The sequence below is a fragment of the Cryptomeria japonica genome, chromosome 3 (assembly GCF_030272615.1).
Source record: "Cryptomeria japonica chromosome 3, Sugi_1.0, whole genome shotgun sequence".
NCBI classification, from domain to species: Eukaryota; Viridiplantae; Streptophyta; class Pinopsida; order Cupressales; family Cupressaceae; genus Cryptomeria; species Cryptomeria japonica.
In genome coordinates this window covers 811,141,082-811,285,260 of record NC_081407.1, presented here as the reverse complement: position 1 = coordinate 811,285,260, position 144,179 = coordinate 811,141,082, and the positions used below count along the sequence as shown (strand labels likewise).

Below are 144,179 nucleotides of genomic sequence, written 5' to 3'. Positions count from 1 at the left end.
GGCTTCATGCAAATAGAAATTTGATCTCCTTAAGCACTAGCCACCCTAAACACGTATACGAGAAGGTAAGAAGGGATGTTGTGACTTCCCTGATGCTCCTACATGCTACCCTTAACAAGATAATACAAGGGAAAATAGATATACCACTTGCCAATTTCCACAAGGTCACACAGGAGGCCCTAGAATTGCCCGAAATTACTCAACTCCCTAGAGAAGAACATCTAGAAATTTGACAGCCACAAGATGACATTACAACGCCATCCTAAACCATTTCAAGCAGCACTAGATTCATTTTAAGTCCAACTAATAAATTCCTAAGTTTATTTTTCTATTTAAACATTTAAGCATATAGAATATCATAATGCAATCATGCTTGAATCCAATGTCGAGTCATGTAAAGCATAGATCCCTACAACTATCATTTTCATTTTCATTTCCATTTACATTCCATCTTAGTATGAGAGGTCCAATAATGAATATTACATTACAAATTTAGGACTCAAATGTCCTTCAATGACAATATTTACATTTAAAAAAAAGTAAATAAAACATAAATCATGTGTCACTAATGGACCAATTTTTAATCTCTATCCACAATCCTTTGGTCCCCAATGGTGGTTTCCATGCCACCCAACCATGTGATACCCTTAGCTACACCCCAATATGATAAGGCCAAAACACACTCATAAAAGACACACGAGGAAGTGGGCATACATACATCAGACACAAAGAATACACATAATCCAAGGAATGAAAGATATACCAACACCATCGTGAATAAATTACAACACCTTTGAAGACCTAGTCAATCTACACAAGGACTAGATCTTAGAGAGCCTATAAGGAGTTTCATCCCAATAGCTTAAGGTACTACTTAAGTGGAACCAAGTGCACCTCTCACAAGAGAAAAGGAGACAGGTGATCATACAAGGCCTAACACTCCCCAAGTGGGTATGTCTTCCACACCCATCCTATGCCTAAATGAGCACTCCAAGCATGATAGGGAATCAATTATCTATGAGCACTATATGGTAATTTATTACCCATGTGTTTCATTATCTATCACTTGTTCAAGAAACTCCTCATTGAGATATCCAATATGCTAGTTTGGGTCAAGTAATCATTGGGAGCCACTATTATATGTACTTTGTAGCACCTAAGTCCTAGGATTATCATGTTCTCCAACTATGAATAAGGCACAAAAAATAATACAAAATTTATCAACTTAATGAAACTTTGAGAGTGCATTAGGCAATGGAAATATTGATACTAGAAAGATTTAAACTAGGGCATGTTCATTTGCGTAAAGTTTATGGCTTTCTTAAAATAATTTTTTTTGGATGTTGCGAGGAAAGAGTGATTGTGTAGGTTCCTCTTCCTAGAGGAATCTCTATTAGTACTCAATTCTTCCTATTTACCTCTTATGTTATGTTGTGTCTTGTAGGATGTCTCTTCTCATAGTGAGTTTAGGATTCTTATCAAGGAAGTTTTAGTAAATCCCTGATTACATATGATGAAATAATTTTTTTATCTTATGCTTGTTAAAATGATATTTTTGAAGTTACAAGAAAATGCAACCTTCCCCCTTTAGGAAATAATTCTCTTGTTTGCACTACAAGAATTTTTGATGTCATTTACAAATTCCATTGCTTTTAATTGGCTAATTAGTGTCTAGGTTTAGGGAAAAAATTAAAGGTCACTACACTAACTCAGTTAGGCAATTCTCTTGATGGTGGCAGTGGTGTTAGTAAATGGGGAATTACTCCCTCATATCAAATATTTGTATTATTCAACTTTGTTGTCTCTTGTACAATGCATTTTCTCTCAATTATTGGTGGTTTTTATAGGTAGTCTTTTCTTTCATACCCTAGCATTCTTTGGTTTTGTATGGTTAACATGTATGTTTATTTTAATGAGATATTTTTCTTTTGTATTATATGTTGACGTATGTAATGATCATCTCAAAGCCCCATCCTTCCTCAGTGTAAGATCTTAAGTGGCTTTTGGACATTCTTTTGACTAGTAGACTCGCACCCTACATCCTAATCTATGTCGTTTCTTTGCTTGACCTTTAAAAGTCCATATTCCTTTGGTTCCCCATTCTCTTTGCATCCTAATTCCTATAACCTCACATCTTGATATACGACCCCAAAAAACCCTAATGAGAAGTGCATGGTAACATAATTCTGCATCAACAGTCTGCTGTTGTTCTACTGCAACAGCCTGCTCGTGTTCTGTTGCAATAGACTGGCAGTGACTCTGCGGGGTCTCCCCCACCTGATTTTTCTTTGAATATTCCTAATGATAGTGTTGCCTTTATGGTTGTTTGTCGCATGCGGAAGGGAAAATCTACCCCCCTTCCCCAGCCCCCCCTTCGTCAAGTTGTGTATTCCCCCCACTCTTGAGTTGGGTTGGGTTGTTGATGGTTTGACAGGTGGGTTTGTTTGGCCTGTCTAACTTTGTTTGTTTGAGGTTTTCACCCCTACTTGGTCTATTTAATTCGGTTAGCCTGTTGGCTTTGTAAAGGGTTAGCGCCCTAGTTAACGTTGCTTTATTTATCAAAAACATAATGCTATAAATACACGTTAAAATAATGTGACAAGCGCTTATAGAGGTGGTCTCTTTTTTTGATAAAATATACTATAGGACATCAACAAAAGTTGCAAGTTCAATCTCTCATGTTAAGCGGATGTTGTAAGTCAAGGAAAGGTGTAGAATGCAAGATATTCTTCATGACACAAGTGTCTCCATGATTCATTGAGTTGATTTATAGGATTTGTATTTTGTATGCATATTTGAGGCCACCCTTGTTGGTCTAGTATTGTAAGAGTTCATTAATTCATGCATGGATTGTAAAATGTTTCAAAGTGTATTGGGTATATGCAATTTATGGTCTCACCTTGTTTAATGGTAGATTAATACATAGAATGTGTTATGGATACTTTTTATTACATAAATGAGTATAGTTGTTTAATCATAAATCCTATCTTATGGTTCATGAATGAGCTTATAGATTCCATATTTCTCTTGCATGTGTTTATGTGAGAGGTCTACAATTTGATTCTTTTTTTTCATTTTGATCAAGATACTAATCTACTTCTGAAACTCCTAGTCCTTGTCCACTAGGACACTTAAAACATCAAAACACCTTTTATTCCTATTGTGGCTTAGTTTCTTGCCTTTCTTATATGCACTAATAAATTCTATAACTTTGGTTACATATTAAGGGAGTCACATTAGAATGAGATGTGAAATTCATGCATGTATTCTACCCACCTTATAAATGATTGCTTAAGGAATGTATGCATTTAGTGAGCTTAAATATCAAATAAACATTTAAAGGGATATAATGGGGATTTATCAAGCATAAGTGTGTGAAACTTAAGAGGATTTATTTTTGGTAAACAAAACTTGTCAAATCTTTGGGTACACTTGCATGCTTGCTCATATATGCTATAAGTAAGGTCTACTAGGCTTGTTCCAAATTGCCATTAGGGCATGGTAGTTAAATCCTTGTTTCTTTTTCTTTATTTCTCCATAATTGTTTTATATTAAGACCTCAAGGGAATATTCCCCTAGGTTCTTGGAGCCTAAAGAAGAAGATGATATGCTCTAATCCTATGGTTTCGAGAACTAGCAATACCAAACTAAGAGTCTTTTAAACACAATATTTTTTACATGAAAATTGTATTCATTGAAAATGAATGAAGGGGACTTTGTAATTGGTTATCTAAATTTTAATGTTTTAGTGATTCAATTAGCTTCCATAGTTGTAAAAAAATAAGAAAAAGATAAGTATGTTACTTTACTTTGTTCATTACTTCATTCAGTGACAATCTCATTATGGCTATTAGTAGTACATATTCTAAGTTAAATCCCAAAGAAGGTGTTAGGAAATACTAAGTGAAGAACTTAGGATACATGTCATTGTATATAATTTATTTCATGGATGATTTCTCTAAAAAATGTTTTTTAATACGAGGTCTTTCTAAAAATGGTCAAAAGAAATCCAAGTCAAAGGGAAAAATCTAAAGTGTTGGAATTATAGAATTATTAAGTTGAATGCTAGTAATTTGTGTAATTCTACCATGCCTACTACAAAGGAAAATAAGCCATTTTAAAAGTGAATGTATGACATTGGAGGATGAATCTTATTAGGGAGATGAGTCTAAAATGTCATGTCCCCCTTTTAGAAATAACATAATTGATAGATTCATAGTCTATTTCTTTATTTTTTGTAGGCTAAGGAATGTAGGTAGGGAAATATTTTAATGATTATAATTTAAGTCAGTCATAGTAATATTATTTTAAAATATTACAAAAAGACACTTAAATCTTATTAAAGGTGCATGGTAATTGTTTAGGGGTTGTCATTTATGGCAACTCAGTTCGTAGATCACATCCGATGTACATAGAATTGGTTTGTCGGAAGTCATTTAGCTCATAAGGCATAAGTTTGGAAGGTGGAACACAGTTACCGATAGAGCATGAGATCATGGTACACATCTTGATTTCAGTGATGTTTTTTGGGTTACAGTGATCAAGGTAGTTGGTTCGAGGTCCGAGACAGATTATCTCATGATCCTGATATCTAGTGTTGAATTATGTACAAGTTTTGAGCTCTAGAATATAGTAATTCAGTTAGGGTAGAGCTATTTTGGAGTAACGTGTGTTGCAGATTTGTTGGGATGATTATGATGATTAGTTTTGTGTTTGAGGTATTTGGGCCAACTTATGGGAAGCATTTTACCATCTTGTTTTGGTCCGAATTTGTATTTGTGATCGGATTGAGTCGACTTGGTGGAACACGTTTCATGTTGTGTCTTATACGGTTTTTGGAAGCCGACTTAGTAAATGATTCCTTTTGATGATGCAAATATATAAGATTTAATCGGTTAATCATTTTGGTGTGTGTGGAAGCGAAGGGAGTATGTGTGAACGAATCTATAAGGTTGGTGAAGATTTTGCTGCTCTGGTATGTGACAAAGAAGTATTACAAAGCAAAATGATAGATCAGTTGCAGAGGACAATCAGAGCCTAACCAGAACTGTATTTTGGCATAGTTAGATGCTACACTTCAGTTTAGTTAACATTGTAATCATTTTGTATTATTCTGTAAGGCAATAATCCTTCCTCTGAGTTGTAGCCCTTTTGTAATTGAGAAGCCAGCTCTAGGCAGTGAGCCTGAATGCAAGTGCATTCCAATTTTTGTAATATTGTTCTACTCCTGGTCATAGTATAATAATATTATGGGTATTGAATCCCACTGTGGTTTTTCCCTTTTCGGGTTTCCACGTAAAAATATTGGTGTTATGGTTGTGTGGTTGTTCATTTTATGTTTCTGCACTTTGATTACTTTCTCATGCATCCGGTGGTTTAAGAATTAGCTTGATAAGTTTGATAATTATAAAACACTGATTCACCCCGCCTCACTGTTCATTGATTCCAACAATTGGTATCAAAGATTTGTGCCTCAGAAGAAGCCTAATAGCTTGAGGAAGATTCAAAAGATTGAATCAATGGACTCCGTTTTGTAGAGACAACTCAATGTGGCCCTTAAAGATCTTGATGTAGCAAGAAAAGAAGTGAGTTCCCTGAAAAGAAATTTGAATGCAATTGAAGACTTCATTGAGACATTGAAAGATCAAGTGAGCACTTATAGAGAGAAGAGAAATTAATTGATGGATAAGATGAAGGAGAAAGAAGAACAAAGCATAGACAATCAAGCCCTACAAGACAAGACAAATGAATGCTAGAAGTTGGCCAGGGAGAATGCAGTCCTGAAAAATGAGATACAATCCATTGTAATGAAGCTGACTAAGGAGATTGAAGACCAAAAGAAGAATGAAGAAACCTTGACTCAATCACTGAAGGACAGATTTGATGAATGTTGCAAATTGACATATGAGAATGATCAGTTGAAGATTGAATTGGTGCAAACAAATAATTATGGACAAGAACTTGAAAGGCAGATCATAATTCTAAGAGGTGAGTTGACTACTGCTAATGAGTACAAAGTAAAATTCAAAGCTAGTTCAGCCCAATTGGATAGGATGCTGGAAAGTCAGAGACATGGGAAAGATATGCGAGGACTTGGATTTGAGAAAGGAGAATCCTCCAGTTCTGGTCAAAGTAATAATCAGGAAAAGAACAAGAAACGTCCAATTCTGGTCAAAGCAATCATCAACAAAAGAACAAGAAACCTTTGGTAAGATAACCTAATGCCTATAAATTCAATGGTAAATGTTTTGTTTGTGGTAAATTCGATCATATGGAAAGTCAATGCAAAAGTAGGATGAATAATGGAATAATGAATAAAGTGATGAACAATGGTTCTACCTTTATTGGTCAATGTTTCATATGCAACAATTTTGGTCACAAGTCAAACATGTGAAGAACAATGATAAAAAACTTTCAGAATAAGAGACGCAATGCTTGTGGTATGTTTGGGCACATTTATAACCAATGCAGGATGAGATCAAATCAAATGAAGTTTAGGCCTATGCAAAGAAGTGTTGTTTGTCATGCATGCAACAAACCTAGTGATATTGCAAGATACTGGAGAAGCAGTAATGCTCCGATAGGACAAAATAAATCAGATGAAAAGGGCAAAGCTAAGGTGGAAGAGATCAAAGATCAACATAAGAAGATGTGGGTAAAGAAAGAAGATTCTACTGTTCAAAATGGCTCCACTTGATTTTGGTGTAGGAACCTCATCCGGTAACTAAGGCATTTTGGCCTTAGGGGGGAGATTATCATACAGGTCTTTAAAACCCCCCTTTCAAAGATCTGTAACTGGTCGAGGAAGGTTGCAGATGATAGAGATTAGTTATCGTGAAGTTGTCTAGAAGATCTCATGGCAGTTTGATAAGCCGACGAATGAACTCATGAAAAACAGTGTATTTGGAAGACATTAGGGTTGTGCATTTATTACAACTTAAAATTAGGTTTTCAATGGATAAAAAGGCATTTCAATTAAGCTCATTCTTCACAATGTGAATGAGAGAGAAGAGAAAAGCAGCAAAGTAAAGGAACTTTTTAGCAGCGAAATCCAAGCTTGAAGCAATCAATCATCGATTTCTTGCTCCCGGTTGAGAATCAAAAGGTATTTTTCATTTGCGAAGCTATCTTTTCATATTTGCATTTTGAAATGGCATCTGCATCTTCATCTGGCATTGCGACTCCACTTGTGGTCAAAATTTCTGAGAGAGCTAGGCCTGTGTTCAAGAGGCACCCATTCAAAACCACTGAGGATGATCCAAAAGGTGCATTTTCTTCTATCCCATATGGTGTACTGCAGAATGAAGATATTAGGGCATATATCCATTACAACATTGAGGAGCTTGAGAATGCAGACATGCTCTCACTTTACACCAAGCACATGATGGATAGTCTAGGAAATATGAAGCCAAAATTCAAGTCATTGCACGACAAGGGTTTCATTCAATTTATTCACTTCCCGGTGTTTGATGAACTCAAATGGGTTAGTTAAATTCTAATTCGAATCCGTCATGAATTCATGTGGATGGACCAACCTCACAAGATTACCATGCAAGCCATTGAAGAAGTTACCTATTTAAGTGCAACCGGTGAGATCCCCAAATTGAGGAAAATACAAAATACAACGCTAACAAAGATTACGAGATCTCAGTTTGATAGCGGGTTGATGAGTATCAATGATATTATAGAGCACGATGTTAGATTTGCCTCGATGGTGATTGGATATAAGGTATATCAATCCAACAGGCAAAATTTTGTATCCAACACAACCATATTTGCAGCTTATGAGATTCTGAAGGAAGGCAAGAGGTATGATCTTTGCTTAGTGCTTCTTAGTGAGTTATTAAGCAACCTGAAGAAGATTAAGTAGGACAAGATGTTAGGGTTTCAAGCAGATCCGAAGCAAATATGAACTAATAATTATATGCAGATTTAAATACAAAAGATAAGAAATAAAACAAGACACAGATAACACATAGATTTAACATGGTTCACCCAGAATGGGTTATGTCCACCATACACAACTGTCCAATCTTTCTTATTATCTAGCAAAAACAGTACATCAACCTTACAATGCCTAAAGCATCCCAGCCGCTTATAACATGCATTTTTAGGGCAACAAACAAAGTCGGCCTTTTTAGGGTTTTATTACAATGTCGGTTTTCATCAACGAAAAACGGCAAAAAAAATTTAAGTTTCCACATTTCAACACAAGAAGCATGTATTTAAGTTTCATTCCTTGATTGTTTGCCTGGCATTGTATTTCTTGAATGAAATCCCAGGTATTGGAAAGATTCAATGGGGAGATGATAAACCGGTGGCCATTTAGATCAAGGAAGGATTGCAGGGTTTAGGAGGAGAAACTGTTTCTCAAAAATATGCTTGTGGGGATACTTTAAATCCTTTCAGGCATCAATGCACAATAGGGAAAGGATTCCAAAAGCAATTATTGAGAAATATGAGAAAACTATCTTCTTTATGGTTGATAAGGACCAATGTCATATGGAGGCGGTTGAGCCAAGAATTGTCTGGATCATGCCCATGGGGTATGAGGTGGATGTCGTCACACTTGATGCATATGCTAAAAATTTGTTGAGTCGATCGATGGATGACAAGGAGGAGAGTTTCGGTACTTGTCAAGAAAAAGACCTTTATTTACACAAAAAGTTTACTAGACCTGCTAGGAAGAGGAAAGTAAGGAAAGAGGTAGAGGAGCTAGCAGAACAAATGGGTATAACCAAGGAGGCTGTACAAAGGGAAAGAGAAAAAAACATTCTAAAGGAGGAAGACATGGCGAAGTCCAAGAAGACTAAACTTGTTTCCACACCCCTTCGAAGCAGGCCAAGCCAAAACATTCTTAGTCTGTACCTACTTCGGGTGTGCAAAAGTCCATTCGTCCACCCAAATCACAATCTGGATCATCAACCGGTGGGGTAGAGAAGAGGAAGAAGGAGAAAACTTAGAGAGTATATGTTGTTGTTACTATTGAAGATATAGAGACAAAATCTAATGAAGTAGTGAGAGAGGTGAAAAAGACAACCACCTACGCTAGAGTGGTGAAGAAACCACACTCCGGTGGAGTTCAACAAACAAAGAAGTCAAGGGCAGAACTTGAATCATCCGGTAAGGCCAGAGCAAGAAAGAAACATAAATATGAGATTGATGCCGCTCTAAAATCCGGTAAGATTGTAGTAACATTTGAAATAGTGCCCCCATTGACTTTGAAGGAGTTAATTGATGAAATTCTTAAGGATGAGAATCTGAATAATGTGTCTACATATTATGAAAATTTTGATGATAAGGATCAAAGGGAAGTTGAAGAAGAAATTATAGAATATATGGATGTATATAGTACGACATTGTTAGAAGTTGCATCTATAATTCCTAAAAGCCTATATGACATTTTGGATACGAGAAGACATACAACTAGTTTAGAAGATGAAAGAATATGTACTAGTAAATTTATCTTTCGTTATTTATAGGGATGAAGTCACCAGATTATTGAAGCTTGCCAATGATAGGTTCCGAAGCAAGAAGAGGGTGAATAAGCTTATGGTAGGGAAGAAAGATGAGGTGATAAAGGAAACTGAAACAATTTTGAGATAGTTTTTGATAGATCAGAGGGTTAATGTGAATCCAAAAGAACCCACTCAAGACACATATGTTCTGGAAGTGAATACAACTATCCCCAGTAAGCAAAAGGATTAGTCACCTGAGAAAGCCACTTTGGAAGGACAGACTAATGATCAAACTCCAGTTGATAATATTGATGATGCGATACCTCTGGTGATGTTGTGCAGGAACCTCCTGTTATAGAAGTTGTGTTAGAAAAAGCAACTGAGGAGACATTGAATGTGGAGAAGAATAAGGGTGATGGTTAGAAAGGTGGAAAAGGTGTGACTGTAGAAGTTGCAGATAAGGAGAAAGGAGAGGAGAAGGAAGATCGGGCTTCGACAATAGTGGCAAGAGGCACTGGTGTTGTTAAAGGGAAACAAGTTGCTGTTGATCTAGATGATTTTGGTCAAGGGCCGATTGGCCCGAGTTCCTTATCTCCCATTCAAGCACTTAAATTGGCAACTCTAGCTCAAGCCAAAGCTAGTGAGGACTTGCTTAAGTCCCATTTTGTAGATAAGTAATTAATATCATTGGCAGGGGATATGTTGGAGAAGATTATGCCATCTTTCAAACTGGATACATATGATCGCTTTGGTAAAGTCAAGGGTTTGTTAAGTGTTGTTGGTTCTCTTTCTGAATCTTTGGAGAAGGCAACAAATATTAAGGTTTTGAATCAGTTTAATGCTATGAGGTTGAAAACATTTTTGAAAATGATTGAAGATGATAAGGCAACCTTAGTTATTGCTATGAAGAATATTCAAGACGCATTAGATGAAGGTGGTTGGATATACAAGTCATGTCTGATTTTGCCCAAATTCACTATAGACATTGACAAGAAAATAAGGGAATGTGAAAGGTAGCAAGTATATCACAGTCATACACACCACAATCTACTCCGACTAGCAATTTTGAACCCCAAGTTTTGAGTATACTGAATAAAATCAAGATTCTAAACCATGAAAAGGATAGAGTTTTGGGTAGAGTGTCTGAGTTAAGGAGTCTTATCACTCCCCAGATAGATTCTCTAACGAGCAGTATGCAAGATGCTAAGGATGCTCTGGACTCCAATGTTCTGATAGATAGAAGAGGAGCTGAAACACTTGCTTATCTTTTCAATGGGATGATCAACATTTTGGAGAGCTTGAGGAAAGCATGGGATAAACATTTACTGTCCCTTAAGACAATTTTTGCAAACATATTCAAATTTTTGTGAACAACTATACATACCCTTGTATATCAATTTTGGCAGATCATTTATCTTTGGCATTTCTGTCAAAGGGGAAGAGAGCAGAGTGAAAAATGGTGTAAATTCTTAGGGGGAGCTTGCATATTCTTTGAGAGTTTAAATTTTTTGAAGTTTTGCAGACTTGAGTGTACAGTTTGTTTTTCACAGTGTTGCCATCAATGCCAAAGGGGCAGATTGTTGGCAAGAGACATTGTTCCAGTGATGATTGGTGCATGATAATTGTTTAGGGGTTGTCATTGATGGCAACTCAGTTCACAGATCACATCCGGTATACATAGAATTGGTTTATCGGAAGTCATTTTCTTATAAGGCATAAGTCTGGAAGGTGGAACACAGTTATCGATAGAGCATGAGATCATGGTGTACATCTTGATTTCAGTGATGTATTTTGGGTTGCGGTGATCAAGGTAGTTGGTTCAAGGTTCGAGACACATTATCTCGTGATTCTGATATCCAGTGTTGAATTGTGTACAAGTTTAGAGCTCCGGTATCCGGTAATTCAGTTAGGGCAGAGCTACTTTGGAGTAATGTGTGTTACAGATTTGTTGGGATGATTTCGGTGATTAGTTTCATGTTTGAGGTGTTTGGTCCGACTTATGGGAAGCAGTTTACCATCTTGTTTTGGTCCGCATTTATATTTGTGATCAGATTGAATTGACTTGGTGGAACACATTTCATGTTATGTCTTATGTGGTTTTTGGAAGCCGAATTAGTAAATGATTCCTTTTGATGATGCTGATACATAAGATTGATCTGGTTAATCATTTTGGTGTGTGTGGAAGCGAAGGAAGTCTGTGTGAACGAATTTGTTGCTCCGGTATGTGACAGAGCAGTATTACAGAACATAATGACAAATCAATTGCAAGAGACAATCAGAGCCTAACCTTAGTTGTATTTTGGCATAGTTAGATGCTACACTTCATTTCAATTAACATTGTAATCATTTTGTATTAGCTTGTAAGGTAGTGAACCTTCCTCTGGGTTATTTTGTATTAGCTTGTAAGTTAGTGAGCCTTCCTTTGGGTTGTAGCCCTTTTGTAATTGAGCAGTGAGCTCTAGGCAGTGAGCCTGAATGCAAGTGCATTCCACTTTTTGTAATATTGTTGTACTACTGGCCATAGTATAATAATATTGTGGGTACTCAATCCCACCGTGGTTTTTCCCTTTTCAAGTTTCCACGTAAAAATCTTGGTGTTATGGTCGTATGGTTGTTCATTTTATGTTTCTGCACTTTGATTACTTTCTCATGCATCTGGTGGTTTAAGAATCAACTTGATAAGTTTGCTAATTATAAAACACTGATTCACCTCCCCTCTCAGTGTTCATTGATTCCAACAAGGTCTCCACTCTCCTTTGACTAGGAAGTGTGTTGAGGATAAATAGGTAATTAAATATTAACAATATTTAATTTTGGTAGCAACATGGAGGTGAGGTGTCAAATGACATGTAGGATGATGTGGATTTTTAGGAATATGACTGTCTTAGAGGAATAATAAAAAAATTAGGATTATTTAACTATAGGAGACTTTAGAAAAATTAAGATAATTAATTAAATAAATTGATTAATTAATGGAAGAATAGGATAAAAGTGAATCAAATAAATAAACTGGTATATTTATTTATTGATAGAGGAATAGGAATATATAAATAATAAATATTTATTTAATTTATCTTCAGCTATTTTTAGGTGTATACATTTTGCCCCTCTTTGAGACAATGCATTTTTATCACGTGTTTCAAAGAATTTTTTTTTTTCAAAATACAATTCATGCGTGTTCATGCCCCAGTTTGTCCCTGGTGTAGGTTTGGTGTTGATAGTATGCCCCCTTGGGAGATCGGTCTGGATAAAGATTTTCAAAAAAAAAAATGACGGATCTGATCTCACGATAATGAAGAATGAATGTCTAGTTTGGATGAAAATGGAACTCCGAGAATTAAGTTTTTACATTTCCAACATCAATGGTCAATACATTTCTAATTAAGGTTAGTTTAGCTATAAATATTGGCTAGGGGCCCCATTCCACCTCATTTGCACACTTGGCTTTAGAAGATTGGTTGGGGAAAGTAGCAGAGCAAAGTTGTCTTAGCGAAAATGGTGATTCTAGTGTCCCAACATAGGATTGAGTGAGTCCATCGATTCGACCGACTAGAAGAGTATAGACCTCCAGTATGTGGACCTTCAATTGGCTTTTTAATTGCATTAAGTATTGTTAAAATTTAGGCTTTTTAACCTTATTTTATATGCGCAAGATTAGGGTTTTTGTGCATGTGCCTTTTTTTGCTGCACATATGTCCCACAACTACGCATTTACCTCATCTTCCCACACATTTGTCCAAACTGCACATTCACCTTGTCTTCCCGTGCATTTGATCTAAAGTTGTGCTTTTACTTTATGATTTCTGTGCATGTGTTATAGTTGCACATATAGGTCATTTTTCTATGCATATGAGTCATTATGCTGCACATTTGATAAAGTTGCTCAAATTCTTAAGTGTTTAGATAAGTCAACATGATGTTAGCCAATAGATAGATGTTTTTTGAAATTGATCAAATCACACAAGAGATGATAGGATAACTGATAGATAAGTTAGATAGATGTGAAAATTTAGGTTTGATTAATGCACTTGCTTTGATGTTGGAAAGATGATTTAGATGTTATGATATCACCGAGAGTGATATCCAACGACATAGAGGTTACATCTAGATTTATCACCGACATATCCTTTGGTTCTAACATCGATAGGACTATTGCATGTCACGTTTATGCCAAAAATTCAAGCGAGTCTCGGTATGTTGATTACCTTAATAGAGAGGTGACACAACGAGCATGGCTCATTTCACTTACCCAATAGAGAGATGACAATTAACCTTGAGGATGTGTATCGAATTCTCAAGATCCCAATACATGGAGAGCTAGTGACATATGACCATCATGGTAGAGAAGGATTAGAGGCATGTCATAGAGTCTTCGATGATTAGGACATAGATGGCACAAAGATCATTTGGATAGAGATGGTTGATTAGTATGAGCCCTTTCCTTTGGTGCTAGCAGGGTTGATTGGAGGTTTCCTATGCCATGATAGGAGGTCACATGGTTGACTGTAGGATGGGGTCAGACATTGGAGAAGATGGTGACAATAGGTACATGATTTGCATGGGTTATTTGTTTATTAGCTCATTTATATCATGATTTGCATCAGTTCATTTATGATGGAACTGCTAGTCTGTCTATTGGTGTCACATTGTTGTATATATGGGCTTGAGAGCACATAGCCATTACACATCCTATGTGCATGATATTAAGAGGTTCAAGTCAACCATATGTTTATGCATATCATGGTATGATATCCTAGCCTAAGCTAAGAAATTTAGAAAAATGGAGACATGCTTTAGATAATGTTGATTAAGTTATTTGACAACCATATCTAGACTGTGAGGATTGGGAGGATGATGATGTAGATCTTTTGTTATATCTTTCAGATGATATGGTTGATTGGTCCAACTCCTTACATTATTGAGCAACATATTATTACCTATGTGCTACGACACTTTGGTAAGACTCGGGGGATTCCACAAGGTACTATTGAATTTTCTTGGACGCACAAGGAGTGTCAACCATGGGGTCCTTTTATTCCTTTTGAGCGGGCACATACAAAATTCCAGTCTATTCCCTACTAGGCTTGGGATATGAGGAGATACATTTTGATGCTAGGATGAAAAAGGAGTTTGCAAGATACTTTGAAGAGCATCCCTTTCCGAGATTGATAGGGTCGAGAGAGATACCACCTATGCTTGAGGACGAGGATGAGGAGGAGGCACCTAGGAGGAGGAGGAGGAGATGAGGTGTAGATGGTGGGAGAGGTGGTGATGGTGAAGATGGTGGAGATGATGATGGTGGGGGTAGATGTAGAGGTAGAGGGAGGAGGGGGAGGAGACCTGGTAGAGTTCCCTCACAGGTACACTCTCAACTACAGATGTAGGCACAGGTGCCAACACAACCAAAGGGACATGCATAGGATCAAGTGCAACCTCAGGTTCAGGGAGTAGGACAGGATGATGGAGAGGTGGTGGTCTTACAAGCCCAAGTTGCATAGCTACAAGGATAGGTCACACACTTACATGAGCATGTGAGGGGATTGATAGTAGAGTGGGATATCACTATCGACATATATAGCAAATCAGAGGCCGTATTAGAGCATCTTCAACAAACTACAACACAGGGCCCTCATAGAGACAATATGATGGCTATGATGCATGCGGGGAAGGAGGTTTATTATCAAAGATCATTATATGAGCAAGAAATCCCCTCAAAGTAGAGGGAAGACAATTTTGATCATAGCTCCTATGGTAGGTCTAGGCGGACATGGACAAAGAGTGCTGGAGTGATGGGACCACCATCTCGACGAGGACCACCAGAGGGATCGAGAGGAACATGACCGTCAATTAGCCATGAGCCTAGGCCGACAACTTCCAATGGTAGTTCTTCTTAGACTTTGAGGCATATACCATTTTTGGGATAGCTCGAGTTACAATTCTTATTCACGATATCATTGTATACTGGGACATTAATATTTTGATGATGATATATATATGTATGGATCGACAAACTATATGCATGCCATATATGGTTAGATGCATTTTTACTATGTTCACGTTTATGCTTTCTATATGGATGGTCTTATGATGATGTGATGATTCTATTATGGTGGTCCTCTGATGTTGATTCTATGATTCCTATGATGCTCATGATATTTTCTTCTATCATGCTTTATATGATTACATGTGTCTATAATTTCTATATGATCTATGATGTCATGCTTGCATGATTAATGTTTTAAAAGGCTATGTATAATGTATGTATGTACACATGACACATTGTGCTAATGATGGTCTGAAAATGTCATCTTTATTTTTTATTTTTATGATATTTCTATGTATGAGACCTATGTTTATGAATGAAATCACTTTATGGATCATGATCTAAATGTATGGACAATGCACCTAAATAATATGAATTAAGCCATGAATAAAAGGATAACCTAAAAAATGATAACAATGGAATGCGTATAAATGAATGGTAAATGAAATGCAAACTTAAAATGCAACATAGTCATCTTGTTATACAAATTTTGAGTTCTTTTTTCCATCATTGAGCTTTAAAATGTTGTAACAAAATACAAGCATCTAGGTATAATTGAACCAAGATGACCTGAGTGTTTCTTACATGGATTTTGATTTAGCAAGTTAATACAAGCATTTAGGTATAATTGAACCAAGATGACTCGAGTATCACTTGCATGTAGGGTGAACCCATAATAGTGGGTTACACTTTTCTGGATGAAGAAATTGCACTCGTTCGTCCAAAACATATTTTTTACCACTTTCAATCGAATGCCATGTCCGATCGGACCAAAAAAATGATTCGATCGAACGTATTATTTTAAATACGTTCGATTGAATATAAACTTATTAAAATAGGGGGTTCAATCAAACCCCCCTTTTTAATGGTTTTTTAAAAGGAACATGGTTGTTTAAAAAAAAATTGCTCAAAGGGGTTCAATAGAACATGGGTTCGATCGAACCCCAGGGGGTTCGATAGAACCCTTTTCGATATGTTCTATTGAACCCGCTTGCTAGAGATCTCCCCCCCAAACTCCCCTGATTTCTGCAAATTTTTGGCCTTCGAAGCTCAAAGTGGGGGCTCAAATGGATGAATTTTGACAAACCCAAATGCATGATAGTAGTACTTGAAGTGAGCTTTCCAATGATTATTATTTTAATATATATTAAGTTTATTAATATATATTTTTTAGGTTAACTGAACATAGGTTTCACACCAAACATAAACTTCTAAGTTCAATGCTTATGGAAAAATAGTAAACAAGTGAAAAAAAAATCTAAAAAAATATTTATGCACTAGGTATTGAATTCTTCTTTCCAACAAAAAAAATAAAATGATTTTCATTACATATACAATAAGTTATGTAATATCAATGGACTTATGTCAAAATTATAGTTAACTCGACTTCAAATCTTAATAAAATATGAAATATTGAAGACAATGTTACAAAACCAAATGCAAACACTAGATATTGATTTTACAAAACCAAATTCGAAAGAATCGCATTCATATCTATTATATATAAAAAGTTACGCTATATAGAGTGAGTATCACTCTTTAAAAATGTTGTTTTTTGAAAAAAACTCGTTTTCGAGGGAGATAGAAAAATGGAAGCAAAGTGATTCCAAAAAATATCAAAAAAATATTTTTAGAATATACAAACAAAATGACACAAATCACTAGTTCACATAATCTACAAATTCCTTACGGTTTAGCAATAACGGGTGTCCGAATCTGAAGTTTTTATTTTTTATTTTTTATTCTTCTTCTGAAAATGAATATTGCAATGTCAAAGATGGCAAAAAAGTGTAACCCACTATTGTGGGTTCACCTTGACATATCAATAGACAAGGATTGTCCTCTTTCATGCTTAGACCCATGAAGTCCTCTACGATCTTTTGCCAATTATGTCTTTAGACAAGTCTTTACACTAATAAAGTCCAACCCACAAATAGCAAACAAATAAAATAATCATGCTCCATTATAGCTCCTCTAGTCTCAGACATCCTCGAGTAGCATAGGAAACATGATAACGAAAATGAAGACACAAGACCTAGACCTATAACAACCATTAAATCCTCTCACCCTAGATGTGTTTTCTTGTTATGATAGATATAATCATCTTGATAGCGAGGTTTTTTAGGCAAGTTGTTTTGTTTGTCATTATATGCCAATTTCCCATGTCAAGATTTTGTTTAAAGCTCATTGTTATGTTGTTTATTGTCTGGAGATAGTAGCGCAATCCAACTTGTTATCCTCAAAATTGTGGCGTTAAGGATCCAATTCTGTAAGTAGGTCGAGGATTTGTCCCCAATCGAGGAAAGGACATATTATTATGGGTGGGGAAATATGGATGAATGGATAGATGAAAAACTTTAAAATTTGGATGGGTGAATGCACTTTATTTGGTGAGGCGGTATGAGTGAGTAACAAACCATGATGGGTATTTGCATGTGTACATGAATGTAGGATAAAGGATTGATGAAGACTAAAGTCCTAAAAGATGGAGAACACTTGTTTATCACAAATAATGCCCATTTATAGGTTTTCACCATTTGTTTTTATTACACTTTTTTTTCATTTTCATTTTTTTTTCTATTTTTTTGTATCTTGCATCGAGGTTTCCTAAAATGCTAAGTGTAAAACTTTCGAAGATGCATATTGTTGATGTGATCATTCAACAACTCACCTTTTGGTGTTGCAAACTAGTCTATTCCTAATCCACAAGCAACAATGATTACATAAGGACCAAGCCAATTTGGTTCAAATTTCCCCTTCTTTTCTTTATCCTGTTGCTTTTTGGGGTTCTCTTTCAAAACTAGATCACCAACCTGAAAGACTCTTAGCTTCACTCTATGATTTTAGCTTCTTGACATGCATTGTTGGTAAGAATTGAGGTGATTGAAAGTATTTTGCTATCTTTCATCCAACAACTCTAGCTCTTGAGTTATGGAAACTCGATATTCTTCATCAGGTATTAGGCCTTTTAGTGATACTTGTAGAGAGGGTAACTCAACCTCAATGGGCAAAATTACTTGTGAGCCATAGATAAGGGCATAAGGTGTGACACCTATGGGTGTGCGAATACTGGTGTGGTAAGCCCATAAGATAGGATTTAGTTGTACATGCCTATCACGACCGACATCATTGACTGTTTTCTTTAGAATTTTCAAAATTGTCTCATTGGAAGCCTCAACCTGACCATTTCCTTGTGGATAATAGGGTGTGGAAAATCGGTGTTGGATATGAAACTTGTCACAAAGTTCTTGGACATATTGGTTTATGAAAGGTATTCCATTGTCAGTGATAATGGAGAGAGGAATTACATAACAACAAATGATATAGTGCGGGATAAATGCAACAATCTATTTTCCTGTGACAATGATAAAAGGTATGAATTCTAACTATAAGATTTCTAGTCTCTTTTTTGGGGACCCACACCTTGTGAGTGTCCAACAAGCCACTTAAGGCTTTAACCAACCCTACTAGGAGTATAGAATACCCAACATAAATGTGGGCATGCAGTCTCCTCTCATATTAGCACTGTAAGACAAAGGCTAATGTAGGTTAGATCTTGGCTTTAGCCTTAATCAATTTGTATAGCGGCTCAAAGGAAAGATCCACTTAGGGTCATCCCCTCTTAGAGGGAACACTCTCCAAAAGGAAGACCCTTCTAAGAACAAAAGGAGAAGATTGTATCCAAAGTCTACAAAAGTGAAAAGAGGATACTTTCTCTTGATGTTGCTAAGGGTTCTACGAAAAGAAAAGAAAAAGAGATGGGTTTGGTTTTTGAATCACCCAAGTTTGCACAAGGGAAGAGCATATACCTACCACCTCATAGACACAACAAACACTTGTTCATTTAATCTCCTAAGATTAATTCTAAGTGAAATTAAGCTAACCACACAAGATGCAGAAACTAGTATGAAAAAGAAAAAGAAAAAGAAAAAGAAAAAGAAAATAATATAAAGTTAAAACCCTAAGTTAAACTATGTTTGAATATGTAAAACTGATGTGTAAGATTACTTGTCCCTACTTAATCTAAGTGCCACTAGATTACCAGTGCAATAATGAAATGCAAAAATGATGACCTAACAAAATCAATAAACCTGCAAAACAACTGTTAGTACTTAGAGTAGAGTCTTGGATGTTCGAAAACAACTGCACCACGAGTTAGTGACCAAGTTAGCTTAAGACATAAATTAACCAAAAACAAAAATTTGCAAATGTCCTAAGATGAAACGAACTATCACGAATGCACATGAACAGAAGGTAAACGCACATGAAGAGAGGTTATATGTGCAACAACAATAAGTAAATATGCAATTTAAACACACTGCAAATGCACATCAATATATGTCAGATGCACAACATAATTAATCATATGCGTAGAAACACATAATTTAAAATCAGATCTGAAACACATAATTTAAAATCAGATCTGAAAGAAAGAAAGTAAGTTTCCCCTTTGTAGAATTTTAGCCTCTGGTGTGTATGCGGAGGACTGGAATACAAATGCTCAGGAACACTTTGTTACGCTTGTGAACACTCAAACCAAAAACACAACGAAATCTAATGAACTACCACAAAAACTCTAGAATTTTACTAAAACCAAAATCACCAATGAAACTATTAAAAAAATACAATTTTACTAATTATACCTTCAAATTGCAGATTTTTCCTTCATGTCTGTGTCTTATCATTTGAGATCTTGATGTTGATTACTGTAGTTATTCTCTCAAAATGCACTTCTTTGTTACAAGATGACTCCAATAGGAATGGACTTGTGGTAGATTTTATGCAAAGAGAATGATTCAACAATGCAAAACTAAAATGGTAGAATGATGCAATGATGAAGATGTGACGAAACTATATGATAATGATAGAACAAAGCTAATAAAATGGAAGCTATGCTAAATGAGATGATAAGGCTACAATGAAACTAAAATACTATGCTTTGCTAAATGAGATTGCAAATGCTTATGATCACCATGAAAACTCAAGCCAGAGACACACTTTTAATAATGCTATAATCTCCTAAGATCAAAACAACATGAAAGTATGTACTATCTCATTAGTCCAAAATAAGGACAAGAGGCTTCCTTTTATAGGTAAATCATGGCTTAGATCCAAGGTGGCAGAAATCAATGATTGAGGAATTGGTCTTGTGAAATGGAGGGTCAAGATTAAATTGGTTGAATAAGAAGAGAGATAGAAGGAAGATGTTCCTCCTACATTGACAAGATGGAGGGATATGTGGGACAAGAAACCATATGGTGAGATGCTCACAAAGACCATGAGGGGAAGGTGGATGAAAGAGTCCAAGTGGTTGGAAGGTTGGAGGAAGTATAGGTTTTATGAGACAAGTGTTCATGGGTCTCCTTTGACCAAGATGATGTGTAAAAACCAACTTCTATAATGCAAGGAAGGTTGAGGTGAAATAGGAAATAGAATGCCACATAGGTCTCCACCCCCCTTTGACTAGGAAGTGTGTTGAGGATAACTAGGTAATTCAATATTAATAATATTTAATTTTGGTCGTAACATGGAGGTGAGGTGTCAAATGACGTGTAGGATGACTTGGAAGGATGATGTGGATTTTTAGGAATATGACTTTGTCTTAGAGGAATAATTAAATAATTAGGATTATTTAATTATAGGAGATTTTAGAAAAATTAGGATAGTTAATTAAATAAATTGATATGAATCAAATAAATAAATTGGTATACTTATTTATTGATAGAGGAATAGTAATAAATAAATAATAATTATTTATTTAATTTATTTTGAGCCATTTTAAGGTGAATGCAAGTGGTATTAGAACTTTCATCTTGCCAATAGAGTAAAGAGCTAACATTTTTAATCCAATCTAGTGAAAGAAACATTACAATCTGTCAAAGACAAAAAAAAAAAGTTCTAAAATCAGGATGCATAAATAAAAATAAAACAAGCAAAAATGGAGGAATATGTCAGAGGTTTCAAATAGATGAAGAGAATACAAAAGTCTAGTATAATACTATTGCCAATATGAACCAAGGACAACAACAAATAGCAAACCTTATGACACAACTTTTGTAAACAATGTAGAATATGAGTAGCCCAAGACCATTTCAAACTCCTCTAAGGGGAAGTGTCTTTGCAAACAACATAATTGTGATCATTTCAACATCTAAACCCTTCCAACCTAAATTCATACAAATAGAAGAAGATAAACTAGAGGTAGAAGAGAAAATCAAACCAAAGATAACTATGTAGCTTATTTTGATGAGTATAGAACTCTAAAGACCTAATTTCATTAAAAAATGTCTTACCACTATTTACAACTTGAAAATGAGGAGTGGACCAAGAAATAAGAGAAGATCAAATCCAAATCAGCCTCACAAAGATTTGTAACATAGATTGGGTAAGTTAACCATTCTTTCTTTTTATGGTTCAAATAAATATATTGATTGTGCTTGGATTTAGAAACTGGAATTTTTTTTCACTAAATTCTGTGTGAAGAAGATGTCGCAAAATATACTACCCTTCATTTAAAATGTATAACACATAAGTGGTAGTAGAATGGATTAGTTATCCATCGGCACAATCTCAATGGCACATATGATGAATTCAACAAAAGGAATAGATTGGTTTGACTACGAAAAACTTTGAGATCCATTTCAAGGAATTGTCTTAGTTGGGTTAGTATAACTTTGTAGATAGTTATGTGGTAGAGTTTTAGATATCATCACTAATGCTTCTTAATGTCTCCTAAAAGAGACTAACTATTTTTTATGGAAGATTTATTTGAACCTCTCAAAGGTTGCATGAAAGGTTTTGATTCACCATCTTTGGAGGAAACGACTAAAAAATCTGACATATCCATAAATAATTTTACTCAAGGTACCACCTTGATGAACAAAAAAACGTTTCTAGAAGGAAGTATCCCATCCATAGAATATGCCACCAAGAATGAAGAAAGACAGACCCAAAAATCAACTCGAGAGAAAGAACTTGTGCTTTTCTTGCAAGGAGCCATGAAAACTTGGCCATAGATGTCTTGGCAAGGTCAATTGCATTACATTGAGGTGATTTTTGATAAAAAATCAAGTTTAGAGGGCCTTGAACTAGAGATTGAATAATAAGAACCAAAGCCTAACAATAAAAAAGAGAGGAAAAAACTTTAGAGATTCCATTTCCACACTTTTTAGTACTCCCATGTATCACCATTTTAAAGTATGTAGAGTTTTGTATGGGTAGCAAATTATAGTGGTAATCGATAGTGGGACAACTAGTAACCAACTGGTTATCATCATACAGTCATCATAGAACATCTGGTTACATATAGGTTAACATGCTAGAAACAATCCATCCAGAACTCTCAGAGTCAACCGGATCTTTAATCAAGAATCTAAATCCTTATTCCGATCTTTGTCTTCCTACAAATGATTACATAATACCCTATATATACCCTCCAGAACATATCCGGTTCGGCCACAAAATATTATATTTACCAATGCAGGAAAAATGAAACGTGTAAATAGGTCGGCCCCTAGAATGAAAGAAATTCCTCTAGAAAATAACAACCAAGAAGTGTGGATCAACATGAAGGTCGGCCACACACCAAATAACATCGACAGGAACCCAAATAGATCCACACGCAAAGAAACCGCTCCGAAAATGAAGGAAAACCAACCGGTAAGCTCAAGAACTGTCCCGGATCCCAGAAACAGTCAAACCGGAAGCGATAACTAGCCGAAAAAGAATCCAAATGGATTGAAAATATGGAATTAAGCACACGAGCCATCCTGGAAACCAAAAATAGGATCTGCAATGAAAATCAAGCAACTATCTGCACCTACCGATAGGAACACATAAAACTGCACACTGAACTAAACAAGAACTAAACTGAAAGGAAATATTTTTGGTTGATGCAAGATGCTCATAGACCGGGGATGCTCCTACATCAGACAACCCAGGTAGAAAGAGATGTTCCATGAGAGGCAACTCATGAACATCGAAAAGGATTCGGGATATGGATCCCATGCTCATTTCTGATCCAAACATCTTCCTTATCTGCAAACCTCCTCCTTAACTCCTTCGAAACCTCAACCGGATTCTCTAACTCTTGACTCTCTTTATTTCTCTTCCTTTGCTTCAGATCTGCACATTGTCTCTGCTTACTGCTCTCTTTCTTTTGCAACTCTGATTTTTTTCTTCCACAAGACTTCATTCGGTGTGTCACCATAAGCTTTCTATCATCCGGTTCTATCTGTCTATTAGGCTTACCTATCAGATCCTTCTTCAAACTCATGCCACCTTCTTGTATAACCTCTGCAACTGGTTTCTCTATACTGCCACTTCTCTCAAGACTCAGGTTCTTCACCTCCCTCTCTTTCTCCTTCAAAGAAGCCAATGTGAACTTTGCCCATCCTTCTCAATAGTGATTAGGTTTCTTCTATAGTCATAAATAGCTCCTCTATCGAACTGCCAAGGTCTTCCCAACAAGACATGACAAATACTCATAGATACAACATCACACAAGATCTCATCCCTAAAAGGCCCAATATTAAAACTCACCAAACATTGCTCCTTTACTTCTAACTTTTAATCATCTTGTAACCAACTTACCTTGTAAGGACAAGGATGCTCAAGCCTCTTTAATCCAAGCTTCACTACTATCTCCTCAGATACCAAATTATCAATACTTCCACTATCCACAATAGCCTTGTAACACTTACCACCTGATTTGCACACATTTCAGAAAAGACTCTTTCTCTGAGTAGGTCTGATATCTTCACTGCTCTGCTCCATCATGACTCTTCTGAACATAAGAGATTCTCCTTGCTCCGGTGCATTGCTAGTTCTGGTAACTTCTCCTTCTAGTTCCTCATTTGCCACACAACTTCTTGCCATTCCCTGCTTACATTCATAAAATCTATGTCCGGTTTCTCCACACTTGTAATATTTGCCAAGAAATTCTCTACTGGTACTGCCACTTCCTTTTCTCTGTGTTTTCTAATTTGGTTCTTTACTCCACTTAGGTTTTGATTCTTCTTCAACATTCTTCTTCTCTGTACTCATCTTCCCCTTGAATCTCTCCTTCCCTCTAGGATTATTTGAATGTCTTCTCCTCACCTTCTCCTCAGCCTTCAAAGCATACCGGTAAGCTTCTTCAATTGTGGAAAGCCTCAGCATACTCATCTCATCCTGAATGTTAAATGCAAGTCCATTTATGTACCTCACCACCTTTTCTCTATCCATCTCTCTATGTCCAGATCTGATCATCAACTTGTAGAATTCCCTAGTATATTCTTTCACAGTCATGTTTCTCTGTTTCAGGTTCTGCAACTTCTTGAACAATTCTAACTCATAGTCTCTCGGTATGAACTTAGTGTTCAATCTTGCAACCATCTGTCTCCACCAGGTGATCTTCATTTTGCCATTCTCCACTCTGTCTCTCTGCAATTCTTTCCACCATAAGGCAACATGCCCTTTCAACTTAGTTTGTGCCGACCAGACTCTCTGCGGGTCCTTGACATCCTCAAACTCATTAATCCTCCAACTCTCTGATCCAATCAACTAGATCCTTTGGGTTCAACGTTCCAGAAAAGTTTGAAACCTCCACTTTATGAACTTTTCTTGCTTGTGCCACTGCTCTCAGAAATATTTCCTCCCTTCCGTCTTTCGGTCCTTCAGCCTCTTCCGCCTCAAGCTCTTCTCTCGCTTCTTCATATTCATCCCCAAACTTCGGATTCCTCCGCAAACCAGCCAATGTGTTTTAGATCTCATTCTTGAAATCCTTCATCATCTGCTCTAACCTCCGAGGGTTCATCCTTCTAGGTGGCATCTCCTCTTCTGCTCTGGTGAACTGCCTCAACTCGGAGATCTGACTACCTGTTTCAATTGCCTCTCACTCGGCGATCTATTGAACACACGCGCAACCTGCCTCCAATCGATAATCTGTCCGCCCAAAGGAATGCCTCAAGGTTCGCAACCAACTCTTGCACCAATCGGTTCATAACCAACTCTAATACCACTTGATGCAACCATAATCGGTGAATCCTCAAAAGAGAGCTGACCGACTTATGCAGCAAGAGTAACACAACGAAAGCAATAATAAAACAAAGAAGGATTACATAAACAAATCACATTATTGTCTTAGAACCTTCGATAACCAACCGGTTATCATCATACAATCATCATAGAACATCTGGTAGTCAACCGGTTACATACAGGCTAACATGCCAAAAACAATCCATCCAAAACTCTCTGAGTCAATCGGATCTCTAATCACGAATCTAAATCCTTATTTCGATCTCTGTTGTCCTACAAATGATTACATAATACACTATATATACCCTTCGGAACATATCCGGGTTGGCCACAAAAGATTACATTTACCAATGTAAGAAAAATGAAACGTGTAAATAGGTCGGTCTCAAGAAAGAAAGAAATTCCTCCAGAATAACAACCAAGAAGTGCGGATCAACAGGAAGGTCAATCACATGCCAAAGAACATCAAACAAGACCCCAAATAGATCCACACACCAAGAAACTACTTTGAAAATTAAAGAAAACCAACCGGTAAGCTCAAGAACTATCCTGGAACCCAGAAATAGTTAAACCGGAAGCGATAACTAGCCGAAAAAGAATCCAAATGGACTGAAAATATGGAAATAAGCACATGAACCAGCCTGGAAATTGAAAATAAGATCTGCAATGAAAAGCAAGCAACTACCGACACCTATCGATAGGAACACAGAAAACTGCACACTAAATTGAACAAGAACTAAACTGAAAGGAAATATTTTTGGTTGATGCAAGATTGCTCATAGACTAGGGATTCACCTGCATCACCATGGGTAGTCACCAAGGGCTTGCTGATTTTTATCTTGTGGATTTGGCAGAGACTAATATATTCTTAGGAGTACAATGGTACACTACCTTGGAGAGTATGCACATAACTATCAAACCATGAAGTGAAAGTTCAAATCAAAAGGCAAAGTAGTACTTTGGGGAATTCTAAATGGAGCATTCTACAACCAAACCTAGGAAGACTATTGCATCTAGATGATATATCGAGCATTCTAGAACAATAGTCTTTCTTTGCAAAGGAATCTGAGTGTAAGTTTGAGGTGATAGAGATTGTGTACTTTGGGCATATCATTAGTGCCCACGGTGTCGAATTAGATTAATAGAAAATACAAGTAGTTCAATATTGGTCTCCAAAAACCTTGACATAGTTGAGAGGGTTCTTTGACATTTGTAGTTTCTATAGGGGATTTTTTAAGGGTTTCTTGTAGCTAGCAACACCCTTGATTGTTAATGAAGAAAAGTCTTTCTCATGAAAAATTCACTAAATCTTTTAACAAGCTCAAGGATGTAATAAGTTCATGCCCTATTTTGATTGTTCCAAAGTTTTCACTTCCCTATGTTAGAATGTGATGCTTCAAGGGAAGGGTTTGGGGCAATATTGACATAGGACGGGTACCCTATAGCTTAGAGAAATAGAAAAAATTCTTAATTTGTGACAAAGAGATGTTGGTCACCATCCATACTTTGGCCAAATTTAGACAATACTTAGTTTTTGGCAAATTTGTAGTAAAAATTGACCATAATAGCTTGAAATTTTTCTTTAGCTAAAAAAGACTTGAAAGACAAACAATAAAAATGGGTAAGTAAGATTCAAGCTTATGATTTCAATATAGAGTATGTTAAAGGTAAGAACAATGTGGTAGCAAACACTTTATCTAGAAAACCACTCGTATGCTCTATGTCTGATATCTCTATTGATTGGAAAGTCACTATAATAGTAGAGTATAGAAAAAATATTGCTACCGACTTCCTTGGGAGTAGGTCATAAGATGGTATATTCAAGGTAGCAAATGATTCTATTCTTTACAAGAATAGATTTTATCCCATCCTAGAATCAAGGGTGAAGAATAAAGTCTTGAGGGTAATACATGATGCACCCTTGGCAAGTACTCCAAGATACTTCAAGACTACAACCATATCAGGGAGAGGTTCATGGAAAAGATGCAAAGGAGATGTCTTTAAACACATCAAAGAGTGTTTATTTGCTAGCAAGATAAATTGGTTAGCATGTGTTTCCAATAGATGTACCATAGCCCTAGCAAATCCCCAATAAAAAATAGGAGGGCATTTATATAGAGTTCATCAACCTCCCTAGAGTTCAAGGTAAGAACCACATATTTGTTGTAGTTGATAGGCTCACTATGTTATTTTATTTTTTTTATAATCTCTTAAGATCAAGGTATCACGTGGTCAAATTTATTTTTTTCTTAAGCATTTAGGCTACATGGCTTGCTAAAAAACATAATGTGTGACATAAACAATAGGTTTCTTAGTTTTATTTGGTAGAAGATTTTTCATTTAAAATGAATCGTGTTGACGCTCAATACCAATTATCACCCTCAAACTAATGGGCAAATAGAGATTATGGATTAGTGAATTGAGGAGTATTTGAGGAATTATGTAGCAAGACAACAAACACCATGGATCAAATGGCTCTATTTGGAGGAGCATTGCTACAACACTTTCCACTATATGCCAATTATTATGACCCCATTCATAATTTTATATGGTTATGAAGTTCTAACTTTTGTTGATTTGGTCATCACAAATAGTAGAGTGCTAGGAGCCAAAGACTTGGCCATACAAAGCCAAAAAAAATTGGAGTCACTAAAGAAATCTTGTACAAAACCAACAAAATAATGCCATATTGAGTGGACTTTTGAAGTTATAGGCATGGTTTTATTGAGACTATAACCAAATAGGAAAGCTTTGTTGAATATCTGGGCAACTAAGAGGGCGGGGGCGGGTGGTGAATCAGTTGACAATTAAAATCTTCTTTAATGCTTTCTTCATAGATCCAGAACAACTAGCATAATTAATCAAGACAAGTAAAACATGAAAGCATAAATCAGACACAAAGAACACCAAAACTTATGTGGAAACCCCAAAAAGGGAAAAACCACGGAGAATGCTAATTCTCAATATAAAAACATCGGTTAAGGTGACTTTTACAAAGGATGGCTCACTGTAAAAAATGCTCACTGCAGGAGGGCTCACTGCTTAGAAAGGCTCACTGTCGAAGGGCTCACTACCGAAGAAAGAAAGATAGAAAAGAAAATCCACCACTGAAACACAACCTACACTACCGAAACTGCTTCCAGTAACTATTTGCAACACACTTCACAACAACTAGATTCTTTCAATCTCGTATATCTTCAACACAATTAGCCATTCACAAAAATGCCACACTGACTCATCTAGATCATATACATACATATATTGTCTCTAGAAAAAAACACAATCTTCCAAGTCGGCCAAGACATAGATCTAAAATAGGTCAATACTGAACATTCTGGTGGCGGGAAGGAATGAGAAGTAGATCACATTACAACATTCCTCATTGAACATATCGACACGTTACATGTATTACCAATGCCAAACCCAAAGCAAAAATGTCGTTACACACCCTCAACTTCTGAATCAACATCTCAACTTCCAGATCAAGCTGGACCCAAAAATAGCACTGAGTAATACCAACAACACATCTTCTGAGAATCCAAATCTTACGAAAAATCATCATACAACCATCAACATCACATACATACTAGTCTTCCACTGCTGTTCAATATACCACATTCGGACCTAACCGAACCTCATGATTTGACATCAATGACAACATATAACATAATGCTAACGATCTCCCCCTTTGTCATTGATGGCAACATCCATCAAGACGATAAGCATATCAACACACATCATACTCTCTCTCCCCTTTGACAACAATGACAAAGGAAGACAAAACTCCCCCTATGAAACTAACTCTTGCTCCCCCTAAGAGGAAGCACTCAAGCATCAGTCCAGAAAAGAATATGCAAGCTGCTCACTGGACCAATGCACATTAGTTCAAACTGGAAAGGGGTAATACTCCTAACTTCTGTCGGAGATACTCAAAAGTATCTTTACACAATGCCTTAGTGAAGAATCTGCAATCTGCTCCTTTGTAGGTACATATTCAAGTCTTACTTCATTATCCAACACTTTTTCCCTCAAGAAGTGTTACCGAATGTATATGTGCTTTGTTCTGGAACGTTGTACTAGATTCTTTAAAATATTTATTGCACTCATATTGTCACACATAATTGAGATAGGGTAATCAAACTTTACACCAATGTCCTTCAGAGTTTGCTTCATCCATAAAATTTGTGTGCAACATGAAGATGTTGCAATGTATTCTGCTTTAGCTATAGATAGAGACACAAAGTCCTGCTTCTTACTCGACCAAGCAACTAACTGGGAGCCAAGAAAGAATGCTCCTCCACTTGTACTTTTCCTGTCATCAACACTTCCGACCCAGTCTGCATTTGTATAAGCTGTCAAGGTAAAATATGAGTTCCTGGGATACCATAAACCAAACTCTTATGTGCCTTTCAGATATCTAAAAATCCTCTTTACTGCCACAACATGTGATTCTTTTGGTTCTTGCTGAAATTTGGTTGCAAAACATACTACATACATGATATCTGGTTTGGTAGCAGTCAAATATAACAGTCCTCCAATCATTGACTTGTATAGAATTGCATCTGCCTTACGAGATTTATCATCTTTAGTTAACTTGCATCCGGTGGTCATAGGTGTACACACCGGTTTGGAATTCTCCAACCCAAACTATTTTTACAATTCTTTGATATACTTAGACTGAGAAATAAAAATTCCTTTATCATTCTGATTAACTTGCAAACCAAGGAAGAAATTTAACTCACCAATCATGGACATCTCAAACTCTTTCTATATCTCATTATCAATTTGTGTTGTTTGATCATCTCCGAACCTAATAGAACCTCCATCATATTTTTTAAGTTTTATGAACTTACTCTTATCACCAGTCATATGATTTGAGCATCCACTATCAATAAACCATCCATTCTTATCTCTTCTAGCATGAAATGTAGTAGCAACAATCTTAGAAATATCAAACCTAGGTGCATCCTTTTCTACCATAAACAAACAATCACCTTCTTCATAATCTGATTCATCATCTGAAATGTCGGCATCATCCTTAACATAATAGGCTTTCTTAAAACTTTCCTTTGTTTTCCCTAAACTTTTGTCTTGTTCCCTTTTCCAAACATCTAGTAGCTATGTGACCAATCTTTCCACATCTAAAACATTTAAAGGGTAACATACCTTTATACTTGCTAGTGCCTTTCTTCAATTTCCTCACAAAATTTATTTCCATCTCATCTGGTCTGTTGGCATCATCTAGACCATCTTCAGATGCTTTGAATGGTGTCTATGTTTTGTCTTTGTCCTTTCCAAACTTCCTTACTTCAAATGTAGTTAGGGTACCAAATAGTGCTCTCTAGTGAACTTCTTTGGATCATAGGTTTCTTCAATAGATGAGATCTTATTATTGTAACTCACTGGTAGAGTCTTCAAGATTTTGTCAATTACATCTTCATCATTCAAAGTGCAGAGTTCTCCGATTCGATTCATTGCGTTATCAACCTTCTCAAAATAGCTTACTATATCTTTTCCTTCTTTCATCTTCAAGTTTTCATACCTTTGCTTATTTGTTAGCCTCTTTGTCAACTTAACTCTCTCATTTCCTTCATAGATATCTTTTAGCTTCTGCCAAACCTCATAAGCAGTATTAAAGGAGATAAATTTTGTCAATTCAGTTTTTTATAATGCACTAAAGTAGTGTACCTTGCCTTTTTATTTTCTTCATAGGCTTGAATCTCATCTGGAGTAGTAAGACCATTTGCCAGTTGTACATACTTAGTCTCCACCGCCTTCCAAATTTTGTAACCTAGAGAAACCAGATAACCTCTCATCTTTACTTTCTAGAAACTATAATCAGATCCTTCAAAGATATGAATACATAATTTGTGTGCCATCAAATCAAGATCTACCTCAAGCGGTTAAGCTCTATATCAAGGAACCAAAGCTTTGATACTAATTGTTGAATATTCGGGCAATTGAGAGGGGGGGGGAGTGGGTGAATCAATTGACAATTTAAATCTTTTTTAATGTTTTATTCACAGATCCAAAACAAATAGCATAATTAATCAAGACAAGTAAAACATGAAATCATAAATTAGATATAAAGAACACCAGAATTTACGTGGAAAACCCAAGAAGGGAAAAACCACATAATGCTAATTTTCAATATAAAAACATCGATTAAGGTGACACCGGGTAAGGTGATTTTTATAAAGGATATCTCACTGCCAAAAATGCTCACTGCCAAAAAAAGCTCACTACCAGAGGGCTCACTGCCTAGAAAGACTCACTACCGGAAGGCTCACTGCCCAAAAACCCTTACTGTCGAAGGAAGAAAGATAGAAAAGAAAATCCACCACTGAAACATAGTCTGCACTACCGGAATTGCTTTCGGTAACTATCCACAACACACTTCACAACAACTGGATTCTTTCAATCTCGCATATCTTCAACACAATTAGCCATTCAAGAAAAATGTCACAATAACTCAGTCAGATCATACACATACATATATTGTCCCCAGTAAAACATAATCTTCCAAGTTGGCCAAGACAAAGATCTAAAATAGGTCAATACTAAACATTCTGATGGTGGGAAGGAATGAGAAGTAGACCACATTACAACATTAAATCGAACATATCAACACGTTACATGTATTACCAATGTCGGACCCAAAGCAAAAACGTTGTTACACATCTTCGACTTCCGAATCAAGATGGACCCAAAAATAGCACTGAAACCAACAACACATCTTCCGAGAAGCCAAATCTTCTGAGAAATCACCAAATGTCCATCAACATCACATACATACCGGCCTTCCACTGCTGCTCAATATACCACATATGGACCTAATCGGACCTCACGATTTGACATCAATGACAACATATAACATAATTCTAACAAGCTTCTCTCAAGAGAAATGGATCCAAGAAAGTCAAGTCTCACTCCTATGGGCTTTATAAAATTAGGTGAAGGATTAGGAAAGTTGCATATGAGCTTGAATTACTAGAGCACATGGTTCATGCCTCAAAATGACACTAATATAACATATCACTCCCTCAATAGAGTTGTCTCATATGGATGCTTTAAAAAAAACAAATCTTGGTTCCATAAACCACCACCGATACCAAATAGAAGAAATTGAGGAATAAGAGCATAATAGAATATCTTGTGCATTGGAAGAATATTCTAATTGAAGATGCTACATGGGAAGGAGCAAATATACTTGAACATTCAAGTCTATAATTGCTCGAGGGCAACTAATTGTAAGAAAGGTGAACTATTATTTACTCTTTTTAGAAATAAAATAATTGAGAGATTCATAGACTATTTCTTTATTTCACATAGGTTAATGAATAAACTTAGGAAAATATTTCTATAATGATAATTCAAGGTAGTCATAGTATTATCATTTTTTATCATTGTAGAAAGGTAACTAAAATATTATTATTAGTCTAATAAAGTGGCTCATCTATATGGAATATAATTAGGTTTTGTGTAATATTTATTAAATGTTTTTAAGTGTGTATTTTTGGAGGGAAAATTTCAAAGGGAAAAGGGAATCCAAAAATTTGGGCTCCAAATTGCAATCTATAGAAGAGAGGCATTTGCTTAAAGGAGATCACACAATTTATAAAATCAAAAGCCCCTTTAATCTAATAATTTGAACACTTGTGTTCATCTCTTTTTCCTAAGCACAAAATCTAGAGATTCATAAGACAAAAAACCATTTGGTTTCTAGGAAAAAGCAAAGAATAGAAACCCTTTGGTTCCTTGAGACAATTTCACCAAGAATTATAGTTGTGTAAAAGATATTATATTTCTTTTTTTAATTTACTGAAGTCTCATTACAATATTAAACTATTTCATATTGCTACTATACTGATGTCACTTAATATTTTGTCATTGTCATAAGTATTTAAAATAGCAGTTCATATCAGCATGAGTTTTTAACCATTCAAATTGGGTGTTGATTTCATTAACAATTATCTTATTTGTGGTACCGATCAATTTTTTTTTAATCTTATTTGTGATGTTTATTTATGCAATACCCTAGCAATATATTTGTGAGTTTAGTATTTTGTTGTTCCATATTTTATGGGTGTAGTTTTCAATAATGAATGCACAATGGTTTTGTTGTTTGCATCAATGTTTTGTAAACATCATATTACTATTTATATCAATATTTTGGAAGTGTTCAACTTATTGCAATAATAATATCAATTTCAATAATTAATATTGGGAGGTTCTATTGTTGTTCCACATTTTATTATTGTCCTAAAACCTGCATAGAAAGGAAATCACAAAAAATGCAGAGTTTATAAAAATATTAAAAAGAGATTACATAAAAACTTCAAAAATAAATATACATATGAAAGGCTTGTTGATCATTCCATTGATTTTTATTTATATGAACATTGAATGTTTAGCAAGTAAAGAAAGGATAATTTTTTTTCTTGTTCACTCTAGTAGATGTACTATTTTTTGATAAATCTTTTATTATAAGACACCACAAGAAGTTTAGACAATTGAAAAAACCTTCACTTTTACATCTTATTTTTTTTAGTTGTGAGGTTTGTTCATGTGCCTATAGAAAAATAGTTGAAGTTCAATTTTAAAGTTGAAACATATATTTTCATTGGATATGGTAAAAATATTAAAGAAGAAAACCTTTAGAGTCCATTAATGTTGAAAATGGTGTATTCCTAAAATGTTCCTTTCAAAGAAGGTAGTGTTTTTTCTAGCATTGAATAGCCAAAATGATAAAGATAATACTAAGGTGGATTTTGAAACTAAGAAAGAAGAAGATGCATCTAACCATGAACATGATAAGGAACATGACAAAGAACATATGAAAAAATAATAGGAGTAAGATATTTTTATTCAGTGGAAGAGGAATTTCAAACTCAAGTCTTGTGTAGATATATAAAAGAACAAAGACTAGTTAAAAGGTATAACCAATGTAACTTTCATTGGTTATTCATTTTTCCTTGTATTGACGATGGACCTTGTTTTGTGAAAAGAAAACTCTTTCTTGAAAAAAGCATTAGTCTTGAAAAAATATCATAAAAGAGGAAATGCTCTTGTACACATTTAAAATTGTCCAGCTTAATTAAATAAATATTTTATTTATTTAATTTTTAATCCTAAGTCTTCTATTGATTAAATAAATATTAATTTATTTAATTAATTAATTCATCCTTTTTCTAGCTTTTTCCAATTTAAATAAATATTTTTATTTATTTAAATTATCTTTTCCCCAAATTAAATAAATATTTTATTTATTTAATTGGTCCCACTTCCTCTATTAATAATTAAATAAATCTTTATTTATTAAATTAATTCATTAGATTTTTCACTCTTTGACACGTCATTTATCTCTTAATTTTCCTCTACCTACCTCCTTCATTATTTTATTATTATTTTTTAACTATTCTCTTATTATTTTATCATTTTCTATACCTACCCTTTAATCCTAGCCGACCATTTATATTTTCACCTCTTAATCTTATCTCTCCATTTTCTAAGGATTTCCTCATTCTTATTAAATCCTAATGAACAATTTAGCAATCTAGCATTGGAGCCTACTCTTTGCATTCTAGCATTCTTGTCTTGCATTCATCATATTTCAAATCTCCAATAAATCATAGCTTCTTGTGTGTGCTTCTGAGAGCCACATTATTTACATAAGATCTTGATTTAAGGAGTGCAATGGAGTAATTTTTAGCATGCATGTGTGTTTTAGTTTAGATTTTAGTTTGTATTGTGTGCGTTTTGTAAGTACTCTATTGAAGAATGTTGAAATAAATCTAGATCTTGTTCCATAAGATCTCAGATATATTCTTTTTCCATCCAAAGCCCCATATGTAAAACTTGGGACTTGGTTTATCTACCTAAAGGAAGAAAGCTCATTGCTGGCAAGTGGATATTTAAGAAGAAATTATGAAACCTAAAAAAAATATCTTTCTAAATTTTTATTGAGATGCTTAGGATCTGAACAATCTTGCTTTAGGTGATTTGCTTTCGTGTCAAACTAGCAATTGGAGAATTTGATCAAGTTTAAGCTTATAGTGAGATATTGCTTACTTGTGGAAAATAAGAACTTATTGTTCATGTCTTCTTTGACCATGTATTTGCTAGACTTGTTGACATGTACATTTTAAGTTCATAAAGAAATATTGAAGATTGATATGGTTTTTGGAATTTTTGCTATTCTTACTTTATGAGAACTCTTTGATTTACTCTATTTATTTAAGTGATATGCTTCTTGTGGAGGGTAAGAAATGCACACACATATAAAGAGAATGTTTGGTCTCCAACTAACTTCAGTAGTGAGCATTACTATTAGTGCCCTTGCTTTGCAAACGGAACTTTTATTGAGGGTGCCTTCGACAAAGTTGAAGGAGTTCTTTAATGGAGGAGCCATTTAGCATAATGTTCCTTTTGTAATTAGATATGGTAAGTTTCATATGAATGAGCATATTTCTGATTGGAATGTGAGTCTCACTTAAACTCTTTGAGTGAACAGTGATGGTGGGAGAGGAATTCATAATTATGCTACCAGGGTTGGTAAAAATGATGACAACTTTTTCCTTACATAAGATAGGGTGCTTCCTCGTTAGTGTTGAATCTAGGAGTTAATTTCTTCAGCTAGGAGCAAAAAAGTGGCTTATATGCAAGGGTGTGACATAAATCTAATCGGTATGGACTGATACAATATAAAATAGCTTAAACCAAACAGAAAATAAGATTGAATTCAGCAACAACATAAGAAGAAAGGTGGCACACATACCCTAGAAACTATAACAGAAAAACTTCAGCATCAAAATGAGATCTAAAACTGCATTAGTTTTAGAACAAGATGACAAACCCAATCCATTGATCCAGATAGTTGGTGTGGCATCAATCTCTTCTATCTCAAAGCATACAAGCAGGCCAACCACTCCTTCAACCTGTGATTCAAAAACTACTCATTAAGCCTTCAATGTATAGAATGTGGGCCTGAGCAACACCACCAAGCAGTATTCAAAACCAAGGCTCAAATGACATTTCCCAAAGCAAAACATGCAAGAGAGTTCCAACTCACCAAGGGTGTCATGCATGAGAGTGAGTCTTTATGCAAATAGTGACTCTTAAACTTCTCAAAGTGGTGTGTCATTTCAAGGAGACTAGTCCACTTTCTAACTCTGTTTTAATGATTTTAAAGACTCATGCTAAGCTTCTGGACGAATCCCATGGGTCCCCAAAATGGTCCTTATACATACAACATTAAAATATTAATATGTCTAACTAGTATCTCGACATTAAATGATATTCCAACATTATTACTAGCACTTGCAAGGAGTACAAACAAACCTAGTCCCAATAGCTAGTGCTTACCTAGAACAAGTGGTAGACTCTTAAAGTTTGTCTATATTATATAATAGCATTTTAGAGATTATTGATACCTTTGAAACAAGGAGGCAAACTTTACAGAATGCGGTTGTACATTATATCTCTTCTAATGAGAGCTTTGAGAGAAGCTTTAAACATTTGATCCTTGGATTTGGCTAACATTGCTCTTCCTTCAATGGGTTATAGCCAAGTGTATTAAAGGGTTGTGAAAGCCACATTGAAAGAAGGGTTCAAGTTCGCTTCCTGATGTTTCTAAGATTTGTGAGAGGCTTGAGGACCCTAAGCCAAATATACCTCCAACTCCCAGTGATCATGGGGGACATGTTCCTCTAGCACATGTATGTCTTTGCTCCAACACCTAACGTTGTAAAAATATCAAAGGAGATTGTTAACCTTATCTGATTTGTCTTGTGCTGTTCTTTTATGATACATTGTGGGGGACTCAAATGAATCGCACACACTTTTATTAAGGTTTTTAGTACTTATGGAACTCCTTGCATGGAGAAAATGCCTAGATATGTGTTGTTTTTATTAATTTATAGCCTACTTTGAATAGGTAGGTCATACTCTGGGCCTTCGATGAGTTTGAGTTGGTTTTAATGATGGTTGTAATGCAGACTCTTAAATTATTTTGACTGCCAAACTTTTTATACCAATATAAAAAATGAACTTAAAAATTTATTGAGGCACCTCAATGGTGGCAACCTTTCAAACCATGAATTTTGCTAAAAAGTATTGCTGCTAATTCAAAAAGCTATACCACGAATGGATGCATGTTCCTTTTTTCATGGTATGTATTCAACCATTTGGAGATTTATGTGGTTCTTGCAAGACCATGCAAATGAGAGAATAATAAATTAAGAAGAAAGTGTACATATAATTTATAACTCTGTGAGACCATCTAAATATCACTCGATCTTGTCTTCTACAAAATATAGCCATAGACAAAATCTTTTATCTAAAAATTTGTCTTGAAAATTAATTGATATTTTAATTTAGTTTTCAGCATCTTTACACAATTTTCGATTTTGTAACATCTCCTCAGCTCAAATAGCTGAAACATTGTTTTGGTGCAATGACTTTCATATTCTCAAGCACGTGTTAGGACACCTTTTGAGCTGCAAACACAAAAAAAATACAATCATCTTTAAGATGATAAAAGCCATAATTATAGGACCATCCTAGCAATGACAATTTCTAAGTAAATGCTATAAAACAAATCCTAATATGGTAATACGTTTGCAGAATCCACAGATATAGTGATTTCCACCAGGATTTTAGTTAGAAACAGATCTTGCACACATTATCAAGTTGATAAAACACAAACTTTGACTAGAAAAGCTTCACTGGCCTGTAAAGATATATGGCTGATTGGTATGTTCTAACATGATATTTAAGTTGTTCTTTTAACAAATGGCTGCATTTATGATTAACCATAGAGACAATTGCCCCGGGCATCTTCTTATTGTATCAAGATAGGAATACTTTATAATGTAGTCTATAAACCATGGACAAACATAAGAAGAGTAAATAATACTTTTGAGTTGCTACGAAAATATCTGTATGTCTTTATTGAAATATTCAAGTAAAACCAGCTACAATTTTGAAGGGTGCATAAATTCATCCAAGTCAAAACCAAATATGTCCACAACAGTCTTGTCACACGGATATCTGACAAATCTGATTCTTATACATTGCATTAATGTTTTGTTATGTACCCTTTTTCAATCCACAGCTATTTAGTGAAAGGACTGTTACCGTAGGACTAGCAATTAGATAAATTGGTAGTTACTTTAGTTTTAGTTAGAACTGTCTGTTGCATTTTAAGAATAAGGTGGCCGACTCTTAAATGCCTATAAGTCAACCTCACTGATAGAGGGGTGGACTGACCAGTTAACTGCCACCAATTTAGGAGTAACTGCCTATGATTTTGGATTGACAGTTTTGAGGAAGGGTTGTTCAGGTAGCTGCCTACATTTGAGAAGATTAACTGTCAGTTAGTTGGAATTGTTTGTGGACTGACTTCCCATGAATGAGGATTGCTAGGAGCTGGGTCTATAAAACAGAGCATAAGGCATTAGAGAATGCACTTTTTGGATTAACAAGCATTCGACTCTCATTTCAGTTAGTGGCATTGCTACAGCAGTTGGACACATTGGAGACGAAACTCTTCAGGCTTGAACCTTTCATCTCAGGGACAGAAACCCTCAGGAGCTGTACATATCAGTCAGATAAAATAGAGTTTGTAAGCTGGGAGTACCCAGTAAGTTCTATTAGATTGGTAGGCTTCCCTTTGAATGTATGTTGTTAGCAGAATTATAAAAAATATAAAATAAGTATAATTGTTGCTGGAGTGTTTGCGTCTCTTATTTGGGCATCTAGTAGGGGTTATTACAGGTTTCTTGGGAGTAACAAACCCAATCGAATTGTTGGCATAAAACTACCAAAGACACTGAAGCTCAATGGGTAAGACGATGCCAATCAATCTGGAAGTCAAGAGGGCCATTTAAACATGAGAGATTGGGATTTCTTGTGCTTCACTGAGCTTTGAAAGCCAAATCAGGACTGTGTGAGGTGGGTACCACTGATTTTCTATGCAGTCTGTGTGGGAAAGAGGAATCAATAAGCCATGCCTACAGATTGGAGAATAACTATAAAATGGAGAATTGTAAGAGATTTCCAGAAATAACTAAAGGTTACTTAAGCATGGGAGGCAGATTTTGCTATGGGCAATGGAGATCTCCGACAAGGGGCAGCATAGCCAAAATCAAATTGTTGACGTAAAACTACCAAAGACACTGAAGCTCACTGAAACTAGGATGTGGCTAAGACACACATCCTAGTTTTTTATGTGAAGTCTTTGCTGCTTGGGGTACATGTCTAGATGTTATCTTTCCTTGCCTTCTCAAGCAAGAAATTTCCTTTTAACTTTACTGTTAAGAGGGTGTAATTTTCTTTTCCCAGGTGAGTTATAAAATGCATTTCATCTAAACAAATTATTTAATGAATAAATGGAGGGAAAGGAGCCTCCAAAAGACTGTTCATGCAGACAAAACCCCACTGAAGAATTACATCCTATACAATTTGTAATGTCAACACTTATGATATTGGTGGCTAGTCAAACAGAAAGAAAGGATGGCCAATGAAAAAGAGGAAGTGTGACCCTGATCATTTTTAAAGGGTGTCTGTCTGTGAAAGTAGCCTGACTCAAACTCAGAAAGAATTGAACAAACTGAAGAGTAGGCTGAGGACTATAAAATTACTAACCAAATAGAAAAGGATATAGAAAGAAATAAATAGTGGTAGCTATTCTGAATATAATTTTCTTGTCTTTAGTCCAGGATAATGTAGAAACTATTTAAGTTTCTAACTAGTTATTGCTGGGTTTTTCCTAAGCCAATTAAATTTTTAAACACAGATTTTCTTCAGCTCAAAATGACAGGAGACTGACTCAAGTATAAATTGCAAGTTCTATTTGTCTTGCTTGTGTGGTCTGTTTGTGTCTGTGTGTGTGCATGTATCTACATTTGTGTGAATCTATGTGCATGAAACCCACCTGGAGGAGGGGGGGTTGAAGCCATGGAGGATTGTAGGCGTATGGATATGTGGGTTGGAGATTGTTTCCCACTTCTGAAATTCCCAAGATGTAAACTCCTAGGAAATGCCCATTAATTAATGTTAGACTTGCCAATCTTTCCATACATTTCTGGTGCATTTCAGGGCATTTGGTACAGAAATTAGTCAGGATTTGAGGGTTTAGGAATATTGGACCAACACAAGCTTCAATAAAATATCAATTTTAAATTAAAAAATGTTCCAAGATATTTTTTTTATTGAATTGAGCATAAAACTGGTTGGGGTCTAGCTTTTGTGCAATCTAATCTTCATCACCTGTCTCACAATAAAGTACATTACCTAACAGGGCAAATAAAAGATTGTGATGTAAATCAAATCCCAAATTGGAAATTTCTTTGGCTATGCTTAATTGCAAGCATGATGAATGTCCTCACACACCTTTTGCTTCTGAATTGGGTCCTCCTGGTTTCATTGCTGATTATTACAATTTCAATGTTTGAATGCGAAGTTTATGATGCATACAATTTATTTCCTTTTGGCATGACTATTAATTTTATCAGATTTGAGAATGCTAAGGGTTATTTTATTTATCAAAGTACTTCTTTTATCATATATTGATTTGATCTCTTTTGAATATAAGCAAGTAAGAAACAGCAATCAGAATTTATGATTTGTATTTCAATAAAATATGTAACAGCAATGTTCGTTTTTTGTGCAGGCCGGCTGGTTCAATATTTCCAATTTCTATATAGTCCCTTAACCGCAGCTATACACCATATATACAATGGTGTGGAGGCATGCCTCTACATGGAATAGCATCCACGTAGAGACATGTCTCTATACGGATACATGTCTCCATGAACCCGTGAGGGTTAGACCGATAAACATTAAAGACAATACGCTAAGATGCAAGATGGTATAATTAACCAATTCGACTTTAAGTCGACTAATGCTTGTCAAGCAATTAAATGTAGCAAGTCGATTATATCGACTATTGGTTTTAATAAACATATTTAATAATCAGCTTTTTCTTTATTACAAAAACATATGTATATATTATATATACATATATATCAATACGTGGAATAGCATCCACGTAGAGACATGTCTCCATGAACCCGTGAGGGTTAGACCGATAAACATTAAAGACAATACGCTAAGATGCAAGATGGTATAATTAACCAATTCGACTTTAAGTCGACTAATGCTTGTCAAGCAATTAAATGTAGCAAGTAGATTATATCAACTATTGGTTTTAATAAACATATTTAATAATCAGCTTTTTCTTTATTACAAAAACATATGTATATATTATATATACATATATATCAATAATGTAAATCACAAACATTATTGTATATATAGATACATATATACATTTGTAATATATATTAATATATGAATATTAAATCCAATCATCATTTACAAATACTTCGGTGACAATACATATAAGCTAATTTAACATAACTTGCAAGGATAAAGCAACTATCAAATGCTTAAGGCCAATCGGCACTTAAGCATTTGATTTCGACGATCAAAATTATCTAACCGAAGCTACACAACATTAACACTCCCTCTTAGCTAGGGAGGATTAATTCTATCCCAAACAAATGACATCACCTTCTCATGATATCAAAGAATCATGACATAACCACAAATATCACGTCTCATGATATTTTGTCATGGTTCTCAAAGAGTATCCAAGATCCATGATATGTGCACTAGTATCAAGTCGCGTGATACCTATCATGGGGATATAAATCATGGCCTATCCATGAATATTACATCTCATAATATTCGCCATGATCATCTCAATCATTATGATTTCTCAAGATATCAAGTCTCATGATATCAATCATAATGCCTGCAAAGATGCAAACTATCATGACAAAGTTGCAGATATCAAGTCTCATGATATCTATTCATAATAGTGAGGTTAGAGTATTGTGAAGTCGTCACTCTATAGTATTGACTTCACTCTATAGTATTAACCAAAATAAGTAAAACTTTGAAAAATCGTCATCTTTCAAAGTCACACAAAGATTAAATAGTCATATAGTTTTTCACACATAACAAATAAGAAATAGTACAACAGATCAAAAATTACATTCTCAATTTAACTTACGTTTCAACCATGCCAAGTTTCTTACGAAAGTACTCAACCTTTGCTTTAGACAAAGGTTTGGTGAGAATGTCTGCAGTTTGCTTGCCTGTACTCACATATTTTAGCTGGATAGCATTCCTTTCAACCATGTCTCTAACATAGTGATAAGGAATCTCAATATGTTTGGATCTATCATGAAATACTGGATTAACAGATAGCTTTATACAACTCTGGTTGTCACAATGAATAAGAGTAGGATTCAGTGGTTGACCAAACAGGCTCACAAGTAGTTTCCTTAACCATACTGCTTCTCTGCTCCCCATAGAAGTTGCAATGTACTCGGCTTCTGTAGAACTCTGAGCCACTGAAGATTCTTCCTACTTATCTAGGATATCATAGCTGATCCTAGACTGAAACTACACCCTGATGTGCTTTTCCTATCTACCACACTTCCAGCCCAATCTGAATCTATGAACCCATGTAGGTTTAGTTCAACATTAGCATATTTGAGTCCATAACCAATAGTGCCTCGAAAATATATCAGAATATGTTTTGCAGCCATCAAATGTATCTCTTTTGGTTCACACATGAACTGACTAGGTGCATTAACTGAGTAACATATGTCTTTTGCTTCTTGAATCATTTTTCTGGCCCAAAGAGGCCTTTTACGATTCTCAAGGGGGATAGGATTTTGAGGATCTGAGTTATTCTCATTATCATCATTGTTTATAGTTTTTGGAGTCTCCCTCTGAATCCCAGGAACTCGATCTTCTTCCATGTTTTGAGGAGGACGAGGGTCTTCTAAATCTCGAGAGCTTTTAGATTTCATGAAGGCAATATCTTCTTCAAATATCACATCTCTACTTAGTTCAATTTGCTTTTGACTTGGAATATAAATCCTGTAAGCTTTGGAGGTTTCACTATAACCTACACAAATGTCTTTTCTGCCTGAGAGATCTAGCTTGGTCCTCTTTTCTTTTGGTACATGAATATATACAGGACAACCAAAGATTCTTAGATGGCTTATGTCATGCTTAACTCCAGAGAAGGCTTCTTATGGGGTTTTATTATTTAGGAGAGAGTGAGGGCTCCTGTTTTGAATATATACAACAGTGCTAGATGCTTTTGCCCAGAAGAAGGTGTTTAAATTTTGGTCATACATCATGGCTCTAGCAGCTTCTACAATAGACCTATTGGGGTTGTAGGGAACAGTGTACTCCCTCTTAATCCCAACATTTTTTCAAAAAATCTTAAATATTTTGAAGTGTATTCCCCCCCATTGTCTGTCCTTGAGATTTTTATTTTCTTACAAGATAGATTTTCTACTAGGGATTTGAATTCCTTAAATCTCATAAGGATTTCTTGTCTTCAAGTGCTGAAATGGAGACTAGATTTCTTTTTATCCATGGTACATATAGTACTCCTGAGAGTTGAAGAGAAATCCCTGATTTCAGATTTATGGTGCAGGTCCCAATCCCTTTCACAAGGTAGCTTGAATCATCCCCAATTGTTACATCTTCATTTGAATTTTCTTTTAAGTCATCAAGATGTTCTTTGAATCCAGTAATATGCCTGGATGCTCCACTGTCAATTACCCAAGTATTAGGGTTTGTTGAAACTTGACTTGAAAGGGTAGAGTAGAATACAAGCTTTTCTGATTTTTCATCTTCCCTTGATTATCATATTCACTGTTCAGACATTGAATGGAGACTTGAGTCTTTAATCTGTCTGGGCACTTAATGGCATAGTGTCCATATTCATCACATCTCAAACATTGGACTTTGGTCATATCTTGTTTCCTTTTGTGAGAGTATTTTCCTTTGTTTCCTTTAGGTTCTTTGTCCTTCTTCCCTTTAAAATTTCTTTTCTTTCCCTTTTTTGTGTGAGGAAGAATTTAGAACACAAATGTCTTCATTTGAAGTGGTTTGATTATCTCCCCTTACAATAAGTCTTGATTCCTCCTGGATGCAATCAGTCTTTAATCTATCAAAATCAGGTAGTTCGGCACGAGCACTGATTCCTTGTATGAATCCTTCCCATGGTCCTGGTAGTCCATTTAGTGCTAATAGGGTTAGCTCCTTACTATCTGCGGTATGACCAATTGTAGAGAGTTGGTCCTTTAATTCCATAATTCTCATGAAATATGAGGTGATAGATTCACCCTTATGTATCTTTATATGATGAAGTTTTTGTTTTAAGGATAGTACCCTGCTGGTGTTGTTAATTTCATACATACTTTCCAATGTTGAAAACATTTTGCTTGCTGTATCCAACTTGGAGATGATAGGCGCTATGTGATCTTTCACTGCATCTACCAATATCTTCATAGTTTTGTTATTGTTTTTAATCCATAGTCTTTGCTCATCTTCATCTTCTGGCATGGATGAATCTTTGTGCACGAGGGTTTCTAATTCCTGTTCTCTTAGTGTAGTCATGATTCTAAATTTCCATGAAACGAAATTTGATGCCCCTTCAAGGCGGTCCTCAAATCTAACCCCATTTGCCATTTTGAGGTAAGTAAGAGATAGAGGAGTTTATATGTCATTTCAATATAATTTTTATTCTTGATTTAAATCTGATATGATCTTCCTTAGACTGGCTCTGATACCATGATAACATATTTAATAATAAGTTTTTTCTTTATTACAAAAACATATGTATATATTATATATACATATATATCAATAATGTAAATCACAAACATTATTGTATATATAGATATATAGATACATATATACATTTGCAATATATAATAATATATTAATATATGAGTATTAAATCCAATCATCAATTACAAATACTTTGGTAACAATACATATAAGCTAATTTAACATAACTTGCAAGGATGAAGCAACTATCAAATGCTTAAGGCCAATTGGCCACTTAAGCATTTGATTTCGACGATCAGAATTATCTGACCGAAGCTACACAACATTAACAATGACATGTCCAACCTTATCTATAAAAGCAAGCTTTCACATTGAGTATTGTACTTAGTGAAAATTAACAGCATAAATGTGTTTTTTAGTGTTTTCCATCTTATATCACTCACTAAAAATTTGTATTTTCTTATTAAACTATTATTGTAATATATAGTTATAATGGTCTATTAAGCCATTAGGATAGACTTTAAGACTATTCTTTATTCTTTTAGTTAAGTTTTTATCTTTTCTTTTCTTAGTTGTCGATCTTATCCTTTATGGATAAATTGTTTGTAACTCTATTTAAGGAGACTTTGCTCCTTTGTCAATATTGAATATCTTGGTAATCATTCTTTATGTCATTACTTCACGTAATATGGTATCAAAGCACATGTTTTGAAGAAACCTTGGGATTGGTGAATATGATTGCATGTTCGTGTTAGTGATGTAGAATTTATCAAAAGGGCATGTACTGAATTGTACGGTGCCTTACAGATCATCTAAGGAAGGAAAACCATAAGTTTTTCTTTTCCTTGAAGGTTTTGGCAAAAAATTAAAAAATCAAGGGTTCTCTTATGTAAATTCGTGGATTATTTCTTTCATAAAATCGCAATTTCACTCCAAAAAATCATTGCATGTGTTTGAAAAACGTGAGCATATTTGCAGAAAATCATGACTGTCTTTTTTCAACAAAATTTTGTGCCATTTCTGGTTCAAATCGTGCCATTTTTGTATTTTTAGGGTCATGATTGGTCTTTTTGGGAGGCTGACAAGTTTAATGGCCAATTTTTGACCTTTTTTCATTAAATTGTGTTGTTTTTTTCCATTTTTCTAGCTGTGGAAGGTTTTCTTGACACACAAGAAGCGATGGAATTTTACAGTGTTTTATTTAGTGATTTTTTAATAAACATTGTGGATCTTTTCATGCACATGGTGTGTGACAGATTTGTGTGTATTTTGAGTGCAATTTTTTGAATTTTTTATTACGATTTTTTCATCAAACTTGTGGGTTACTCTACTACTAGGTTTGGCAATGAGTTTTCAAACTTGTTTCTTGGAAGATTTTTGATAGATTGTGGTTTTCAAATTTTTTGATTTGGCACCTAAGGTTTTTGAGCGGCTAGAGCACAATTTTTCAACATTTTCCAGAGTTGTGGAGATTTTTGATGATTTTTTAAAAATAGTGGGTTTTACTTTGCTGCTAGGATTTTGACAAACTTTTTTCTAAAAATTTCAGTGGTTTTCTTTCAAAAACAATGAGTTTTTTCCTACATTACGATGCAAGAAGACATGATGGTTATAACATTGAAAATCTTACCATGGTCCTATGTGGATTTCATATAAACACTTAACATCACATCTAACATTGTTGACTTGTAGTTTGATGATTTGTTCAACAAACTCTTGCAACTGGACAGATGCAAGAAGCAGTTTGGTAGCAACAATGATTCACCGAGTGTGGAACAGGCCTTTGCAGCCAAGGAAAAGGGCAAAGGCAAGTGGCCCCAGAAGAAAGATCGAGATAGAATGAAGATAATTTGAAGAATTTGAAGACTATCACATCTCACTATTATGGTAAACTTGGTCACATGAAGAAGCACTGCAAAAAGTGGTTGGCTGAAAAGAAATCCAACCAAGGAGGGCTCCACCAAAGGCTCATGTCATAGTTAATTTTGAGCAAGAGTCAGCCTTCTACACTTTTATGGCCAAATGAACAACAAATCATTCCAAGTCTTTTGCATGGTATATTGACTCTGAAGCATCTAGACATTTTACATACAGGAAGGATTGGTTCACGGAGTACACGACTTGCTCGAATTGAATGATCTTCGATGGTGGTGACGAGTATATAGTTGTCATGTAAGGCAAAGTTCAAATAACCTCTAGAGGGAAATCTCTTATTTTTTTCAATGTATACTATGTTCCAAGAATGGAGCTCAATTTGCTCTTAGTGAGTCAGATTATGTGCCACTGTCCCAAGTCATACATCATTTTCAACGCACACAAGTGTCATATTGTCGACAAAGAGTCCAAGAAAACCATCGCACTTGGCATAGAAGATCATGGTTTGTATCGTTTTGTTGACACTGGAGAGATTCATGGGCATGCATTGGCTGCAAAGAGTTCATCTGCTATCAATACTCTTCGACATCAACATTATGGGCATCTCAACCTTTCTTATCTCTCTCAATTGGCTCGAGAGAATATGGTTGAAGGTTTACTTGAGATTTAGCCGTAGATATAGAGTGTTTGTGGAGCTTGCCAAGCCGAGAAGCAGCATAGAACTCCATTTTCAAAATGACAACCTTGGAGAGCAGGGAAGACCCTTCAGCTCGTTCATGCAGATGTATGTGGACCAATGAATATAGCATTGATCACAAGTGCCAGGTATTTTGTCTTGTTTGTAGATGATTACAATAGGAAAATGTGGGGCTTTTCCCTGAAAGAAAAATCATAAGTGTTTAAATAATTTAATAATCACTCTTAGGTCTAAAAATGAGGGCGAATTCTTTTCAAACGAATTAATGAACATTTGTGCTAAACATGATATCGAATGCCGATTTGCAACACCCTATACCCCTTAGACAAATGGCACAATTGAGAGAAGGAACAATACTATTATGGAGATGGTTTGATGCATATTGGAGAATCAAAGTGTTCCCAAGAAGTTTTGGACAAAGGTAGTTTACACTGCAGTGTATCTTCTCAACAAGTCTCTGACATAGGTAGTGTAGGAGAAGACCCAAGAGAAAGCATGGTCTGGGAATGAACCAAGAGTGGGCCATCTTAAGAATTTTGGTTCTGCTGCATACGTTTGGATTCTAGATGCCACGAGAACCAAACTAGACTCCAAGAGTCAGAAGTTAATGTTCACAAGGTAGAATGATAATCATAAAGCCTACATGTGTATCTTCTCAACAAGTCTCTAACACAGATAGTGAAGGAGAAGACCCAAGAGGAAGCATGGTTTGCGAAGAAAAGAAGAGTGGGCCACATTAAGGCTTTTGGTTATATTGCATATGTTTGGATTCCGGTGGCTAAGAGAGCCAAACTAGACTCCAAGAGTCGGAAGTTAATGTTCACAAGGTACAATGACAATCATAAAGCCTACATGCTGATTGATGTGGACTACAAGCTGATTGATGTGGAAACCAATAGCTTGACATTCAACAAGCATGAGGTCATTGATGAAGAATTTGGGCCTTTTCAGCTCTCTTTTGACATCAAGAGTACTGCAGATCAGCCTCTGAAGGCAAAAGTGTAATGTCCCCACTTTGAAATATAATTTAATAATAAATAATAATAAAAAAAAATTAAAATACAAAAGAATAAAAATTAAAAATTAAATAAAAATATAAAAAATATAATTAAATGATAAGTAAGAAGTATTTTCCACAGCAAGTCAAACTATGATATTGCTATCAGGGTTCACCTGTGTAGTTTTTTGAGTCAAATATAATTAAAATTTGATTAAAATTAATGAATGGTCAAAAGGCATGAAATGATAAGTTGTGACTCCCCCAAATATGAGGTATAAAAGGGAGAAGAGAACTCATTACAAGGGGGGATAATTTAGAAATCAAAAGTGCAGATCTGATTGTGAAAGGTTGTGTCCCTTTTATGGGCAGCAATAATGAAGAGTTGCACTCTTTCAAAGTGTGCTAATAGTAAAAGGGTGTGTCTCTTGCCAAGGGACATACATGATGAAGAGGTGTGACCTCTCCCTCACATTCAGACATAAAGGAAAGGAATCAAAAGCATCCAGTGACATCACTATCGATCAGATCAGATCAGAACTGTTATTAAGTTACAGGCAGTAACATCCTTGTTATTGGTGGTATGCATGGGAATGTGCTTAATATTTATGCTTAATATATGAAGCCTGATAATGTTCTTATGCAGAATTTGAATAGTAATATTAATATAGACTGTAATATGTAAGACAGTCATACTTAATTACATATTTATTCATAATACATTAGTAGTGTACACATAGCCCAATTACTTAATCATTTCTATTGCCCCTCCCATAAGGAGAGGCGTGGTGTTGTTAGGGAGAGATGGAGTAAATACATTCCAAATTAGGTGAGCCCCAAGGGTGGTCTGGACGGATGTTCTTGAAACCTGGGCCCAATTATGGAGGTGGTGTCATCATGCCCTACATAAGTAAATCCCCATCCGGGGTTGAGGATTAGATAAGAAGTAAGAATTAGGGCTTGAATATAGCCACTATCAATTGTACTATGAGTAATATAGTCATCTATTTTAATAAATCAATTTAAGGCTTGGGTATTGGCAGCCTCCTAGTAGGGGACATTACAAAACGATTTAGGTGTCTAGCTTCCATTAGCTACACCTAAAGGGGGGGGGGGGGAGGGGGAGTATTTGATGATTCCGAACACGTGGAATCTCCTAGATAGCTACCAATACCTGTACCAAAAGATTTTCTTTAGGAGAAGGAGAACCTGGATCAACATACTTATGATATAGTGCCAAGCAGCCCAAGTTATGATGACCACGCTGATTTGGATGGAGGGGTTTCTACGAAGAGACCTAAGTGGTAGGAAAAAGTTGCTGGTGATGATAAAATGAAAAACCTCAAAATCTAGTCAGCTGCCACCAACTTACTAAAAATAGTAAGTTCATAAACCACTTTAGAACAAGATGCATGTTATACCTCTGTGAAGTTCTCAAAAAACCTAGAAGGAATCCACAATCAGAATCGAAGAATCCCTACCAGATCATCATCAATTTGCTCTCACAGAACTCCACAAAAATAGGAAACCCTAATTTCTCATTCCAATCAGCCTACAGGTTTCCAGGATAGGCTAATGGACCACTGGTTACTTCCTACTGAGAAGGGGACATTACAGATCAAATCTTGGCGTTAGGGATCTAAGTATCTTCTTCACAATTATTGGTTCCTTCAATTCTTCACCAAGTTCTCTAATAGAACTAACTATCTCATCAAGATGGAGTAGAAATGTCGCAATGTTCTCACCCTCCTTCATCTTTAGTTCTTCAAACTGAGCTCTACAAGTCTGAAGTTTTGCTTCCTTGACCTTATTATCTCCTTCATATATGGTATGCAATTTGACCCACACATCTTTTGTTGTCTTGCAATGCATAACTTTTACAAATTCAAAGTTAGTTAAACCACATATAATAGCATTCTTTGTTTCGGCATTATTTTCACAAGCCTTCTTTCCAGCTTGATCTCTTGGGGGATTTTCAAGGATTTCATATCAATCCACAACTGATTGCCAAACCTCAAACCCAAGGGAAATCAAATAGGATTCCATCCTTGCACTCCAAAAAGCATAATTAGATCCATCAAAAAGTGGAGCATGGTTTGAGGACAAATCTTCTTGAGCAATTGAGTGTGCCAACTCGGATCTACCTCAAGCTGTTAAGCTTTATCCAAGGAAATTTGCTTTAATTTTATTTGAAGGGCACAAAATATACTGAGAGGAGGGGGAGGGGAGGTTTAATCAGTATATCCCAAATTTCAACTCTATTAAACATTAATCAGCTTAGATAACTTCTTCAAGTAGATCATGAAACATTGATTCAACTTAATCATATCTTCTTAATGATGCAGCAATTAAACAACTAAGAAAATATGTGGAAACCCAAGATGGGAAAAATCACAATGAGAATAGCTGCTTGGATCTACTGCCCAAATCCAGCCTCACAAAAACAAGGAATCCCTTACAATTATGAAGTAGGCACCAACCTACAGGAGACACCAATCCCCAATCGAGTTTGTAGGCACCAATCTACTAGAGACACCAATCCCCAACACAAAAAATTGAGCAGCAACTCAATAGGTAAGACACCAGTCCTATTGGATAGCATAGATACGATTTGCAGACCTTCAAGACTAATAATTCAACTTGCACATGATCTGATCACTCTTCAGGCACTCTCCTTCACAACATATCATATTCTGATAATGGCCCACATGATTAGAATACAACTCACATTACATCAAATTCGATTGTACATCAATCATTCCGATTTTCACATTGAAGTCCTAATTACAGAGCATTTCACTAACATACACAACTACTACCACTTGGGACAGATCCTAGACATATATAGACATAAATTAAATTTACAATTACATTTGTGTCGGCCTAGAAACATAGAAATAATATCCACAAGTTGGCCACACAAACACTCCTTAACCAAATGTGTCCAAACGTGTAATAGGCCAAGTCCAATAGCCCACACACTACTCTAGAAGATAGAACCCGTCACACAGTTCCCAATGTAGCCTCATCTGGTCCCAATGATCATCCACACGCTACCTCCGGAGGGCACACGCCACGAGTTGTTGCTGCATCAAGCCAAAACTGCAACCAATTAATTTCCTAGCATAGTGATTGTTTTGTCACTTCAATCTTGTTGACCGCTACACACCAACTTGAGAAACTTTGGATAATGATGAATTATGAGTAGACATACTATCCTTTCAAACTATAGGACATAACTCTACCGTGAAAAAATGCAGATCAAAATAGGTTACCATAACAAGCTCACTGTCTGGGTAACTCACCTTAATCATTCTGAATCAAACTTCTGGATCACTTCCCCCGACATATGAATATATGTATGATGATATTACAGAATATATTCCAACTGATTCCACTATCATAGCAATCCATAGTACTGTCGCAACTCAAAATGCACCACCTATAGGTCTCACATGACATGACAAATAATTGCATTCTTTCAGATACTTTGACATCAATGACCACAACTTGTTGACACTTCTTTGACACTCCTCTACCATCACACCTTTGACATCAATGACATCAATGACAACATATGTCCAACAATAGTCAAAGCAACATGTGAGGCAGTATGACTATAGAGGATGCTTTCAAACAATCAAATGTCTCAAGCAGGGCCTTGACCCTTGTTTTCTGACAATCAAGGGGTGCTAAATCTAGCCAAGAATCTAGTCTTAAACAAGCGTACAAAACATGTGGAGCTTTATTGTCATTTCATACAACAACTTGTAGAAGATGGATTGGTGATGTTGCAGTATGTTCCAACTGAGGACCAGACTGCAGACATTTTTACCAAGTCCTTGAGTCTTGACAAATTTGTAAAATTTGGAGATAAGCCTTGTGTAATTAACATATCCACCATTAAAGGAGGGTACTAAAATAATATTGCAATATTTAGTTATAATGATCAACTAAGTCGTTAGAATAGACTTTAGGAGTATTCTTTATTCTTTAAGTTCTTATCCTTTTCTATTTTTAGTTGTTGATCTTATACTTCACAGATACATCGTTTGTAACTATTATTTAAGGAGATTTTTGCTCAATTGTTAATATTTAATATCTTGGGAATCATTCTCTTTCATTAATTTTTGTAATATTTCTTCCTACTGGTTGTTTCCTTGTTTCAGATATTGTTAGGATGGAGTGATGTTTTTGGGGCTTGTGTTTCCACTTAGTAAAATATATCTGTTAGCAAGTTTTGTCTCTGCATCTTAGGACAAGTTAACAGCAACTCTTACAGAATAAGATCCTTTGATTCCTCTCAGGCTTGTGAATCAGAGGTTTGGATGATGAAACAAAACTAATTGTAGAACACGTGAAATAAATAGAATACTGACAAAAATATGTACATACATGTTTGTGTGTATAACTGTTGGTACAGGCAGAGCAGCTCTTGAATCAATAAACATCTCCACATCAAAGAAAGCAAACCGTTGTTCTAAAGAATTCAATCCTTTGTTTTATGAACAAATGTGTTCAAAGAAAATGAATCTTGTAGTGCTCGTAAATTTATTGCATATCAACTAAATAGATATTTCAAAATTCTAACAAATAAACAGATGCATGTGTAACTGCTTATACAAGTATCTAAGTCTCGATCACAAACCTCGGAATACTTCCTCTTCGACGGCTATCATATTCAGTTGCTTGCCGAAGAGCCCTTGCAAATGCTTTGAAAGTTGCCTCAATAATATGGTGAGAGTTCTTTCCTGCAAGCTGTTTGAATCAAATGAATCAGAATAATTTTTCATTTTACTTTATATCTGTCCCGATCCTTGAGAAAATTCAAGGAAACTTTCATCTAAATATCAAACAAGTTACAAGAGAATCCAAAACACAAATGTTTTACATGCACTGTTCATGAAGATACTATGAAAATGCTTGTTCTAGTTCTCTAATTGCTACTAGAATCTTTATTCTGAATGTTCACACCTAACACAACACATGTGCAATAGGGCTGTTTTATACACCTTTTGCATTGAGATGAGCACCTTTAACAGTCATGTTATCATCGCACTACGTAAATAGTAAGATTCATGTTGATAAGCCAAGTATTGGAATATCCATTCTACATACAGATCAGACATCTATGAAATTCACTACAGTTAATTATCTTCATCATTTGAGCACTTCTTAAATTTCTTACTTGTATAGGGTAGATTATACTGATTAGTCTGCCATTTTGCTGCACATTTTATCACATTTTAGAAATAAGAACAATGGTAGTTTAGGAGCAATATGTTATTTTGAAAATCCATTACAAAAGCCAGAAAGTAGAAAGTGAAACATTTGCTAAGGATTGTTTAAGCACAACAAAACAAAATTGATATACAATTTATGTGGTCATATATTTAAGATAGATTTGCCAAAGTTGCTTGGGGCATGATCTTGACCTCATTTCTTAACGTGTTAAGGACCTTGTGTTCAACAAGACTATCTTAATTATAAACGAACCAAACATAAAAGAACAAGAAAGTGCCTAACCTACTTAAAATCATAGTTTCAGAACTCATCCAGAACTCGCCAAAAATCACCAGATTCACGAGTCCTGGAGCTCGCCGAGTCCAAGTGCCCTGGACTCGTGAGCAGTGTCCTAGCGAGCCTAGGCATCAGAGTCATGTGAATTTTGGGCAGGGACTCGTAAGTCTCGACCCAAAACTCTCGTGTCCCTAGTCAAACGTCAAAACAACATTAAAACATGTTTGTTTTTGTTTTTTGATCATTTCTTGCCTCTTGCTTGCCAAAAACAGGTCTGCAACTTGATATAGGGTTGGAAGAAGACAAGAAGACAAGAAGACGAGCGTGCGAGATCAAACTAGAGCTAGGTAAGTGATTTTCCTTCTCTTTTTTTTTGTTTTCTTCAATTGAAAATGTAAAAAATCTGGAAAAATAGGGGAAATGCTGTCAAATTTATTTCTATAGTGCCCCTCCCCGATCCATCCTTTGTGATTGGATGTGTAAGATATTTATAAGACTTTGCTATGATGTTAAAGTGGGTCTCACCGATCGTGATATCACTGAAGGAGGCCAACCATATCCGCATTTGTGTGGATTTTCGGTGTCTCAATGCGGTCACCATCAAGGACCTGTTCCCAATACCCTTTACGAACAGTATCCTTGAGGAGGTAGCCGGACATGAGATGTACTCATTACTCGACGACTTTTCAGGATACAACCAAATCTTTATAGCTGAGGAGGACAAACTGAAGACCACATTCGTGGTAGTAGACAGTGTATATGTGTACAACCGAATGCCATTCGGATTGTGCAATGCTCCTACTACATTCCAAAGAATAGTTCTCCATATTTTTCGACAAAATGTCTGTAGGGAATTTCAAGGCCTTCTTGGATGATTGGTCCATCTATAGTGTACAGGACACTCACTTGGTGGCATTAAGGGAATGTATGGAACGATGTCGGAGGGCCCGACTAGCCTTCAACCCTAAGAAATGTAGGTTTACGGTGCGTTAGGGAAAATTGCTCGGCCACATTGTCTGTAAGGCTGGTTTGAAGACAGACCCGGATAAGGCAAGTGTAATAGTGGAGATGGAGTCTCCATCAGATGTGTCAAGAATCAAGTCCTTTGTCAACCACATAGGGTACTACCGAAAGTTTATTAAAAACTTCGCACAGATTTCGTACCCCCTTGACAAACTCACTCGGAAGGGAGAGTTGTAGGTGTGGGAGACGGCACAGGCAGAAGCGTTCAAGGAACTAAAGATGAGGTTGGTGGCTGCACCTATTCTTGCCTACCCGAATTGGGATAGAGAATTCCACGTCCATGTGGATGCCTCTAACTATGCAATTGGTGCCACATTAGCACAAAAGGGAGGAGATGGGCTCGATCACTCCATTTATTTTGCTAGCCGGTTACTGTTGAAGGCAGAGAAGAATTACAATACTACCAAGAGGGAAGCCCTTGGGATGGTTTATGCTATGCAAAAATTTCGCCATCATCTGTTGGCGACCCCGTTTACATTTTATGTGAATCATCAGGCATTGATGTATCTGGTGAACAAACCTACTATTCAGGGGAGGATTAGTTAGTGGCTTCTCCTACTTCAGGAGTTCACGTTCACAATCATTGTACGCCCCGACAAAAGCCATGTCATTGCCGATCAACTGTCACGAATTAAATCCGGAGAGCCACACGACAAAGTGAATGACAATTTTCCCGATGCCCACTTATTTCAAATAGCTGCATTACCATCATGGTACAGAAGCATCGGGGAGTACTTGTCAACCTCTCGGTTTCCAGCAGACATGCTATCAGGAGAAAGACGGAAGTTGGTCCTGAGAAGCAGGGCATTCCGATTGATTAATGGGTTACTTTACAAAATGGGCCCTGATCAGGTACCAAGAAGGTGTGTTATGGAAGAGGAGATCCCAGGAGTGCTAAGGGAAGCACATGAAGGACCCGCAGGTGGTCACATGCAACCAGACACCACGGCGCGGAAAGTGTTGCTTGCAGGACTATGGTGGCCTACCCTGTATAATGATGCGCGAGAATGGGTGGTGAACTATGATACTTGCCAAAGGGTAGGAAAACCAATGAAGAGGGACTTTATGCCCCTAAATCCTTCCCATGCCCAGGAACTGTTCAAGCGATGGGGTCTAGATTTCATTGGACCATTGAAGGCCTGCAGTGCACAAAGGTGTCGGTACATTGTGGTGGCCATTGAATATTTGACAAAGTGGGCAGAGGCACGAGTGTTGCCAGATAATTTAACTTTGAGTACGGCGAGATTCATTTATGAATAAATCAATACGAGGTATGGCATTCCTATTCAACTGACATGTGATTGAGGTAGACACTTTGTAAACCATGTAGTTAAATTGCTCACGACGGAGTTCAAGATTTTTCATTCCTTGTCGAGCCCGTACTATCTCAGGGCCAACGGCCAGGCAGAGGCCACTAACAAAATATTGGTGTCGGTAATCTATAAATCCTGTGGGGTCGAACAAGAAGACTAGGAAGAAAAGCTACCATCCGTACTGTGGGCGTACAGGACCACGTACAAAGTGACAACAGACCAGACACCCTTTCAATTGATGTACGGTCACGAGGCCACTGTACCGACGGAATTCATGGTACCTAGCCTGCGGATAGCAATTGAGAACCAACTAGGAGACATGGAGAGTCTACAGGAATGACTGTACGCGCTGGGTAAGCTGGACGAACGGAGAATGATGACTCAATGGGCCACTGAAGCAACCCAACAATGTCGGAAGTTTTGGCATGATAAGCATCTTAGACGTATGGAATTCTGTCCAGGCCAGTGGGTGTTGAAGTACAACGACCGAAATGAGATAAAACCTGGGAAATTTAAAGTGAGATGGTTGGGTCCCTAAAAAGTTCGAGAAGTAGCGGAGAATGGACCAATCAAGTTGTCGACGTTGGACGACCAGCCAATCAAGGAGACAGTGAGCGGGTCGAAATTAAAAATGTATCACCGCAGACAGCAACGGAACGAACCAGTTCGTCCGAAGGCAGGGCCTAGCCAGACAATTTGAAAGGCAATTATTTTTTTTTTTAGTTAGGAAATAAATAAATAAATAAAAAGAGAACTTTAAAAAGTCCTCCAGGTGAAGCATAATTCCGTACGGTGGTGGAAGGAGAAGCTAGCATCGGTGACACATAACAAGACGAAGTCGATGTACCAAAGTGTTGAGTAAAGGGGAGGATCGTACGGAAGAAGGCAAACAAAGGCAAGTAGTGAGGTAGCCAATGAAGGGCAACCGTACATAGGTTAGATCTATACGAACATTGTGGAACTGGTACAGAAGTCCATACAGCCCTATGGAAAAACACGAGGATATCCTACAGCTAGAATGAGACGAGATTTCCATACGGACGCCGGGAAGCACTAAAAAAATTGAAAATCGTACATAAGGGATCCGTACGACTCTAGAGCAGATTGTGAGGCTGGGCAAAATCTTGCGAAGGGCAATCCATACGGTGACAAAAAAAGAAAGGCCGTATGGAAGGTGAAACCCGTACATTCGAGATCAAATCCATACATGCAAGCATAGTCAAATTTGTACATTAGGCAAGAGGTTGAAAAAAACCGTACGATTGGAGGAGCCAAGACCGTACAACAAAGGAAGGAAGAAAACCGTACAATACATTGTGAATACAGAGTGGGGAGGTCGAACAAGGTGCCGTCAGGAGGTAAGGAATTGACACATAGGCAAGGGAATCTGTACAGTAGAGTCCCGTACAAGTGAAAAAAAATTAAAAAAATCGTGTATCAGCAAAAAGAAAATTCGTACAAGGTGGCGTAGGCAGAGTAAAATTTACACAAGCCGTACAAAGAAATAACGGAATTCAAAAATATTATGTGTGTTCAGCGGCAATTAAGAAATATTAATTTATGGAGTCTCGGAAAGCGAAAGTAGACTAGAGAAAACGGTTGCAGCAGTTAGAGCCTCTGGAAAAACAACTGCCCAAGAAAGCAAAAATGGCAGAATCCAACAATACAACCATGGACAAAGGAAAAAGAACGTTGTCGTCAAGAGTAAGGGTTGCAAGAAAGACAGATACAGGGAAAGGGAAGACAATGCCGGCTAAGGTTACAGCAGACACCATCACCTTCAAAGGGTTAAATGGCACTATGTGTAGAGCATCTAGACAATCACCCCATCAAGGATTCCCTTCGGCATGCACGGGTGCATTGGGCAATCCAAATGCCTGTGTTTGCCATTCAAGATTTTGAGCCAATTCTTAGATGAAGATTACCGCATATGATAGAAACGCTATGGAATCTGTATTTACCTACCAGCAAAGTACAGTAATGGTGTCATTTACAGTGGAAGCATTTACTAGAGTGTTCGGCATTCCTGGCGAGGGCAAGAAAGTTAACAAAAACACCACGAAGATGTCGGCAGAACGAAGGCAGAAACTTCTACAGCTAGTGTGTCATGATGATTTGACAGCAGAAGAATGGGAAAGAGTGAATGCACCGAAGGGACGAGGGTTAAAAAAGTGTTACATTGTGCCAGGCGAATGGCAATGTCTGCTCGATGTGATGAAGAGTAGGCTCATGGGAGCCAGTCGAGCCTCAAACACCGCTGTACCCATGTTGGCATTGATGAATGGTTAACGAATGGGACAGTATATGATTGGGCGTCGATCCTTTCCGACGGGATTCACTACTTCCTCACCCTACGGCATAAAGCCTTCTACATGCCTTTTCATGCCATCGAACTCTTTCTGGACGCTGTGCAAACACGGGTACCCTCCGATAGACATGTGTGGAAGCCGCAGAACCAGGTGGACCCATCACGGCCACCTATCTTTTATTGGACTCACCTAGATACCTTCACAAGTAGTGGGGATGTCCAACCTAGCAGGAAGCGAAGGCGGTAGCAAGTGGTGGCTTCGGAGAGTGAGCCAGAGTCGGCAGAAGAGGAGAGCAGCACAGGGGAAGAGTCGGCAGATACCTCTTCCAACAGTAGTGGAGGTAATGATGCCTTTTGTCTAGCTAGTCGAGGAGAAGTGGGAAGGAGTCCTGGAGAGGAGATGTTGGATAGTGTTGGTGACTAGTACATGCGCGAAAGGTGTCATGGGTACACCCTTGAGTGGTACGAGTACTGTTGGAGTAGCACCATTGAGGGGGGTCAGACCTTCGAGAGAGGTGATGGTCAGACGACTTATTTTTGCTCCAGCATTGCTACAGGTAGATGGTGAAATGACTCCACTCCCTACATCAAGGATGGCGGTTGAAGCCGTACCAGTGCCAGGATTCGGGCAATTGCGACCTCCTCCCATGTAGACACCCTTTAGTGTCGCCCCACTAGCACACGATGTGCCTACGTGTCAAGAGCCCGCTAGAGAGAAAGGGGTCGAGTTGGAAAGTGTGTCTGCGAGTAAGAAGCCCACTACAGAGAAAGGGCCGAATTGGAGAGTATGGTCCACGCATGGGATGCATGGTTGGACTGCTACCAAGCAACCCCCATGGCACCGGTTGGATCTCGACCTCCTTCACCACAGCCACTAGTGTTGCCAGAGATCGTGGATTTAGAGGAGGGGAGTTCTCACCAGCAGCAGGAGTCAGCCATGGATGTCTTCCACAATAGGGTGCTTGGAGAGGACTATAGGGCTGTTGAGCCCAACCAGCAGGTAGAATCCACTATGCAGGGTAAGTCAAGAGCGGTGGAGTTGTTGGTGTAAATAAATATTCATTTTGGATATTATTACACTTTACTTAAGTTAACTTAGGATAATGCATCTCTTCGTAGTTTGGATTTGAGACACTTAGGGAAGTGTGCACATAGGGATAGAGCTTGTAGGAGAAATTCCACCTTTTGTGGTCTTATTTTGCTGTTACACTCCACATTCGGTGGGTCATCCACCTCTTGTGGAATATTATATTATTTCTCCTACCTACCCCTAGTATTTCTTACCTACCCTTGTTTCTCATTGAGCCACATGTCATAATTGTGTGCTCGTACATCCATATGGCCTTGCCTATATAAGCAGGCCTATATTCATTGTATTGGTTAATCTAGTTGATCATTTGCATATTGATGAGAATACAGTTTGTTCTTGTCATTCTATTGTCTCTCTTTTTATGCTTTTCATTGTGCCCTTGATCTTGGCAAAATCCTACATGGTATCAGAGCCTATAGGGCTTCATTGATTAGTTTTTTGGAGACATTTTGGAGGCTTCAATTTTCGGATTTGGGGATCTTCATTTTTTGGGGGCGTCGTACAACAATTTGGACATCACCGTTGAATCCGGGAGGCCGTTTCCATGAATTTCGACTATAAAGTCGACCTATTTTGGTGAGAAATTTTTTTTCCCCATTTTGGCTATTATTGTACGGATTTCGAAATTTTTTTATTTTCTGAAAATCAAAAAAAATTCGAAAAAAAAAAAAGGGGGCAATAAAAAAAAATCTTTTGAAAAAAAATCAAAAAAAAAATTTTTTTTGGGGGGTCCACAAACCCCCACCCCCGTGACCCCGCAGTACCCTGCAGGTTGCAAGTTGCAGGTTGCAAGGTCGTACCTGCGCTATCGGAGACTCCGGCCGCCGCCATGCACCTCCCGCCGCCCGCCCAAAACTCCCGCTGCCATCGTGCACCTCCCGCCGGCCGCCCAGACACACCGCCGGCCGCTCTGCACACCGCCGCGCCTCCTGCTCCGACGGCCCTGCCGCCTCCAGTGACGCTTTCCTCCCGTCGGTGGTCCCCTAAACCGACGGACCCGTGCCCGCCACATGGCAGGCGGCCACTAACCCGCAGTCAACAACCGTACGTCCAGTCACTGCCACATTAGCAGCCCAGTCACTGCGCCACGTCAGCAGTCTGTACGGTACGGACGCCCAGTCAGCAGAGAGGTGAAGTTTTCGCGACGGTCATACAGCCGTCAAATTTAAGCTCCTAAATTGCTGACGTTAGCGCCACATCAGCAGACTTTTGATATTTTTTGACCCCCTCTTCATTGAGCTTTTCAGTTTTGCAGTTCAACTTTGAAAGGCCATATCTTGCTCATTGTTGCTCTTTTTTTGGTGCAATTTTTTTTGAAATGGGCTAAAATTTCGTGATCTTCACAGTGGTGTGGTTATTTTCTGATTTTGGTGCACAGGTTTTTTGGAATTTTCGGATTCTCTCAGTTGTACCTGTCCAATCCTCAATTCTGCAACTTCAAAGGCCTCGTTTGAGCTCATACAACCTCCTTTTCAGGCGCCGTTTTTTTTGTAAGTGCATGTTTTTTCGTCTACTTTCATAATCTATGATCAGATTTCAGAGATTTTGAGTGGAAGTTGTACTTTCAGAAATTGGTCTTATTTGGCCTATTAGGTACTTGTAAATTGCTTGGATCTTAGTTTAGATCTCTTGCATTATTAATTTGAGTCTCTTTTGGCCTTATTGAGGCAGTTGTAAAATTGTAATCAGAAGCCCACTTTGCCATTTGTTGCAAGTGGCCCATTGTATATGCACTAATTATAAAGTGCCAAATCATCACTTTTGGGGGGGTTCTTTGATTGAGTGAATTTGGGGGGGTGTCTTGTGTGATTGTGCCTCTCTTTGTGCTCTTTCATTTTTGTTGCAATGAGTCCTCATAAATTTCCACCTTTAACTCCACATAATTATGCATCATGAAAAATTAAAGTATGGAGTAAATTAATGGAAAAGGGTCTCACGCATTACATAGATGGAACAATAGCAGCACCACCTGATCCTAAGGCTGATCCTAATGCTCAATTAGAATGGCTCACTAAGAATTGCATGGCTCTTGGAACTTTGCGCAAGTATGTATCAGATGATCTCATCTTTCATATTGAGAAGTGTACAACAATCAAAGATGCTTGGGATATGTTTCAGAAATTGTATGGTCAAGTTGATGAAATCAGAGGCTATAAAATTGACAATGAGCTCACCAACTTGGATCCCAAGAGTTTTGATACAATCCAAGATTATGTCACCAAAGCAAATGAGTTAAGAGCAAAGCTTAAGGATTGTGGAATTGACAAAAAGGATGCTCAATTGATATTCAACTTGTTAGACAAGCTTGCACCAGAATATGCAGCATTTGTGTCTAGCTTCCAAACTCATCGTTTGACCGTGGGGAGTTCCTATGTTATGCCTTCATTTGATGCTTTCACAGAAATGTTAATATTGGAACAATCTAAGTTGTTGAACATGGGACTTCTCAAGTCTTCAAAGTCCAACGCTTTGGTGGCTAATCAAGGGAATCAAGGAAGTCAAGGCAAAGATTCCAACAAGAAGAAGAAGCACTCTAAGTCTAAGCCACACCAAGAAAAAGGACAATCATCCTCTCCATCACAAGGCGATTTTTCATCCTCTTCCAAGAAGGGGACACCACCTAAGAAGGATAAACCAACTTGTGCATATTGCAAGAAGTATGGTCATGATGAGCATCGATGCCACACAAAGCAAGTTGATGAGTTAACTAATCTTCTTAAGAAAAACAACATCAACTTGCCATCCGCCTACACAAAGAAGGATTCATCTCCTTCCTCTTCCTCACATTCTAAGGGAAAAGGGCAAGCATTTGTGGCTACAACAGGTTCTTCACAGCAATGGATACTTGACTCGGGTGCCTCATATCACATGGGTTCTACAAAGGAGCAGTTTTCTTCATTGGAGCCATCTAAGGTACCTCACATTTACATAGGTGATGATACACAAGTAGAGGTTGAAGGGAAAGGTTCAGTTGACATGGATGATGGAACATTTGAGAATGTTCTCTATGTTCCTAACTTGTCTACCAACCTTCTCTCTATCTACCAAATCACTCACTATGGGAATGGGAAAAAAGTTGAGTTTACACCAGATTCAGTTGTGGTAAAGGAACTTGATGATGATGCTTTGGTAGCAATGGGACAAGTCAATGACAAGTCGAGGCTTTATTCATTCTCCCACTTTGTGCCAAGTTCACCTTCTAGAGCCTTGCTTACTCATTCAAATTCAGAAAGTAAACTATGGCATGACCAGTTTGGTCACCTCAACTACCGCTATCTTCAGCAGCTCAGCACTAAAGACATGGTCACAGGTCTACCTCGAATCAGTTTTTCAGAGGGTGTATGTTCAGGTTGTTCCATGGGCAAGCATCCCGAAGAGAAGTTTGATAAAGGGGAAGCTTGGAGAGCTTTCGAAGTTCTTCAACTTGTTCACAGCGATGTAGCAAGTCCATTTCCAGCACCTTCATTTAGTAAGGCCCGCTATGTCCTCACCTTCATTGATGACTACTCCCGCTTCACTTGGGTCTACTTTCTTATTCATAAGAGTGAAGTATTTGACAGATTTCAAGACTTCAAGACTCGTGTGGAGAAGCAATCAGGGAAAGTGGTCAAGATTCTTCGCACAGATAATGGAAGGGAATATGTGAACAAAAGACTTAAGGATTTTTGTACATTTGAGGGGATTGATCTTCGGCATTCTGTCGCATACACTCCACAGCAGAACGGAGTTGCAGAATGCAAGAATAGAACTCTCAAAGAAATGGCTAGCTGTATGATACATGCACGTTCTCTTGATCCCGCTTTTTGGGTAGACGCTATCAGTTGTGCCACCCACATCCAGAATCGGGTTCCTCACAAAGCTTTGCAAGGTATTATTCCTTTTGAGGCTTGGGCTGGTAGGAAACCGATTGTGAGACATTTCAGAGTCTTTGGGTGTCCAGCATGGGCTCGCATACCTCCGCAGAAACGCAAGGCATTGGAACCTCAGAGTCGGCCTTGCATATTTGTTGGATATCCTGAGGGTGTTAAGGCATATAGATTGATGGATCCTGAGACACATGAGGTGTTCATTGAGAGGAGTGTTCACTTTGAGGAAAGCTCTCCTAGCTTAGCCTCTCTACCTCCTCCACCTTCCTCCATTGTGGATAGTGATGTTAGTGATTCAGATGATGAGACTCCTTCAACTCCGACTCGCAGGGTTACACCTCCGCAGGGTCCACTTGCAGTTGAGGAGCCTTGTTCTCCACCTCCACCTAGACCTCGTTGGGCTCGACAGACACTTGAGTCCGCGGGTTCTCTTGTTGGGGATCCTTCAAATACGCAGAGAACTCGATCACAGCATCAGGATCTACCACATGCATTCCTTGCTACCGCTTCCGATCCACAGACATTTAGGGAAGCATCAGGGGTTCCTGAGTGGGACCAAGCTATGGAGGAAGAGTATAGTTCCTTGATGAGGAACAACACATGGGATTTAGTCCATCTCCCTAAGGGGAGAAAGATGGTTCGATGTAAGTGGATCTATTGGACCAAGTTTGCAACGGATGGTAGTGTGGATAAGTATAAGGCTCGGCTTGTTGCGAAAGGTTTCTCTTAGGTTGCAGGTGTTGACTATACTGAGACCTTTGCACCCGTAGCCAAGATGAACTCCATTCGTTTGACACTTGCTATTGCTGCAGCTCATGGTTGGGTTGTACATCAAATGGATGTGAAGAGTGCTTTTCTTCGTGGTGATCTTGATGAGGAGATTTATATGGAGCAGCCACAGGGTTGCATCCAGGATACTTCCTTGGTTTGCAGACTAAGGAAATCTCTCTATGGCCTTAAGCAGGCCCCCAAAGCTTGGTACGCCAAGATGGATTCCTTTCTTCTCTCCGCAGGGTTCACTAGGTGTCATTCCAATCCGAATGTCTACATTTTGCGACAGGATGACTCTCACTTGATACTTGTGCTCTATGTTGATGACTTGATCATTACAAGGAGTACTTCATCCATCATTAGCAGGGTCAAATCTACTTTGCATGACAGATTTGCTATGACTGACTTGGGTCTTTTGCACTACTTTCTCGGGATAGAGATTTCACAGTTACCTTCCGGGATTACCCTATCGCAGCCCAAGTATGCTCTTGATCTACTTGCACGCTTTCATATGGTTGATTGTAAGCCTGCCCCGACTCCCTTTCTTTCAGGAGTCAAGCTTGAGGCTCAGTGTTCTTCTCCACCAGTTGATGCCACTTTGTATCGTCAGCTTGTGGGTAGTCTCATCCACTTGACCCATACACGCCCTGATATTTCATTTGCAGTTGGCATGGTTTCCCGCTTCATGTAGGAACCACATGAGCTTCATTGGAAAGCCGCCAAACGCATCCTTCATTACATCCAGGGTACACATCACTATGGGATTCACTATGCAACAGGCACAGGAGGTCGCTTGGTTGGTTACACAGACTCCGATTGGGCTGGTGATCTTGATGATCGTAAGTCTACTTCCGGTTACAGTTTTCACCTTCGTTCGGGCCCCATTTGTTGGCAGAGCAAGAAGCAACATGCTATTACTCTCTCTTCGACTGAGGCTGAGTATCGAGGCGCTATTAACGCAGCAACTGAGACCATTTGGCTCCAGCAGATTCTCACAGAGTTTGGATTCACCACTCCACGGCCGACAGTTCTACATTGCAACAATCAGAGTGCTATTGCAATCTCCAAGAACCCGGTCCAGCACCAGCGGACCAAACACATCGAGATTCATATGCACTATATCCGAGAGCTCATTTAGGAGCGGGTCATTGATTTGCAGTATTGTCCTACAGCAGAGCAGGTTGCTGACATATTCACCAAACCTTTCACCGAGAGTAAGTTCCAGCAGTTGCGAGCTCTCTTGGGGGTGCGGGATGTGTCATTAGGGGGGGTTAGCTGACTTCTCCGTCCTCTCTTATGGGGGGGACTTTTTCCTCTTTGAGGTTTTGTCCTTCTTCTTTGAGATTCTTTTGTACTTTCATCTCTCTTTTGGGGGGGAGTTTTTTCCCTCTGGGTTTTCTCCCTTTCTTCGTTTGTGAGAGATTGCATTGCATAGTTTTGCTTGCATTTGCATATTGTACATGGGTACCTATCATGGCCTAGTAGCCGAGACCCATCTTGCATTGTTGACTTGAGTCTTCATTCCCCTAAGTTGCACTTAAGGGGGGGTGTTGGTGTAAATAAATATTCATTTTGGATATTATTACACTTTACTTAAGTTAACTTAGGATAATGCATCTCTTCGTAGTTTGGACTTGAGACACTTAGGGAAGTGTGCACATAGGGATAGAGCTTGTAGGAGAAATTCCACCTTTTGTGGTCTTATTTTGCTGTTACACTCCACATTCGGTGGGTCATCCACCTCTTGTGGAATATTATATTATTTCTCCTACCTACCCCTAGTATTTCTTACCTATCCTTGTTTCTCATTGAGCCACATGTCATAATTGTGTGCTCGTACATCCATATGGCCTTGCCTATATAAGCAGGCCTATATTCATTGTATTGGTTAATCCAGTTGATCATTTGCATATTGATGAGAATACAGTTTGTTCTTGTCATTCTATTGTCTCTCTTTTTATGCTTTTCATTGTGCCCTTGATCTTGGCAAAATCCTACAGGAGCTCCTACAACAAAGTGCTCGGGTGACAGCATTGGAGGAGTTGGTCCAAGCAAATGTGGAATTGGCACAGGAGGCGGCTACGCGAGCAACATTTGAGACTCGCCTCACTTCAGTTTTGGAGGAGTTGGACAAGAAACATAAGGAAGTCATGGAGGCGGTGTTCATGGTGAAGACTTCAAGGGAGCAACACCTGTTACTCGAGAGGGAGCTCCAATATAGGACGCAGTAGATTCGCCAGTTGCGGGAGCAGTTGGCTACATCAATTCGGGGTATCCTTCCAATTCGCCAACAGGTCAGGCAATCTTTAACGCATCCGTCAAAAAAATTTGCAAAGTCATACGTCGGGAATCTTTTCTCGATTCATGGTTGTTTATTTGGTATATTTGAAACATGAATCTCAAAATACATACATCCCCGATTATAAATATATTGTCATGGCTATTTATTTGGCACTCCCAAATCATATTTTTGGGATTTATTTCAGGCTATCATTATTAAAATCTAGGAATGCACCATGGTCTTTAAATTATATTATATTATATTATTAATTTATTATATATATTATATTTTATTATATAATATTATTGTATATTAATAATATAATATATATTATTATTAATTTATTATATAATATCTAAGTTACCGGGTTCGCCCTTGGACCCCCCTGGTACTGGTCCTGGTTCGAACGGGTTCCTGGTTCGGGTCCGATTCGAACTGGATTAAAAACCTAGAGCTGGTTCGTCCTTGGTCAAACCTAGTCGAACCCGAGTTGAACCCAGTCGAACCCGGGTGGACCTAGGTCGAACCCGGGCGGCTAGGCGGCCCAAAAAAGAAAAATATATGCAAAGTTTAATTTTTTTTTTAATTCCACCTTCTAAAAAGTGAAACTTATACCCTAAAAGTGACTTCTAAAACATTATATTCACTCATTTCACCTCATTTGTGTTGCAAACAAAAGTTTTATGAGAGCAGGTTGAAGAAAGGGTGAACAAAATTTGGCTTCCAAGATCAAAGAGGAGTTGAAGACTGATTTTTGAAGCTTCAACAAGTGTTGCAGCATCATTTCCATACATTTTCAAGCTTCCATTGGCTGCAAGAGGTAGGTTTTTTAACATTTTTTTCCAACTATTTTTGTTCCACAAATTGTCAAACATGAAACTTCAATTTTTTTTCATTATTTAGTTTTTGTTTTTGAATATGTTTATATTATTTCTTGTCATAGGAACTAGAATGGCATCTACATCTTCCTCCATTGGCAATGAACAAATAATTGCAAAACAAAGAAATGATCCAAATTCTCCCTTATGGAAGTATGTTGACATTATAAAACAACTTCCAGGAGGTGGGGGATTCCGTTGGAGATGCCAATGATGTGATATTGAACGTGATAGTTCATTTTATCGGGTGGTAGGCCATTTGTGTGGAATAAAAGGAAGAGGCATCAAAAAATGCCCTGGAAAAGATGGTAAACCTATACCAGATGAGACAGTGATGACATATATTAGGGAGCATGAGGCGGCAGAAGAGAGAGAAGCTCGTAGATTGAACCAAACCGCATCAAAGAAAACAAGGGGAATGCAAGCCCCTTCTAATCCCAATATTGTAGTAGAAGACCATCCCTTCTTTGCCACAAATGAACCTCAAAGTGAACCACCCTTGACACGTAAAAGAACAAAGGGACCTCTAGAAACCGCATTCAAAATGAGAGTAGAGACAATGCTAACGAAGATATAGTAAGGTGCATTTATGCAAATGGGTTGTCTTTCAATGTTGTTCACTCCCCATATTGGAAGCAAATGATTAAAAGTGTTAATGAGGCTCCAGGAGGGTATAAGGGCCCCAGTTATGAGAAGGTACGTGGAACATTATTGGAGAAAGAGGTGAAGAGGGTTGAAGATGCATTGAAACCCATAAGGGATTCATGGGTTGAGACAGGTGTAACAATTGTTTCAAATGGGTGGAAAGATGCTAAAAACCGTTCCTTGATCAATGTCATAGCGGTGTCCCCTAAAGGGTCAATGTTTTTGAAAGTTGTGGATTGTGAGGGCCAAATAAAAGATGGCCAATTTATTGCAGAAATTCTCATCTCCGCCATTGAGTCAGTGGGACCCCGCAATGTTGTCCAAGTCATAACGGACAATGCAAAAAATTGTAGAGCTGCTGGTTTGTTGGTTGAGCAACGCTATGATCACATCTTTTGCACACCTTGTGCGGTACATTCACTCAATCTTATGCTACAAAGGATTGGGCAAAAAATAAAATGGATCAGAGATGTGTATGCAGAGGCTGAGGACATCCAGACGTTCATCACAAACCACCACATGTCTCAAGGGATTTTTAGAACCTATTCGAATTTGGAGCTATTGAAGGTAAGTGAAATAGTAATTTGATTTTACATTTTCTGATTTTTTTATTTTTCAATGTTCCTAATATCATTGTGTAAGCTATATCGTGTATTCTTCTTTAAAGTTTGGCTTTATTTTTTAATCATTTGGCATTAATTTGTGTTATAGGTTGCTGAGACCCATTTTGCATCAAACACAATTGTCTTAAGACGACTTGTGAAAGTTAGAGTGGCACTATGCAATATGGTGATCAACACCAATTGGACTGTATGGAAGCAGAGTAGCACTAAGAGGGCAGAAAAAATTAGGGAGAGAATATTGAATGAGAAATGGTGGGATCTTGTTACATATCTCCTAAGGATCACTGAGCCCGTCATGAGCATGATTCGCTATACAGACATGGATAGGCCTTGCATAGGTGAGATTTATGATGGCATTGACTCAATGCTTGAAAAAATAAAGGTCACTATAAATGAAAAAGAGAATGACCCCCAGGAGAAATTCTTCAAAGCACTGGAAGCAATTATTGTAGAAAGGTGAAATAAGATTACCACTCCTTTGCATCTTCTTGCCTATGCCTTGACACCTAAGTACTATAGCAATCAGTTTCTTGATAAACCAGGAAGGATTCCACCGAGAGATCTAGAAGTATCTGATGGGTACAAGGCAGCATTTCTTAGACTATATCCTAATGATGATTTGGGAGATGTTGTCACAAATGAGTTCATAGAATTCGCAAATGGGAATGGTCTAAGTGTTGATGAATTTCGTCATAGATCCAAGAAGGATGCTCATAGCTGGTGGTACTTCTATGGCACATGCTTCCAACACCTACAACCCCTCGCTATAAAAGTTTTATCACAAGTAAGTTTAATTAATTAAAATTTAAAATTTACAAGTTTTAGTTTATTTATAGTTTACTTTGTCTTCATAGGTTGCTAGTAATTTTATTTTTATTAATGTATAACTTTAATTGTTTACTTTGTCTTCATAGGTTGCTAGTTCATCTGCTTCAGAAAGAAATTGGAGCACATACTCTTTCATCCACTCAGTAAAGTGCAATAGGCTGCTATCAAAAAGAGCGGAGAATTTAGTATATGTGCATTCCAACCTACGTCTTCTTTCACACAAACAACGTGACTACACACAAGGGGAAACGAAGACGTGGGATATAGACCCAAAGCATACTGACTTGGATGCTCTTGCTTCTCAGCTTCTTACATAGACACTTGATGACTCGGAAATCGAGCCAACTTATAGTGCAAGTGCAAGTGGCATTGGCTCATCTAATGTCAATGTCAATGAGGAGGAGGAGGAGGATGAATTTAGATGATCCATTTGAGGATTAAACTTTATATTGTTGAAAGTTTAAACAATGATACTTGAATATTTTGTCATTTTGATATTAAACTTGATGTATATGATGCTATAATTACAAGCTTATGTTTGTTTTGTTGTTTATATGATGCTATGTGACATGCAAATTTTAATTCATGCTTATAGGCTTCACAAATATCAAAATATATATATATATATATATAAAAAAAAAAATTACATGTTTTTGTACTAACGAACCCAAACCCCTTTTCAAAATTTTGCCGTACTGGCATACTGGGTTCTTCAAACCCGAACCGGTAACTTAGTATAATATAATATATATATATATATATATATATATATATAATGTTTACATTGTTTTTGTACTAACGATCCCAAACCCTTTTTCAAAATTTTGTTGAACTGCAAACTGGGTTCTCAAACCTGAACCTAAACCGGCAACTTAAGGTCTGACCAATAAACTCATTGCAGGAGAGACTCCTTGTGTTGGTGTATCATCTTTCCAAATGGCTTAGTCGTTGATACTGCCTCGAAGGTATCCCAAACACTATCATAAGTTTTGTCGGCCAAAAGGATATCATCACTTGGCAACCTCTATAGTCAATGACCAACTCGTGAGTGTCAGTTGTAATGCACTATCATTGCTCGTAGGTAAGGCTCAAAGTCTCGAGAATTGAAAAATGTAAGCTAGGCAGCTTTGTCCACCTATGTGTGCCAAAGTGCTACCTTTAGCATATGATCATCTTGTGCTCCTTGCCACTATGTTCGACATTCACTACCACTGAGACTCTCCCATGTGATTGTATTTGGTCTGATGTTGTCATCATCTCTTCCTCTGTTTGTCTTCCCCAATGCAATGCGAGGTCTGAAAGGTGCTAGCCTCTTTCGCTTACTACATATTGGCAGTCATGAGTAAAAATTGTACTCTCAACAATGTAGAATAAACATTTAAATATGTAACTCCTAGAAAAACAATTACGATAACCATCTATAGATGCCAACACTATATGCTTCTTGACGAGGAACGATCCTAGCCGACTAGCTCATGCCACCTTTTACCTTGAAGTGGTATCTTGAATGGAGTTACAAAATGAATACACTGTACAATGCAGAGGCTAACTCGTATGCTATTTGGGAAAACAAGAGTACATTCAATAAAAGTATATTCCTTATGCTGAGTGTAGGAGGTGGATGTCCAAGCCATACGAACAGCTTGGGTTGTTGTATGATGCAATGAGGGAAGAGTTGTACAATGCTAGGGGGGATCACACCTTCAATGAATGTATATGCTTTCGTACAATGCAAAAATGATGAGTTCCTTGCCACATGATGTTGTACAATGCATGTCATATGCCTAAAGCAAGGAGTCACTATATTGTGGTGTTAATTCTTTGTACAATGCCAAGTACTGGTCACACAACCAAAACAAGAGACTGTGTGATGTAAATTTCTTGCTGCCCTCGGCTAATTTTCTAAAGCCCTATGGTGAGAGGCACTTTGCTTAATTTCTAAAGTCATATAGTCAAAGGCACTTTGCTAATTTCTAGAAGCCGTGTGGCGAAAGAGGAGAACGGCCATACAGATATCCTCCTTTTGAAAATGCTGCAACAAAAATTGAATTTTTTCGTTTTATAATTCTCCTTGTTATTTGCCATAATTTATAATTGTACATTGGCCATGTAATTTAAAAATTAAAATTTTAATATTGGCCATTAATATTTATAAAGTCCTTACTTTCATTTTTTTGGCCTTTAATTTTTTTATGGCCATGGACTTTACATTTTTCAACTCCACTTTAAAAAAAAATTTACTTTGTGCTCCTCCCTTCACAATTTTTTCTTTTTTATTTAATATTTCTAGGCCTTCATATTTTAATACCTCGTTTTTTTTTAAAAACACAATGATTGACTCCATATTTCCCCTTTTTAATTTTTTAAGTTTTTTCGAGTCCATTAATTTTTGCGTTTTATTTTCATTGTGCATGCCTCCTAATTTTCTCTTTTCCCCTCTTCTAATTTTTTCTTCTGTTTTTGTATTGAGCCTCCATAAACATGACTTATAAAGCCATTTGTAACATTCTTGCTCTCAACAAGTATTGATATAATCCTGATTAAAAATTTTGTCTATGATCATACATTTTTCAATGTTCTTGCAGCCATCGAGTAATCTTTCACTTCATTGCTGATTCCATGTAATAGTTTCTCCTTGTATAAATAGAGTCTCAATGAATCTATTCACCGCTCGCCACATTCTGATAGGAGTGCAAGGTAATGGTGGTGGCAGTACCCCTTATTCTTTTGCATACTGAATCACCATCTCATTGTACCTTGAACTTTCTAGTATTATAACAAGTTCTGCCATTATTATTGCTTCAATCCTCCTTCAACAAACTCAAGCTATTTAACTTCTCCTTCACTTCCTTCTGTTTTTGTGTTTGTGTTTATTTCTATGTCAATTTCATAACTTAAGTATTTGATTCTTCTAACTGAATAAGGGCCATGCATTATTTGGGTACCATTGTAGAATCTTACTTGGGTTGGTGGTGGTGGTCCACACATACAATTGACTAGATGTGGTTTTGTAGTTGGCACAATAATTCTTCTAATTTCCTTCCTCTATAGGGTACTCTCCAATTATTGCCCCTAGTTTATTATAGACATCCTCTACACAGGTTGTCAAATCCACCATATTGATTGCTATCAAGGTTTGTTTCCTTTCTCTGTATAATTAATTTTCAGTTGTTGATACTATACTTCATCAAGGTGCCATCCAAGTTCTCCAATTTGATAACTCCATTATTACCTACTTCTCAAATTTTAAAGGGACCAAGCCATCTTACCTTGAACTTCCTTCGCTTGATTTTGTTAAGACAGTCATACTTTAAAACTAATTGTCCTGACCAGAAGTTCATTCTCCCTAGGTGCTTGTCGTGTCAATACTTCCTTGCTTCTGCATGGCTTTGATGGCCCATTGAGAAAGCACCCTTCATTTGTCGAGCTTATTCAGCACGTAGAGTCATTCCTTTAAACTCTATGTATTGCCAAGTCAGTTCTCCACAACGCTCCTCAAACTCAAAACCACATACTCGTTGGGGACCACTGCTTCCTAGTCGTACATCAATTGGAATGGTGTGTCCTATCGTTACCTTGTATGTCGTATGGTAGGCCCATAGTACGGCTGGTAACTTTTCTTCCCAATCCACTTCTTTGATGCCACATGAATTGTAAATGATTGAAACCAATACATTGTTTGTCAACTTTGTCTGCCATTTGCTCTCGAGTAGTATTACCTTGTTAAGTTGTGAAATATTCGGAACTCTATCACCATCAACCGAATGGCATGGTTTACAAAGCGTACTCCCTAGTTGCTTGTGATCTGGTTACAAATGTCATACCTGGTGACAATTTGCTCGTAGATAAAGCTTTTCGTACTAATAGTCGTGCGGTCTGGGAGTGCTCTTGCCTCTACCCACTTCATCATGTATCTGCATCGGTGTAATTGACTGAATTTTAGTGGACCGATGAAATTTGTCCTTACCTCTCAAAGAGTTCTTGTTATCTTGTGACTATTGAGGGAACAATGTCATGTAATCCCGCTTGAGAGGTTTTAACCCTACCAATAAAACCTTTTAGGTTGTTGCGTCTGGTCCCATGTGTCCTCCAGCAAGGTTTTTGTGTGCTTGGTCGGATCCCATTTTGTACAACAGTCCATTTATGAGTTGGAAGTTTGATTTTCAAAGCTAGTTTCCTCCTTTCTTCTGGTGGCATCTCCTTCAGAAAGATACAGGTGGACACATATTCTACAATGCTCTCATACCATGGAGGTAGTGCTGCAATTTGAAACACATGAGCATCTAGAAAGTCCTAGTTCACTCCTTTAGGTGGCTCTCCCAACTTGATCAACAACAATCGGTTGGCAATGACATAACTTTTGCTTGGCCGAACAATGATTGTAAACGTGAATTGTTGCAACAATAAAAACCATCTACTTACCCAACCTTGGATTATCGACTTCATCCACACCATAGAAACGAAAATCGCCATGAATCACCTAAACTCGGCGAGTCCGAGTACGAGTCATGCTCGCCGAGTCTCTGGGACTCGGACTCGGACTCGTCCGAGTCTGGCGAGCAAAATCGCCAGACTCGCCGAGTTTGCGAGTTTGGCTCAAACTCGCCAAACTTGGCGAGTCCTGAGCCCCAAACTCAGCTACTGGCTGGGTTAGTAAAATGACAAAAAAAAACATTTTAAAAGTTTTTTTAAAATGAATGGTATCGTCTTTGTTCACTACAACCTCTGCCTGAGAATGAGAAAAATTAGGGTTACAACATGCCAGCCAATAGAAAAATAACATTCGACGGGGTCACGGGAGCGCGCAAGGGGCGCTGCCCCCAAACCCCCATCGAAAAATATGGGGGAAAACTGCGTCGATAGAAGTAGGGAAAATTTAACCTCTGAGTCTAAAACTGATTGGATCGACCAGGTAGATATAGAGGCTGAGATTGTAGCCATGGTAGAGGAGGAGCGGAGAGCACGAGCACAGACAGGAGATTCAGAGGTAGATAGTGACATGGATGTTCCTGATGTTGGTGAGCATGGCATGGTGTCACGAGGAGCGGCTATGGCTGTCGAATCATCCAGGACCTACCTTAGATGCTTTCGCAGGGGGCCGGGGCCGGAGGGTGCAAGCTCCTCTGATCCATAGGCTTGTAGTTGTATTTACCTTTGGTATTTGTATGAAACATTTGATGATGATCATATGATGACATGGATTTTTTATTCCATGAGTTTTGTAATATTGTATACATTTGACAATATTTATATATCTATGTTTGTTATTTCCTTCAGCTACAATTTGCGTTTATGCTTATGTGATTGATGTATACTTGTGTATGTAATCAAATGAGCCGAGTTTGATGATGTTATTGTGTCTTTAAGGTGTATTCAATAAAGGTTGCCTGAAACAAGTTTTAAATCTTTAAAAATCTCTAAATTTCTTGAGTTTTTCACTTTCCCGAGTCCAGCCGAGTCTAACGCCGAGTCCCGAGTCCAAGTCCGAGCCGAGTCCAAGTCCCGTTCTTTGGTCCACACAAAGGAATGTATATGTATATTAGCATAAACCAAAACTGAAGTAAACACTGGAAGCATCCACAAAGTAGGAAGTTTTCACAGAGATTAAATCGGATTATATAGAAAGACAACCAGTTCAGACGGGGATACAGTCCCTATACTCAGCAAGGAAAATCTCTTAAAAATCTTCAAAGGTTCAACCTACTAAGAAGAAAGGGACCATTTAGATCATTCTTAGTGAATGGTTAATCAGAACAAGAGCATTCTCAGTGAACGCTGCTATTGGATCAGAGCATTCTTAGTGAGTGCGGGATCTGCATTTGAACGTTCTTAGTGAATGTTGGACTGCTACAGGAACATCGTTAGTGGGTGTTATAATCACATTCTTAGGGAATGTTGTAATCATTTCCAGAAACATTCTTAGTGGATGTTACATTTACATTCTTAGTGAATAACAATCTCAGTGAATATTAATAATCACAGAATAAGTGTGTTAGAAATCTGATCTTTTCTCTTAAGATTGTTCATCCAAAAGGACAGTCCAGACATTGGAACATTACACTAGGATAATATCAGGTATTAAAAGCAAAAAATGACACTTAGATTTCCTGTATCATTATGAGAATGTCCAATAAACCAATGTAAAGAGAGTGTTTTCTTGCTTAAAAAAAATCTAACTTTTGAAATTCACTAGCAATTGGAAGCTGCAGTCTTAAAGCATAATGTGGATGCTCAAATTTTATTTCGAATGAAACAGGATGCTCAAATTTTATTTCAAATTTTATTAAGTAAGACTAAGATGAACTATGTCATTGGACAAACCTGGCGAATATGCAGAGTCATCCCAGAGGTATTGACCAAAGATTGGAAAAAGTGCTCCACTAACTGAAAAAGAAGAAACATTAATTTAATCACTGTACAAGCATTGTTAACTTATATTTCAAGCTTCATAAACATACCGAAGAACACATCAAAAAAGTTAAAATCACAGCATCACCCATGTATGTATGTCCATTTAGTGCACATTAAGCTATATAAACACATCTATCCTGTTGTTTGCAATAATTCTATTAGTAACAAAAACTGCTTATTCCTAAAAGATCCTTGGAAGCTGCAGTCTACATTTTGATTCTGATTTGAATCTCTAATAAAAAGGCATGCTGCCCTGCGACTATTATACATGTAGAAATTCACACACAACCTTGTAATGTGAAGTTTTCGAAGTTCAAATTTTGTTCTTATTCATCAATCATGATTTATGAGGGATGACTACATTCTAAAACAAAAATCAGATATGCATGTTCATGTTTTAGACATATTAATCCAGGTCTGATGTATGGAATACAAAGAAAAATAATGTAATCTCTTGACTGCTTTAATTTATTAAATATCCTCTATCTAACAGTCTTCAAATCCAACAGTAACCAACCCCTGTTATTTTTTAAAATGAAAAAGAATGGAAAGTAACTGGTAGCAACCTTGAAGACAACGAAAGATGATACAAGGTAGCAAACTTCCTTTAGTCAAGGAAAGATTTAAATTGGGAAGATGAGTAAATAAAAATTGACATCATATCCATTCAATGTAGAAAATGACGTTGAGATATATTTTCATCCATATTCATGATGAGTATTTAATTCACAATGGCTTTACCTTAAATATGAAAATGACCATCAAACTGAGAGAATCGGCATAAGCAGAAGAAGAGTTCAATATCTATTCAGAGAAATATATTAGGCATATTTCATGGACTATGCCACTAAGACAAAATCAACTGTTAATAGAGATCTGATATTGTTTATCATAATATACTTTTAAGCCACCATTGAAGTGAATGGACAATATAAATATCTCTTTAATTGAAAATTTACATTAATTTCATTTAGAAGTTAATTTATTAATTAAAAATAACAAAGTTACTTTGAGAAACACTCCCTGTTTCATTCCTCAGCCCTACACACAGGTTCCTAAAATACAAAGATAGTGTCTCTCACATCAGAATCGTACCTCTAGACAACACCAGAAGAAAGAAAACATTGCCAAAGACAAAAAAATGTTAGGAGCGTGGTTACCAACTTGGTGCTGGTACAGTACATGGGGTGGGCACTAGCGTGCCATTTTTCAGAATAAAAGGAGACAGGTACTTGGAGATGCCAAAAGAAAATTATATATGGAGAATATTGTTCTGAATGGATATCAAGTCTCATTTTATTTGCTATTAACAGGCAGGCAATGGTAAAAGACAATTAAAGAAAAAATTAGTTGGAAACTTGCCATGAAGTATGTCCACTGTGAACAACAACTGAAATTAAAAACGTGAATCAGAATCTGCCCCTGCATTTGCATTAATAAAATGAATATATACAACTAAAATTAGAAAACAGCACTTAGACTGCAGACTACTTTTACCCTGTTTACAGCCACTTCGTCACTCATAGCAAAGTTTTAAAACTCGGACTCGCCACGGACTCGGCAAACCAAAAATTTGGACTCAAAGTCGGACTCGTGAAAGACTCGGCAAAAAAAAAACCGTAGTTTTACAAAAAGAACATAAAGAAATTAATGCATTTAGAGAACATAAGAGCCATAATTGAAACATTACACATGTCATACGATCTACAAACACACAATATTTGAAATTTCATCATTCATACTCATAGTTTCAACTCTAAAATGTATAATAGCAGCATAAGTTTATAAATGTTCACAAAATTACATATAATGATATGTCCAACTCCAAATGTGAAAAACAACAATGAACAAACCAAAAAGAAGACTACATCTTTCTCTTTGTATCTCTCCTAATATAGCTCAATTTTTCAGGCCTTGAGCTAGAAGTAGTAGCAGTGGGTGTTGTGGTATCTAAATGGTGAGATGATTCTTCTTCAAAGTCAAAGTCCTCATCTTCGTCCTCATCTTCATCCTCCATTTCATCCAATCTTGCTCCTTCTACATCTTGTGTTGCTCCTCTCTCTATTTCTGCAATTTCTTCTTCAATAAGGAGGACATCGTCACCATCATTTTGTTCATTCACAGTCCAATCACCATATGGTTCAATTTCATCCAAGTCAATGACCTCATGTGAAACACCCTCCACCTATCTAACTCGAAGGCGAAGGTTGTACCGAACAAAGACTAGATCATTGAGCCGTTTTTGTGTCAACCTATTTCTCTTCTTTGTGTGAATGCTCTCAAATACACTCCAATTTCATTCATGCCCAGAAGCACTGCATGGTTGAGACAAAACACGGACGGCTATCTTTTGAAGATTAGGCGTGCCAACACCATAATTTTCCCACCATAAATCTACAAAAAACATTTAGAAATATTAGAATTGAGAAAAAAATGTAACAATCAAGTTTGTCGTTTTTTTCTTGCAGTATTGAACTAAGTTACTAATTTTTTTACTTGGTTGTTGTTTTCCTCTCCTATCAATTGCTAGTTGTGATGAGAAGAGTCTCCCCTCTGCACTCTTGTAGATCTTGAACAATGAATATTTCCAAATTCATAAATAGATAGTCAAAGTGTCAAACTCAAATTCAATAATGAACATTTCCGTATTCATAAATAAAGATAGAGCAATTGCAAATGTCAAATCTCACCTCCAACTCATCAAGAACCTTGTCTCTCAACTCAAGATCAGGTGCCATGATATCAATGCATGCAATAACACCTGCCATGACCTCCTCATCAGCCCTAAATGAATCAAAGAAGTAGAATTTCGGGTTCAAAAAGTAGGCGAAGGCATGTATCGGTTGGTGGAGTTGGTTTGTCCACCTACGATCAATGATGCGCCAAAGGATTTCACATAATTTTCTTGTATTTCCATGATAGTAATGTGAAATGGCCTCTTTGGCCCTATCCATGGCCTCATAATTGAAACCCATTGGCATGCCCTCTCCATCCACCATATGAAGAACCCTTACCAAAGGTTCTGTCACCTAAAAAAATGAAAACAAATTTTAAATTAGTACAAAATTAACCCCTAAAAAATAAAATCAGCAAATAGACAAGATTGTATAGAGTTCACTTTTGTGTTTGTTACTTACCGCAGTCAACTCCTCTCCACTTTTGGTGAACCCTTCATCAAAAACAATGCTCACAATCTTATCTGCTTCAGGTCTTTTGGAGTATGCAGACCCCAACCAAGCATCAGACACAAACATCTACTTAAGATGAGGAATGGCACTAAGACTGCTCTGCAAAGTGATGAAGTGGCTAGCAAATCGTGTCACTCCAGGTCGCACAAGGTCCTTGCCATTTGTGTATTTTATCATCAAAGCAAGCACCCAAGTATGGTTGTAGATGAATTTGGTGACACTTCTTGCATCTTCAACCACCTTTTTCACCCATCCAATCTTCCCAATGTCCTCTAGCATCAAGTCCAAGAAATGTGCAACACAAGTACTCCATGTAATCGTAGGATGCCTCTTCATAAGTATTCTACCTGTAGATACATATACAGTTGCGTTGTCTGGGATAATTTGGACAACATTCTCAACTCCAACTTCTTGAACCACCCCATCCAACAGATTACACAAAGTCTCTGCATTTTTTATTTCATTTGAGGCATCAATAGACTAGAGGAATACCATTGCACCATTTGAAGCCACCAAGAAGTTGAGAAGAGTCCTATTCCGTCCATCTATCCATCCATCAGATAAAATGTTGCATCATTTTCTCTTCCAATACCTTTTATGATCATCAACCACAACTTGTGTATTTTTTACAGCTTTCTCTAGCAATGGCCCACTAAAGTCATGACCTGTTGGGGCCTTAAACCCCTTACCCGCAACTGTTAATGCATTAACCAAACCTTCCCAATACACATTGTTTGTTGCATTAAAAGATAGATTATTCTAAAACCAAAAGTTTGAAGCTGCTACCCTTGCTTGTTCATGCTTCTCTCTATTCCATCGTGTACCTTCAAGTGAAGGTTGTGCACCTGGAACATTGTGTGGTACAAAAAAATTAGGGTCTAATCTAACAGGAGTGCCACTAGCCTCACCCTCATTGTCACCAAAAGATAAAAGTGACTGACGACCACACGTGTGACCAATGGGACTTGACGTGGACAATGTGGGATTCATTGCAGCTGCCATGGCTTCTTCTTTTTTTTGCCTTTCTTCCTTTTGCATATCATTCTCAGCAAGAATGGCCTTCATCTCTCTAATAATCTCAGGAGTTGATTTGCGGCATGCCTCCACACCATATCCAGGTATTTGTGCAAGGTGGTATTTTAATCTATTGATTCCACCTGTCATCCATTTTGTACATTTAGTGCAAGTGACCTCCCCCTTTTTCTTCCTGGAATCCCATATTTCCATGCTTTATCTCTTTGTCTTCCTGACCTTGGGGTTGCCCTTGGAGTTGAACTTGCCATTGCTGATTTAACATGAAAAAATTAAAAAATCAGCAGGGTTTTATGAAAAATCAACAAAAAAAATGACAATGAATCATTTGGGAAAAATAGCATTCAAAAACAAGAAAACAATATGAGGAAATAACTTAGGAAAGGAAATAGAATTTTTTTTGGCAACATATCCCCTTGTTTTTCAAGATTTTTTGAATTTTCAAAACATAGAAAAGACTCAAATGAAAAAAATAAAAATAAAAAAAAATCCTTACCTAGATCTCTTTTGCTGATTTTATCTTCTTCCCTCTCCTCCTTCAAACCCTACAAACCTACTATAACCAATCAAAAATGCCAAATGAGTTGAAAAAATAAAACAAAACTGAGTTTTATTGGTTATATGGCGGGTGTAAACTAGGTTGCGTGAGTCCATATGAAAGACTCGCAAGTCCGAGCAAAAGACTCAGGCAAGTCCTTGCAAAAGATTCGCGAGTCTTTCATATGGACTCGCCTCGCGAGTCCTTGGCGAGTCGACTTGTGGCTCCCATGGGCTCGTGAGTCCGTGGCAACTCCACGAGTCTTAAAACCATGACTCATAGTCCTTGTTACTCAGGCTCAGACTGAAGACCATCACTCGCCAGTCTTCCTCCTCCCACAATCATAAATGTTTGGCAATTGCAGACTGAGATGTTGACTGCTATGAATAAAATAGTCACCAAATGCCTTTTAAACTTTTAAAAGTTTTTTTTTGTTAATGTGATAGCCATGGGCGGATCCTTCAAGCCGACATAGCGAATGGAAATGTGTGAATGGCCTATCGGCCTCACACATTTATAAGTTCCATTTAATACTTATCCTTACCAATTTGTAATTCGTATTTAATTAAAAGTGATTTAATCATAAACAGCTAATAATGATTATTATTAATCGGTTACTTCAAACCGATTATTGTTTAATTCGCCACCCTTGGAGAAAGACACATTAATTGAAGTAGAGCCGACTTTTGATAAGGAGACGTGTTGCTTGGAAGAGGCGGATTGGTTGGAGACACCCACATATGGGTACATATAACTTGGTTCCCTCTCTCCAAGTGGATTGAATGGTTAACATAACAAGGAGATCGAATTATATCTTCGGTAGATCATGTAAGCAGATCGGCATCATCTTCAGCAATATATTCTCAGATCGTGTCAAACCAATTTGCAGTTTGAGTATATTGCTTATCATCAATAGTTCGTGGACTATCATTTAACAGTTTGGATCTGATTCATCCAGCAGAATAGATTGATCATATCTCATATCGTGTTGTGGAGAGATTGATTATATATTACAAAAGAATCATATTACATGTTGTGATTATTAGCTTCATTTTTTAGCCTGATTGTAACTGAGATCATTCAATTGATAAGGAACTATATTGCTGGGTTTTTCACCTTCAAGTTGGAAGGTTTTCCCAGGGTATCTTGGTGTATGTTGTGCAATTTATGTTTGAATCATTGTCTATCTATTTTGATCACTAAAATTTAACATGGTATCAGAGCCACGGTGAAAGAAGATCGTGATCAGATTCTCTACAACTTCGTATTCTCTCCTCCCTCTCCTTCGAGTAGTATCTCTAAGTCTCCAAAATGGTGAATGGTCTTAAAGTCGAAGATAGGCTTGAAGGCGCATCTAACTTCACCTCATGGAAGTTTAGAGTGCTCATTGCACTTGAAGAAAATGATCTTCTTCAATTCGTGGAGGAAAAGGATTTATCCAACCTTGAAGATCATGAGGAGAAGCTTCAATTCAAGAAAAATGCCATCAAAACAAAGAAGATATTAATAGACTCCGTGAGGGATCACTTGGTGCCTCTCATCTCCAAGATGACAACTGCGACAGATATGTTCAAGACCTTGGAAGATTTATATGAGATTAACAACGTGAGTAGGGCTCTTGCCTTGAGGCAGCAACTCCACCAAGTCAAGATGGCAAAGGGAGATTCAATCATCTCCTACTTCATGAAAATTTCAGAAATGAGAGATCAACTAACCGCAATTGGAGATCAAGTGATTGATAAAGACCTTGTCATGCTAGCCTTGAATGGCCTTCCTCATTCATGGGAGCCATTTATCCAAAGCATAAGTGGAAGATCCAAATTACCTAAGTTTGATCGACTCCATGCGGATTGTATTCAAGAAGAATCAAGATTGACGGCTAGGGGAATTATCAAGAGTTCTCAAAATGAAGATACACATGTGCTTACCACTCAATCTACCAAGAAACGTAAGAATTGGAAGAAGGCAAACTTCAAAAGGAATAGAAATCTGAAATTAGATTACGCACCTGATTCTAGAAAGAAGAAGAAAGATCTCTCTCGCATCCAGTGCTTTAGGTGTGACAAGTTTGGTCACTTTGCAAAGGATTGTTTGACAAGACCAAATCATCAAGGAGCAAACATCAATGAAGTCTCATCTCAAAAGGAGGTTGAAGATAACTCCAATGGTTTTCTTTTCATATCAGCATTATCAAGCAATGTTCCTACAGACAGTGATACCTGGTTGATTGATAGTGGAGCCTCTAGACATATCACCGGCTATCGAGAGCACCTTTCTGATTTGGTGGAAAAGGAGTCGAATCTTCAAGTTATTATTGGGGATGATGCATGCTATTTTGTAAGAGGATTTGGTGCCACATCTCTAAACCTTGAATCTGGAGTTTCTCTACACCTAAGTGACGTGTTGTTCGTGCCAAGGATCAAGAGAAACCTTGTGTCTATTTCAGCCTTGGAGGATAAGGGCTATCAAATTGCATTTTCTGAAGGAAGAGTTCTTGCTTAGCCTAAGAACTCTAGCATCAAGACTGCTCGTGTGATCGGAAATCGACATGAGAGTTTGTATAAACTCTCCACTCCACCAGTTCAAGCCCTTATTCACGATTCTTCTAGTTCCAGCAAACTTTGGCATAGAAGACTTGGACATCTCCACTTTAGGACTCTTCCGACACTGGAGAAGATGGTAAAAGGTATTCCTAAACTTAGTCATGTACTTGATGATACTTGTAAAGGTTGTGCTATGGGTAAAAATATTAAGAGTCCTTTTCATAGCAGTGAAAGTAGGTCTAGAGAAATTCTAGATCTTGTACATTCAGATTTATGTGGTCCAATGTCAATTCCATCCCTAAGTGGATGTTTGTATTATGCCACTTTCATAGATGACTACTCTAGGAAGACTTGGATTTATTTCTTAAGGTCTAAAAAGTCTGATGAAGTCCTAGGTAGGTTTAAAGAGTTTAAAGCTCTTGTAGAAAATTTATCTGGGAAGAAAATTAAAACTTTAAGGTCTGACAATGGAGGTGAGTACACCTCGGGTAGCTTTCATGATTTATGTATTGAGGCAGGAATCAAGAGGGAGTTTCGTGTCCCTTACAACCCTCAACAAAATGGGGTTGCAGAAAGGAAGAACAGATCTATTGTTGAAGCTGAAAAAACCATGATTCATGATCAAGACCTTCAAACTTTTCTATGGGCAGAAGCCTCTAGAACAACAGTGTATGTTCAAAATAGATGTCCTCATCGGATATTACAAAATATGACTCCTGAAGAAGCCTTTCAAGGATCAAACCTGATGTCAGTCACCTGAGAATCTTTGGTTGTCCTATGTATGTTTATATTCCCAAGGACAAGAGGACCAAGTTGGAACCTTCTAGCAAGAGAGGGATGTTTGTAGGCCACAGTGAAACCTCAAAAGCCTACTGTATTTACATTCCTGGTCAGAAGCAAATAGAAGTAAGCAGGGATGTCACATTTGAAGAAGATGTTGCATTCAAGAAATCAAAGGGTTCTTGCATGGAGATAGATGATGAAAATTATGAGACTCCTCAAGACATGAATGTTGATCATGCTCCTGAGATTCAGAGGGAGTCTACAAAACATGATATGAATGATGATCCAATTGAACCTTTGGATCCCACTGATGCGCCTAGAGATATTGTTGTAACTAGAAAGGGACCTCTTTGGCCAAGAAACACTATGCGGGAAGCAGAACAGTTTGCCACTCCTAGAGGCACATTCAGAGAAAGTAAAAGACCACAAAGATTCTCTAGTTATGTTGCATTGATGTGTAATCTTATTGAGTCTGAACCTTCCAGCGTAGAGGAAGCCTCAAAACAACAGGTTTGGAAAGATGCAATGGATGAGGAGTATCAATCCATTCTCAAGAATGATGTGTGGGATATTGTGCCTAGAACGAAAGGGAAGTTTGTTGTATCTTCCAAGTGTTTGTACAAGATTAAGCATGCAGTTGATGGTAGCATTGAGAAGTACAAGGCTAGATTTGTGGCTCGTGGCTTCTCTCAACAAGAGGGGATAGACTATGAAGAAACTTTTGCTCCTATTGCTCGCTACACTTCCATTAGAACCATCATTGTCATTCCTGCTGCTAAGGGATGGAAGTTACATCAGATGGATGTGAAGACAACTTTTCTCAACAGTGTGATTGAAGAAGAGGTCTACATCGAGCAACTTGAGGGGTTCGTGATCCATGGGAAAGAGTCTAATGTGTGTAAATTGAAAAAAGCCCTATATGGTCTTAAACAGGCTCCTCAGGCTTGGTATGAAAGAATTGACAGATACTTAGTGGGTTTGGGTTTCTGAAAGAATGATGCTAATCCAAACCTTTACTTCAAGGTATTCAATGGTGATATGTTGATCTTGGTACTTTATGTTGATGACCTATTTGTTACCGTAGAAGATCATCTCATTGATAGATGCAAGGAGTTGACTTCAAAATTCGAGATGAAGGACTTAGGACTCATGCACTTCTTTCTAGGGTCGGAAGTTTGGCAGAGGCCCAATGAGATTATCCTAAGTCAAGGAAAATACACCATCGATATCTTGAAGAGATTTGGAATGACAGATTGTAAATCTATGTCCACACCAATGGAAACTAACTTGAAGAAATTGAGGGAAGCTGCAGCTAGTTCAGATCTTGTGGACCCTACTATGTTCAGGCAATTGATTGGGTCCTTGATGTATTTGGTTAACACTAGACCAGATATTTGCTATGCAGTGAGTGCACTTAGCCAGTTCATGAGTGAACCCAGACAGATACATCTAGTTGCAGCCAAGCATACCTTGAGATACTTGCATGGCACAGTTGGATATGGCTTGAAATACTCTTCCAGTGTGGACCTGATACTTGAAGGATATTTTGATTCTGATTGGGCAGGGAGTGTTACTGATCGGAAGAGCACCTCTAGTTGTTGCTTCAGCTTGGGATCTACTATGATTTCCTTGTGTAGCAGGAAGCAATCTTCAGTAGCTATGAGCACTACAGAGGCAGAATACATTGCAGCATGTGTGGCAACTCACGAAGCAGTGTGGCTTCATAAGCTCCTTGCAAGATTGTTTGGACAATCATTGGAGCCTACTACCATTCATTGTGATAACCAAAGCTATGTGAAGCTTTCAGTCAATCCAGTATTCCATGACAGAACAAAGCAAGTTGAGATTCAATACCACTATATCAGAGATATGGTACAAAGGAATGTTGTTCAATTGAGATACATTTGTACTGAGGAACAAACGGCTGACATTCTCACCAAGCCTCTTGCAAAAGTGACGTTTGTGCATTTTCGAGACAAGCTTGGAGTTGTGGAGAATAAAGCCCTTGCTGAGAGGGAGTCTCAGCATCAATAATTACTTGATATGTATTGTTATGCATTCTTCTCTGTGAGAGAAGTTTGAGGTTTCAGCCCTTGTTATGCATTCTTCTCTGTGAGAGAAGTTTGAGGTATCAGCCCTTGTTGTGCATTCTTCTCTGTGAGAGAAGTTTGAGGTTCCAGCCCTTGTTCCACCCTCTGGGAGTAGCCATGGTGGATGTCACTGTATGACTTAGTTAACAAAAAGGATTCCTCCCTAGCTAAGAGGAGTATTAATGTGATAGCTATCGTCGGATACTTCAGGCCGACATAGCGAATGGAAATGTGTGAATGGCCTATCGGCCTCACACATTTATAAGTTCGATTTAATACTTATCCTTACCAATTTGTAATTCGTATTTAATTAAAAGTGATTTAATCATAAATGGCTACTAATGATTATTATGAATCGGTTAGTTCAAACCGATTATTGTTTAATTCGCCACTCTTGGAGAAAGACACATCAATTGAAGTAGAGCCGACTTTTGATAAGGAGACGTGTTGCTTGGAAGAGGCGGATTGGTTGGAGACACCCACATATGGGTACACATATAAATCGGTTCCCTCTCTCCAAGTGGATTGAATGGTTAACATAACAAGAAGATCGAATTATACCTTCAGCAGATCGTGTAAGCAGATCAACATCATCTTCAGCAATATATTCTCAGATTGTGTCAAACCAATTTGCAGTTCGAGTATATTGCTTATCATCAATTGTTCGTGGACTATCATTTAACAGTTCGGATCTGATTCATCCAGCAGAATAGATCAATCATATCTCATATCTTGTTGTGCAGAGATTGATTATATATTACAAAAGAATCATATTACAGTGTTGTGATTATTAGCTTCATTTTTGAGCCTGATTGTAACTGAGATCATTCAATTTATAAGGAACTATATTGCTGGGTTTTTCACCTTCAAGTTGGAAGGTTTTCCCAGGGTATCTTGGTGTATGTTGTGCAATTTATGTTTGAATCATTGTCTATCTATTCTGATCACTAAAATTTAAGATTTTTTCCCTTAAATTTAAGGTTTTATGTTTTATTTTTTAGGGTGCTTTTGGGTGATGTAAGGAGATACAGACAGGACAACTCTTGTCATGGGAAATGTCTCCAGTAATGTGCACCGATCTCAGAGATGCATCCTAGGGGTTAGGAGGTATTCATCCCTGCACTATTGAGTGTGATCATATTCATGACAATGGACATATAAATTAGATATATCATATGATTATGATAATGTCCTAGTAGGAAATATTTAAAATATGAATTATGCTTTCAATGATTATCTAACATAATTGCAAGGTCTCAACTAGGATCTATCTTGTTCACAATTTAAATTGGTAAATGATATCTCTATCTCTATTTCATTTCTCGATTTACTTGGAAATTGTGATTTTGGGGCAAAAATTGGGGCATTTATGAAAGGGGGCATTACAACTCTTGATTTCAAGGGAAATGAAAAGCAACAATAACATGGAGTTCCTAACTGGTTCAAATACTTGGATAAGCGATTTGGAAGACTCAAAGATGACACATGGCTGATTTTGGCAAAACCAATATAACAATAGTCGAACTTCTCCCAATTATTGAAATGCCCATGGGAAAGTATAAAAGAAAAGGCATGTGGCAAGAAGATTGATCGAAAACCAATTGTTCAGTTCCTAATAGATTGCTAACAATTCAATATCCTATTAAAAGAAAGTACAAAGTTAAAAAAGCGAAGTGTCACAGAATCTTTGGCCAATTGAGAAGAGGGTTTTAGCTGAGATTGAAAAGGCTTTTGGGAAGCTGAGAGGAGCTCAAGGAGTGGCATAGACTAATGGGATAATGCCTATGAAGGCAATGGACGCCAGAGGAAATAAAAGGGGTTAGTGAGAGAGAGCAATATACTGAAAGGCCATGAATACACGGTCACTGAATGTAAAATCGGAATATTAATGTAATTTCTGAGACCAGATAAAAGTAAATAAATTTCTGGTTTGTTGTTATTATTTTATGGAGTTGGATTGTTTGGGCTGTGTGGTTGGGTAGTCTAGTAAGACCCTCCAGCCATGTCTGCATCACTCATCCCTTAAATGTACTGTCGTGATCTCTTCTGAGGCACCCTGCTCCCACACATTTGGATTTTCTTTTGAAGCTTTGTCAAAGTTTAGCCTCATCATTCTAGGGGGAGGGTCATTCCATTTTCGCCAATTTCCTAACAGATTTCTCGTCTCTTATCCCATTAACAGGTTAAATTTTAGCGTGCATCTTAGGGAAGAGCTCAAAGTGTATAAGGGGGTAGACTTGGGTCCATCATATCAAATAGTACTCCATGCAGTTCATGGTGATAAGTTTGAGGCTTACCTTCAAGCAGATGTTCGCATGGCCATTGTGAGGTTCCTAGGAACCAATTTCATCAACAATGTTCAGCTCTACCATTCATATGTTAGTGGTATATTAGCTTTAATTTTAGTTATTGGTTGGCAGATATATGTTCATAGAAAGTAAGTAAGTGTAATCATATGACTAATTACGTGGTGTATGAATATGAACAACGAAATTTAAAAATATACTCTATCTTCTCCACACTCTTTCTCCGGCTTTTCACATGTCTTAAACTCCACAAGCTACCCATTGCATTCAGTCCAACAATATAGACATACAACACTAGCTAGTTGGAGATATTATTTTTAACACCAATTTTCTTCCTTAAATGGCAAGGGATTTTACAACCAACATCAGTTGTTCTAAAGACTTGATTATTCTCCTCCTTTGAGTTTTTACCTTTTCAATCATCCGCTTCTCTTGGTAGCAAGTAGTTTTGATAATATTTCTGGGGAAAAAAAAAATTTCATTCTCATTTTGATAAATTATCTTTATATACATTGACAATAAATATATAGTAAGGTTTAGAAATACTACAGAAAATGGCTTATCTGTATAAGGAGGTTCTGGGTTAGGTATGTCAGCATTTGTAGCTTTCAATATTTCACATCCAGCTTCCAGACCCATCTTTGGGCATCATATATTACCAATCTTTCTTTCTTTATTCAGCAACATAATGAGCTTCCTGAATTGTTCAGTACTAGTCCATTTTTTTCTGAATGTGCTTTATTTTAGTATGCTTGACAAAGTCTATATCAGATATACGTGCATGTCTCAAAGAAAAAAATGATACCATTTTCTTAGTTTATATGCCAATCTAAAGGTGCCCATAAGCATGCTAATGCACTGCATATCAAGATGAGTAATTTACCAAATAAAAGGCCTATGGAAACTTAATGTCTACAATAAAATTTCTATCAAATGAAACTTCAAAGGGAATTAAAAAAACTTTTAGGCATTGCAAAGCATCACAACAGTGTGTCTGGCTACAAGTATGCCACAAAAGTATCATATATAATTAACTGAGACTAGTTAACATTTCGAAGAAAAAAACATAACATCAAATGTAAATAGCTCACCTGCGTATCATATGTGCCAACTCTTTGTGTAGGTATGCAAAGATCATAAGCCAAGAAGGGACGTCCTGATAAATCCTACATTCAAATAAAGAAAAGAAGAATTCAATGTTGTGTATATTGAATGACAGATATCTAGGTTACTTAGGGTATGAAACATTAGAAACCCACAATAAGGGTCTGTATATCTATCATAGCAGGCACCTTCCTTGTGTCAAACTGTGACATCAAAATTCAGTTAATTTTTATAGCCGGATAACCATTTGATAAAATTATAGCAGTTATTTATTTCCATAGAACTAGCTGAATTTATAAAAAGACACTTCAACTAGATGCCCCACAGTATAAGATATGTGGCAATGACATTACAAAAAGGATATCCCTTGAATAGTGAAAGTTACTATCATAAAAGGCCATATCCATGTCCTTCAAGCTCGTAGCATAAACAAGGTAACTCTAAATAAACAAAGAACAAATTAGAGATGATAATGATGATTTTCAACATCCTTTAGATCAAATTTGACCATATGACCTATCAAAGTGTATAGACATGAAATTGTGGGGTCTGTATACAGTATAGTCCCACGTGTTTTTTTACACAAGAGGCACCATCTCCATTTAAGAATCTCAAGGCAAATTAACTCATCTCTGAGCTCAAGTACTCGTTGTAAACTATGTCATCAACCAAAGGATATCTCATATCTAATACACACAAAACTTTTATGCTAAGGTCATAACTAAGAAATGGACTCAGGGTTAACCTTCAAACCAACAATCAAAGTAGCTTTCTCAAGGATATGTATAAATTAGTCTGAGTAGAACATTAAGTAACAGGTTTTCAACTTTTTCCTTGCATGTAATATCTGTGTTTCATTTCTCTATTTCAAACAAATATCTAAGGGCCACAAGAGGAAACTAATGAAAAATTTGTTTGTTTATTAGTTGTAGTGCAATGTTAGTTGCATATATTTCACAGAATCAGTTTGCAAGTCATCCAATGAACCTAGAAATTGTTCGTTTTCTCATAATATTGGTCTTTGGTAAGAAGGAAATGGTTCTGAAGTAAAATTTAACATAATAAACTGCTAACTTACAAGGTAGTAAAAGGTAGTCATGTGCATTTTAAAATGTATGTATACTACAAATGTACAACCAACATGTAGCGGAACATCTAGTAACAATAGCGTGAGGAAGCCAAAATGAGCTCCAAAGGAACATGATCCTAAAAGTTAAAAATTACAAGCACAACAACAGAAGATTCTAAGTGAATAGGGAAATGAACCTAAAGTGGATAAGCCCTATCCCTGCCATAAATGATAATTTTGTATAATATAAACATTACACAAACCATGTCAAAGGAAGCCTATTTGCTAACAAAAATAAAGCTGCTGGAGAACATTGTTGCTGAAAGTTGGCCTTCATATGTATCTAATGCAAAGAAAACCAGGGACAGACAACCTCATAAAACACAAATAATGAATCAATACAAGATCTGACAGCCACAAGAGAGAGGTATAGGCTATGTAGGCAATCATGGGAGAGAAAAGAACATCTAGACACTCGTCTAGCATCCACGGTTGACAATCCTTCAAAAGTTGGGAGGAAGCAGGTCACCCTCTATGCCAGAAAATAGTGAATTCGGGACATAAAATTCAAGAAACAAATAATAAAGGTTCCTTTGTAGTTGCTCTAGGGGGGATGCAATCTCATCCACAAATCACCATCTCTATGGGTAAATATAGCATGAATCAAAACAACACTTAACTTCTGTAGTTGGTGGTACAGGTTAAAAGAAGATGACACTGCATATGAGAGTCCTCTAAGAACCTAAAAATCTTGATGTCTCAAGGTGATCACTTTTAAAGGTAAAATACCAAGCACATCTAGTTAGAGTAACAGACAAATATAATGAGAGCATTGGAAAGCTGCAAAATGAGTTCTTCGATACCTCAAAGAAAACATCAAATTTGTATTCTATATTGGAGATTTGTAGATTGCATGCTACCTAAATATTGAGTCTGATTGGGCTGGATCAATAAATACTAGGAAGTCTACAACAAGATGTGTTTTTACTCTTGGTTCAGAAGTAATTTCTTGGCAGAGCAAGCTACACCATACAGTTGGTTGTCTTATCTTCCACTAAGGCAGAATATAAGGCAGCCATCAGTACAAGATGTGAGGCAATGTGGCTGCAGACGATATTAGTCAATGTTCAACTTGGCCAAACCACAATGACCTCACCTTTCTATGACAATCAAAATGAGCTCCAGATGGTGATGAACCTATTTTATCATACTAGAACCAAGTATATTGAAGTTCATTTTCACTACATCTGACAATTGATTGATAATGAAGATGTCTTTATTATTGTCCTAGAAAGAAACAGATTGCTGGCATGATGACTTAATGCCTTGGCAGAGATTAATTTGTTAAATTTAAAGATAAACTTGAACTTGTCTATTTTACTCATTAAATGGGAGTATTAAATACATTAGAACTTAGGGAAACTATTAGTTGTTTAAGTTTGCTAATATATTTAGAATTTTTATGTCCATTTCTGTATTTTCCTACATAGTTGTACTATATGTTATGGAGCTGTCTGCATATATAGAAGCCATTATGCAATGTAATACACAGGTTATGAATCAATTATAATAGTGTTGACATGATAGGGTACCATTGCAGACATTATGGATGAATTGCTCATTATTTGACATGGGGAAAGCAAGAATATGAAGCATGTTTGTGTCAGAAAGGGAAATTGGCCTAGTTAATAGCCTTTAGGCTAGCAAATCTGGGTTAGAAGCTGCATGGGTCAGGTTGTACAGTGGTGGGATTTGCAAACAGAGAGACAAAAAGGGCAATTTCTTGTTGGAGTCCAGAGAGACTATGAGCCAGACCATCATCTTCTAGCACAATTAATTATTTTCCTTTGGCCAGCTCAACAACTTTATCAACATGAAGTTGCTGATATACAAAATTTTCTAATATCTCTTCTCTTTTTCATATTATTTTGTAAATTATTTTAACCAAAGTTTGCAAACTCAGCATGTCATTGAGTACTCAGTAATTTTTTGCTGGCTTGAACATTTCCAGTGTTTACTTGCCAGATTTTTAGGCAAGATTTTTCAAGATTTCAGCAAGTTTTTCAGAGATTACTCATCAAATACCTGGTGAGTCCAACTCTGCAACTCACACTGCACATAAAAAATGCTGCAAAAAAAAAACTAAATGATTTTTTTCCATCAAAAAAAATTCCAAATAATTGTGTGCACCATGAAGGTCTATAGTTTTGAAGGTCTTCATTTGGGCCTGATGATGGTGGCTCCAGTCATTGATCCCACCTTCTACTGCAACGGAAAACGTGCCAAACTCTTGCCAAACTCATGTGATACATTTTGTAGCTATATTTTGCATTAAATTTATGTTTTTTCAAAAATTTAAGTATATTTTAAGTTGTTGAGTTATTTTGAGTTTTCATCAAGTCAGAAACTTCTGGTCTATCGAGTCTGAGTGGAGTCAAAGTTTGCAAATAATGATTTTAACAACAAAAAAATAAGGCCTACCAGTATCAATTGTGTTGTTGCTTTTCGTAGCTTTTAAAATAAGTTTGTTGTGATTTCTAGAAAATAGTTGAGCAATTGTTTAATCCATAGATGAAAAAATCATCGAGTACTCGCCTAACAAATCAAACTGCCAAGCAATTTACCTGCCCACAAAATCGCCACTAGGTCTTTGCAAGTCAAGCATGAACACTCATCGTGAATACCCAATGAGTTTACCAGTTAGACTTGCCAAATGTGGCAAGGATATGGACACAGACATAGAAAAAACATGGAAAAGGTGCATAGAAAACACATAAAAATTCACCTTTAAAAGTTCCATCCAACCCCCCACTTTCCTTGAACAACATTTGCACTCTCCTTTGAGCAATTTAAGGTGGTTGAGAAAGAAAATTTCAAGTACTAGGATTTTTTTGCAAGCATTTCAAAATTTCTTACATTCCTCAGTTATCCGTTTACATATTTAAGCATGTTTCTAATGCATTCAAATCAATATTTATGTAATTTAAACATTTAAAAAAAACGAGAATGGTATTTTTTATTAGTGTAGGGTTTATGATTCTATGGTATTAAAAATCATTGTTTTTCTTAAAATTTAAAAGTTGTCTATTCATGTTTTGTATGCATTTCCATTAATGTGTTTTTTGTATTTCAAACATTGCAATTAAATATGTTCTCTGATTTTGGCAATGTCAAGGCTAACACTTGACATGCAATGGCATCAAGAAGTGTATTGAAGGAAATAATGTCACTTGGAAGCATGGAGTGTAATGTCCCCTTCTCCCTAGTACTCAAATATCCATGGAGTTTGACCTATTATTTGACCCTCGTAGACCAAGGAGTTGATGAGGGGGTCGTTTTGGCAGTTACTTATGGCTTCACATATTATTTTACATGATTTTATGGTGAGATAATCTGTTCTCACGTATGATGTCGTGTATGTTGCTAATTGCACTTTATATTATAAAAATATTTTAATATTTTCTAAAGTGCAATTAAATATTATTTGAAGGGAGCAATTAGATATTATTTTATTAAAATGGAATCTTCTAGAAGGAGGACGATTCATGTATGGAAAAGGATAAAAAGGGGATGAGCCTCATGGTTTGATCATCGATTTCTTGACATCTCTATTGTGCGACAAAGCTTGAGGAGCCAAAGGTTTCTGCAATTGATCTATTTGTCTTTGGGAACGAAAACTCCCATTGATAGCATAACTGAGGTGGTGAAAGACCCACTGAAGGGTTGCAGGTTGGGAAGGATACATCAGTCCTTTCATTTAGATTTAATTGGTGCCCAAGGGCCAATATTGCTTGGGTTCAAATTGGAAGCATTTTGGCATCAGGTGTCTTCAACGATTTTGCTATTTGGAGCTGGTTGCAACTACCATTCACTGAGTTCTTGTCTCAGTTATTTTTCAGACTTCATATCAGTTGGGAAGGTGCCACCATTTTGCTCATAGCACCCTATAGGAGCATTGATTTGACTCCTATATCGGGGCACTCACCTTGGGGAAAGCCAATGAAGCCTTTTGATACTTGAATGGGGGCGTACAAGCTGGGAATTATTTATTATTGTCTGCAGCAGTCAGAACAGTGCAGTGGCATGAGAAGACCCACGATTTTGATCATCAAGCTCAGTTCTTGCATCAAAACTGTGATCAGACTTGAGCGCTCTCCTTCTAAAGGCAGTCCGATGAATTTTGGCTTGTAAGGAGGTCCGTAGCAGCTGTCATTTAATTGTTAATATCTGAGAACTCCAAGGACAGGGGCGATTTGGATAAGGCACAAGTTGAAGGACTCCATTCACAGATGCTGCTTGCTTCTTCACTTTAGGCATAGGGCGATCATTCAATGAGGTTTTCTAAATTGCTCATTGCTGATTATATGTGCTACTGTTGTTATTGTTATAGACAGCAATATATGATTGCCTGAGTTTTTGGGATGCATGCACATCTTGCAAGCTTGATAACTTGATAGATTGTATTTGGCATTTGGTATCTAATAAAGGAGTCGGTTCTGACCCTTATATATGCTGTAATAAGTTTTTCTGAGGATGCATGCTATATGTTTGACAAAATGTCAACTAACTGAATATGATGATTATAAGCATTCTTCATTAGTCAATTTATTCTCAGTTTATTGCATTACATTTATATGTTCAAACAAGCAAAACCAAAGGAAAACTGCATCAGAATCAATAACACGCAGAGTTATACAAAGCTGTCCAGTGTCAATAGCACGCAACGTTATTCAGTCTGTAAATTAGAACAGCAGATTGAAGGTTGGTAGACAACTGTTCGACGATATTCCTTGTACATTTCAGCAGGGGATATTACATGGAGTAGTAGGACCAACAAAGTGAGTTGTTATTTGCAATTATTGTGGGTTGAAAATAAGTAGAGGCATCAATTGCCTCAATTACCATTGTGCACGCAACGTTGGCACCATGTGAAATTGTGTCTCAAAGCTAAGTCAAAGAGGTAGAATGAAAGATGAAAGTGGCCCGTTTGTTGACAAACCAAAAGAAATGGTAAAGAATGAGGACAAACATAGCCAATGCAGCAGTGATGAATCCCAACATGATGCAAAAAACTAATGTAGAAAGATATAGATTGTGAGCTCTCGACATGGTCTACAAATTTGTGACACATCCACTTCAAGCTCTAGCAAAGGCCAGTCAAAAGGGTTTTTGGTTCCAAGGAATAGACTAGGATTACAACGTCCACTTTAAGGTATAGCTTGGTACAATGGCAAGTGAAGTAAACATGGCTTGTGTAAATTTTTGGCTGTACAACAACCTTCCTTTCAATGTGACAAGAAACCCATATTTGGAGAATTTGGTCACGACCTTGACAATTATAGGGAAAGGGTACGAGCCATTAATGCTACCTTTTAGCAAGGTGCCATCCAAATTTTCTAATTTAAAGGCTCCATTCTCAGATACTTCCCAAATTTTAAAGGGTTCAAGCCATCTTACTTTGAATTTGCATAGTTTGATTTCATTACAACCATTATATTTCAAACAAAACTATCTAGACTGGAAATTCATTCGTCGAAGGTGTTCGTCATGCCAATGATTCCTTCATTTTTGCATCGCTTTGATTGCCCACTGGGCAAGCACCCTTCATTCGTCAAGCTTGTTCAACTAGAGAAGTCATTATTTTGAACTCTCCCTATTGCCTAGACAATTCTCCACAACAATCCTTAAACTTGGCACTATATACTCGGTATGTACCATTGCTTCCTGACTGTACATCAATTGGAATGGTGTGTCCAATAGTTACCTAGTACATCATTCGATATGCCCACAGTCCGACTGGAAACTTTTCTTCTCAATTTGTTTCTTCAATGCCACAAGACTTGTGAATGATAGAGATAAGCACCTTGTTTATAGACTCTTCTTTTCCATTGGCTCTCAGATAGAAAAAATTTGAGAGTATATAAAATATGTGGAACTCAAGTCATCATCAAACGAATGACATAGTTCACAAAATGTCCTCCCCGATCACTAGTGATTTATATAGGGATGTCGTACCTAGTGACAATCTACTCGTAAATGAATCTCGACGTGTTAACTATCACATTGTCCAAAACTGCTCGATCCTCTTGCCCATTTGGTTAAGTATTTTGTAGCCACAACAATTACCTACATCTGTGTAGTTGGCTAACTTTGAGTGGACCAATGAAGTCGAGTCCCCACCTCTTGAAGAGCTCATTTGGTTGTGATGGGAACAATGGCATATAATCTATTTTTAGTGGTTTCCCTACCCTCTAACAAGTTTCACATTCCACCATCCATTCTCGAGCATTTGTGTGCAATATTGGCCACCAAAGGCCAACCAAAAGACTTTTTAGGCTATGGCATCAAGTCCCATATGTCCTCCAACAAACCCTTCATGTGCTTCCTTAAGTACGCCCGATATTTCCTCCTGCATGACACACCACCTCAGGACATGGTTAGATCCCATCTTATACAATAACCCATTAATGAGTTGAAAGGGTTTTGCTCTTGAGAGCTAACTCTCTTCTCTCATTTGGTCGCATCTCCTTTGGGAATGTTGAATTAGACAGATATTCTCCAATATTTGCATACCAAGGAGGTAATACTGCAATTTGGAATAAATATGGATCTAGAAAATCCACATTCACACCCTCGAGTAGTTCACCCAACTTAATCCTTGACAATTGGTTGGCTATAACATGGCTTTCTTTGGTCCAAAAATGATGGTAGATGTAAACTCTAGTAATAATAATAGCCACCTACTCTCCTGACCTTGAACGATTGTCTTGTTGACCAAGTACATGAGGGCTTGGTGATCAACATAGAATAGACCATTCCCAGCGCTTTCCTCTCCATCATGCTATAGTTCATTTTTTCCTTTGACAACAATTGACTCGAAAATAAAACTGGATGATCCAATCCTTGGGGTCCCACCTATGCCAATGTTGCTTTGATTGCATAGTTGGATTCATTGATGTGTACGTGGAACTCCTTACTCCAGTCCAGGTATGCAAGAATTGGTTGAGTAATTAAGTGTACCTTTAGTTCATTGAAGGCGTTCTCCTACTCCTCAATCCATGTGAATGCTTGCTCTTCCTTGTACGTATATCAAGCGGGTAGGATATTTAAGCAAAAAAAAATTATAAATCTTTTGTTAGCCGACATGATCCAAGAACTATTTGACTCGTGATGTTTTGTGGTGCCTCCGTCTATACAATCACCCTTATCTTGTCCAAGTCACTTCAATTCAGTTATAGAATATATGCCTGAGTAGTTTACCTTGTGATACCATGAATCGACACTTTTTCAGGTTCAAATTCAATTATGTTTCTCAACATTGTTCCATGCATTCCCTAAGAGCTTTTAGGTGTGCCTCCTGATCAATGTAGATCAATCAACCTACCAAGAACACTTTAAAGTTCCCCACAAACATTTTATCAAAAATGTGCAGAATGATTCTTTGAGATGTAGTTGTGGCATTATAAAATTTGAACGGCATCCGATTGTATGCATACACCCCATCTTCAACCACAAATGTAGTCTTTAACTTGTCCTCCTCCACTATGCTTATTTGATTGTATCTAGAGAACCCATCCATGAAAGAATAAATCTTGTGACCTGCAACCTCTTCCAAGGTCAAGTCAATGAAGGGGATCGGAAATAGATCTTAATGGTAACTACATTCAAAGTTCTAAATTCCACATATCCAAATTTGTTCTGATTCCTTCTTCAAAGAGATAACTATTGGGGAAACCCAATCACTAGTCTCGAACTTAAAAATTATATCATCTTCCAACACCTTTTCTACCTCTTCTTGGACCTTCGCATCATAATTCTTGTTCATCTTGTCGGGCCACCTTCGTACGAGTTGTCCTTCTAGTACTAGAGAAATTCTTTGTACACATAGCTTTGAAGGTATCCCTTTTAGGTCCTTGTACATCCATGCAAAGGTGTCCTTGTATTCCATACAAATTTTGAATGCGGTTGCTTTCAATACTGGGTCCCAATCGTCTCCCACCATGATCATTTATGGGTTGCTTTCTTCTCCTAGATTCAATTTCTTCATTCTAGGCTCCTCATACTTGATCATTTTATCTCTCTCAAAGCTATGGGTTGGCATATCATCTAATTTGTCCACTATCTCCTTGTATACTTCATAATTTGGGGAAAATGTCTGACTTCTTGTCGATTGATCTTCTTTAATTTCCCCAATCTATAACATGTTGCAATTAGGCTAGAATATTTCGTAATCTTCCAATTGCCAATGAAAGAGTCAATTCAGTGATCTTGTTTCATCTTCGAAGCAATGTTGGAGGTCAAGAACTCCCTCGTCATTCAATTCCATGAAACTTCTTTCTTCCTCTACTTCTGATTCTCCTTCCAACTCTAAATCAATGGAAGCAATCTATTCACTCACTACCTGGTTCACCAAGTCAATGATGTACTTCCTCCCTTTGTTTTCTATCAAGAGGGTGTTTTGTTTCCAATTGTGATCTACCTTGGCTGCAATCAATCATCCTCTCCCCAACAATGCATCGTATGCTTTTTTCTTCAACAAAATGACCACAAAATTCAAGAAGAACTGTTGGCTCCCGATTGTTACCTTCTGCACCATCAATGTCCCCAATGGCTTGATTCCATGTTGATCTCTGCCTACTAGTTGGAAGGTCGATGGCCAAAGGGTTGGCTTCCCAAGGCATTTTCATGTATCCTTTGACAGTATGTTTACTCTTGATCCTCCATTGACAATAGTATTCGTCAATTTATTTCCCATGATCTGCATTTGTACAATAGCCAACTTCTTGTTCTCCCTAGGGTGGCAATTCTATTATCACTTTCGTACTCATACCTTCTTGTCTTTGATTTTGATTGGCATGGACCATGTTGGTGGTTGTGGCATATTGTGAAGATGGTATGTCATCTTTATCGATATAGTTGTCTATACCGCCTGTTGTACTATGTTCTCCAACTCTGAGCGCGACAAGGTACTTGCGATTTCATTGAAGGTCCTTCATTCCTTCACCATCGCTTGCTCTACTTTGGCTTTGGCTTCTCGGAATCATTCATTCTCCATACAACAGTTTGGATATAAAGAATTATTCGTTTGTACTCTAGTGATCGCCAGAACTGTCTCGTCTTGTTCTTCCATGTCTAGCATATTAATAACCTTTTGTTTCTAGAAATTTGTGTCTTCATGGTCACCGAATCCACACCATTTGCACAATATCCCCACTTTATTCTGGCTGCTTTGGCATTCCCTAGTGAAGTGTCCCATTTCATTATATTTACGGCATTAGATCATCAATCTTCCCTTGGCATCATATTGGATTCTGCTTCTTGGTCCACTATTCTTGAATCGATTATCGTTTCCCTGTCTATAACAGTATCCACCAAGAAATGCATCAGTATTATTATTTTGTTGTTTCCCCTGAGTGAAGAGCACTTGTTGGCTTCTTGTCTTGAAGTCGTATGGGCATTCCTTGATGGAATGTCCCATCACTTGGTAGATGTCACAAAACAACTTTTTTGGACAATTTATTTTAGTGTGACCTTGAATTTTGCCGTTGGTACACCACAATTCTTTACTCTCCTTTGTAATTTCATTTTTAGCTTTGAGTTCCATCATCATCATCATATCCCTCCATAGGACTTGAACTTTCTTTGATTTGTCGTCACCAATATGTTTTGTGCTTTCGTCATTATTTGTGTTATGCTTCCCTTAAGAGGATGCCTTGTCTTCGCTCTCAATGTCCATCACCCGATTATAGGCATCAAGATATGAGAATGGAGGCACAAATTTCATTTTCTTATGCAGTGAAGGGATTGATTCTTCTAAGAACCATCTTTTCTTGAATCCATCCAATGGTTGGTCCTCCAATTTGAACAATTCTTTGAACCTACAATTATAAGCTCTTACATTCTCATGTTTTCCTTGATTATTGTTATAAATTTCTACTACGATCTTGTTGTCATCCCACAACAATTTGAATTTTGCCTTGAATGCTTTCTTCAGTGCATCCCATGAGATTGTTCATTGTGCATCGAGTTTTGTTAACCAATCTATGGCTATGCCCTGTAGCGTTGTTGGGAACGCTCTCAACCAATAATCTTTGTCTTGCTAACCACTGCCATCCATATAGTCTTAAAGTTACAATGCCAAATAGGATCCTCAAACCCATTCCCCATAAAATTTAGGAGTTTCTATCTTTCAACACTTGGACTTGCTGGGGAAGTCACCATTCTCCTTGCGTAATGTGCTCCTTGTGCCTTGAACCCGATTGGATTGCTTTGACCTCTACGTTCCAATGCCTAACTTGCCCTTTTGGACACGTATGAGTCTTCTAACCATCCACGTTCAACGTTCTTGGCACTCTAGTTATCTTCAAAATCATTTTTGTACTCCCTTTGTCCGGGGGTCTTAAGCTCAATTGCTCCAATTCTTAGTTCTTCTAAAATGAATAGCTCTTTGATACAATGTTTGTTATTTCCAAATGTTTTGGTTAGTTTGATCTAGGCTCTCCTTCCTCCTCTTCGTTCGACGTTAATTGTACGAATGAAATTCCGACTTGGTCAGCGAGGTCTTTATATGTTTGGTCAAGGAGCGGTAAGAACCTGCCTATCTCTTCCCACTCTCCCTTAGTACATTCTTTGGTGATTTTTTTTCTCTCCTCCAACCTATAGCTTCAGTTGATGCTTCGCCTTTTGCTCCTTGGTGATCTTGGACTTTCTATCAAAAATCCTTCAGCCTCTTCAGCAATTCTCCTCAATCTGCTTTGTTGTTCTCCTAGCTCTCTTAGCCGAAGAGATATTCTCACCATTCCTTTTGTCGCTTCATGACCACTTGGGATACATTTATTGTCTATGTTAAGCTACATGAGCATTAATTCTTGAGGCTATGTCTCATGCTAGTGTTAAGTTCCTCTTCCTCCCTTCGATTCCTTTCTTCATATCGATTTAGTATTTGTTACCTAAGTTGCTCCTGATCCCTCTCTACCCGAAAGTGTTACAAGATGATGAAATGGTGTGCAATGAACCTTGGCAATCTATGCAAAAGACAATCAACCTCTTTGTTGACAATTAAGTTGTCCCAGATGGCATCTTGAGGGACCTCTATCGTGAGAGCTTCCCTCTTAACGTGTTATTTTAACGAGATATTCCACAACTTCACCAAGTCTTAAGTAAAATGGTCTTCCCTTTCTTTGTTGGCATGTACAAGTTCATCTACGAGCTCTCCCATTACATTGCCATCATTCCCGTTTGTAAGTTATATTTTGCCAGGGTTCAAAGAGGCAACAACACCAAATGTTTACTCGCTAACTCTACTTGAATGAGTATCAGGAAGTAAACGGAATAACAGAATGCAGAATACAGAAATCATTCAAAACAATATTTCCAGAAAGATATGGTTGTATTCATTCATTGATTAATATAATTTGCAATAGATACAAGAGTCCATACATGCTGTCCCAACCATGTGTACAATGAGAAATATATAGAATAGCTGACGGTGGTTGAGAAGTCCAACCAATGATAACAACAAACTGTTGTCGGGAACTAACCTTTTTATTACAAAGAAACCTATTTTATTATTTAGGTAATACAGTTGCAAGGGACCCAATTCACCTTCTCATGTACTAGTCAATCTAGTCAAAGGCATCAACCTGCAAAATCAGTCACACTAAAGAGAAATATAAACTGCTCTGATACCAACCTCGACTTCTAATTAGAATAGATATTCAGTAGCTAATTCACGAACATGATTCTTTATCTCATTTAGATTCATCTTGGTTGATTATATTTCCTTTCCTGTACCATTCACTTAATAAGTAGATTGCCTTTGAAACATGTTGTTCAAGTACTGAAATTAATTTTAGGTAGTTGTAAACATGAATGGATACAAAAAAGAACCAAAACACAACAAAAAGAAAGCTCATAACACAATGGATTGCCGTAGAGCAGCCCAATTTCAAAAAAATCCAGAAAAGTAAAGCTATGCCTTCTCATAACTCTCTCTTGCAGCTTTACAAGCCATGGCCTCCAAGAACACACTCAGCATATAAACAGTGTTCTAGTTTGCTTTGCTATGCTCTGCAACATGCTCCAATACACTCTCCCTGTACTCACATGCTACAGTTCTCACAACCTTCAATCAAGAAGCTACTGTAAAGTAACTATGAAAATAAAAAGACCCTCGAGGAGTGCATGCATACACAAACTCAAGATGTGCTTCAAACAAAGATCTCAAATGACATAGGACTTTGGATAGACAAAAAACCGAACAAATTCCGCCTCTTTTGAACCCATTAATTCTGCTATTGTGTCTTATCTCAACAGTTTCAACCCGAGCCAAACACGTCATGATGTCATATTTTGCACAGGATGGCTTTATCTGCAATCAAACCTGTCAGACTATTACACCTACAACTGTCTCTATAAGGTATGCCCATTGCTAGATGCTCTTCTAGCCCCTGGCTGTTCAGGTCACCCATGAACCTTCCTACATCTGTTTCATACCTCTAGGTCTTCTGCTAACTCTATTTCTCTATTGAATTGTCTTACAATCGTACTGAGTGTTTCCGAGTTGCATACTTATCAGTTCAAAACCATACCTTGACAAAAGACCAAAATAATGGACTTCAACTACCTTGATAAACCCTTAACAAGATCTGAAGCTCGAAGCTGGAGGATGAAGAAACACAAAATGAGCAGCCTATGCGGGAGGATAATAGGAGGATTAATCCCAATTTCAAGAGCAGCCACTTTCATATAATGTAAATAAGGAAAAGAAAGACAGATGCATACCAATTAGGATGAAGCCATAGGTGGGACCTTGGGCAATTAAAGAATAGTGCAAAAAGATAGCACTTTAGAAGAAAAAGATGAAGCAAAGACTTGTTATGCTGAGAGGCATTCTAAAATGGCATTTGTAATGACCCCTTCCTAAATTCACCCTAAAAACATAGATTAACAATAATTTTACGATTTAGGAATAGGAGCTCATCCTCTATACAAATTGACTTTTTCCATATTATCCAACCATAGCTAATATTACCCATACCTATCAATCATCTACTTATGCCAATAATGAAATGTTAAAATATTTTCAATTAAGATGAATAGATCGTTAAATTGTTGTAGGATTTACTTCCCATAGATTGCATGAGATTTCTCATCCCCATTCTGCTAAACCTTACAAGATGGAAGATTTACTATGCCAAGGGCGCATGACACAGTCTACATGCGGCTCCCTCAAGGTTTTCTACCTGTCTTGGGACATTTTCGCCATGTGACCGATTTACTCTACCTTTCCCCCACACACTCCCTATCTTTGCAAGTATTAGAGAAAGACGAAGAATCAGACCACTGCAATCTATGGGTTAAGAATTAAATTTGATATGGCATTATTCAAATTACATTGTCAATTATTTACTTAGTCCCTAATTATCTGTTATGTGAATTGTCAACATTTTATTGTTATCATTACAGTAGTAAATTTGATCACTAGAGAGTGCATTGCTTAATTAATATTGATTTATATTGCTGATGAAATATAAGCATTATGTTAAATAGTGATTGAATGTTAAATTACTTGCTGATGAGTTATCAGCATTGTTTACTTAAATATGTATAGTATTTATTTCATTACTGGATCATTTGTAGTATTTATTTCATTACCTATATTAATAATCACCATTTGTAGTACTGAATTATTTGTAGTATTCATTTTATTTTATTATCTAAAGAATTATGTTTAACATCTTTAATCATTATGTTTATGCATGTTTAATCCCTTGATGATTTATTAATATATTACTGGATCATGAGTTATTCTGAAAATTAACAATAACCATGTTAGATTTACTTACCTTTTTGCAGGCTGACTGCTGTTTGAATACCCTCTTATCCTCCTTGCAGCAGTTCGTATTCCTTCCTAAGTATCTCCTTCCCTTTTGCTGCCTATTCGTATTTCTCCCTTTATTATTTTACTGCAGGCAAGTCCGAAATTCCTTTCCCCTAATTCTCCTTACTTCCTTCTTATCTTCCCCGATTTCTTTCTTATGTTCTTCCGTCCCCTCTCCTTTCCTATCGTCCCTCTCGATGCTTTATAGGAGGGTGGTGACTCAAGGAAGAGTCACAACTATTCAAAGGGGTTGACTTTTCTTTAGGATTACATGGGCCCCTTTGGAGATAAGTGACCCATGATTTTTTAATATTATTAATTTATTTCATTAAAACATTTTATGAATATCATCAGTTAATAAATATTAATTAATTAATAGTAATTGTTATATTTATTCCATTTGTATATAATGAATAAATTAAAATATTAAATTAATAAATAAACAATTAATAATATTTTAATTGCTATATTTAGGTTATATTTCTTAATTGGGAAAAATATGATGATCAAGGACGGGGCATGACGCATCAAACACCATCATGTCATGACCATGTTAAAAAAAAGAACTATATAGAGCCAACATTTATTTCAAAATAAAGAACATATTAAATAGCTCTTTATGTAAATAAAATAACTCCAAACTGACCGTGTACATAAAAACTAAAACCCAACAGACATATATTTGAAAAACAAACTAAAACTATAAATAAAAAACTCTTAAGTATATAAGAATAAAATAACTCTGAAACACTTCTAACCAAAATAAATTAACTCTTCCAGTAAATTTAAAAACTATAAATAACTCTTTAAGTAAAAGAAATAACTCTTGAGTTAACAAAATAATTCCAAGTAAAAAAAAATAGCTCTTCAAACAAATAAATAAAAGTAAACAATATAAATAAAATAAAATAATTCTAAAGTAAATAAAATAGCTCTAAATTGATATTTCTATGCATTTTTTAGATAGATGTATTTAAGATATCTCTACTAGGTTTTCTATTGCAGCCTCATGAAAAGGATTTTGCTGGATGTTATAATAAGACCCAAATTACCTGAGAGGTAATCTTTATATTGTAATGATGGAATAATCCTTATTCGCCTCTACGGCGAGGTGATGGTGCCTTAATCTGCAGTTCATTTGCATGTGCCAATTATATAAATATGATGGAAGCTATCTTGGCATAACAAATAATAAACTATATTAGTACACAGCCAAGTCTGATGTAAAATAAAGTCCATCTGATATAGGAAATCATCGTTTAAATAAATAAGCTGACCAATTTTGTGTTGGTGGTTTGGGTGAAGCCATAGTCAAGTAGCATATATCATGAGCAAAGCAATTTCCCAGGCTAAAATGGTGTATGAAACCATGGAGAATCGTCATCATATCCAATGCAAGATTATGCCTAAATGAGCACATATTTTTCGAAATTGCTTTAGTAAAGCTCTAGCCTAACTTAGTGTTCATTTTGACGTCATGCATTTTGTTATTATATGTGCATATTGGTATGCATGATCAATCGCCCCCATTGTTCATCTAGACTTGCATATACAAAAAGAACTATATTTTAAGCTTTAACAACCCCTATGACACCAATGGTTGACAATGGGCAAACTTTGGATGGAACATTTATTCATTTCATTATAAAGTACAAAAAGTTCCTCATGTCTGACCATTTTAATGCACAAATAAAAGTTCATATCATGCAGTATCGATACTGCAGGACTTAGTATAAAAAAGCATAAATAAGTATAAATTTTGTAAGTTGAAAGATTTTACCAAGGCAACATGCACAAGAGCCTCATCCAAGGGAGCTGAAAAATCACCAAAGCGATAGATCCCTTTCCTATCTCCAAGAGCTTGCAGTAAACACTAAAAAGGAAAAGTCAAAGTTTGTTATGTATATATGGATGCTAAAGTGGAAAACAAGATCAAAGTTTGAGATCTGGCAAAGCAAGAATGAACTGTGTAATTCAATCAACATAGAACTCTTACATTTCCAAAGGCAAGAGCAACATCTTCATTTGTATGATGGTCATCAATATGGATGTCTCCACAAGCCTTTACTTCTAGATCAAAGATTCCATGTGATGCAATTTGCTGCCAAAAACTTCATCATTATGACTCAAACTTAGAGAGCTATTAGATGTCTTAACAATAATCCCTCCGTTATTGTTCCTTCCTAAAGAAATGCATATTGGTGACAAAATATGAAAAATGTCAACTGCTAGATCACTTACATCATCAATTTAGTTCAACAAACTATGGATTTTATGTGTGCTTGTGTACAGTGAATACAAGGTCTCAAAATACACAACAAAATTTATTCTTCATAAACAGAGCTATACATTATTTTGGGACATAAAGGTGGCACATTTTATAGTAGTCAACTAATTAAGTTGTATAGATCTAGCAAGGCAAACTAGAGCAGGATATTGGGCCATTATCTGGCTTATATATTGGTGAGTATGAATATGTTCAACACCTGCAGGGCACCTGACACCCCTAGTGGCTTAAAAAGGCCTGAAAGACAGAATAATTGACCATACATGGCTCAGAGCACTCTAGTATACTTAGATTAGTATTTGTAGGAGCCCTTGGCTCAACATGAACAGTGGAGGAAAAAACGTCCTATTTATCCTCAGAAATTTCAATTGATGTCTTTCCATTCATAATATTAGTACTGGTAAACAGTGGGAGAGCAATCAGCAATATATCAGCCAGCTATGATTTAAATATTTAATTCCACGTGCTCCACCTTGCATTGTCTATATGATTTACTACAAGAACTGACCTCCTTGCCTTCACAATTTACAATATTTACCATAGTATTATAAATCATTACTCTTGATAAAACAAATGAGTAATTGCTGCCCGCTACATTTGCCATCCTACTATCAGTACAGACCTATCTGTTTTTAATACAGACCTATTATTTTGGGGTTCCCTTTTACACACTAAGGCAGAAAATACAGAGCATGGTAAGACTAAAAAGATTTAGTTTAATGCTTTGTAAAATGATGCTTGTATGAGCTATCTTTGTAAACTACATACAATATTATTAAAAAAGATTCATGTTGAGTGAGGAAATTTTTACTTTTTCTAAGTTCTACACTGAATACATTTATTTTAGAGTTTTTATTTTTAAATCCTGATGAGGGCCTTCGAAATTTAAATCCTAAATGAGAGTTTATGTAAGAAAACACAGGTCTAGGTCCCTAAAATAGTAGAACAGGCTCCAACACACCACAGCCTACTATTTTAGGGCTACCCCTTTGTTTTTCCATAGCCCCTCTTAGGTAAAAATAAAAGACTTTTTCTAACTTGTGTGCATGTGTGTTTTTGTGATTAAAATTTTTTGAGTTGTGTTTACTTTCATTTTTATGCACTATATTTTAAATGAATAACCCAATTAGATTTTTTCTCAAAGTTTATGAAATCACATTGTGTTTTAGTTTCCTAAGTTTCTCTGAGTCTTTCCCAATTTAAACACGAAAGATTGAAATTCATTTACACCTTCATCTTGCCAAGTAGACAAAAAGCTACTATAATATATACAATAATACACCAATACCACAAGTGATGTTTAATATATAAAGAGTTTTAATCTATTTTAGTTTCCTAAGCTTCTGTGAATTTTTCCCAATTTAAACATGGGAAATCGAAATTCATTTACACATTTGTCATGCCAAGTAAACAAAATGCCACTATAATATAAACACCAATACCACAAGCGATGTACAATATATAAATTATATAAAGAGCTTCAATCTGTAATCTTTGACCATTCATCCTGAAGATGGGCCAAAAAGTGTGGCTCAAAACATCGCTGTAATGTCCCCTTTTGACATTCATGGTGTGAGGGGTCCACTTGTCTAATCCACATCTTATTTAGTGAGTGGATCCACAGCTTATGGTGTGAGGGGTCCACTTGTCTAATCCACAGCTTATTTAGTGAGTGGATTGTCAGCATAGGAGTCATACATAGTTAGAACTGTTGTTACTGTCAGTTAGGAAAAAATGATTAATGAAATAAGGTGCTGACTTGGTCTCCCACCTAGCAATCATCAGTTCAGTTTGAGTTTGCCATCAATTTAGGTATAGATTTGTCAACTACATTGACTATGATTCAGGAACATAGGGTGCATAGAGTATAGAAAGCATTTAGGGAGAAACAAAAGGCACTTCTCAGAAATTGAAAACAAAAATCAATTTTATTCTCAGGAATGGGACATTGTTTACAGCAGCAGAGGCATTTGGAGACAACAACCCTTCAACTATGGTAATCAGGCCATCTTAGGCACAGAAACCCTCAATGAGCAAAATCTTGGACCATCATGGGGACAGAAACCCTCAAAGAGCAGGTCAAGATTCTAACCGACTCTGAAACATCAGAGGTGTTCAGATTTGCATGTGCATCAAACTAATCTGTTCAGATGTGTAACTTGTATCAAATAGGTAGACTTCAAGTTGTATGCATGTAGACTTAAAATTTGTATAGAAAATATTTATTGCAATTTTCTGTAGTATTCTGGTTTTGTTATTATATATGCATTTAGTTGAGGTTTTATAGTGGTATCCAATCTAAGACCTAGCCAACCTACAGAAGGAAGGTTTGAAACAATATATTAAAAAAAATATTGCACGTCACACAGAAATCAAATATCAACTTAGGTAACAATGATAGTAGAAAATGTTGTGTGAAGATAAAGTGCAGAAATTTTTCGATGTGATGAGATCCTTGAAGTATGGGTAGCAACAGCTCATCAATCTCCTTGCACAAAACAGGCAGGGTAAGATAACTCAAGAACCAAGCCATGCCACTACATCTCCGGGTAATGGTGCACAAGGGGAATCTTCATCTTCAGGAAAGAACAAAAACACCCAAGTAAAATAAGTCATTGGTACTGGACTACCAAGAGTCATATTTTTATAGAAAGGGCCACATCGCAAGAAGAAGATCTGGATGGTTAACATGAGCAAGACTTGAATGCACTTCATGAATTTATGTACATTGAAGTCGAAAACTAGAACCAAGGATGGAAGTTGTGAGAGGTGCAATCAAACGGAAATGAAAAGGAGAATATAACAATAAAAATCAAACTCCAAATGAAATAAGAAAAAAATAGGAACTAAGGCAGCGAAGAAGCAAATATTTAGATCTGCATCCGTTGGTAAGAAAAAAATGATTAATGGAATAAGGTAGCTGACTTGGTCTCGCATCTAGTAGTAATGAGTTCAATTTGAGTTTGCCATTGATTTAGGGATGGATTTGTCAGTTATGTTGCCTATGATTGAGGGGTGGATTTGTCGGTTATATTGCCTGTACTTGAGGGATGAAGGGTATAGAAAGTGTCAGGCAGGGATGGTGATGGGGGAATGTGGGGGCAGGCACAGGGCAGGGCCAGTTGCAGTGGCTTGGACAAAAGGCAATTCTCAAAAATTGAAAACAAAACTCAATTTCATTCTCATGAATGTGAAGCTGTTTACAATAGCTGTGGTGTTTGGAGATGGCAATCAGATCACCTAAAGGAGCTATCAGACAATCATGGGGACGGAAACCCTCAAAGAGCAGGCCAAGATTTTGACTCTGAAACATCCAAGGTATTCAGATTTGCAAATGTATCAGACTAGTATATTCAGATTCATAAGTAACAGACTGATAAACTTCAAGTTGTATGTGTAAATTTCAATAAAGTATATAAAATAAAAAATAATTTACTGCCATAGCATTTCTGGGTTCATAATTATGCATGCATTTAGCTGAGGTTTTACAATCACTTTAACTATTTTGTATGCAATGTTTTCTCAAAGCTTCATTTCGATTGAAAGATGGAACCAACGAATTGTTTTGGAGTTATTAATTAAAAAAATACCATGAGACCCATGTTTATGCAAAACAGTGGCATTGAGCTATTGGCTCTTCCCAAGACTTCAATTTCTGATTCTGTGTTGCAAGTAAAACAACTTTCAATAGCCTTTGATAGTTTTCACTCTTTCATCAATGACTTCGCAGCTTTGTGCACTTAATTACATCATCTAAGAAAGAATATTGTGTTTGCTAGCTTTAGGGATCAATCTGAGAAATTCAGTAGTCCTGCCCACATAATGAAGGAACTAGTAGCAATCCTCTATATGGTTTTAATTATTATATTATTATTTAAACTTGATGTCATAATACATGACATTTTTTACAAAAAAAAATTAAAATAAATCTTGAACAGTTTCTATCATATGATTGCATTTATTATCAGAATCTGTCCAACAAATTTCAAAACAAGTATGTGTTCGGTCTTAAATGTAGTCCAAGCTTACATCTAGCATATGATCCAGAAAAGGTATGCCAGTATTGCAATCAGATATTCCTGAGCCATCCAAGTTAATTTTCACTTGAACATTTGTTTCTTTTGTCACTCGTACAATCTCTCCACAGCGATCCACTGCAAACGAAAAGTCATTAATGACCTAGAAGATATAATATGACGTAATTCACTAGTTTGTGCTATATACCAACATTAAGTTTGAAACAAAACCTGTTAATTGAAAGCTAAAATTAAACATTTGATATCTTTAGTCTTGTGCCAAGTAAAACAAGAATATTCAACCATATGATGCTTTGCATATATTTTATCTAAAACATTACACAGAATATGTAATTTTATACCCTAGGATTGTTAATCAGATTTATATCCTTTAATTATGCCCTAGATTGTAATCAGATTTGTAGCATTTTAGTAAGTCATAATTCAGTAAAATCAGAAATGAAGGAAGTAAACATGAGACAAACACAAATACCCTGGGAAAACCTCCAAGAAGGGAAAAAACGCAGCATTAAAGACCCTCAGGTCAGATTATATATTCTCTTGATAGCACAAGTACAATACTTAGCTTCCTTGACAAATCCGAATCCTTCTTGAATGACAGATCTGCACTTCTAATCTCTGCGCCAAAATTGTCTTTGTCCTTTAGAACTTGTTCGCATAAGTCTGGTCAACTTCGCACCCTCCAAGGGTAAGTTCGCACTTATCAGGCAGAGCTAATTCGCTGAAATGAAGATGAGTGAAATTGATTTGCAAAGTGTCGTTTATTTATATGCATCTTTAACCTTTTAATTTGCAAGTCGGCCTCTTCCATTTTGGTGCCAATGTTTGTTATTGTAGCGTGGGGTTTTAGGATAGGGCTAGGCTTAACCTTGGGCCACGTTACCCTTTAGGATGGGGCCCAGTCCTAAGTGGGTTCGGATGTTGCCTTAAGGCAATCCGAACCAATACATTATCCTAGTTACAAACAACAAAATAAGGGTTCTTTTGCATATACCCTTCTTTCTCAGGGCAGGCTCTCTAAAGCCTAAAATCAGCTGCTTTAAAATTCAAGAAATGAGAAATCCTGAAGGGCATAAAACGCCATGGTCACATATGTGCCAATATGTACAAAAAGAAGATACAATACACATACAAATAATCTAGATGCGTGTGATGACCCTCGATTAGCAAATGCAATGAACATATAATCAATGATGCATATAAAACCAATTACTAACTTATTAATAATGCAATATGATTAATAATACAAAGGCAGCCCAGTCTGAATCGATGTCTTAGACAGCAAAGGTAATCGTGGTCAAATGATATTCAAAACTATAATGTCTTTGTCAGCAAAGGCAACTGTGGTAAATACTGGAACAATCAATAGCTAAGTCACCAGGTTCGGCCAAATTTCAACCTTGAAGTTCGAAATTCGCCAAACTTGAAACATTCTGCAAAAACCCTAAAAAATTCGATTAAATTCGAATTAAAGTTTAGGGTTGCCGAAAAAAGTTTTTTTCGTTTGCATTTTAGGGTTTCGTCGCGGTTTTAATAAATAGGGCGCCACGGGAGTTGCAGTCACACCCACGGGAGTCGCCATTGCCCACGCTAGCAACTGCTACCAGTCCGCCACGCTCACGGGAGTCGCCCAGTCTGCCCTGCGCCCACAGGAGTTGCAGTTCGCTTGGTGCCCACGGGAGTTGCCGGGAGTTGCAGTCCACCCAGTCCGCCACAGTGCCAGCCCGCCACGTCCACCACATCAACAAATCGTGGAAAGGAGATTACTCTTCAGTGGCGGGAGGAATGGGTGAAAACCATCGATTTGATGAAATATTGCTCCATATTCGTTAAACATATTTATTAATATATAAAGATAATGATTAAAGGCTCGATATACTTTAGTTGTGGTGAGCCCCCCACCCCGAAGATAATGTATTAAAATTATGATAGATGTATTTTTAATTTAGTAATGTATAAAGATGATGTGTTATAAATTCATAATATATTTTTATTTCTAATAATTTTAATTTAATTTAGTAATGTATAAAGATGACGTGTTATAAATAATTTTTATTTCTGGAAAATAATATTGAAAATTAATTGCTCAATTAATTGATTTTTCAATTTTAATTTCAATTAGGAAGAATTTAATATAATATTATAGATATATTGCATAATATTTATTAAAAATTTAAAAAAATTTCATATGGCGAATTTAATTCGAATTTTACACATTTCGAATTTTTTCCTCATCGAACTTCATTCGAATTTCAAAGCTGTCGAACTTCAAATTCGAATTCGAACCTGGTGACTTAGGTTATAATGAAACGATTATAATATGTAATCGTTGTTGTTGAAACATTGTAATCATAATATAAATCAGTAATCTAATCAATGGTTAATGTATAAGATTATAACATAACCGTTGGTTATGAATAATCTTTACCAACAGACATGACCCCTCCATGTAAGGTAGGATCGGACATAAATAAATTTAGAAATCAAATCTAGAAAAAAGGGGAGATAGGCGAAAATTATAATCAGAACAATCCACGTCCAGATTGCATATCACGTAGTCTGTACACCAAGTGGCAGTAAAGAAACGAGAAGACGCATTCACAACAGACAGTCAAGGACTGAATATATTATTGCCGTCCACACAGAGGGAGGTATATGTATATTAGCATAAACCAAAACTTAAGTAAACACTGGAAGCATCCGCAAAGTAGGAAGTTTTCACAGAGATTAAATTGGATCATATAGAAAGACAACCAGTTCAGACGGGAATACAGTCCCTATACTCAGCAAGGAAAATCTCTTAAAAATCTTCAGAGGTTCATACCAGCTAAGAAGAAATGGACCGTTTAGATCATTCTTAGTGAATGGTTAATCAGAACAAGAGCATTCTCAGTGAATGCTGATATTGGATCAGAGCATTCTTAGTGAGTGCCGGATCTGCATTCGAACGTTCTTAGTGAATGTTGGACTGCTACAGGAACATCCTTGGTGTTATAATCACATTCTTAGAAAATGCCATTTCCAGAAACATTCTTAGTGGATGTTACATTTACATTCTTAGTGAATAACAATCTCAGTGAATATTAATAATCACAGAATAAGTGTGTTAGAAATCTGATCTTTTCTCTTAAGATTGCTCATCTAAAAGGACAGTCCAAGCATTAGAACATTACAATGCACCAAAAACTGTCTTAAGAATTGTTGTCCCATAAAAAAAATTGTATTTGTCAACCGTATCAAATGAAAACTTCATTTATCCACACTTATGTGTTCCGAAGTGATTACTTTCTATGCATCATTATGTTGGTTTTTCTAACCAACCCCAGAGGATCATCAATTCAAACATTCAGAGTCCAAGAATGCATTGGTGACAAGCCACTGTATTGGCAAGTTGAGATCCTTCAACACATGCCAAATCAAAAAATGAAGACCAAACGGTGTATAGACGCATAGAGTTGGTTGTAAGTATGCCTCAAAAAAGAAGCTAAAGCCTTTAAAAAAATTCCCAGCAGTGTACTGGCATACCAAAATGCTCATGGGCACAAATATAAAGGGTTAATATTAATCATTTGTTGTGAGTAATGGCATGAGCCAGCACACACCAATACTCTACAAGTCTCTGAAAAATGCAAAAATGTGCCCAACTTAATGAAGGGGAAACATCGACATGAGGAATTAAAAAGAAAAGAAAACACTTGCACAGTGAAAGATGATGCAAAGGCAGTGAAGAGTTGCATGGAGGGGATTGTATGCATGCATTCTAGGAAAGAAAAAATAAAAAATGTCATCACCAATGTATGGGTGTGCGTTAAACCAATGGCACATGCCTATGCAAAGCAAGTATTCAAGTAAAGATTTCTTGTCTAGTATAAAGGCACGTCAAGAACGAAAAGCATACATCTTAACTAGGATGGAATTTGCTGACAAAAATTTACAACTCAGTGTAGTGGCATACATCTTAGACTAAGGATGCACCAATACAAAGCAAGGGTTTTTTGCAATTCTATGTAATGGTGCACACAAGTTCAGAGAAATGCACCTAAAGAAGGGAAAGTGATGACAAAAGTGAGCATACGATTTTAACAAGTGTGCAAGAACAAGGGAGGAGATGCATCTCCAAAGAAAATGATAATGTGTTTAGATAGCGCATGCCTGAGACTATAAGCATGCCAATGAGGTTTTAAAATAACGTTTTCTGATCAATGTAATTGTGTGCACCTCATAAAAGGATGCTGATTTCAATGATGAAATGACGTATATGAAGATTTGGAGGCTTGCTTTAACAAACGAATATCTAAATTTCATTTTGTGTTTAGGCGCATGCCTAAGAATCGCCATGCACCAGCACAAGAAGATCAATACTTTTGTAAGTGCACTTGAATGACATATTTTATTCACCCTCAGACTAGTGGCGTGTGCCTTATGAAGGATATGCATCAGCACATGAAATTTTAAATTACTTTGGTATAGGCACATGCCAGTCGACAGATGCATGCTTGTCCAAAGTTCCAAAACAAAACAAGCTAAAAAAGTAGTGATGTGTGCCACCAAGGCACAATGCATCTTCACGTTGGAAAAACATTTCAAAACTTTAAGATCTGCGGTGCGTGCGTATCCCACCATGCATGCCACTTAACTACTCTTTTTAATTTAAAAATAAGATCCCTATGTATAGGCACACACCTATTCTTCTAAATTACAATTTTATTTTTTTTAAAGCTTACCCTAGCCAATTCGGCCTAGGCGCCTTTTTCAATGATCTCTCTTAAAAAATTTAAGAAGTCTTCATACTTTCTTGCTCTCACAATAAAGCAGAAATTTATTCAACTAGAATGGTTACAGAAGTGTTTAAAAGTGGAAACAAAATTTTACAGATAGGATTTTTGCAGAATTCCAAGTTCAATATCATAAATTGTTATTTCAGGTCTCTCCCATCACAAACAGCAGTCATAGGTGGACATTTTTGGAGAAAAGTCCTCGTAACAGAAGCTGAAAAAGCTGCCCTCCTTCAAATTCTTTCAATTTCCTCCACAAATTTGCAAAAAAGAGGTACATTTTAGTCTTAAATCGGCAAGATGCCAGAAGAAGTTTGTATTGACAATTCTTCATCCACTCAACACACTTTAGAGGAATTCAGTCCTTGCTCATGAATATTTCATGTGGGAAACTGACTTATGTCACATCTCACCAATGATTCAATTTCAAAGAAAAGATTGAAAGAAGTAGAGTGGCAAAGAAATTAATGGATTGTGATCTTGTTCAGGCAGGGTTCATTTCCAAATTCAGTACAAACCTTAGAATTTGTTTTTGCTTGTGTGAAGCACTAAGATCCTAGCTACCAATTGGTATGTTATGCAGTCTCATATATAAAAACATCAAGTTTGCCTTCTCCATACCTCCATATGAGAAGTCACTTTAAGTAGATCTTGAGGAGTGCTAAAAGGCTTGGGACACAAACACTTGTGGAATGTCAAAAGTAAGTAGCCAAGTTTTGGCTAAAGGAGAAGAAAACGGTTTTGCAAAAATCTTTGGGCGAGGTGAAATTAGATATGAGTTTGCAATCATGATCACTCTTCTCAACCAAGTCAAAGGTCAAAAGGAAGCTCGCAATTTCAAGATGTGGATTTCTACCTACCATACCATATGCATGTTTTGCCCCTGAGGGGTGTGTATGCATTCAGTGCATAACAGAACAGGAATATAGAAAAGATAGCAGTACACAGGAATGCAAGTGAGAAGAACTCATATGTCTGTATTCATTGATTCCACAATACCAGTACATTCAAAGCATAGATTCCCTTCCGCCTATCACATATATGGAAATAGAAGCCCAAGTACATATATATAGGTGTCGGTACAGGTTGTTCGATGCCAACTGCCGACAATCGTCACGTAACCACCGACCCTTAACACACGTAACATTCTAATTACAATATGACATAGTTACCCGACAACATCATCCCCCCCCAAAAAAGGAGTCGGCGGTGCTACTGCTGCCAACTGCTCCTCGGCTAGTGAACCTGTTGTGTCCAATGTTGGAGATCTCGCTCAGCTACCAACTGCCTCTCCCTAGATCTCTTCACCATAAAAACAGCTTCCATAAGCTCCTTCTGCTTCCCATCCAACTCCTCTAAGGTAGATGTGAGACGGGTCACAAGGGCTGCCCGTTCGGCCACCTCGTGTGCATGCCCCGCCGTCTCCTGGGCCAATTCTGCCTTGGCATGAGCCAACTCCTCCTCTAGGCTGGTCGCTCGGGCCCTCTATTGTGCCAACTCCATCTCCATCATATGCAGGCGAGTGGCTAGCTCCTCCCGAGCTGTGATGGCCGTCACCCACTCTATCTCTACTGCCGAGGCACTATGCTGGGTACGTCTGAGCTGGTAGTACCCATCCCGGAAGGCTTGCTCTACCCACTGTAGCAGCAAGTGTACCCCACCAGCTCCAGTTGTCCCCTCACTCCTCCAATCCGCCAACATCTCGAGAGTCTCCTCAGCACACCCTCCGGTGGAAAAGGTGAGGAGACCCTCAACGGCAGGTTGCCCAAGGGCCTGAATAGAGGCTGCCAATCTTCGTGCACTAGCCTCAACCTCCGCTGTCATCCTCTACGTATTGGCTCCCATCTCTACCAAAAATATCTCTATGCCTTCTGGCTGGCTCTCGGTAGTGGCCTGCATCTGTTGTTGCATCTTTGTCATCTCCTCCTCAAACCAAACGGTGTCCTGCAGGAAGTCCATCGCCAACTCCTGTTGTCCCCCCTCCTGATGAGAACTACCCGCATCTAGGTCCACAATCTCGGGAAAAGGAAGTGGCTGGGGTGAGGCAAGCGGGGGTCCCAATGGTGGCATAGGAGGCATCTCATAGCAACCCAGCCACGCATCCATGGTGGCATCATCATCTCGGGCCATTACGGTCACCGTGCCCTCCGCTGCCATGACCTCGGTATGTACAGGTTCCCTCCGTACGGTAGACCCAGTGCAAGGAGGTTCGCTGGGAACCAATGATACTGCTGGAACTGTTGGAACTCCCTTTGCCGAAACTATTGTGGCAACCCTAGAGGGTGTAGGCAATGGGGGTCGGGGTCTCAACTGCCCAAATCCTGGAATGGGTACGACTGGTATGGCTCCCACCATCACCCCCGAAGCCAAGAGAGGTGCCAGTCCTCCATCCGGAGTCAATACTACTGGTGCATACACTAGTCGGCCTACTCCCACAGGTCGCACTCCACCTGCCGGTAATCCACGGATTCCTCTCATCAAGTGCCCAAAAGACACTGCACAGTCACTACTCTCCTCTGCACTAGGGGTTTTCTCTACTTCTTTCCGGCTATCAAGGCGGAATGTGTCGTGACTCTGGCTGCTCCTAGAAGAAGTGTCCTCAGAATCTTCCCCTACCTTTGCACTACTATCATCCTCTTCTTCAGCTTCTTCTTCTGCATCCTCGTCAACTGTCTTTGTCTCCTACTCATGTTCTGACACTACTACATGTGGTGGTCTTCTTTATTTCCTATTGGAATGGGCTTCCCCGCTACTTGCGACAGTATCCAGGTGGGTCCAATAGAAGATGGCTAGCTGTGAAGAGTCCAACGTCTCCTGAGGTTTCCAGACATGCTTCTCCTGAGATACCTGTGTGCGTACAACATCAAGGAATAACCCTATGGCGTGGAACGGCATGTAAAAATCTTTGTGCAGTAGGGTCAGGAATTCATGAATTCTGTCGGACAAGACTACAGCCCAATTGTACACCATCCCATTCCTCAATCCATTCATAAGTGCAATCATGGGTACCGCAGTGTCTGATGCCCTGCTGGCTCCAGTAAGTCTACTTTTCATAACATCTAGCAGGCACTGCCATTCTCCTGGAACGACGTACAATTTTTTCAACCCTCTACCCTTAGGTGCCTTAATTGGTGCCCATTCCTGATCTGAGAGATCACTTCAACAAATCAACTGTAGTAGTTGCTCTTTCCTCTCAGGCGACATCTTAGTGGCATTCTTGTCGATTTTCTTCCCCTCATCTGGTATGCCAAAGACCTTGGCAAAATCATCGAGTGCAAAGGATACAGTCACAGTGCTCTGCTGGTAAGAGAATGTCGATGCCCTAGTTGTGTTGTCACATGTGGCCACCAGCATTCGCAAACATGATTCAAAATCCCTGATTGCAAAGATGGGCATTTGAATTGCCCAGTGCACCCGTGCTTTCCTGAGAGACTCCTTAATCACATTACTATCTGGGGTCTCCAGCCACCAAGTTTTGCATACACTTCCACTTAATCCTTCCAATGTAACAATGCCAGGTGTGATTTTTACTGGCATTGGCTTCGTGTTGCCCTTTCCTGTATCTGCTAGTCCTGCAATTTTCACTCCAAACTGCATCACTTGCTTGCCCTTGTCCCTACCTGTCGTGCTTCCTTCTACCATTTTCCTTGACTTAGACGGTTGGTCTAACTGCTGCAACCATTTTCGCCAGTCCAGCTTCCCCAGTCTTGGTTTTCCTAACTCCATCAATTAGTTTTGATTGCCCGTATCAACACTTAATACACTTTTTTTTAATTCCGTTATGGTTTACCTTGTACGACGCTTCTCCCTTTTATGCACGTTGTACGGCCTCGCAAAGAGGGAGTGTTAATAATTTTAAGATGTTGAGGGAAAGACTTGAATTGGAGGAGAACACTTTCCTCGCAAAGAGGGAGTGTTAATAATTTTTACCTTGAATTGCTCAACTAGTGTTCTTGTAGTGATGGCATAACAGTGACAGCAATAGACTCAGACCTATGCACAACAAAGGGTTAGCATGGAGAGAACAGAATTATATAAGAGAATAAGGCCTAACAATGCAGGGCATCATCTTTGAGATTAATGCCCAATTAACTATTTCAGACTAGTGCAATTTTTGGATGTAACTCAGTCTCAACTACTTTGATTGGGAGATATTAGTTTTAACTTTTTATATTGGGTTGATTGATTAGTCAGACTAGTAGATTGTTCAATCAAATGAGTGTCACTCTCGTGAGTTGTAAGCTTAATTTGGAGCTCTACTTGGCACCTTATCTAGTTTCTCTTAGTTAGATTCATCGTATACTTGTCTACTTAAAAGTTGCATATTCTAATTTCAATCATGACGCATATAGAATTGCTTGATAAGGTGCAAACTCAGAGGATAATGAAGACTACCTCTTCATTTCTGCCTTGTCCAGCAATGTGCCAACCGATAGTAACACTTGGTTGATAGACAGTGGTGCATCTAGACACATCACGGGATATCGAGAGCATCTCTCAGACTTGATGGAGAAAGAGTTCAACCTTCATGTGGTAATTGGTGATGATGCTCAGTATTCAGTAAGAGGTTTTGGTAGCACTTCTTTAAATTTAGAATCTGGCATGTGCTTGCATCTTAGTGATATTTTATTTGTTCCTGGAATTAAGAAGAATTTAATTTCTATTTCTGCCCTAGAAGATAAAGGTTATCAAATAGCATTTTCTCAGAGTAAAGTACTTGCATGGCCAAAGAAATCTAGTATTAAATTGGCTCGTGTTATTGGAAATAGATATGATAGTTTGTATAAGCTTTCAGCTAACCCCATTCAAGCACTCATTCATGAAGCTTCTGAATCTAATGAGCTATGGCATAGAAGGCTCAGCCATCTTCACTATCAGGCACTTCCTTCACTTGAAAAGATGGTTAAAGGTATGCCTAAACTTAATCAACTTCATGATGATACTTGCAAAGGTTGTGCATTAGGTAAGAACACTAAAAGTCCATTTCATAAAAGTGAAAGTAGAGCTCAAAAAATTAGCACTTGTTCATTCTGATCTATGTGGACCCATGTATGTTCCTTCACCTAGCAGATTTCTATACTATGTTACATTTATAGATGATTTTTCTAGAAAGACTTGGATTTACTTTCTAAAATCTAAAGAATCTGATGAAGTGTTAAATAGGTTTAAAGAATTTAAAGCTCTAGCTGAAAATATGTCTGGTAAAAGGATTAAAGTGTTAAAATCTGACAATGGAGGTGAATACACCTCAAGTGGCTTCAATGACTTTTGTGTAGAAACAGGAATTAAGAGGGAGTTCTACGTTCCCTACAATCCTCAACAAAATGGTGTAGCTGAACGAAAAAATAGAGCTATTGTTGAAGCAGCCAAAGCTATGATTCACGATCAGGACCTGCAGACCTTCTTATGGGCTGAAGCATCCAAGACCGCAGTGTACATTCAGAATAGATGCCCTCACCGTGTCCTAAAGAGCATAACTCCCGAGGAAGCTTTCACTGGAGTCAAACCAGATATCAGCCACCTAAGAATCTTTGGAAGTCTTGTCTATGTTCATGTGCCAAAGGAAAAGGGGACTGAGTTAAAGCCTTCCGGGAAGAAGGGTATCCTTGTTGGATATAGTGAGTCTTCCAAGCCATTTCGCATCTACATTCCCGATCAAAGGTATATTGAGGTAAGTAGGGATGTCACCTTTGAAGAAAATATTGCTTTCAAGAAATCTAAAGGTTCTCTTATTGATAATGATAAAGAAGTTAATGATAATCAAAATATGGATATTGATACTAACCCTAAGATTCAAAGGGAGTCTATTGAGTCTCCCGAACCTATTGAGCGTGATAATTCTCCTGAGCCTCTGGTTCCACTGATGGACCTAGAGATATTGCAGTTAGCAAGAAAAGACCACTTTGGGTTAGAAGCACAATTCAAGATGCAGAAAAATTTGCAGCTCCTAGTGGCACTTTCAGAGAAAGTAAGAGACCTCAAAAGCTCTCCAACTATGTTGCAATGATGTGCAACATCATTGAGGCTGAACCATCCAGCATAGAAGAAGCTATGAACCAGCAAGCATGGAAATTAGCTATGGACGAAGAGTATCAATCCATCATCAAGAATGATGTCTGGGATATTGTGCCTAGACCTAAAGGTATGTCTGTTGTTTCTTCCAAATGGTTGTTTAAAATTAAACATGCTACTGATGGTAGTATAGAGAAATATAAAGCTAGATTTGTAGCTCGTGGTTTTTCTCAAAAGGAAGGCATAGATTATGAAGAAACATTTGCTCCTGTTGCTAGATATACTTCCATTAGAACTATTATAGCTATTGCTGCAGCCAAAGGTTGGAAGTTACATCAGATGGATGTAAAGACTGTTTTCCTTAATGGTGTTATTGAGGAATAAGTCTATATTAAACAACCTGAAGGTTATGAGATTCATAATAGAGAAACTCATGTGTGCAGACTGAAGAAAGCTCTCTACAGCCTCAAGCAAGCTCCTAGAGTTTGGTATGAAAGAATTGATAAGTACTTAGTTAGTTTAAGGTTTTATAAGAATGATGTTCATCCTAACATTTACTTTAAAGTATTTAATGGTGAAATGTTAATTCTGGTTTTATATGTGGATGATTTATTTCTAACTGGTGAAGATAGTCTCATCATTAGATGTAAGAAAGAATTAGCTACTGAATTTGAAATGAAGGATCTAGGTCTAATGCATTACTTTTTAAGGTTAGAAGTGTGGCAAAGACCTAATGAAATTATTCTAAATCAAGGAAAATATACTATTGATATCTTGAAAAGATTTGGTATGATGGATTGTAAACCTATGTCTACTCCTATGGAAACTAACTTGAAGAAGTTGAGTATTTCTGCAGCTAACTCTGACTCTATAGATCCTTCAGAGTACAGGCAGTTGGTTGGATCCTTGATGTATCTAGTCAACACTAAACCAGATATTTGCTATGCAGTAAGTGCACTTAGCCAATTCATGAACCAGCCAAAGCATGTTCACTTGGTGGCAGCCAAGCACATCCTAAGATACTTGTGTGGAACAGTTGGCTATGGACTGAAGTATCCAATCAACACAGTAACCAATTTGGAAGGCTACTCTGATTCTGATTGGGTCGGAAGTGTTACTGATAGGAAAAGCACTTCAGGACTCTGTTTCAGCTTGGATTCCGCTATGATCTCTTGGGCCAGTAGGAAACAGTCCTTAGATGTATTTAGTACTGCAGAAGCTAAATATGTTGCTTCAAGTGTGGCAACTAGAGAAGCAGTTTGGCTTCGCAAGCTTCTTGCTGGGTTGTTTGGACAACCTTGGGAATCCATTGTTATTTATTGTGATAATCAGGGTTGTATTAAAATGTCTAATAATCTCGTGTTTCATGACAGGTCAAAACACGTGGAAAGTCGTTATCACTATGTTCGTGATATGGCACAAAGAGGTGCCATCCAGCTGAAATATATTAGCATTGATGAACAGGTTTTAGATGTTCTCACCAAGCCTCTAGCTCGAGTGAAGTTTGAGTAATTCAGAGAGAAGCTTGGAATTGTGGAGAACATGGCATTGATTGAGAGGGAGTCTCAATCTTAGTGATGCAATTTAGTTTGCATCCTCCACCCTCTGCGGGCAATGCAAGGTGGAGTCACCCTCTGCGGGCAATGCAAGGTGACATTGTATCCTTCTCTGGGAGAAGGCTGAGGTGTAAAACCCCTTCCACCCTCTGCGGGCAATGCAAGGTGGGTCCATCCTCTGCGGGCAATGCAAGATAGACATCATGAAATGAGTTCATGATATTTATGTGTTTTATTGCAGGTATACCCTATGAAGCTTATACATTCATCCTTGCGGGCAATGCAAGAATGCAAGATGAAAGTCATGAATGGATCTGACATGTGGCAAATATCCTCTCTAGCTAAGAGGGAGTGTTGAAAATAATAGCTAGTTCGGATACCTGACTATGGCAATTTGATATTGTTAAAGACAAATGTATTATCTCTCATGTCATTCGAACTATTGGGCTGGACCCAATTATGTAACGTGGAGGCAAATAAATGGGCTGGACCCAAACATGTAACGTGGAGACAAGTAAAATGTAACTTGTAAAATAACAATGCAATTTAAATAAATAAACAAGCAAGCCGACTTGAGGTATTAGCGCCAAAGGTTGGATATAAAACCAACAGCAAATGAAGTCATTATAACCTTGATCAACACATGCAATCTGCTCTCCAATATTTGGCGATCTCTCTCTCTCTCTCTCTCTCTCTCTCTCTCTCTCTCTTGTGCGAACTTGCTTCTCATCCATTGTGTGAAGGCTGGCTGTTAGATGATGCTATCAAGATCATCTTGCGAAGTTGATGAAGACTCGCCTTGTGCGAATTTGATGCTGATGATAAGGGCTGCAATCTTCATTATCATATAAAGAGAAATCCAGATCTGCTAACTTTTTGGTTGAACAGCACTCTGAGATAAGCACACTTGCCTTGTAAATTGCCCAAATTTGAGATAATACATATTGTACTTTGTGGCTGGGTTTTTCACCTCCAAGAGAGAGGTTTTCCCAGGGTATTGGTGTGTCTTGTCTTGTGTTTTCATTGCTGTTACTGTTCTGTTATAACCTGATTATTTAAATTTAATATCTGATTGCTTAAAACTAACAGTCAGCAGTGTTTAGCAGTTGACATGCAATTCCAAAACAGGTGGCTTGAACAATCCCGTACCTCTGCAGACTTATTTAGCTGCCCAGGCATTGTGAGAAAGCAGGGCATAAAACTGTTGCGTACTGAGCCTTCATGGATATACTGAATAATCATTTCTTCCCAGCATACAAGATGGTAGGCGGATGATTGAAGGGGTGGGTTGGTCATTGTGAAATGACTATAATTTTTAATTTTTTACCATCACATGTCAGTATAAGATGGGTTCCAATAAGGCTCTGCATCTTCATTCCCACAACAAATTTGAAAATGGCAGAGGCAGAGGCAAAGAGCAATGAGAATAGAAAGAGCAAGAAAAGAATGAGAAATGAAGCAGAGTAGATAATCAGAAAGCAAGCATGCAGAAGCAAGGAGGATGCTAATAGGGTTGCATAGAACATCACAGCATACATGGAAAAAGAAATTTCTAATCCTAACTTGCATATATGGTTGCTTTAAAGTTTGGTAAAGTATATGGATAGAATGTCATGTGTTGGTCTAAGAGAAGCCATGGGTTCACTGCTCCTTGACTCAGAAGAGTCCATAGGCAGAAAGAACGTGTTCGACATTGCACAAGCACTCAGTTGTACTACAATACTATCTGTGATGGTCGGAGCTTTTATGCTTCCTGAAGATATTTCAAGGGTCAACAACCAAGATGAACCTTTCCACAACTGCTATTTAGACCACTTCCACTGTCTCATGGATAGGCTGGGAAAACTGCACGAGGGGAATTGACTGCTAGTCCAGTGCAGGGTTCAAAGGAATGTTGTTTGTGATGTTTGAGCCTGTGTAGGCCACAGGAGACCTGTGTAATTGCCCCCAATGCCTGGCCATATTTTTTTCTTTTTTCTACAGGCTCTTTTGGTCTATATGCTGGTTCTATGGAACCTGAATAAAAATTATAAATGTAACAGCTAATGTCTTTCATGAAGGATCTGGTGTACCTGGTGTACCATATGTAAACCAGAATCCATGCTTAATGCCATTTAAAGCAAAAAATAATGAAGCATACAGATTACAGAGTCTCTTTTCTAGAATTTCAATCCAGTGCAATGAATTTCCTTTCAGTTTTAAAAGAAGATAGATGTAGTCTTGAGAATTCAGATCTGTGACTGTTTTCTGTTCATATTTTCAGCAGAATGTGTTTGTCAATTAGCATACTCAGATTTGCTGTTCTAATTGGAGCTTTTCGTTTCAAGCTTTTTGCATTTATGAAAATTCTTTAATGCAGAATCCGCTTATCATGGTCTAAAAACTAACAGACATTCTCACGAGTAATACTAAAATGCAAAAATCAATTGCATGTCCACTTTGTCTACATGCCCACTTGTCCTTGTCCTCTAAAAAACTACCTAAAACTAATTATGGGAAAACAACCCTAATTTTCCTACATATTTGATCCAGACCACGGCCAGTAAAGATTTGAGCCCTTGGGTAGCAGTCAAACGATAGAAGTAATCATTTGTAGAGATTCGTCTAATTCCGTATACAAAAAATGCCCTAGAACCCAGATTCATATAGTAAGGCATACAGACTATGCCATTGAACAATTCGTATAGTAAGACAACATTATGCCTTGAATCCCAGATTCAGATACTATGACAAGACATCCTTCAAAACCGAAGTTCAAGTTACCAGATAACATTATACTCCTAAATTCAAAAAATGAGACAAAAAAATACAACAAAATCCTAAAAACCATAAGGCTTAGCCAAGGATGCAAGCTCAATGCTTGGTTGGACTGCACCGTAGCAATTTAATCAATATCTTGTCAATGGATAAAATCATTGGTAATTTAAGGAGATCTTCAAGGCAAACCCAGGTTAAAAACTCAAAATGACATGTCCATGTGTTGATTTAAGTAATATAAAGCATACAATTCTAGTTGTGGCAAAAATCATCTGACAAGGCTACTGGGTGAACTTAATGGAAGAGATAAACTTCCCATTTAACCAAGACATCCTACCAAATAAAAAAGTTCCCCCAGAACCAAAATTCAACGTCAGCAAGCAATAAAATCCCTCAAATTCAAAGTACGAGACAAAATGATGCCCTTAAGGCAAAAATTAAATTATGAGACAGAGAACACGAGCCATACGATTATAAGGGGATCCTTAACCGTACAAAGAGAATATGTTTAATCCAAATATTTCCTACGAAATATTGTGTAGTCATAAAACATCAACTCTTTAGATATAATTACTTATTTTGATGGACTCAATCGAAACAAACAAGGGTTTGACAACTATACAATGCCACAAATTACCATGAAGTCTAGTGCTTCTTACCTTTGGTTTCTGTTATATTTGGGGCTCCATTTTTGCTGGTGTCAACGGCGTGTAAAGTCAATGAACGCTGCAATTTTTTTATGGATGGGAAATTGAGATTAGTATGAGATGAATAAAGGGGACAAAAGTCGCCCACAATGTTTCTGCCCTCATCGTCCTCCCTGGATGCACTCGTTTTGAAGAAGCCATGTTTATTTGATCTAGAGTTGTTGCGGCTAATGTTCGGCCATGACCGTTGTGATGTTCTGATGCCCAAAAGTTTGATGGCACTTGAGCCCAAGTATCCATTGACCACTCGGCTGAATTCAGAAGAAATTGCGGTGGGTGGTTTTCCAGGCGGGACGTTCAGCAAAGCCATTGTTAGTGCGCTACTTTTTGCAGTTTAGGTGTTCAATCTGTATCTTAGAGTCGTTAATGGAAATGTTCATACATGGCTCCTACACAAAAATATTCGGAGGTCGCGTATTGTGTCGAAATGAAGTACCTAGTCGACAAATAAATTTAGGATTTGTGTTTAAAGAGAATGAACGAATGAGGAAGGAAATTTAATGAGTTCTTCTTTTATGAAGTTGAGTAAGAGACTCGTTGTTTTGTGAAGGTTTGATTCTCTAAAGAGTTTATTTAGACTGTCCACCTTTAATTTGTTATCAAACTGGTTGTGAATATCTTCATATGTTGCACACTCCTTGATGAAATGTCATTATGTTTCTACTACCCTCTTGCTGCAAAAAATGCATGTCTTTTCTTCCCAATCTTCTTTGGGCATCTTTCATTCACCCTCATTTCACATTTCAAATGATGAGATCTAGTCCTTAACTGTGTAGTTATAATTTTGGCCTTTCCATTGGTCATAGATCTCAAGTAAACTTTTTTGTCATGCTCCCAAGTAGGGTTGAATTCTTTAATATAGTATGCTTTTTTTTTGCTTAGTTGTTTTGTCCACATGGCATTCCTAAATTTCCCTAACACCCACTTTTTTATCTCCTCTTTGCTACTAGGACGATCATGTAAATTTATGTCCCACTTGTTCATCCACTTGTTATTTTGTTTCTTCCAAGTCTCTTTCCTACGACTTAGGTCATCTTCAATAATCAAATTGGGCCAATGATGTTTATCGATACTTTCTACTTTTTTTTAAGTAGCATAACAACCGAATGACTGTTGAAGTCTCAATTGGGAACATACCAACTTTACCTAAAAGAACTTCATAAGGTATCGTTGATGTGACTTTGAGGTTGCTAGTTATTAGATGTTTTTGAATTCTTTCCATTTGTCTCCATTTGAGTTTTGACATGTTATTCCCCCAAACTTCACACCCGTAAAGGATAACTGACATTCTAACAAACCAAAAATGTCTTTCTTAGTCTTCCAATCCCACAACTCTACTTTCCTACATCTATTATGAAGAAGGTATAAAGCTCTCCAACCCCCTTGGATCCTCTTTCATCTACATGTATCCCAATTGACCTTATTGTGAAAATCAATTCCTAAGTACTTGTATTTTGTCACTACCTTCAAGGGTTTGCCCTCGAAGATAAAATTGACCAACTGCTTCTTCTTTTTCAAAGAAAAGATCATGACTTTGGTCTTACTAGCATTCACTTGCATCCAAACCTCCTGCCAAAATAACTCAAGAGCCTTCAAATGCTCTCTCAAACCTTGTGCAGATTTTGCAATAAGAATAAGATCATCTACGTATAAAAGCAATTCACAACATATCCTGCCAACTAGATACCTTCTCCATTAGTATTGTTTATCCACTCTTCAAGTTTATCAATATATAAGTCGAACAATGTGGGAGATAATGGACACCTTTGTATGACCTTGATGTCATTGCCAAAGCATTCAAACATCCCTTCTTTAGTTCTGATTTTAGCTCTAACCAACTCATAGAGTTTGTGGACAACAGCTCTAAACTCCTCTAGAACCCCAAGTTCTTCCATTTTGTGCCAAAGCTTGTCCCTAGGGATAATGTCAAAAGCTTTTTTTGAAATCCACAAAGAAGAATAAGGCTTCTTCACCTTGGTTGTCCCTAACTTTTTCAATGAAATGCCTTAGAGTGATGCAATGGTCAATGGTGGAATGTTTAGACCAGAAACCAACCTACCCTCTAGCCATCTTTCCTTCTTTTTTCTGCCCATCTATTGATTCTACGCTCTAACATACTCCCAAAAAGATTTCCAAAGAGAGGGATGATGATAATAGTACGGTAATTAGATTGATTATTGATGTCTCCACTTTTGTGAAGAGGTATAACAACACAAGTTGTCCATTCAACTGGAAAGATGTTTTGGGTAACTCTGTTAACGATCTTCTTGATATGTGGAGCTAGGAGGTCAACTCCCCACTTTAAAAATTATGTTTGTAGACCATCAATGTCTTGTGCTTTAACACACGCCAAATTCTTTATACCTTGTTTGATGTCTATTACTGAAAAAAGCTCAGTTGAAGTGTTAATTGTGGGTGGATTCCTTTTCTCATTTGTTTGTTCATAAAGGAAATTCGCATATTCCAACCATTGGACATTTGTGATATTATTTTCTATTTGTTTTTTCTTTTCTTGTAGCTCCCTCCAAAATTCTTTGGGATTTCTTTATACCTTGTTTGATGTCTATCACTGAAAAAAGCTCAGCTGAAGTGTCAATTATGGGTGGATTCCTTTTCTCATTTGTTCGTTCATAAGGAGCTTCTCATATTCCAGCCATTGGGCATTCGTGATATTATTTTCTATTTATTTTTTCTTTTCTTGTAGCTCCCTCCAAAATCCTTTGGGATGGTGTTTCCCCAAGGCGATTAGTTCCTTCTTGAAATTACATATCTTTCTTTTTTTGATTTTATCAATTGCTTGTATATGGACTTGTTTTCCTTGTTTGAGTCCTTCCCTTTAAAAGATTTTTTAGTAGCCTTGCACTCTTTGTCATACCAAGGATTAGTAGGAAAGGTATTTGACACCTTCTTCACAGGTTTAGAACACTTACACACCTTCAAAGCTTCGTGTATTGAAGGGATTAGCATGCTACTGCTGTTTATGGTGAAAATGGACAACAATAAACAACAATTTGAAAGACTAAATGGATTCAACCACCAAACCCTAGCCTAACAATGAACAAAGATCCACCATAACATATGAAGATAACCTAAGACAATGCAAATAACTCAAAATCACAAAGATTATACCATCACATGTCCAATAGGGTTTTGATCTCCATTCTTCCTATCTCCATTGATCTTGCTTGATATATATTTGCTCTCAGATTTTAATATGCACAAGAGCTCAACAAAGAACGGAATGTGGTTGCAAGTAGGATCGTAGTGTAGCCAAGTACTCCAAAATCAGTCATTAGGGTTTGACAATGAAGAAAGCATCTCCTTAAATAGAAGACACAATAGGAAATGGAGGGTTAAGATTGAGAGGTGTAAAAAGAGAGGTCGGCTAGGATTAGAGGGTAGGTATAAGAAATACCAAAATAATGAAAGAGGTAGGTAGTGTAGGAATTAAGAGATGAATGACATGTGTCATGTGTAGAAAAAGATAATGAATTAATTAAATAAATAAAGATTTATTTAATTAATAGAAGAAGTAGGACAATTAAATAAATAAAATATTTATTTAATTTAGGAAGAGGATAATTTAAATAAATAAATGCATTTATTTAAATGAGAAATAAGGCTAGAAGAGGATAAATGAATTAATTAAATAAATAAAAATTTATTTAATTAATAGAAGAAGTAGGCTTAGATAATTAAATAAATAAAATATTTATTTAATTAGACATGACAATTTTAGGTGTCTACATTTTGCCCCTCTTTGAGACAATGCGGCTTGTCGCGTTGTTTCAAAGAAGATAAGATGAACTGATACAGAGTTGCCCCAGAATGGGAATGATATGCCCCCTCGAGAGATTGGATGAAAATGTCTGAAAAGATTGCAAACAATCTCTCGATAAGAAAGACGGGATAGAATGGACTGATCGGATAAAGTGACAAAGTCACGGGATAAGAAAGACTGACTCGGGAAATGAAGACGAGGGCTAGGCTAGGCTATAAGATAGACCACGGGCAAAAGACATCCTCATTGTCATCCACACCCTTACGAGATCACAGTGCAGAGCGAGAAAAGAGCAGCAGCAGTCAGCAGCGATGGCTTTCATTCATAGATTCGATCGCGTTTGCCGATTCCAGCGACCAGCAGATGCAGGAGAGCCGGTAAGTACCCGAAAACCTCCTCGTACTTTCACGCATTTCAAGTTTTGTCATTAATGCATGCTAAGTAGCAATAAATGCGCTAGGAATAGGGTAGTTGAAATATGCAAAAACGCGCAACCGCGTCTGTGTCAGTGCCAGGCGCGTCTGTGTCGGACAGGCGCGTCTGTGTCGGGTCCAGGCGCGTCTATGCCTGGAACCGCGTTTGCGTTGATTGCGGGCGCGTTTGTGAAATGTAGAAGCGTCTGTGCCCTGTAGGGGCGTTTATGTCATATAGGGACGTCTGTGTTCCCTGGTCGCGTTTGTGCATGGTATAGGCACGTTTGTGTTCAGAAAACGCGTCTGTGTTGCAGAAGCGCGTTTGTGCAGTCTATAAGCGCGTTTATGAGTTTAAAGCGCGTTTGTGAGTTGAAAGCGCGTTTGTGTGTCAAAATGCATGGTTTTGGTCTTCAAGGTCAAATCGGCAGTTCTGTGATGAACATACGCTATCGATTGGATAAGCTGCTGAGAGGATACACTCAAGCAGGTCCTCTAGGAAGACTAGGATAGATCAAGGCACTTTGTGATGAACAGGGAGCACCAAGATAGGCAGCACTTTGTGATGAACAGGGAGTGCGAATGTGAGTAACACTTTGTGATGAACAGGGAATGTCACACACGTAGTACTTTGTGATGAACAGGGAGCACTACTAGGATAGATAGCAACACTTTGTGATGAACAGTGAGTGTCACTAAGATAGGTAAGCGTATGCATTTAGATAGCAAGTAGCATTTTGTGATAAACAGTGAATGCCACGATAACTGACATGATTGATTGGTTGACTGCAGGAGTATCTGCCTATGTTGGAGTCACGGGAGAGATTCCCATCGACTCAGAGGTTGCGACCAGAGTTGTCGATTCAGGACATGATTTCTATTGAGGAGATGGGTCTTACACATGTGCTATATGTGCCTGAGTTTCGGGCAAACATGGGTTTGCTGACTGCACTGGCGGAGAGATGGCACTCCGAGACTTGCACGTTTCACTTGCCTATGGGTGAGATGACAGTGACGCTTGAGGATGTTTACAGGATTTTGCATATTCCGATCGATGGAGAGTTGATTCCATACGATCGAGATGGTGACAGGGAGGCACTGAGACAGGTATTTCAGGATCCCGGGTTGGAGATGCGAGCAGGTCACGTAGCCTGGGATACCATGACCGCCACAGGTTTAGCTTTGCCAGCGGTTATTGGAGGAGCCATCAGTGGTTACTTGTGTCCGGACAGAGCGACACAAGGATTGGCAGTTGGCTGGGGAGGGGCATTGGAGACACTGATGACTGAGCACACCAGATATGCATGGGGGCCATGTGTCTTGGCACATTTATACTATGAGTTGCATCAGTTTGTGTACCACGGATCAGTGGGCTTGGGCTGCGGAGTGACTCTCCTTCAGGTGTGGGCATATGAGCACCTTCCCATCACACGGCCTATTCACTTCAGGGGCAGAGGGCATGGACGGAGTTTCGTGCATTTGTACGATATGATTACATCACAGCCTCGGATTGGTCGACTGGAGCATTGGAGGCGCGTCATAGATGACATTGACATGGTTATCTAGAGGTCGTACCTGGGGTGCGAAGAGTGGGATGACGACGCATTGGAGCTACCTTATGCATTCAGGAGCAGGTATCTGATTGGGCGGACGCCCTACATTCTGGAGAGGCAGCTTGTTGACAGGGTATGCAGATAGTTCGACCGGATCCAGAGGATGCCGCGAGGCTCGGGCATGTATGCCCGTACAATCAGAGATCAAGTACAGTTTGGGCCGCTGTTATCATATGATCAGGCCGTGACACAGCTGGCAGAGATGATGCCATTACCATGGGACATGTGGCCGGAGGTAGAGGATGCAGAGATGGACGCAGAGTACTCTGCGTATTGGGCAGAGCATCCATTTCCTAGGTTGACAGATCCGGGAGAGCTGCTGGAGGGAGAGGTGGGAGGGGATGATGATGATGATGGTGGAGGAGATGGAGGCAGGGGTCGACGGAGGCGGAGGGGAGTGGTGGGAGAGAGGCGAGTAGCACCTCGGAGGGAGGGAGGATAGGAGAGAGCAGCTCAGGTGGTGAGGGGTCGAGGTGGATTGCCCCTACATGTACCAGCAGCACAGGGTCCTAGAGCACAGGGACCGAGACAGGTGCAGGGACAGGGACAGGCACAGGGACAGGTACCTATTCAGGCACCTAGACAGGTGCAGGCGGAGGCACAGGTACAGGCACCTGCAGAGGAGGAGCCACAGGCAGAGGCTGAGGGTGATGATCCTGAGGAGGATGAGCTGCTAGGGCTGAGAGAGATCTGCCAGGGCCAAGCAGACGAGATTACGGATTTGGAGCGGGAGAGGGATCGCCTCAGGATCAGGCTCAGGGACACAGAGCGGGAGAGAGACCAGGCCATCCAGAGATATACTGAGGCCGAGACAGCTCTGAGGGCAGGGAGGCGGGCAGCAGAGGATGCAGGGGCAGGCTACGCATATGTGCTGCGAGCCGGAGAGGAGATCGCCTACTGGAGGGATCTGTACTATGGTGTCGTGCCAGCGGATCAACGGGCGAGGAGCTTCCATAGATCGTCGCGCACAACGACGGCTACAGGAGGGAGTCGTAGGAGGCAAGCATCCAGCGGTGGGGTCATGGGTCCTCCACCACCACCAGAGAGACAGGGGGATCCTGGAGCGGGACCATCTAGAGCTCAGACTCCGTCGAGGCTAGGCGGCTTCGAGGGAGGGAGTTCATCATAGCCATAGAGGGCTCCCCTTTGTATCAGTATATGTACCATTTTTTGTATTGTAGACACCTGCGGGTGATTTTGTAGCCATATGATTCTTTTGACATCATTGTATCATGACACTTTTGATTATATATATGAGATGATCCATTTTTGCGGCAGCTATATGCATGTGTACCTTATGTGATGAGATGTTCTTATGTGATGCATGTTTGATGATATGGATGCTTATATGATGCAATGCAATATATTTTTGTTCTTTTATGTTGTATATGTAATGCATGATGCAAATGTGAATGTATGTAATGCAAATGAATATGATAATGCAGATGTAAATTGTGCTAACAGGTGTTGTGTGCAGGATGTGATGCAATTGTGATATCTATATGTATGTATGAAATGCTTATATGTGGTGATGTAGGTGCAAACTATATGAAATGCAAATGTTTTTGGTGTGTCATTATACTCAGTCATGTGATAGCGGGCTACGCGGACTCGAGAAGGACGATGGAAGTCAATCAAGAAAGGGGGATGAAAGACAGAAGATATGAAAGTGAAAGAGCTTCTTGTGCGTTATCATCATTGAGCTTATTATGGCAGAATAGGTTATGACAATCGAGGCATATGTTCGGCCCAGAAAGTCATTGTACCTGTTTGCATGGAGATAAGACAGTCACAAACAAGGAATGCCCCAGTTCATACTAGACTCACAGCGTCCTCATATCCTTGGACAAGTCATAGCATTACTAAGAGACAATCCACAGACAGCAAATGCAAATAGGTGACAATACCCCATCCTTGCCTTTCTAGTCAAAGACATCCTGGAGATAGAATCTCTAGTCAAAGACATCCTGGAAAAGCTAAAAGACATGTCACCAAAAGATAAAATCAAAAGAAAACCAAGACTCGACACCAACATCCACTGTAGTCCTCAAGTTTAGTGTCTCTTGTCACTTGTATAAGTCTTATTTGATTGTGGTCACAATGTTCACTTTCACAAAAAGGATAGATAGCACTGAACCATATGTTGTCTGAGTCTGTTGAAAGATTTGATTTGTTGAAGCCCATTGTTGCTGCTGTGTCTCATTTGAAACTGACTGAATCCATGAAATTGATACTTTATTGTGGAGAAGACGAAACTTTATTGCGGATCTGTGATGCAAATGCTGCTTTATTGCGGATTGTGCGCGGATAGACTTGAAGGAAGCTGGAAGAAACTGTACTCCTCGAAACATGTGATGTTCTCAGTTCCACACCCATTACTAGACGTAGGATTGGCCGTAGTCACAGATAGGATCTGATTTATTATGGATGGAAAGGGAGTGAAAAGGGAGGGTTATGGATGGCTAACCAATCTTAGGTAGATCAATAACAAGCCATGATGGGAATGGTTAAGTTTATTGTGAACGAATAGGTTGTGAGTGTGTGCAAAGTGAAAGGATGAAAGAGAATCCTGAAGGATGGAGGAGCAAAGTCTCTACGCATGGCGCTGGTGACCCAGTTTTCACCATGGTACTTGCCCAGGGCGCCACCGAAGTGGTTTTCACCGTTGGACGAAATTATTTCTCTTTACTTTTTTGGATTTTTCAATTTATTTTTTTTGTTGTCACAAGGCGCCTGTTTGCCAGGTTTTCACCAAGTAACGATTTTTTTGTTTTATAATTTTTTTGTATTTTTGAATTTTTTACTTTTTTTGTATTTTTGAATTAGGATGTTCCGAAGAGCTTATGTGTAGAACCTACGAAGGTGCATGTTGTTGATAGGATCCTCCAAAGGTTCACCTTCTGTAGTTGAGAGCCGATATGCCCCAGATCCATATACCGCTGTAATGATGTAAGGACCAAGCCAGTTTGGTTCGAACTTGCCCTTCTTATCTCTGTCTTGCTGATTCTTGGGGTTCTCTCTGAGTACTAAGTCACCTACCTCAAATGTGTGAGGCTTAACTTTGTGATTGTAACTGCGACTCATTCGTTGTTGGTAAGCCTTGAGATGATTAAAAGCAGTGTGCCTTCGTTCCTCCAGCAGTTCTAGTTCTTGCAAGCGAGAGACCCTGTAGTCTTCATCGTTGATTATGTTTCTCAAGGAGACCCGTAGAGAAGGTAACTCGACCTCAATAGGCAAGATGGCTTCAGCGCCGTAGACAAGTGAGTAGGGTGTAGCTCCTGTAGGTGTGCGGACACTTGTGCAATAGGCCCAAAGTGCAGGATTGAGTTGGATATGTCAGTTACGGCCAGCATCGTCGACTGTCTTTTTAAGGATTTTGAGAATTGTTTTATTAGACGCCTCAGCTTGGCCATTACCTTGGGGGTAATATGGTGTGGAGAAACGGTGAGAGATATGGAAGCGCTCACAGAGTTCACGAACATCCTGATTTTTGAAAGGACGCCCGTTATCAGTAATAATGGAAGTAGGAATCCCGTATCGGCAAATGATGTAGTTCAAGATGAAGGTAGCGATTTGTTTCCCGGTAACTTGTGTAAGAGGCACGGCTTCAATCCACTTTGTAAAATACTCTGTGGCTGTGATAATGAATTTATGTCCATTAGAAGAAGGAGGGTGAATCTTGCCTATGAGATCGAGTCCCCACTGACAAAAGGGCCAAGGAGATGCAAGTGGTTGTAGTTCTTGTGCTGGTGCATGTATGAGGTCTCCATGAATTTGACACTTCTTACACTTCTTGACAAACTGATATGCATCTTTTTCCATAGTAGGCCAGTAGTATCCAGTCCTAATGAGTTTCTTGGCCAAGGTAGGACCACTAGTATGCGGACCACATATCCCTTCATGCACTTCTCGTAACGCAATCTGAGCTTCGTCACTCTCTAAACATCTAAGAAGGGTGCCATCTAGACCTCGTCGGTATAGGATGTTAGCTAAAATGACGTATCGAGAGGATTGGCGAATGAAAGTGCGGCGTTGATTGTTCGATAGATCGGGAGGTAAGATATTGTCGCGAAGGTATGTGAATATGGGACCATATAACTGGGACTCAGGACCAACAACACATATCATTTCCGTAGGAGTGATCTCATATGACGGAATCAGCAGGTTGTCTACCAGGAATTCATAGCAGGTCTCATTTTGTGGTAGATCAATGAGCGAAGCAATTGTAGCCATGGCATCTGCAGCACGATTCTGTTCTCTTGGTATCTGCTCAAACTCTATCTTTGCGAAGTGTTGTTTTAGATCATCTACCAGCTGTTTGTAAGGCATTAGTTTTTCGTCTTTTGTTTGATAATCATCAGTTGCTTGACGGATGACAAGTTGAGAATCCCCAAAAACACGAAGTTCTTGGATCTTCCATTGAACTACAATTCTTAACCCAGTTGTTAATGCCTCGTATTCCGCTATATTGTTAGTGCAAGGAAATGATAAGCGGTATGACTTTGGTATAGAATCGCCTTGGGGAGTTATAAAGAGTATACCCGCTCCTGCCCCGTGCTGTGTGTATGAGCCGTCAAAATATAATTGCCATGGCTTCACATGTGATATTGTTAAAATGGACTCATCTGGAAATTCTGACTGTAGAGGAGCATCATCTATCATGGGAGCGTCTGCCAGTTGATCTGCAATTACTTGTCCTTTTATAGCTTTTCTGTCCACGTATTCAATGTCGAATTCACTCAAAATCATTACCCACTTGGCCAGCCGCCCAGTAAGTGTAGCTTTGTTGAGAAGATATTTTAGTGGATCAATTCTGGCAATCAACTTAGTCTTGTGAGTGAGCATATAATGTCGTAATTTTTGTGAAGCAAAGACCACAGCGAGACATGCACGCTCGATTGGTGTGTAGTTTAGCTCATATCCCACCAATGTGCGACTGATATAGTAGACAGCTTTTTCCTTGCCGTCAGGTATTTGTTGTGCTAGGAGTGCCCCCAGTGCTGTGGGAGTAGCTGATATGTAAAGTAGAAATGGTTGATCTGGAATTGGTGGCATCAAAACTGGTGGGTTCAAAAGATAGTTTTTGAGTGTCTGAAAAGCTTGTTGACAGTTCTCATTCCATTTGAACTTGATGTTTTTGTGTAGCAGGTGCTGGAAAGGGTTACACTTATCTGCAAGTTGTGCTATGAATCTTCGTATGGACTGGAGTCTCCCTTGTAAAGATCGAAGTTGACTGATATTCTTGGGTGGCGGCATGTCCAAGATAGCCTTGACTTTTGCTGGATCAGCTTCTATTCCTCTTTTAGACACAATGAATCCTAGAAGCTTCCCGGAGGTTACTCCAAAGACACATTTCTTAGGATTTAATCTTACCTTGTATTTTTCCAGCCGATCAAAGACAACTGAAAGTATGTCCAAGTGTGTATCTCTGTCTATTGACTTTCCCAAAAGATCGTCAACATAATCTTCCACGGTTATGTGCATGAGATCATGAAAAATAGTGGTCATCGCTCTTTGATAAGTGGCGCCTGCATTTTTCAGCCCAAAGGGCATGACATTCCAACAGAAGGTTCCCCATGGACAAGTGAATGATGTTTTATGTTGATCTTCCGGTGCAATCCTGATCTGATTATATCCAGAAAATCTGTCCATTAAAGATAACATTTCATGGCCTGCTGTGAGATCAACGATCAAGTCAATGTTTGGTAATGGGAAATCGTCCTTTGGACAAGCCTTGTTGATATCTCTGAAGTCTGTACATATTCAGATGCTGCGATCCGGTTTGCTGACAGGTATTAAATTGGAAATCCATTCAGGATAATCAATTGGGCATATGAATCCGACATCCAATAATTTCTCCAGCTCTGCCTTGACTAGCAATGCCACTTGTGGATGCATTTTCCTTAATTTCTGCTTTACTGGTTTTGCCCCCGGTTTGACTGTCAAATGATGCATAACCAAATCCGGATCCAGTCCAGGCATATCAGCGTACGACCATGCAAAGTTGATTTGTCGTCCCTTAAAGAAGCTTATGAATTTTGCTCTCTCGACCTCTGTCAATGATTGAGCCAAAAATATATTGTGTGGAACCTCTGCTGTACCAATATTTGTCTTTATAGTCTCCTCTACCAACATGGATGATTTTTCCTCGTATGATGCTGGGAGAATGTTGAGCCTTCCATCTTCGGGCGCCTCAGAGAGGTTTTCACCCTCAGATACGTCCTTTCTTTTTACTTTTTTGGAGTCGGATAGCGCCACAGTGTGGTTTTCGCCGTAAGACCCTTGTTTTGTTTTTATTTTCACATTTTTGCGACTAGAAGGCCCGACACCCTCACCAAAGTATGCCATGTTGTTGAGTTCTATGGTGTATCCTGCTTTGCGGTCGCCAGGGGGAAGATCATCTCGAATGCCAAGGTAGTCGATAATAGCTTCGTCATTTTGAAATGTATCAAATTGTGCTGGTCCTTCATGATCCCAGTCAATGAGTTGGGGGTGAACAAGGGGAAGGTCATTAGTGTTTTCAGAGTTTGCTGGACTAATAGTGAAGATGTGGTTATATTCAGGTATGTCAAGGCAATCGTCGAGGTCATCGATGGCACTCTCCTCATCAGTTTCGATCGTGAGCGAATCCAAATTGTCATCACTAGTAGAGCCTTCTGGGACAGGTGTCCTCATCCTATGTGATTTTGACCTAGGACCTTGAAACGAAGCTTGTGCGGGATCCTTATGGGTTGGTTCTTGGCCAACTCTGAATTTTTTGTAAAATTCCTCCTCCTCTGTAGGTTCATCTGGCTCTTTGAATGTCTCTTTGAGCTCATAGTCACTAGAGGATTTGTCTGAACCCCATTCCCACTCGTTGGAGTCCGTGGAAGGATAATCCTCTTGTTGAACTTCGGCAACTTTAATTCGCCATACCTCTTTTGTTCTTTTATTATGTAGTCTGGGATTCAGAAAACCAAGCCCCTTGGAGCGTTCCCTTCTTGTAGTTAGCTCAGGTTGTAAGGGCTCCATGACACCTTCTTTGCGTAGTCCGAGAGGGCTTTTTCCATCATACCCGAATCTTTGCAAAATTTTGAAGCCTTTGCCATAGTTCTCACAGGGTATAATAATCTGATCATGTGTGTCCTCTTCAACGTCCTTATAGAGCATTTTATATAAATTTTCTTCCTCTAGTTCACCCCATTTTTGAAAGGTAGTAGGATCCCATTTGAGCATCATGATGGAGATTTGCTTGTTAGGATGTGGCCTCCCATATTCCTTGGGAGAGGTCATGACTTGTCGTAAAAACATTGTCTGATTCAGAGTGTATTCTCCCATGCCTTTGTCTTGAAACTTGGCTCTAAGTTCACCTTGTTTGGATGTCGAGGGTTTTAATGACTCAGGATCAATGTATGCCGAAGAAGGAGTAGCCTCACGATTGCTGGGGATGATAGTCTCAGTATGTGATCTCAAGTTATTACAATATATGAATGGATTTGGATCACCAATGACGGTCACTTCAACTCCATTGTGAGGAAACTTAATGCACTGATGGTATGTTGATGGGACTGCCCTCATTTCATGAATCCAAGGACGTCCTAGCAATATGTTGTATGTGAGATCAAGATCTAGGACTTGACAAACCACATCCTTTGTGACTGGCCCTATTCTTAGCGGTAAGGTGACTGTGCCCTTGGACGAGCGCTCTTCATCATCATAAGCCTTGATGGTGATTTGGTTTGTAGAATTCACAGCCTTGTCAGAATATCCCAATTGTCTGATGGTACTCAAGGTACAAATATTAAGACCTGCTCCTCCATCTATCAGGACTCGCTTTATTCTATGTTTATGTATGAAGGCTTCAACGTGTAGAGGTGCATTATGTGGCTGACTTATGGAGGCGTCATCGGCTTCTGTGAATGTGAGGGAGTGTGGAACAGATAGGTATCCCACCATGGCTTGAAACTAGTCCACGTTCAGATCAGTAGGGACGGCAGTATCTCTCAAGATTTTGTCAAGGATAGCTTTATGTGCAGGAGATATACGTAAGAGCTCAAGAATAGATATGAGCGCAGGTGTCTTCCCTAGTTGTTCTACAAGGTCGTACTCAGGCTTGGTTGATGAAAGATTGGTATTCTTAGTGGAGGCACCTGGCAACGTGATCTTACCTCGACGGGTTGTAACATGACATTCAAAGGTAGATTCGGACGAAGATCCCACACCTTTTAGGACAATTTTGGGTCTTTGAGAAGAATTCTCAGGATTTTTATTTTTGATAGTAATGGTAGAAATATAATTGTCCATTGAGATGTGATTGATAGTAGAATCATAATTGTAAGGTGCTCTAGTGTAATTGGCTTGATCATCTGTGACTTTGCCTTTTCCCTTGTCATGTTTTGGGAATGGTTCCTTAAACACCTCATGCTCTTGGTTAGATGAATGTCCCTCAATCTCAATATCTCCTCTGTCAATGAGATCTTGTACAATGTTTTTCAGTTGATGGCAATTACCTGTCTTGTGACCCTTGCTCTTATGAAACTCACAATACTCATCATCATTCCACCAATTCGGCTTAACCTTTGGTTCATAAGGAGGAAAATCTGGAACTGTAATTACTTTGTTTGCTACAAGCTTTTTGAATACTGATTCAAGTGGTTCCCCCAATGGAGTGTACTTCCTTCGTGGTCTAGAAGTTGTTTGAGTGTTCACCTGATTGTTGGTAGAACTTGATCCAGAAAAGACGAACTTGGGTCTCACTGTGTTGGCATCAACAACACCATCATTAACTGTGTTCTTGTTCTTGTTCCAAAATTTTGGTTTGTCCTTTCCCTTAAAGTCCTCTTTGTTTTCTTTGAATAGTTTAATAACTCCTTGTTCAATTAAGACTCTTTCTGTTGCTAGCCCCTTTTCAATGACATCCTTGAATGTAGACAAACAAGCTTTTCTGAGATCATAGCCAATAGCCTTATTAACGTTTTGTGTGAACATCTCCACCATTTGTTTCTGCGGGATTTCACAAGAGCATCTGCTAGCTAAGTTTCTCCATCTCTGTAAAAATGTTGCGAAAGATTCTCCTTCCTTTTGTTTAGTATTGCACAAGGTAGTAACTGAGACATCTGTTTCTATGTTGTAGGAGAAATGCTGAATGAATGCCTCTGCTAAGTCGCCCCATGACTTAATACCAGGAGGTAATTGAGAAAACCATTCCATAGCTTGATCTCCTAAGCTCTGTGGGAACAACCTCATTAAGTATGTTTCTTCTGCCGCTACCTCAATGCAAGCTGTGAAGAATTGTCTTATGTGTGCCTTGGGGTCTCCTCTCCCTCTATATTTATCAAATTTTGGTGTCACAAAGTGTGCAGGAAATGGAGGCATTGGAATGCTCTTATCGAAGGGATAAGGGCATATATCTCTCATAGTGTATGTAGGTTTTGGTGTACTCATGTCCTCCATTTTCTTTTGTAGATCTCTAATTTGTTGCTCCAAATTATTCTTGGGAGGAGATGGATTTCTTGTAGCATACCCCATGTTTGAAATGCCCATTTGAGGAGGAGCTTGTTGCATGTATGGATGATACTGATCGTAGACATGTCCATATGGAGGTCTATATTGTTGCGACATGTATGGAGCACTTGGCATAACTTCTTGTTGGGCAACCCCATATCTGTTTTGTGTGTATAAACCATATTCAATAGGCCTTTCATTTTCCATAGTGTTGCCCCCAATTTTGACATGAGGTCTCCTTGTGTCAAAATTTTGAGGATGTCCTTGAGTATCCACTTGTTTTGATTGATTCATACCTTGAGCATGTGATTGAGCATAAGGCCTCCATGATGGTCCTTGAGTGTAAGTATCATATGTTTGAGCTTGTGTCTGTGGGATTGCTGGCTTTTGAAGCAAAACTGATGGTGACTCTGGCATCATATTACTCGGTCCTCTATTTCCTCCACTATTTGGTCTCCTTTGATCCATGTTGGGTTGAATTTGTTGTGAGGGTCGACTTTCCATAAGTTGAGATAAGTCAAAATCATGCGGTATTTTAGCTCCACTTTGTGCCATCATGTTTAAAAAGTATTGACGATCTCTCCTCATTATCTCTTCAACCAATCTATTGAATTGAGGATCCATTATGGATTCTTGTATGTCTGCTGATAGTATTGAAGAGTTGTCCACTGTGTCATTGTGTGTAGCATTATTGTTTATAGTGTTTGCGCTTTCCACATTTGGATTGTGTCTATAAACATTCATGTCTGGTAATGTAGTGTGCTCAGGATTGTAGAATAGATCATTGTCATACTCATAAGAACTCATATTTACGGATTCTTGAGCTTCTTTAGCTATTCTCCTAGATTTTTGAAGGCGGGTTTCAACCATGAACTAGGTGTTAGACCAAGATGTGAGAGACTAGATGAAAAATGACAAGAGTATGGAAGACCAAGGGTTGTATGGAGTGTAAGTGAATCTTGAGGTGTACTTGCAATGTCCAAAGTGTAAGACCAAGTATGTAAGTAGTAGAGTAGGTGTGACTTCCAAAGAGAGGATAGTTTCTCTTGATGAGGTAAGCTAACCTTGACTCTAAGTAAGACCAAATGAGACCCAAAGGTAAGAAACCTTGATGAGGGACCACTTAGCAAAGTGTAGTTGTATGTAGTGTGTTGACAAAGTATGATGAGGACAAGCAAGTGACCTTTTGACTCAAGTTTAGACAAGTATGAATGTAAAATGAGATGCGAAGCAATGATGGACTGTGTGAGACCCAAGAACAGGCTGAATGCTAGATGAAACCTGAAGAGACAACCTAAGAAGCTCAAGTATGCCGAAACTGATTTTCTTTGTTTGCTTGACTGTTAAAGTTTTCAAATCCTGACACAGACGCCTCTGTATACTTCACAAACGCGATTATCTTACACAAACGCCTCTCTGTTTGACACAGACGCTATTATGTACTTCACAGACGCGCTTATCCGACGCAGACGCGGTTTAAACAGACACAGACGCGTTTCTGTAACCTTAGTGCAATTTTTCCTATTTGTGAAGTTGTTTTGTTGTGACCAAATCTGATTTTTCGACTGTTTTTCGTGACAAGAGGACACAATGTTGATGACTCAATGTTTGCAGACTGTTTAGATTCCAAAAGTGTGTTGTTTGATGTAAAAAGTTTTTTGCATACACTTGAAGACACAAAAGACACAATGTTTTGCTGTTTTGTCTTGAATGTTTGAATGTTTAGCATAAGACAAGCACAAATCTTAGGGCTGGCCAAGACAATAGTTGTTGATCCCACATAGGGTTTTACCCCCGAGGCTACGCTATTCAGAGCGGATACTTAGATGCTTGACCTCACTGGCTCCACCCTCGGCACTCACTTCTCGGGTCAGCCAAGCATCAGTCCCCATGAAAACTCCCCATGGTGAACTT

At 37.9% G+C, this 144,179-nt stretch overlaps 2 protein-coding genes across 2 annotated transcripts; both read right to left on the bottom strand.

Annotated features, from left to right (window-relative positions):
* Positions 1-37,740: 37,740 nt before the first annotated feature.
* LOC131054360 (imidazoleglycerol-phosphate dehydratase 1, chloroplastic) lies at positions 37,741-127,443 on the bottom strand. The gene is made up of 8 exons (XM_057988858.2): positions 126,931-127,443; positions 111,164-111,288; positions 106,844-106,948; positions 106,628-106,720; positions 89,884-89,958; positions 76,223-76,285; positions 53,404-53,513; positions 37,741-38,015 (listed from the first exon to the last, which is right to left on the bottom strand). The coding sequence occupies exons 1-8, from the start codon at positions 127,286-127,288 to the stop codon at positions 37,988-37,990; spliced, it is 957 nt and encodes a 318-aa protein (XP_057844841.2). The 5' UTR covers positions 127,289-127,443; the 3' UTR covers positions 37,741-37,987.
* On the bottom strand, positions 78,089-79,336 carry LOC131874682 (uncharacterized). Its single transcript, XM_059218604.1, has 2 exons — positions 79,003-79,336; positions 78,089-78,706 (listed from the first exon to the last, which is right to left on the bottom strand). Exons 1-2 carry the CDS (start codon positions 79,309-79,311, stop codon positions 78,656-78,658), a joined length of 360 nt encoding a protein of 119 aa, XP_059074587.1. The 5' UTR covers positions 79,312-79,336; the 3' UTR covers positions 78,089-78,655.
* Positions 127,444-144,179: the final 16,736 nt, after the last annotated feature.

What these genes read in the sequence shown, in the direction of transcription:
- LOC131874682 (XM_059218604.1), bottom strand. Translation starts at nt 79,311, where the DNA reads ATGGTGGATGGAGAGGGCATGCCAATGGGTTTCAATTATGAGGCCATG. An exon ending in AGGTTCTTGATGAGTTGGAG is followed by an intron (nt 78,707 to 79,002) that starts GTGAGATTTGAC and finishes TGTTTTTTGTAG; the next exon opens with ATTTATGGTGGGAAAATTAT.
- LOC131054360 (XM_057988858.2), bottom strand. Translation starts at nt 127,288, where the DNA reads ATGGCTTTGCTGAACGTCCCGCCTGGAAAACCACCCACCGCAATTTCT. An exon ending in TTCTGGATCATATGCTAGAT is followed by an intron (nt 106,949 to 111,163) that starts GTAAGCTTGGAC and finishes AGTTTTTGGCAG; the next exon opens with CAAATTGCATCACATGGAAT. An exon ending in CGAAGAGGAAGTATTCCGAG is followed by an intron (nt 38,016 to 53,403) that starts GTTTGTGATCGA and finishes TTGTGTTTGCAG; the next exon opens with CTCAAAAGGTGTCCTAACAC.